The 143,131-nt window shown below is 53.0% G+C and overlaps 1 long non-coding RNA gene across 1 annotated transcript; it reads left to right on the forward strand.

Moving 5' to 3' along the window:
• Positions 1-1,923: 1,923 nt before the first annotated feature.
• On the forward strand, positions 1,924-121,158 carry LOC132216401 (uncharacterized). Its single transcript, XR_009448748.1, has 3 exons — positions 1,924-2,054; positions 37,922-38,067; positions 120,268-121,158. It is a non-coding gene; the product is annotated as an uncharacterized LOC132216401 (long non-coding RNA).
• The last annotated feature ends 21,973 nt before the right edge of the window (positions 121,159-143,131 follow it).

A 143,131-nucleotide genomic window follows, 5' to 3' on the forward strand; every position in this document is an offset into this window, starting at 1 on the left:
CTGTGGAGGTCACTGCGGCTGATCCCGGCCAAGGCTGAGGGTGAATTCCCAGTGCGTTCACCGACGTGGCACTCATTCCGCGTGCAAAGGCCCGCGTGGGAACCACAGGCTGGCCAAGACGCGGCATGCTCCCTGCCTGCCAAGGAGCGAGGAGAGGCTGGGAGTAGGCCAGCGCTGCTTCCTACCTGGACACAGACAGTGGGGACTTCTTCCAGGGAGCACGGGGCTTGGGATGCTGGGCCTCCAGTGTCCGATAGAATGAACCTTTCAGGTTGAGAAAAAGACCCTTTCTACAGGGGGCTCTCTAAATCCCTTTCTCCCCCTCTCCCTCATCCAGAGAGGAACGCAGTAAACATGGCATCTTCCTCCTTAAAAAACCATATGGTGATCCGCCATGTGCTGCATAGTGCAAGGCCACCTTGGGTTTTCATCTGGACTGCCATGCTCTCCTTCTCATTAACCTGTTTGACCAGACTCCTTTGCATGGGCGCGCAGCTCCAGGCACCCCGGCCGGTGCTGTTCTCGCAAAGGCGTCCCGCTGTCACAGTAATCGTGCTGCGAGCGGAACCCCAGGGTCTGGGCTGGACACACACGGGCGCGGAAATCTGGTGCAGTGCCGGCAGACACCACGTGGTTTCTCCATGAAGTACCGCGTGTTTTCGGTTTACCTATGCGTGGCCTAAAAAGGCAGGTTTCCATCTTTCTTCGTTTCCGGATCCCTGTGGCACCTGGAGAGAGCCTTGATCATGGCTGTTGGTTGAAATGCTCACTGAATTGGACAGCAGCGTTGGAATTGCACGAATCTGAACAGGCTCTAAGTTTAAGACGTTGCACCCAGGAGGCGATGACTACGGTGGTTAGTGTTACAGGTAGGATGACCGACTGTCCCAGTTTGCCCAGGGCACAGGCGGTTCCAGGGCTAAAACGGGAACGTCGCAGGCTCCGGCACCAGACAGCCTGGGTTTGAATCCTGGTCCCACCACTGGCCAACCGCGTGACTCAGCTTTCTATTTGTAACACGTAAATAACAACCCATTTACCACCGGGCTTCGGAAACGGATAGGCTAACCTGTACAAAGCACTTCGGACGGCCTGGGAGCGCGGGGCAAGCCCAGCAAATTATTCTAAGAGCGCCTGACGATCGCATCTCCTACCTGAGGGCAGGCGAGGCCGCTGCCAATAATCCTGGCCAGCGTCCGTACGTCTTTTTAAAACAGCGGACGTCGTGAACCTGAAACCGGGGAGAGTTTATTGCAAAAGCGATGCGATCCTGAGACAGAACGAACCAGCCTTCGCAGACATTGGCAAGTAACACGCCCAAGTGGGAAGGCTTTTCTATAATTACAATACGTTATGATGCGACAAGGGCTGGCGAGATTTGTAGGTGTGGGGAAAAGTATCTTGAGATAAACAATATGATCCCATCTATTTTAGATGGCTGTTGGACTACGTGACTCTTTCCCTATGTGCACACGTGTGCGTGCACGCGCGCACACACACACACACACACACACACCCCACACCCCAGACCACAATGCCAGTGTTATTACTGGGACCTTGAAGATTTCCCAAAATTATCCAAGAGAGGGAAATAAAAGGAAAGAAGCGGGGCAGGATAAGCCTCTTCCACCTAAATCAATGCCATTGACAAGTCCCTGTGCTCTGGTCTCTTTGATTCCCGCCCTCCCCACCCCGCTTCCCGGTGGAGATGTCCCTTATCCCTACTTCATAGACAAGCTGCAGTCGATGTGTAAATATTTTGCCATCACCAGGCCCTGATTTCTTCATCTAAGTGCCCTGAAGTCTTCAGTCCACCTGAGAAAGAACACGGAGGCCCTATCGTCTTACATGGAAACCAGGGCATGTGCCGAGAGCCAAGCCATGAAGGAATCGCCGGGGCCGGGAAAGCAAGGACTAGCCAGCTCCCGGAGCTGGGGATCCCGGGCCAGCGCGCCCCCTCGCTGCTCGCCTGGCCTTGCTTTTCCCTGGGCTTTGGCGATGTGAGCTCGGGTCATCGGGAGGAAGGGAGACGTGGCCAACCACCCGGATGTCTGGTCTGTGCTATCAAGTCTGTGGGTGTCGGGGACGTCTGTGTGGCTGAGTTGCGACCTTGTTACGCAGATCCGAATCCTTTCACTCACTCTTCAGACTCTAAGATTCCCTCGGGAGGGTAAGGGAGCTGTTTTCTTGTTTTCTCCTGCTTTTTAGAAGAAAGAAGCAAAGCCCCTCAAGAATTTGAGTTTACTTTAAAAAAACAAGAAAGGACTCAGGGTCCGTCAGCATCACCGAGGCTGCTATTTCCAAGTGCAAGTGGAAGATTGTGGGTGGGGCCTTGAATCACACCCGGCGGTGGTACCAGTCGCTCCCTCACCTGTCCCTCCTATTCCTCCACCTACCCATCCTCCTTGGCCCTCCACCTGCATCTGGAAGAAGGTCTCAGCCGGGTGCCAGTGTGTCTCCTAACTCCTCTCCGACAGCGGCTCACCGGCCTCGTTAGCCAAGACCGGCGGCCTGGGGCTCAGTCTTCAGAGTCAGCAGACTCTCTCTTGAGTTGAATAACATGGCTTCGCTTGCTTTTTATTTACCTTCCCAGCTGGCCTTCTTTTTCATGTATTGCACTACACAGAGTTTTTCTGTAAAATATAAGTGTGCCTGTTTAAAGACAGCTATCAAGTACTTGTAGCAAGGTAAGTCCAATAGGTCAAAAAATCATGGAAGTAGTATAGGAACAGCCCAATTTTAGGAACCACAAAGTCCTCCACTGTCAAGGGACAGTATAATTTTTTCATCCATCCACCCACCCATCCACCCTCTCATTCTTCCACACAGCCATCCATCCATCCATCCATCTATCCACCCACCCATCCACCCATCCACCCATCCACCCTCCCATTCCTCCACACAGCCATTCATCCATCCATCCATCTATCCACCCACCCATCCACCCATTCACCCATCCACCCTCCCATTCCTTCACACACCCATCTATCCATCCACCCATTTATCCGCCCACCCATCCACCCTCCCATTCCTCCACACAGCCATTCATCCATCCATCCATCCATCCATCCACCCACCCATCCACCCATCCACCCATCCACCCTCCCATTCCTCCACACACCCATCTATCCATCCACCCATTTATCCGTCCATCCATCCACCCATCCACCCATCCACCCTCCCATTCCTCCACACACCCATCTATCCATCTACCCATTTATCCATCCATCCATCCACCCATCCACCCATCCACCCATCCACCCTCGCATTCCTCCACACACCCATCTATCCATCCACCCATCCACCCATCCTTCCATCCTCAGCCATCCATCCACCCTCCTGTCCATCCAACAAACATGTACTGAGTATCAACTGTGTTGTGCTGAACTTTGTGGGTCAGGGAGCAAAGCCCTTGGCCTTAAGGCGTGGTAGGGGAGATAGCAAACAAACAAACTCAATAGTGAGGGAATGAGGGCAAATAGAAAAGATGTCCTGTAGAATCTCCTTTGTATCAAGTTACTGGAGAATTGTATATCACTTCATAGAACTGTTGACATTCACATAGAATTTTATTTAAATAAAGTTTTTAAAAAGGCCACCTGGTCCATAGCATGAGAAGTCAGAATGGTGGTTTCCGCTAGAGAGGAGTCTGAGGTCGCAGGCCGGCCCCGTTCGCTGCAGGGATTGGTCACACCAGCGCGTTCACATTGCGGAAATCCAACTCTTTCCCTTGTGTAGAGGAAGACACAGGCGAGGCAGCGTGCCCAGGGTCGCTCAGTTGGTCAGTGACAGAGCCAGGTTCCAAATCCAGGCTTTCGGACTCAGCCCCTGCCCTCTTAACCACCAGGCTGCCCCATCCCTCCTGGGAGCACGGGGTGATGTGCTGGGCCGGCCGGCGGTGATGGAGGAAGAAAGGGTGGCTACAAAGTCAACCGGGTGAACACAAGCAGCAGTGGAAGTGGGAGACGAGCATGCTGGTGAGGAGCGAGGCTTTGGATGCTGCCTCTGCCACGTGCTGGCTGTGTGAACGCCACTGAGGAACTCACCTCACTGAGTTCTTGAATTCTCATCTATCCAGTCAAGTTCATGTAGGAACCGTGTTGACGTGATGTGGCCTCGTGTAACTGAGAAAATGGATACAGCGGGTTACTCATATTGTGGCAGATGGGTGAAAGGTGGGTACTGTGATAATATAGAACCACTATGAATATTACTCTGATGATTCTGAGCCGCCTTTAGAAGCTTTAGTTCCAACCGCTGTCGCCCTGACGATGGGGAGCAAAGTGTTTTATCCTTTGAGGTGTTAGCCAACAGCCCCCCATCCAGCCTCACTCTTGGAACTGAAGACTCCTTATAGGTTCTGGGGTGGAGTAGGGGGGAGGAGAGTGGGGGGAAATCCATTTAAACCAATGGATTTTGGAAGCCAATGGAATTTGGTCGCCCTTAGGACGGAAGGCATGTCATGTGCTTAAAGAGATGTTCTCACAAGCACAGGCAGGTCCCGCAAGGGGTGAAGCGATCTGAGTCCCTCCCGGGTGATGTCAAGCGGACAGATCTTTCCCAGAATCAGCGATCTGGCCACGAAAGCCCTGGCAGTGTGTCACGGGACATCGGCCTTCGCAAGCGAGGACGTGTTGTCCGCGTGGGAAGTGTCTCCCAGACCTCAGATGGGGGCCGCGGTGGCGAACAGCATTTTAATAAGCGACGCTCCCAATGCAGGCACTTTCATTGCAAGTGGGGGCAAAGGTGTGGTTCGGCCAGGCAGTAGCCACGGCGAGGGCGTGTTCTAAAGGCGTGTGCTTTCCGTGTGTCCTTTTCATTGCATGTCGTGGATCCTTTTCGAGGCTCCTGAGGGACCAGGAATCCGAAAGAAAATGCTGGGCGACCAGAAGTCACGATACCTGTGTTACATCTGGGGGTTCCCAGCTCCCCTCCCCCCAACCCCCACTTCCTAGAGCTGCTTGGTCGTCCTGACGTTGAGTAAAGAGCATGAGGCGCGCGCTCGGGCGCCGACCCGAAAACTATTTGAAGTGAAAGCACGTTGCCAGCTTCTACTTTCTCTTTAAAGAAAAAAAATCCCTACTTAAGAAAACTTGATCCGCGTGCAGCAAGCTGGCTCCAGCTCTTTCTTCCTGTGCTGCCCGGGACAGAGGGACGAGGGCAGGCCGCAGGGCCTCGGGGATTCCAGGGTGGAGGTGCCCAGAGGGGGCCAGGCCACGGGGCCTCCGCTGCTGGGGGAACATCCCATAGCTCCCTTCCCCTGGATGCTGCCGGTCGGACGGGGCTCATGGGCTCTATTCCGGGTGACAGAGGCCGGTGGCTGGCGTTTTACCTGCGAGCAGCCCTGGGAGGCCGCGGGCAGCTTGCGTGATGGCAGCCGCAGGAGGGCATGGGAATGGGAGGCCTCCTGGCAAGGGCAGCAGAAAGCCATGTGGTGAGGGCCGCGGGCTGGGCCGGGAGGAAGGAGTGCACCGCTTCCCTCCGCCCGGGCGGCTTCCTGCCCCTCCCGCCCTCCACGCAGCGGCTGTCTGGACTCCACGCGGGAGCAAACGCGGGCATCAATTACTTGAAAGGAAGCCGACCCTATTCCCGAAGGGTTGGCAGCAGAACTGGTCATTGTTGAGAAAGGGGAAGGGGAAAAAAGGCGCATATACGCCCCTCGCCCCCCTCGTTTCAAAGGCCTCTTGGGTTGGTGACTGCGGCTTTTTACAAACCAAACAAAACACCGAAACGGAATTCTCAGGGGCTCTCCTTAGCCCCTCCATAAACTCAGCCTTAAGGGCTCACAGCTTCATCCTTCGATCTTCACTCCCGGGTGGACGCAGGCTGCAGCCCAGCCGGACCCTCCCCACCCCCAGGAGCTCCTTTGCAATGGCCAGAAAGGCAGGCGCGGAGCTTCCCGGCCGACGTTCAGTCCGCGAGGATGCACGGCCTTCCTGTCAGGCTGTGATCAATTCGGGGCCACTTCAGTTTTGCTAACTTTCATCCCTAATGGGCGCGCTGACGTTTTTATTTGAGCCTCCCCCGCGCCGTCCAAAACACCCTCCGTGGGCAACAGAAACCGCCGCCTCATTGCCAGCGAGCAGCTGTTCCCTCTCCTCCGTCCACAGCCCGGTTCCCGACCGAGGGTTTGGAGCTGGGAGCCCGTGGAAAAGCACGGGCCAGCGACAGCGGCGTGTCAGGTGGAGGGATTGAATGGCTCCCTTGTTCCCGGGCTGTGTCTGAGCTGGAATCGGGGCCAAACAAAGCCCTTCGCCTCTAAATATAGCGTTGGTTTGGCCCCGGGCCCTCACTGTCTTGTTTTCCATTCTTCCCAGCCCTAAAACAAATACAGGGGAGCTCCGCTTCTTTCTTTTTTATTTTTTTTTTAACCCAGATTTGCATATTCCTTGGGTCAGACTGTATCCTGGAAATGGAAGTTCATGCACAATTAATCTGATTTTCTGGTTAATTGCAGGCTAGCCAGAAAACTGCTCTGAAAAGTCCCTCCCACCCTCAGAGGCCGCTGAGACAGTGTTCAGACACTTTCTTACAAGCAGGAACTCGGGACGGAGAGAGGAACAGGCATCTGGGTGCACAGGTCCCCACGGGGTCAAAGGTGGCGTCTGTGGACACTGCCCAGGTACCCTGACTCCTATTTTCTGTGCCGTCCACTCCGGTTCTGAACCATTTTTGTAGTTGGGTCGTTCCTTCTTGTGTTCCCTGCCAGTGGGTTTTTTAAAGTTGTTTTCTTGATGGCAGGGGCACCAGCAGGACTTCAGGGTCCCACGCGGGCCCCTGCCCTGTCGGCCTGGAGGCCCCGGAGCCTGGGTGTGATGGGTGACTCTGTGGGAGCCTTGCTTTCCTGTCATCTGCTCCTCTCCCAGGATGGACTGAGCTCAGCAGTCCTTATCCTGGCCGGTTTGGCTTGGTGGATAGAGCACTGGCCTGCAGATCAGAGGATCCCGGGTTCGATTCCGGTCAAGGGTTGGTACCTTGGTTACAGGCTCCTCCCTGGCCCAGGCCCTGGTGAGGGCATGTGCAGGAGGCAACTCATCGATGTGTCTCTCTTACATCGATGTTTCTCTCTGTCTTTCCCTCTCTCTTCCACTCTCTCTAAAAATCAATGGAAAAATATCCTTGGGTGAGGATTAACAACAACAACAACAACATGGTTCCAGATTTTGGAACCCAGATAGCTGAGGTCCTGTTCTTCAATCTTGTGTTGCAGTGCATTGTAAGGACAGCCCTTCCCGAATGTTGGCAGAACTGAGGCAAAAAGAAAAAAGGAAAAGAAAAAGAAAGGGGAGAACAACCACTCGTTTAAAATGATTTCCCTATTTTTTTTTTATTATAAAAGTCTAATAACTTCAAATGAGACCGGAAAGTAAAAGACAGTGAAAAAGTCTGCGCACGTCTTGTAGAAATAAGTACTTTACATGGAAAAAAAAAATAACATTGGGCTCAGGCCATGGGGAGGGGGCGTGGCCCTGGTCTAGATGTGGTTACAGGCCAGGCCCCTCCATCCAGGCCTCGCCCTCCCACCTGCTCCCCCTGCCTTCCAAGCATCACAGAACCACTGCCAGCTGCCCGCTCCCCTGGAAGGCCCGGACCGGAGCGGCGCTATTCAGGGACATGCACGGATCACGACAACCCGACGCTGCCCCGGGCCCCAGAGTGCTATCTTTGGATCAGGCTGGACACCAGAAACCTGTTCGTTTCGGCCGTGTTTATTCAGCCCGGGGTAAGGCATGACACAGTGTATGTGTGGTCAACCGTTGGCCGCGTCACTGCCCTGCCTGGATGGGGCCTTGGATCCTGCCCGCAGCGGGGCTCTGTGCACCCACCCCCAGGCAGCTGGTATGGGCACTCAGCAGGTGCCCATTCGCCTTACTCTTCTGGCCCCAGCTCTGGGGATTTTGCAACTGCTTTTGACATGGAACTTCTGTTCTCATTGCCCCCTTCTGAGAGCCCTGGGTGTAAAGTTTATTTTAGAAATGCAGCATCTGGAAAAACGTCCTGACTGCACGCTTGAGGGAAGCGAGGCTTTGTCATTGGTCGTCATTCCTCTTTCACTCTTGCTACCGGGAGGCTCGGAGTCCCATCTCCAAGTTCAATGATAGCAAACACTGTGAGCCTTATGATTGCCCTACTGGCCGTCTCCTTATAGTCTTGTCCAGAGTTCTTTGTTTCCATTGTGTGTGTGTTGGGTTGTGATCTTCCTCATATCCAAGAGGCCAAGGCCCAAATAAATAAATAAATACACAAATTATGAAACTGTGCCGCCAACCTAGTGTCTTAGGAGCCCCGGCCTCAGTCTGAGAGCTTTCTGTTCTCCTTCTTGCTTAAAAACGTGCATGCCTTTCGCTCTACCTGAGAAGAGAGGCCGGCTGCCAGAAGCGTGTAAGTGGAGCCGGAGAGGGGAAACACAGCTGGGTGGATGGCCTGGGTGGAGGAGGACTTTACTCTCAGCCTTTGGAGAATGTCGCTGTGGCCCATTTTACGGATAAGCGAGGGCAGACACGAAAGAGGACTCGGCTCCTGGGCCTCCAGCGTGGGTCTGAGTGACGGGTCCCCGCCGTGTCCTGCCTCCAGACCCCCTTGGCTTGTAATATGGTGCAACCTTGTGCCTTTCAAAGTGCCTCTGCGCTCCCCGGTCATGCCGAAGGCTGCTGGGAGCGCGCTGAAGTGCTGCTTTGTTCAGCAACCAGAATCGTTACGACTTTGGAAAAGCAGGAACGCTCTGACCGAAGGCCGGGGAGGTACTTGGCTTCCCCACCCACCCACCCACCCAATGTGGAGAGACCATCTGAATAGACAACATTAGAAAAGCATACCCAGCATGGCTGCTTAAAATTCACAGCTGTCAACATCAAGTATTGGGTGTGAGAGAAAGGATGCATGAAGCGGGGGGTTAACAACATAGCTGCCCGCAGATGGGAGGGTTCTGGGCGTCTGGGACCCCTGGCACCGTCTGCTGGCTTTGCGGAGGCTCATTAGCATTCCAGGACAAAGGTTCCCCATCGGAGACCCTTTCTCTCCCTCCTCCTCCTCCTCCTCCTCCGCCTCCGCCTCCTCCCCGGAGAGGCGCCTGGCCATAGGCAGTGAAGACCCCTGGCCTCTGGCCTCCCATCAGGAACCTCCAGGAAGGAACACAGATCCGTTATTTTAACACAGCGTGGGCACAAAGTGGAGTTTTCACGGCGGAGGAAGCCGGGGAAGCCGAAAGAACGGGGCCTTTTATTTGCAGGGGACACTCCAAGGAAGCGGGTTGAGCGGGAGGCCGGCGTTGGTGAATCAAGTTGTTAGAGAATGTGCAGCCTGTGGCCTGGGAGCTCGGCTCCGAGGGCCCCGCTGTCAGCATGCAGCACTTTGCACGGGAGGACTAATGGGGCTGTAGATGACACTGTTCGCCTGCTTCCCCGGCATAGGAGAAGTTCACCCCCTTCCCCTACACACACACACACACACACACTCACACACACACACACACACACACACTCACTCACACACACGCACACTCACACTCACTCACACACACGCACACTCACACTCACTCACTCACACACTCACACACACGCACACACACACACTCACACACACACACATACACACTCACACATACTCACACACACGCACACTCACTCACACACACTCACACTCACACACACTCACACATACACTCACACATACACACACACTCACACACACTCACACACACACTCACACACACACTCTCACACTCTTCCTACTGCCTGGGAGAGAAGACCGTTTTTTCCAATTTAATAAACAGGACTGACAACAGAAGATGCAGATTTATCCGTTTTCCTCTTAGGCCTGTATATTTGCGCTCAGAACCCGCGCGTGCGTTCCCTCGTGGGTGCTGGCGCTGCAGCCCATTAGCAAGTGCGTCCATTCTGAAGCCGTGTCTTAGGGTTCCTGTGAGAAGCAGCTGGGATGTGGCCCCAAGAAATGTTTAAAAAATGCACTGAGACCAAGACCGATGCTGGCGCCGTGTCTGACGTGAAATGCCGGGGGAGAAGCGGTATTTCAGTGGCAAAGGCCAGGGCGGCCTCGGAGGCCGGCATTCGGGACTCGGGGGCTCCAATCGCCGGGCTAGTTCCTGAGGGGGTGACGCTGGGAATGCCTCTGTTCCTTACCCTTGCCCTTGAACCCAGAAACCTTTGGGCTTGGAATTCGGTGTCACCCAATGGGCCGCTGTTCCACCCTCAGCCCAAGTGACAAAGATCGTGAGAACTGGGCCCAGCACCCTGACCTACCTGGCACAGTGTGTGTGGGGAGGAGGGGGGGAGGAAGCCGGGGCTATCTGCCACCTTTCCTGCCCCCCCCCCCAGTGTCCCCAGAAGAAAGGGTACCAGTCCGCCTTTCCTGCACAGATGGGGGAACAGCCCAGGGACGATGACTTAACTGAGGCCGGGGCACCCAGAGGACACTGATTTCTGAGGCCGTGGCATGAGGCGCCGTGCGTCTGGGGGTGGTGGCTGCCCAGCCTGCTCCCGAGAGTGGCCCCATGATGTCACCCAGGGCCTTGACCACAGCCCTTTAAATCAGGGGCTCCCCCGCCATGGTTGCTAATGGCCTTACTCCTAGGCCTGAGGGGCAGGGGAAAGCATGTTTCTCTTTTAAGCACCAAAGAAACCCTCCTGTGTAAGTAGCAGAGAGGAAAAGTAAGTCTCCCAGAGCCTACACAATCTCCCCAGGCCTGCTCTGCCCGCTCCCCTGGCCTGCAGAGCGAGGCCTCCGGACGGTCCAGGACAGGACGGTGCGTGGGAGCCTGAGAATGTCCCCTTTCATTTGGGGAGAGCATGCTGGGGTGGCGAGCGGGGGGGCGGGGGCTCCCGGTGGCATCTTCAGAGCTCTGCCTGCACTTGCCTCTGACTGCCGTGGGCGACCCCGGCCAGCTGGGCAGCGGTGCGCCTGGGCCTTGTGCCCCGCAGTCATATACCTGCGTCCAAATGAGAGGGCAGATGAGGTCATGGGGCGCAAGAGCCTTGTAAACGCTAAAGCATGGGACAGATGGCGCCTGTTTTCATCCTCGGCCGATAGCACAGGCCCTCTCCTGCCAAGGAGAACTTTTTTTTTTGTCAGAGTTTTCTCATTGTTAACACGTATCTATTGAGTGCCTACCGCTGACCAGGCACAGTAAAGCCTAAGTCAGTGCATGCCACTCCCCTCGTCCCATGCACAACAGCCTTCATCGAAGCTTCTCATGGTCAGCAAGGGGGCCCGGGACCTGGCCCTGTGACCTGGCCCTGCAGCCTCTCCCTCTTCACCTCCCTCGATCGACCCCTTTCCCAGCTGCCCCGGCTGGTGCCCTCCTGGCTGTGCCTCAAACACACCCACATTGACCTGAAAGCCTTTGGATATGCAGTTACACCTGCCTGGAGGACACTCGCCTGCTCAGGTCTCTGTTCAACTGTCGCTTCCTCAAGGGGTCATGCATGGCCACGCTCTCCAGGCCTCCCTGTCCCGGGCGCGCTCTGCCTCCCACCTTGCTCTCAGGTTCTTTGTAGCTCTCATCATAGGATGAAATGGTCGGAGAACATGTGTGTCAGTGCGTGAGTGTGTGTGTGTGTGTGTGTGTGTGTGTGTGTGTGTGTGTGTGTGAGACTTGTTTCCCTACTAGAATACATGCGCTCTCTGAGGTGTATCTTGCCCAGGGCTGTATGCCCAGGGTACCCAGCACACAGGAGGTGCTCCACAAACATGTGTGGGATGAATGCAAGCCACCAGGGATGCAAAGATGGAAAGAAATCAAGGGGCTGACGGTCCTGCCCCTCATCTGTTGGGATTGGGTTTAGAAGGGAAGCAAGAGCAATCAGCAACTCGATGTTTGCTTTGTGACTTAGTATGAAAGACTCCAGATCCTTTTTTCAGATGAGACCCTCATCCACGTGAGATTGAGGATCTGGTGTCCAAGGGGGCCTTGGATCCAGGAGCTTGGGTGTGAGAAAAAGAAGGACCCAGCTCAGAGACTTCAGCACCCAAGATGAGCCAGCCAACAGCCATTAGCCTGGCCAGCCATGGCCTTATCCTAGGGATTTCCCACCTGACACGGGAGAGAGAAAAAAGTTTTCCTCTCCAGTCAAAGCAGTGAGGACCAGAGGTCAGGGACAGCCATCTGCGAGGAAGTTCTAGCTTCATGGCAACAGCCACGGAAGAGAGATGCGGGGACGAGAGATGGTGATGGAGATAGAGAGAGACTCCACGGCCTGGTTTCATTGCCATGTCCCCTTTCCCTAAAGATCTGTGCCACGCGATCCCCCTTTCTGCCTAAACTGGCTCAGGCTGGGTTTATTTACTTACTTTTATTATCAACCACAAGTGCCCCGACTATATTTTTATTTAAACTAGTTATTTCATTATTATAATATAAGCACACACTTTTAGTTTAAAAACGCAAACACTCCTGGAGATAATAGCATGAGACTTGGTCTTCCTCCCTGTACCTCCCCCCTCCCCCCGCCCAGCTGCACCCCCCCCCCCGCCTCCCCTGTCTCCTTCCCCAGAGGTAACCAGCAACCACTTGTTAAACTGATTACCCTTCAGACTGTCATTTGACCAACTTCTGGCAAGCATTTTGAAAAGCAGCAGAAAATCCTTTGTAATTTTGATTTATCTGATTGTAATATATATTACTCCTGGAGATTTCCAAACAATGGGTTATTCAACCATTTATTTCAGTCAGCTTTGTCCGCATTAGTAAATGTTTTGACATGAGCCATTTATTTCGGAGATGAATGATTCATCGGGGTATTTCTCAACAACATAAAATAATACCCTGGGTGAGGGCAGGGCCGGCTTCTTGGCAGGGGCCGAGCTGTTCCTTCTCACATTCCTCATGCCGAGTATTGTGCTCTGCGCAGAGAGTGGGCGCCGTGTGTGTGGAACGGGCGAGGAATCCGGTGAACGGAAGCCGGGACAGCAGGGGCGAGAAAGAAGCTTTGTGGAGCGCTTCCCACGCACCCACCGCGGCCTTGGCAGGCTCCGTGGCTGTGAGTGGTCACCGGCACCCCGGGCGGCTCTACTTCCGCCCCCTTCTCCTGCTCATTCTTTGGCTTTTCTTTCCATGATGTGGCGGCCGCACGCCTCGCCAACGAGCGCATTTCGCTTGGGTTAACCGTGTTGGTTTCTGGTGCTTGCAACTCAAGAACCCTGAGAGAGGAACTGGGGTATCCAAAACAGGGTCAGCGGCCCTGGCCGGTTTGGCTGAGTGGATAGAGCATTGGCCTGGGGACTGAAGAGTCCGACATTCAATTCCGGTCAAGGGCACAGGCCCAGGTTGCGGGTTTGATCCCCAGGGTGTGTGTGTGTGGGCGGGGGGGGGGGAGCGGGAATGCAGGTGGCAGCCCATCCATGATTCTCTCTCATCATTGATGTTTCTATCGTTCCCTCTCCCTTCCTCTCTGAAATCAATAAAAATATTTTTAATAAAAAATAAAAGTAGGGTAAGTGGCCTGGGCAGGAGAAAAGGACATTGTTACCCCATCACAAATGAGGAAAAGGAAGGTACGAGCCCCATGACGCGCTTGGCTCCAGGCCACAGGGCTAGGGAGTGGCCGAGCAGGAATGCGCTTGGGTCTGTCCAGGTACAAGAGCATGGCCCCTCCCACCGCCCGGCAGCCAGGTGCCAAGATTCCGGCAAGGGAGCAGCTCGTTTCTAGAGACGGGAAGAGCGTGACTGAGCTTGCCTGGGTCTCACCCAGAAGTCGGTCTGCGTTTGTTTTGAGGAAGAGGGCCTCTTCCAGAAGTCTGCACATTTTATCCCGGGAGAATTTTCCAGATCCCGGTTGGTGCCATGGCATGCCTTAGACACGTAGAAGACAATAGTGAGAAAGTCCTACGAGAGAACCTCAAGCGCCCTCCTCCTATGGGTTTTTCGTGTCTCCAGATGCTTCCCCATTCACCCCGTGATGAGAGAGGAAGAGGGACCTACTGCATGACAAATATCGATCATGTGTATGTTTTCGTTGTAATTCTTTATCTTACACAGCATCGCAAAGGGGTCAGGGGCACAGGCTCCAGAGCCAGGTTTCCTGGCCTTGAATACCAGCTCCGCCACTTGTCGTGCACCTCTGTGGTATGGAATGAATCGGTTCCTAGCTCCATGCCTCTGTTTTCTCATCTGTAAAATGGGTATGATGACAAAGGCGCACGCCTCCCGGGATTTCTGAAAGGATTGAACTGTTAACAAACGCAGAGCACCCAGAACAGAGCCCCATCTGGTCGGTGCTGTGTTTGCCAGTCACATTCATTCCTCTTCATTTCCAATTTTAACGTTTAAATATTTTTCGATTAAACGTCAAGCTTTTGGGGAACTTGAGCAGATGAAACGCTCTTGAGTCCTGCAGGCACATAGGTGTGAATTTTGCCGTTCTGGACAGTAGCTCCGAGTCTGCGATGAAGGCATAGGTCTTAAAACACCAGATGACTGGTAGCAGTAGGCGTATAAGTAGAGCCCTGCTTCCTGGACAGTCTAATTATTCTTTCCTCTTTGACACGATTCCATGTTTAGCTGCGTAACATTAAGCAATACTCCTGCAGTTCGGGAAAGGGCAATTTGGAGAGACCAGACCCAGGGTTCTTAAAGCTGTGATGTATGGTTCAGCGAAAGTGTAAGTAGGTCAACTACCTCTAACAGAATTAGCTGAAATTATGCAAGCTATTACACTGGATATTACCATTTGAACATTTTGTATAAACCGCAGTTAATACACATTCGTCTTTATGGGGATGAATCAAGACTTAAAACTAATTCTGGCGAATTAAGAATGGCCTTTTCCAGGAATTAACTACCACAATTTGACTGCAGCTGTAAAAATTTTATTAGGCAATACATCTGACCTCAGATTGGAAACTTGTGTTGGAACCCGTTTAGGAAATAATTATCGCTGTGTTGTTAATTTTATATTTTCCTAATAAAACACAGCAGGAGCAACGGGGCTGGGTGGATGGAACAAAAGCAAGCCCTCAGACAGGCTTTTACAGGAGCGCTTTCAACCTCGCCGGAGCGCGGGCGCGGGATGTGTACGTCTGATGGATGCTGTTTCCTGCTGAGGTGGCGGAATTAATAGGTCCCGGCTACCAGACGGTGGGAGAGAAACACGGGGATGTTGTTTCTATCACTCTCACCGGGCAATGAGAAGTGTCACCAGGAGCATGCCTTAAGCTGTTGGCTTTGGTAACGCTGAGCTTCCTCACGTACATGTGGCCTCAGGAAAACACCACCCGTGCACACGTGCGCCCTAACCGTGACCCTCAGCCTGCCCACGTGTTCCTGTCTGTCCAGTTGGTATGGCGAAGAGTGTTAACAGGGAAAGACCAGCTTTTCTTGGAAGGAAAACCCGGTCTTTGTTACCGGTGTCAGCATCGTTGGTCTCGTGGAGAGAGGGCTGATTATGTCATGCCGTTGTGTGAGTGGCTATGATGCTCCCTGATGCTCGGATCACTGTCTACTAGGACCTTCTAAAAGCATCTCGAAGACATAATATGAGGCTAGACACTGAGTCGGTAGCTACTTGCTAGTGGCCGCTGTGGACGGTGGCATCCAGTATTGGGGACACGGAGCGCCTTTGGGATGGGGTACCCGATAGCGTGGATTCCCTTCCCTGTCCTCTCACGACCCTTCAGGTTGTACCAACCAGGACACCTCAGCCTGGTGGTAGGATGTCTTTAACACCTTTCAAACTCTTACTCATCTTCATTTCTACCAACAGAGTGGGGAGAACTCGGGCACAGAGCCCTGGGGGGGCATGGCAGGCGGCCGGGGTCCAATGATACGGAATTGTTTGCCTGCTTGTTGTAGGGCTGTATTTGATTTAGGGGAAGGGAGCATGGTTTTTCATGGGCGCTAGGGATTGAATGCCGACTCTAAAGCCAATTTAAGCATATAATCACTTGATTTTAAGGGAAACTGTTAGGTAAATCTTAATACGCAGTCCCCCGACACGGCAAAATCCACAAGGTTGTTGTAAGAGGCGTAGAGGGTCCGCTCAAAAGTTTGTAACTGGAGAGAGGTTAATGAGACCATTAGTCACATTAATTATGGTCCCTGGCACACGATTAGGGGAACCCCAAAGAGCTCACTATCTCTCAAGCTAGATCCGGGGGGGGAGGGAGGGTTCTGAGGATTGGAGACGGGTGACAGGGGGCCTGTGTGACGGAGGTAACTCTAAAGTGAAAGCTTGAAGTGAGGAAGTCACTGTATGGAATTCAGAAGCCACGGCACCTGGCCTGGCACCCAGGGGCTCTGCACATCGCAAGGAGGCTCCTGATGGCTTTGTTTTATTCAGTGGAACAAAGGGCTCAGGAGCGAGAAGTAGGTCGGAGCGTGAGCTTGGGGTCAGATCCTACTGAGTGGGGAGTACCAATAACCAAAGCGTGTGCACCAACCCGAGCACCGAGCTGAGGCAGGGCTGATTTTCAGACGTTCCACCTTGTAGAGCCCTTTCAGTGGCCCAGCTCCTAACTTCAGAGTGGACGTTACGGCCTCTTATTGACAGCGCGCAGGCTCAGGCAGGTGAGATGTTGGTTACGGCAGGGTGTGGTGAAGGCCGTGGCAGAGGGGCCGTGGGAGCAGGAGAAAGACACCTCACTCCCGGTGGGTCAGAAGGGCTTCTGGGGGGTGGAGGTGCCCTGGGGGAGATGAAGGAAGGGCAGCTGCTGGCCCAGCAAAGGAAGGCAGAGAGAGCGGTGGGAGCAAAGGTCCTGGTGACCACTGTGCTTCCTGCAAGGATGCACTTGTCTGGGCGATTTGGGTAGCCGGGCACAGAAAAGTCACTCAGCTAGTGCAGGTGAGAATATGGGGTGATGACACTACAGTGCCCTGGGATCCGGGGACAATGCTGCCGGGTTGGACTATCAGAGGCCAAACGGCCAATGCTGTTCCCCTCTCGCCCACGGCGACATCACTTCTATCTCTGTGCTTTCTTGCCTTGTCCATTTCTGTCTATTGGTCTCTCTTCCTTGACTTCCATCTGACTCAGTGTAGCCACCAGCGCACAACACCAGGCGACCCGTCTGCACAGCCCTAACTCACTCAGCCTCTCAGCTCCCCTGCCCAAGAGAGGACTCCGATCACCCCCCACCTTGATTTAGGCAGAGTTCCTGGCACCAGACTATGCTACAGACTGTCTAGAGCAGCCGTCGCCAACCTTTCGGACCTCGTGGACCACCAGTGGTCCACGGACCACCGGATGGCGACCGCTGCTCTAGAGGGTTGTTGTCTTTGGGTCAGAACCTGTGGTCCAGTCAGAAGTGGCCAGGAGGGAGAGAAGATACATATTGATTTCAGAGAGGAAGGGAGAGAGAGATGAAAAATCAATGATGAGAGAAAAATCATTGTTCGGCTGCCTCCTGCATGCCCCCTGCTGGGGATCGAGCCCGAAACCCGGGCACATGCCTTGACTGGGAATCAAACCGTGACCTCGTGGTTCATAGGTTAACGCTCAACCACTGAGCCGCACCAGACAGTCTGGAGCTATGGCTCTTAATGCCCAAGTACCCAGAGGTTTCAGGATGCCCCAGTTGTAAGCTGTAGAGAAATCCAGGGATGAGTGGGTTGGTAGTTGAATGAAGACCGGGCCCTTGAATTGACAACGTGGTGACCTGGGACTACCCCCCTGCCCCCAATCCTACCCCAACCCAGTCTAAGAGCAATGACCTCAGAGCTTCTTGCTTGATTGACATTCTTGACAAGACCCACCTACTCTGAACCTAGACTGTTCACTTCCTTTGGAACAGCAAAGAAAAAAAATAATTTAATTAGGCATTTTTCTGCTCACCCTGTGGAGAGAACCAGGCGATAGGAATCTCTCCATCAAGTTGTCAGTTTTATCGTCAGCGCTCAGGGACGGAAAACGGAGGCAGAGCACAATGCGAGATTGAGAGAAAGTATCAAGTGCGACCCTCCGGTCAGAATGCTAATTCTTAGAATTTCGGTGTTTATCTTGATGGCGGTGCTTTCTTCATTTTATTAAAAGTTTAAGCCTTTTTCTCTGATTAAAAATACACTAATACACTAAGAAAAAAAAAATCCCTCCCTCCCCCATTTTTAAAATTTATTTCCCAGGAGAGAAAATAAATTTCCATGAAATGAACTAAAGAACGAATAGACACTCATTTTCTGAATAACCATGTTTTCCTCTTGCAGAGAACTTGCTCTCAGGCAACTACCCGTGCGTGCCTCTTGGGGTACGTACGCGCTTGGGGGTGGCAAGACAACAGTCATTAAAAAATTAAACAATTAGAAAAGGGGAAAGTTTGTCATCCACTTTAATGTTCTGTTATGCGAATGAATATTTCTTTTTCTACGGCGCTAGTCTGCCATTTATCATGCAGGTGCAGGCCCCGCTTCCGCCCTGTGGATAATTAGTTTACATTACTCTACAGAAATGAATTGTCACTGGCGATCTCCAGCGCCTGCTAACAAATCACTTCTGTTGGAGGAATCATTGAGATTCTTCTCAGGCCTTAACTGGAGCAATATATGGCGTTGTCCTTACATGTTCACTATCAGACTGATTTGTTTTTTAAAAATTAAATTCTGGGTCGAAGAAGGCTCGAATTATGACAAATCAACACTCTGTTTCCTTCTTTCACAAAAAGATTTATGTTCTGAAGTATAATTTTTCTCTCTCTCTTTTTTAATATGCCTTTATTGATTAAATATATATATATTTTATTGATTTCAGAGAGGAAGGGAGAGGGAGAGAGAGATGGAAACATCAATGATGAGAGAGAATCATTGATCGGCTGCCTCCTGCACGCCCCACACTGGAGATGGAGCCTGAAACCCAGGCATGTGCCCTGACCAGGAATTGAGCCATGACCTCCTGGTTCATAGGTCGGAGGTCAACCACTGAGCCCCGCCAGGCGGGCTCTAATCTAGTTCTTAAGGGATGGGAGCCTGCAGCCGACGGGTTCCTGGACGCAGGGTGGTCTGGTTTCCGTGTTCGGGGACGGGCACCGAGAGCCCCATCCGTGGCATCTCCGTGGGCCTTGGGGAGACACGGCCGCGGGAGAGAGCGTTTCCTTGTCTGTGTCGGCCTCACCAGTTCTCCTGTTTGCTGGACGCAGAGTCCCGCTAAAACCCTAGCAGGCGTGGGTGTGGGCTTGCTGTAGGGAGAGAAGGGGGAACCCCTGGAGGTGCCCCCCGCGCATTACCTCACCTCCTTCAGGGCCTTGTTCCATTGCACCTTCTTGGGGAGGCCTCCTTGGACCCCTTTCTAAAACACCCCTATCTCGCTTCCCTGGTTTAATGTTCTCGCTGGCACGTATCACCGTCAACGATTCCCTAGATTTAACCTGTGCCTCTTACCCGATAGCCTGCTCTCCCACTCGGGCACCTGCTTCGTGAGCATGAAATTCAGTCCATTTCGTACATGACTGTCCCCCTAGCATCTCCCTCTAGGTGATCAATAAGTATCTCTTCTGAAAGACTCGTGTTCCCTGGGCTGAGGGACCAAAGCTCTGATTGGAGAAGGCGGGCACTGATGCTAAGAGGGGAAGCAGACAGGTGAACCCGGGTCCTTGGGAAGATCTGGAACCAGCAGAGATTCCTGCAGCTCAAAGTCCCATGACCCAGGGCCCCCCACCCCTGTGACTAACCCCATTTCCCTCCCCAGGAGCGAGGGAGGCGGTGGCTCTGGGTGAGGCCTGGCTTCCCTCTGGGGGAGAGAGTCCGGGCTCAGGGTCCACATACCTGCCACACCCCAGCCTTTAGCCTTGTGATGGGTGATGTCAGCATCTGGGGACCAGCCTGGGCTTTCTGCAGGAGCAGGGCGGGGGGCCTCAGCTCCTAGCCGCAGGGCATCTGCAGGGTGGGATGTGGGAGCCGTGGCCAGGATGCACCCGTCGGAAAGTGTTGCTCCCCCCAGCTGTCCCCCCCGCTAATCTCTGCCTCACACGGGCGAAGAGAGCCAAGCGGACTCCAACGAGGGCTCAGTTCACGCTCATTTCCTCCTCCCTTTGATCTCCCCACTTCCTAGTTCACTTCCTCCGACAATTTCCTCCTTCCATTCCCAGCACAAACAACTCTCACTGCGGCCCCGGGCCGGCTGGGATCTTTGTCCCAGATGCGGATTCCTCACTCCGCCACTCACCAGGGCACCACAGACGGACAGACGGACGGACAGATGTCCCAGTGAATGAATCTCAGGGGAGGCTCTGCAGGGGCAGGGCTGGGGGCACCTCGCCTGCCTGGGTGCAGCCAGGGACATCAGTCAAGGCAGTCCTCCCCCGGGAGGGCCCACCGTTAGTCACCATGGCGGGACTTTTCACGGTGAGCAGAGGTAGCTTTCCGCCCATGGGTCCCTCGGGGCCGCTGGCGTGGTGATTTCGGCCACTGGTGTTTTTCTTTCCTAACTGAGCTCAGAGGTGAGAACCAAATATTCCGCTAAAAAAAAAAAAAAAAAATAGAAGAAAGAAAAATCACAGTGCACAATGTTCTAGAAACATCTGTGTTTCTATTTTGACGTCTGCGTCTCAGTGTGGAACGGTTCCCGCACTAATCATATTAGTAAACCTGGCAAGATTAAAAGAGCTATAAACGCATACGCGCAGTGTTTCAACAGCCATTAAAATGTATACGGCGGCTCCCAGAATATTTAATAGGCTTCTATGATGACGGGACGGGAATGCATTCATCTCAGTCAAGTCGGGTTATTAAGATACACATGCTAAGTGATTTGTCCTGTGTTTACCCTGCGCTGGGAAAATGGTATCTGATTTTTGAAAGGAAAAAAAAAAAAAGAAAGAAAGGCAGAGCTGTTCTTTGTTGGAAGAAATGGGAGTCAGGGCCTTACCCACCCCAAGTTTCCCTGCCAGCTGAATCTCAAGCAAACTGCGCAGTCCCCTGGGACTCCGTTGTTCCTCCGAGAAATTCGGGGAGGGTGTGTGTGTGGGGGGGGTTGCCTCAATGACCGGTCACCTTTCTTCCAGCCCTGACCTCTTTCAATGTGGCAGGTGGGGTTGAGTGGTGGTGAAGAGTGTGGGCTCTGGCATCCAACTGCCACCATTCACCCCTGCCTCTACCACTCCATTTCCCCATCTGTAAAATGGGCGGAAAGACAGAAAGGGGAGTAATCTACCCAGTGAGTGGTCACAAAATGCTGGCTAACTTGGGAGCTTAATGGAATGGCTCCCGGGCACTTGGATGCATGGATTTCATTCTTGAAGTGAAGAATACATTTCACTTTAGATACATTATTTAACTTAACCCTCAGCACAAACTTGGCAAGGTGGACGAAGTTCACCTTGATTTGCAGATAAGAAGCTGACATCCAAGAGAGATGAAACTAAACTGGCCAAAGGAACACAGCTCTGAAGGGACAAACCCAGGGTTTCAATTCAGGTCCAGACTGACTCGTTCTGACCTCCCCACCTCCCACCCCCGCCCTGATCTGTCGCCCACCTCTGGTCAATGTCCACTGCACCCGGAGGTGCCAGGCACAGCTGCGAGTCTTCAGCCTCTGGCCATGAGCTTCTCCGCTCTGGGCAAATAAAAGGAACTAGACAATCGGGAAAATTAAAGGAGCTAAACCAATCGCGCTGCTTTCTCTGGCATCCGGGACTGGACAATCCGTCGCGTTCTCAGCACCTGCTTCTCTCCTTCCCGACGGAAGCTCCGTCGGCCAAGAGCAGCTTTCGCTCATGGTTCTTTCCTTTTGTTTTAATTTGCTGAGACGCAGACTCCGTGACCTCCCGTCTCTAGCGTGTGGGACACCCGCGCCGCGCCTATGTCTACATCAGGGTTTCTCCGAGTCGGGCCGGTGGTTTTGTTGGGCCTGACCGTTCTTTGCCCCGTCCTCACCTGCTGGGTGCCATCGCAGCCCCTTGCCCTCCCAGGGTGACCATCCCCAGTGTCTCCGGGCATCAGCGGGTATCCCCTGGGGAGCAGAATCGCCCTTGGGCTCCCCGAAGGGGGGAACCCTGGAGGTTGGTTATGCTTTGCTCTCTGCACGGCCGTCCTCATCCCATGGCTCTGGGAGTTAGTCGGGTTCTGCTAAGAAACGGTTTTCTCTGGCAAAGCAACATCTTTGCCGGCAAAACCCTGGCCACCTTGAGATCCCTGGGATCCGACGGCAGCTTTGCCAGGACCGAGGTCCAAGTGTTGGTCTCAGGGCTCTTGGGAGCGCTTTCTTTGGGGGCAGGGAAGGCCATTTTCAAAATGGTCTCCCCAACTTTCAATGGGGCCAGTGCCCCCTGCTGGAAGGTCTGGCGGCGTTTGCCTCCGAGCAGGTTGGGCCAAAGGGTTTGCAAGTCTGGGAGACAGCAGAAGGGCCGAAGAAAGGCCCACGAAAGGATGTGATGTGTGGGGAACTTTCTTAGTGGCTTCCACAAGCTCCCTGACTTCCTGGCAGACCCTTTCTTGGTAGATGCACCCAAACTTCCCTCCCATCCTTCCCTCTCTACACCCACCCAGCCTTTCCCTGTGAGTTATGATCACCGTGCCAGCGAAACAATCCCTAACGTTTACTGGACACCTGCACGAGTTCAGTCACCGCGCCCCTAAGTCCGCCTCCTTGTGCCGCCTCGGTACTTGTGTGACCCGGGGGCTGGATCGCTATTGCTGCTCACACACGAGCACCTGGAGACTTGAAGGGCCGAGCTGACCAAGAGCACACGGCTCATCCCGGTGGAGAAAGGCCTCAAGTCCACAGCCCGACCTTGTCACCCCCTGTTCTCCGGCTTCACTCATTTATTCCTCTTTCCTCTTTCCTCCCGCCACCAAGTTCCTCTCTGAATGGGATTCGTTATTGACCTCAGGAGGCAGTGGATGGGGTGTGTGGCGTCATTTTGAAATGTTCGCCCCTTCATTGAAAACACATTTTTTCACCTCAGCATCCCTGTTCGCTTCTGAAACCCCAGGAAGACAAAGTCGCCTTTCTCCCCACGCGGGCCCGAGGTGCGGGGATTCTCATGGAGGACGCGGTCCGCACGCGTCCCGAGGGCTCATGCATCTCCCTAAAAAAATATTACATGCGAATAACACTCACGTGCATCAGAATACATCCGAGTAGACCCAGGACATCGTAATTGATGGCCCTGCTTATTACTTTAAAAGCCCAGGATTCTTGTAGAATATGGTTTAGTGGGTCAAACATTCCCATCCCACTCATTCATCAGGCTTTTCATCTCGTGTCAGGCCCGAACGTTGGCACGCCCGGCCCAGATCCGCGTGCTGGGAGATCGCACCTACAACAGACCCCCTTCTCCAAGTTACAAACTGGCGGGGGCGCCTGGGCCGCGGCCCCGCCCGGGCCAGCCGAGGAGGTATTGATTTCCCCCTCTGCCCTCCCTGTCCTCACTGCCCCTTTGTCTATTATTATTTTATAGTTTTGTTCTGCATTCCTTCCATTCAACCTCCAGTCCATAGAAGCCTGTTTCTTTATTAGTTACATATGTCTGCACCCTTTTACCCCAGCAGGGAAAGACAAAATATTCTGGAGGGCTTGGGGGCTGGGGATGGACAGCTAATCCATCCCCACCTTGAACTAATCGGCCGGCTGATATGCTATTGTACCGGGCCCTGTTCTGAGCCGCTGAGCGGCGGGGTTTCAATTTGTAGGAGCATAAACAGATACTAAAGTTGGAAGAACTGGAGAGGTCATTTGTTAGCAGAGTTCAAATCAAATTATCACAGCGGTCCCCTGCTGACAGCTCCAACAATTACCTCCTTTTTTCTGGATCTTTAAATGTTTTCTGTTTCACTTAAGCCTCTGTAAATAGTTTACTTCTCAGGGGTTTCATTTATTGACACAGAGAGGGTTGATTTATTTAATTTTGTTTCCCTGCCGCCTTCCCAGAAAGGAGCGGTAATGTTTTGTTGAAATCTCCCCCTGCCCCCCGCCCCTCGAATGATAAGTTTATCACGGTGGGCAGAGGAAGCGGGTTAATGACGTGGCTATAAATTATCGGGCTTTTTAATGAGAAGTTTAGACGCCCACATTCAAAAGCCGGTTTTGAACGCGCTTGAAACCAGAGCCCAGCATCTGTTGCTTGAAAAGGTTGAAACCAGGAGTCGGCAGCCGGGAGACGGCCGAGACGCTGGGATCGGAATCCGTAATTGGATTATTCAAAAAATCCTGGAATTTGATTATTCTCTCCGAGAAAGTGGAGGAGATTGTGCCCGTCACGTGTGTCTGATCTTGGCGTCGCGGCCTTGATGTTCTGCCTGAGTTCGCCGGAATTAACGCCAACATTTGTTTTCACTCTCCTCCCTTCCCCCCGCCTCACCCCTTGACTTTCGCTGGTCCGCAGTTACATTTGTCTGCTGCTTACACTCCTACTGGGACGGATTTATCATCATTTGCTAACATATCTGTCTCAAAATCTCAGCTTTGATCAGCTTGTATTTTATAACTTACATCTGTTCTACATTTAACCTTTTGTAATGCTGTTTTTCAAAAATATTACCTGATCTAACAAAAGAACTGGAGCAGAGCGCGGGCTCCGGCGTGTAGGTGGAGACGCGCACACGCGCGCACACGCACCAAACATACCTGCCTGCGTGACCCTATTTTTGTGACTCTCCCAGAGTGGCCTTTTCGTTCAATATATAAATCCATCGTTTTCCCCGCCAGCTTGGGACAGGACCTCTGTTGACCCAGGGGCTTCTTGCTCCCACCTGCTCTTGTCCTATCCTTGGGCCCTTCCTATTCCTGGGGTTCACGCCAGAGCGCCTGGCCGTGAGCAGGGTGCTGTGCGGAGGCCCACGCTGGACCTGCAGCCAGCCTGTCCCAGGGGCCTGGCCTGTGGGGGCCGGCGGTCCCCCCGACCTCAGCAAGCTGCCCCTGCAGCTCCCCTGCGTTCCTTTTGGCACGATCTGCCTTCTAAGAGGTTTGAATTCAATTTCATTTGCTTCTTTCATTTTAACGACGTTCATTTATTTCTACGGATGAATTAGGAAATGTTTAAGGTACCCCAAGAAGTCTAAACACTCACAGCATGAAGAGATACAGGTGCAGTAGAAGGACCCCATGCCTCTCTATGGCATCCCCTTCTCCCCACCGCCTCCTCATACAGAACGTCGGCTCTGAATGGAGGCTGCTCACTTCCAGGCATCTCTTTTATTCTTTAACTACTTATATATGTTCCTCTGCACAGAGTTGTTCCTGTCTTTCTGCCTCATGCTTTCTTTACCCATGTCGACACGTGTAGCACTAAGCAGACATTTTCATGGCCATCACATGTTCCCTTTTAGGATGAACATTTGCATTATTTTCAGCCTTCTTGCTATCGTGAGCAATTCTTTTTTTTATATATAATACTAGGGGCCCGGTGCACGAAATTTGTGCACTGGGTGTGTGTGTGTGTGGGGGGGGGGGGAGTGTCCCTCAGCCCAGCCTGCCCCCTCTCACATACTGGGAGCCCTCAGGCGTTGACCCCCATCACCCTCCAATCGCAGGATCGGCCCCTTGCCCAGGCCTGACGCCTCTGGCTGAGGCGTCCGGCCCGGGCAGCGTGGACCCGCAGCTGCAGTGGCCCCACGATCGTGGGCTTCGCTTTAGGCCCAGGCAAGGGACCCCTAGCTCCTGGGACTGCCAGCTTCGACCGTGCCCAGCTCCCATCGCTGGCTCCACCCCTACTTCCTGCTATCACTGGCCAGGGTGGAAAAGGCGCCTGATTGTCCAATCATGGCTGGGGGGCAGGGCAAAGGCGGCCCTGGGGCCGCCTTTGCCCTGCCCCCCAGCTCTTAGCTCCCCCCTGGGTTTCCGATCACTGTCAGTGGCAGGGGGCTTCTTCCTGCTTTCCCTTTCGCCTCCCTGCATTGTGCCTGCATATGCAAATTAACCGCCATCTTGTTGGCAGTTAACTGCCAATCTTAGTTGGCAGTTAATTTACATATAGCCCTGATTAGCCAATGAAAAGGGTATCGTCGTACGCCAATTACCATTTTTCTCTTTTATTAGTGTTGATATTTTTATTGATTTCAGAGAGGAAGGTAGAGAGAGAGAGAGAGAAACATCAATGGTGAGAGAGAATCATTGATTGGCTGCCTCCTGCACACCCCACACTGGGGATCGGGCCTGCAACCCGGGCATGTGCCCTGACCGGCAATCCAACCTGGGACCCTTCAGTCCGCAGGCCGACACTCTATCCACTGAGCCAAACCAGCTAGGGCTCATGAGCAGTTCTTTATGAAAATTCTTCTCTGTGTCTCGCAGGACACATGCGTGGGAGTGTCTCTGTGTGCATACCTGAGAGGGAGTGGCTGACTCGCAGGACCCACGCTTCTCTATTTTACTAAACATCGCCACACCCTTTCCTGACATGGTTGTATGATTTTGCACTCTCACCAATGCGCGGTATTGGCAGACATTGTTAAGTGCTGTCCACTGTTGGGAAAATAAGGGTATCGTATAGCAGTTTTCATTTGCAGCTACTTACTTATTAACAAAGTTGCCCTGAAATGATGCAAAGCCGTATTGCTTCGGACAGCGCGTGGCGCACAGTAGGTCTTCTGTCCTTGGCAGTGGTGGCTGTTTCGACTCCTGCGCACAGCAGTCCTGTGAGGAAGGTGAACCAGTGATACCCCCCAGGGGATAGATGAGTGACCGGGATCTGGAAACATACCAGCTCTGACAGGACAGATCCAGTGGAGACAACGGGGTTGGGCCCATGATTCATCACGGGGATCCCCACTGCCTGGGAAGCCGGGCAGCTGGGTCGGGCTGCCATCTGGAACAATGCGACTTGCCCTCCGTCCTCATTACTTTGACACCTGCTCCGGGGCGAGACTCAGCACGGGAAGGTGAAGGTCAGAGATCGGACTCTCCTTTTTTTTTTGGCTCGTGACTTGGGGAGAGGACAGATGGCCATTGGTTCACCCCTGTGATGGAAGAAGTACCACCCAGGCAGCAGGGGTCTCCACAGAACCGACCGAAGACAGAGCTTTGGGGTTCCCCTCCCCACTTCCAGCCTGCCCCCTACAGAGCATCCCCGGAGACCATGGCCTTTTTTGCCGGCCTTGGAAGGCTAGAATCAAGTCCTCCTTTCTGCCATCAAGCTAGAAGAAGGTATATTTGCGGCGGGGGGCGGGGGCACATATGAGTCTCTCCTGACGCTAATGATATGGATGATGAAGTTGATGGTGAGAAGGAGAGGAGGAGGAAGAAGAGGAGAGACGCTACCTCCTTTCCCCCCGATTATGCGTTGTGCTTCTCCTTCTATATGCCAAGTACCATGTGGACATCTTACATGCATTCTGTCACATCGAGAGCTCAGAATACTCCGTTAATACTTCTTTAAATTACTAGATTGATTTCTTCTGCGGTCACCCCTCTACTCTGCAAACTAGCCCTGCTTGGTTTGAAGCACCCAGGACCCTCAGAACAAAACCAGGTGATCCATAAACTTGAAACACCCTGTCCCACAGCCCCTCTCCTTGTAGGATGTTCTCTGGGGCAGCTCTGGCCAGGGGCAGCACCCTGGGGGTCAGGTGGTGGCTGCAGCTCCATGTCTTAGGACTTTGGTTGAAGAAAGGAGTCTTAAAGGGCCATGCACCACTGTGAGGGGGAGGCCAGACCATAGGCCTTTTTCTTTTGATTTCCAGAATGCATGGGAACAGCTGAGGTTACCAAACATACCTCTCTTGATGGGGGAGAACTAACACACACTCTCTCTCTCTCTCTCTCTCTCTCTCTCTCTCTCTCTCAATTTGGTTTTGTTGTGCCAAATTCTACCCTTTGAAAAGTGCAGAAGCCCATTAAAGATTAAGACTACAAACAAGTTTAACACACATTTGAACAGCGTTCAGAAAGGTCCCAGGTGTAGGCAGGTCAAAGCGATATCTTGTTCTCCTAAATATTTCAACAGAGAGACAAACTTTTGATTGCGTTATCCGTTCCTAAAATGACTTTGAACTCTCCGCCAGCGCCGCCCACTCGGGCCTGCTCAAACCCACCGAGGCCCCGGGCAGATAAGGGCCTGAGTGGTCCCTTTCATCTCCCCTCGGCTGTGTACACGAGCCGTTTGCTTAGCTCGGATCTGCTATCCTGAGGACCCTTTTAAAATCCTCCCGTTTATGAGGCTCGAACACCCAATCTGTAAACAAGCTGGGAGAAACGTTCGTTTCAGCAGCAGGAGGAGTGCGGTTCCTTTCCGGGCAGGCTGTGTGCTCCGGCTCCCTCATTATTTCCCTCCGGATCGCCTCTGCCCTCCTGCACCCTCCCTCCCTCCGTTTCTCCTCCCCTTCCTTCCCTCCCTCCCCTGCCTCCTGTCCTTGCCTTCAGCCACTTGCAGATAACAAAAAAGTCAAATAGGTGGGCCGCATTTTTTTGATGAAGGCTTCTCAAGTCCACGTGTGGAGGAATGGTAAATAAATCGCGATGATGAAGACCACAGAGCCAGAGCCAGACGGCCCGGGCTTGACCTCTGCTTGTGCAGGCCCTGGCTGTGTGACCTTAGGTGAGTGACAGAACCTCCCTGTGCCTCAGTTTTCTCATCCGTAAAATGGGGATGATAATAGCACCCTGTGGTCCTGTTGTGAGGATTAACCGAGTTACATATGCTATATAAAGGACTGAGAGCACAGCACACACCGAGTCTTAGCCAGTACTATTATTGCTATATTATTATTATTATTATTAATTAAATCAGGAAGCTCTGCGAGTTTCCATGGAATGACCGGTGGTCTCTGAAGGAGTTGTGCTCCACCGCATGGCCTTGGACAAGAACTTCCATGACAGGGAATGGGAGCCCCTTCCCAGGTGGATTTCCCACCGTTGTACCTGGCCGCCCTCCTGCCCCTCCAGGACAGAGGAAGGAAGAACGCAGTGGGCACACCTGCCCGGCACTCCCAGAGGTTGGCAGTGTCGCCCGACGAGGCCCCTCAGTCCCCTGCAGCCATCCCTCAGCATTCACGGGACAGCGGGGCCCACTCGGTACACACTGCGCATAAGGGGTCATCTTCCTCCGAGGCATGTATTATCTTCTCAGCTAACGGCGCCCACAGGCTCTAGTGATAAGCAGGGCAATGCAGCTAATAGGGCGGCCAGATGACAGTTTGGGGGGCAGTGGCAGTTCTGTTTCCGACATGAGAACGTGCTGGCCTGGAGCGGCCCCGCGCAGTCCGACTTTCTAGGATTCTGACAACTTGCCGGGTGCTGCTTCGCCCCTCACATTGGAGGAAGTTACTCAGTGTCGCAATAGCAAGTCCCGAGTGAGGAGGTGACAGGAGGGGTGTGTGACTGCTGAGCAGATGGGCGCCTGGCCTGGGGCAGGCCTGGGGGCAGGTCTGCCAGAGAGGTGCACGCTGAGGGTCACGGGACGATCCAGTTCGCGGCTGCCCCTCCGTGAATCCAGACGTGTGCCAGGCGTGGCAGTGGGCTCTCTGCCGTTCAGCCAGCTCAGGGGGGAGGCGCTCACGATCACACCCTTTTACAGATGAGGAAACTGAGGCCATAACGAGGCAAGTCCCTTGATCTGAAGCAGACGCTCACAATGGTGGGGCCAGGATTCAAACCCCGTGGGGCCCAGCGCCGTGTTAGAAACACAGTGTTGGCGGGGGCCTGTACCCCTCTGTGGACCAAACCACAGACAGTAGGCAGTGGTGGAAACACTCACTCATTTAAAAAAAAAAAAATTCCATTAGTTAGTTGCCTGTATTCAAAAATGAGAGGATTTCAAGTTGAATGCTAGACTTGGGCTTATTTTGGCCAATCAGAAGATAGTGTAAGAATCACACCTCACCAAGGATGGCCCAGAATCAAATAGAGGCTGTCCCCTTTAGGAACGACAAACCAGTTCCAGTTGGCCACAGGCCTCACCATTCCCTAATGTCCCCTCTCCACCAGCTTCACTCTTTCCTTCCCTTCCTGGTCCCAGTGGACATTTGAGTTCCAGGTCTTTGCCCCAGCCTCCTTGAGGCCCTTGCCTTCAAGGGCCCAGGGAGTAAGCAATAGAAGTATGATCGTGTTTATGGAGCCCTTTCAGAGCACGGTGAGATTAGAATTCATGCGCGCGCACGCGTGTGTGTGTGTGTGGGGGGGGGGAGCATGGACGACAGTGTAAGTGACACAGGCTGTTCCAACAGGCAGGCGGCTATCCGTGAGGGGCACCATCTCCCCCTGCCCGCCAGGCTCAAGTCCCTGAAAGCAGCTCCTTACCCGGCTCTCTCTGCCAGAGCCCTCAACGGCTCCTGCCGAACCCGCTTCATTTATTTCACTCGGTCTCCAAAGCATCCAGACTCATTACAGACCCGCGGTAAACGCGTGCCTCCCCCCGGCTCTGTGGGGAGATCCTCTACCTTGATCAATAGAAGCGAACTTTAATTTTTCTTGGAGCTGAGACTACCGAAGGGGGGGTTGGGGGGGGGGTCCGCCAGCAGTGGGTTTCTGATCTCCACGGGCCTTGAGGAGCAGACCGTGTTGCTTCAGTTCCGGCCAGAGTCACGCGGGACGCAAGCGTGGCTGTAAGTGGGTCAGGCCGGCCAGAGCGCCAACCACAGTTGGCCCGTCTGTGCTAACGCGGGTCTTTCTTTTTTTTTTTTTTTTTTTGCCAGAGGAAGAAAATATTCTAATTCCTACCCGTCTAAATTGAGTTGGGGAGCATTATCAGCGGGAAGGACCCTTCTGATCTGGCAGGCCCCGCTGTATGATGATTAATTACTTGTCGGCTTCATTGGACTTTTCTAATTTCCTCTCGCCACTGGCTGGAGGCGCCGTGCGATAAGTGCTGCTCTTATTATTTCGTGCAAAGGAAAATGTCTATTACGCGCTGTCGTACACGCGGGCGGGAGGCAAAGACAGCCGATCGGGACCCTGGCAGGCGCTCTGTCTTTATTCGGTCCCTCCCCCCCCCCCCCCCCCCGTCCCCACTCCGGGCTGGCCTGGCCTCGCTCGTGCTAAGACAGAGGTGGCCACACACGGTTTCCTGTCAAAATAAGGAGATAAAATCATAATCTCCGTCAGAGCACTTGACATTTTGAAATTTGTATAATGATTTCGTGGGGTTTAATCCTCCGGCTCGCCACCAACCCTCCTCCAAATGCAAATGCGACTAAAATGTTAGGCCGCGAGAGGCGAGGCGGCTCGTTGTCTGCCCGTGTACTTGGCCATCGGTTCTCTCGCCCTCGTGATTGATAATGCCGAAGAGAGAGCAACAATAACAACAACAGCTCAGATGGTGAGGATCATGCAAGAGGCATCACTGGACCTGGACAGAGAGCGTGTTGCTCTGCGTGGGCCCAGGGCCTACATGATAACGCGCCGTGTGCAGGAACGTCCCGTCTTACTTAGCAGGAGAGCGACGGGCCCGCTGTCCTCTCGGATGGTCACAGACAACGGAGGCGCTGCGGAGGCCGCTTGCTGTCCAGGAGAAGAGAGAGAGGAAGACGTGGGGAGCACCCCACTTCTGCAGCCCTCCTTTCCGTGCACCCCCGGGCTGGGGCTGATGCTGAGTTCAGGTCCTCGCAGGAGCCATTTGCCGAGGCTCATGCAGGAAAAGCCTGAGGAGCAAGTCCCAGCTGCCTCTCTCTGCGTCACGGATGCCGGAGGCCGCCGCTGTCACAGGGAGACCTCCCTGGAAGCAGGAGGAGGAGGGAAGGAGAGGGCTGAGGGCTGGGGGATCCCCGCGCCCTGCGTCCCCCGCACAGTCTGACCGGCTTCCGAGTGCACGTCTGCTGTGGGTTTTGTTCCTTTATCTTTGGGGGGATACGGAGCAGGCTGGGAACTGCTGATGGAGAAAGAGCCCTTGGCTCATCCTTTAGGTCAGTGGTTCTCAACCTTCTGGCCCTTTAAATACAGTTCCTCATGTTGTGACCCAACCATAACATTATTTTCGTTGCTACTTCATCACTGTCATGTTGCTACTGTGATGAATCGTCATGTAAATATCTGATATGCAGGATGGTCTCAGGCGACCCCTGTGAAAGGGTCGTTCGACCACCAAAGGGGTCGCGACCCACAGGTTGAGAACCGCTGCTTTAGGCCATATTAGCCAGTGGTTAGCGAGCACCTACTCCCTGCGGGGCCCTGGGCCAGGTGCTTTATGCACGGCACCCCCCGTGCTCCGTGCAGCCCACTGGGATCCGGTGCTGTTGTGAACCCATTTTACAGACCAGAACACTAGGACGTCACAGTTCAGTGTCTCGCCCGGGGTCACGCAGCTAGGGGTTGCATTGGACCCCAAGACTGTCCTCTCTCAGCCTCTCGGCTCCGTGGCCTCCTGCATCTACATCGACTTGTTCTCTCTTCTGCACATGAGGGTGTGTGTGGTGAGGATGGCCGGCTGGTGAGCAGGGTTGTTTTTTCCTCATTCCTTTACTCCATTCGTTGCGTCTCTACTGGTTCCATCAACATTTGCTGAGCACTTACTGTGCGCCAGGTGCTGTCCTCGGGACCCCCAGGTAAAACCCCAGGGAACTTGCCTTCAAGAAGCTCAGACTAGCATCCTCAAGTCAATGACTGAAAACTAAAACCCAGAGGGAAGATGCTACCGTTCAGGTGTGTAGGGGTAAATAATTTTGTCTGCGGGATGAGGAGGTCTGCAAGAGGGGCAGGCGTTTGACCGGAGCCTGGAAGGGCAGTCCAGGTGGAGGGAACAGTCTGGCCACAGACTAAGAAGTAAGTGTGATGATGCTAGCCGCTAGACTGTGGGCTGCTTGGGTACCTGAGAGGACAGAACCGCCAGAACCATGGCAGGGAAGGTACCGGAGACCAGACCCTGGTGCGCACCAAGGAGTTTGACTCTAGTTTATGCTCTGAAATAGACTTCCTCTGACCTCAGGCAAGTCCCTTCTCATCTCTGGGCCTCAGTTTCCCCATCTGTGCAATACACTCAGTCATTAGCCTAGACCGGAGGTTGAAACCCAGTGGCCCATGAGCGGGGCTGGTCCACAGGTGCGTTCCCTTTGGTCTGCATGGTCCTTTCTTTGACAGAGAGCTACCACCTAGGAATTCACATTAAAAATCCAGTTTTATTCCTTCTTTCGAAAATAAAGCCATGGCAGATGGCACTCCCATTCCCACTCAGCCAGAGGCTGGAGTGAAGAAGCAGATGCATGGTTCAGATATACTGGGTGCTTTTTAGTTTGCCACAGTCTCCACCACTCCCTATTGTGGCCCAACCTAAATACCACCCGAATACGCTCATTTGTCCTCATGTTTGTATTACGGATTCATGGTTTTCTTAGAATAGAGGAAACACACCTCTGTAACCATGATGCTCACAAAAGTGTAAAAACAAAATCTAGACCAAGACCAGACCACATTTTAAGAAAAATAGTAGAGTTTGGCCAGTATGGCTCAGTGGTTGAGTGTTGACCTCTGAACCAGGAGGTCACGGTTCGATTCCCTCCCAGTCGGGGCACATGCCCAGGTTGCAGATTCAATCCCCAGTGGGGGGCATGCAGGAGGCAGCCGGCCAGTGATTCTCTTTCATCATTGATGTTTCTATCTCTCTTGCCCTCTCCCTTCCTCTTTGAAATCAAGAGAAATCTATTTTAAAAAATAAATAAAAATGGTAGAGGGCCTATTTCCATGTTGCCCGGAGGACTATCTGGGTGTGTTTTGTATATGAACAGGAGTGCACTCGTGTCGAAGGACTTCAGTCTCATGTCTTCAGAGTTCCTGCTGGCATCTGGGCCGGTGCCCTGGGCTTTGTTCGCCTCCCTGGGCTCCCGAGTGGGCCTGCTGTGGAAGCTTAAAGTCAGGGCTGTGACAGCAACACAGCTCCAACAGAGGCCCGGGGAGGGAAGCAGGTGGCTGGTCACCTCGTCCAGCTCCAGAGGCGGCCCTTCATGGCACAGCCCTCTCCGCCTCGTCCGAGGGGGGCGGGTGTGTAAGTCCCTCGGAGGGGGAGTACCCCCAGGTACAGAGTGTGCCATCCCTTGGTACCCGGAGCCCCACCCACAGCAGCCTAGGGAGAAGGAAGGGCTGGGTCCTTGGTTTGACACAGAGGAGGCCTCCCGTGTCACAGATGGTCTGATGAGGTGAGTTCTGGCAAAAGGTAGCTTGTTGGACCACTCAGGACACTTCTCTCCCGTGGCTTCAACCCTCTGGGGTCTGCACCCTTGGCTCTGTGGCTTTGCGGGGCTCCCCTGTGAACTCTGGGCTCAGTCACGTGACTTGCTCTGGTCAACAAGGGGCCTGTGCGTTTCTGTTCCTCTCTCGTTCCTCTGCCTTCTCTGTGGGAACACACCCAGGCCAGCCTGTTGGAAGGTGAGGCGCATGGAGCTCAGTTGGCCAGTTGGCCAAGCCAAGGCCTTCCCAGCCCAACCATAGCCAGCTAAGCCTGAAACCTGGGCGGGAGCCATCCCAGGAGCGGAGCCCCTCGCCAAACCACAGCTGACCACTGCCAAGACCAGAGGAACCTCCCAGGCCACCTGCCGACTCAGGGGCTGAGTCAACGTGCAGTGCTTAAGCCACTACGTTATGAAGTGGTTTGTAACATCGCATTATTATGGCCTCAGACAACTGGTATACCTCCCCCCTCACCGCCCTCCCCACCCCCCCGGGGGTATTTTCTTGCATAATAGCAAAATCTCTCTCCCACATGTCAGCCCCCCATCTCTTGTCCCGGGGTTACTCCTGGAAGAGGTGGTTGAGACCAAAGTGTTTGGTGACTTTCAGATGTGGGTCTGGAGTTTAACTCCATCAGTTCCCAGCTCTGTGACCTTTTATAAGCGCTTCACTTTTGAATTCTCGGTGTCCTCATCTGTGTAATGAGAAGAAGAAGAATGCAAACAGTGCCTGCTTCATAGAGTCTTGTGATGACTGAAGGAAAAAAGAAAAGGCAGGTCGACCATTTAGCCCATTGCCTACCATCTCCTCAACAGTCAATACACATCAACTAGTCTCACTCTCACACTTCCCTTTTCCTCTGTCTATTCATTTCTCAAACTTTTGGTAGAGTTGCGCCCTTCCTGCACCCAGGAAGTCCTCAGCCTGCACGGTGCTGGGTGGGGCCGGAGCACACACTGGCGGAAGTCTCCTCTGGCAAGAACCATGGACAAGGCCCCCTTACCACAGCCCGGGACCCCCCACTGCCCTCCCCCTTCTCAGTAGGTCACTGGAGATGGCCACAGCTTAGACGTGTGAGTTGTTACCGTGTGCTGAGAACACATAATCAGCCGCACTTCAAGGAGACAAAGTTTGCTCCCCAGAGAGGCTGAGGTGCAGAAAGATGAGGTCCCTTGTGTTGTGTACATACCAGTGGTTCCCTGAGTGTGTGTACAGAGAGAATATTTCTACAAGATACCTGGCAACTAAATGATAGGTAGGTAGGTAGGTAGGTAGGTAGATAGACTGGTAGATAGAGAGATAGAATGGATGGATAGGTAGATTGATGATAGATGATAGATAGGATGGATGATGATAGATAGATAGATAGATAGATAGATAGATAGATAGATAGATAGACAGGTAGATAGAGAGATAGAATGGATAGATAGGTAGGTAGGTAGGTAGGTAGATAGATAGATAGATAGATAGATAGATAGATAGATAGATAGATATGTAGATAGATAGATGATAGGATGGATGGATGAAAGATAGATAGAATGGATAGATTAATGATAGATGATAGGTAGGATGGATGGATGATAGATAGGATGGATGGATGATAGATAGATAGATAGATAGATAGATAGATAGATAGAACAATTTATGGAAAATAAATTTGATAAATCCTGAGCCAAATACTTCTTTGTTGCAGGACTTCTCGGCAACTTTCTAACACAATGCGCATTTATCACTTCTCTCCAGCGAGGAGGTAGCGGATCCTGTATTTTTCAAAGTGGTTTGACCACAAAGCCCTCATTTTTTGGAACAACCTTTAATGGGACCAAGAGCTGGTGGGCTACCTTTCTGGGAAATGAACACTTGGACATGGAGTTGATAAGAGGGCTGAAATCCAGATGATAACTTATCTGCTCCCTGGAGGGGGGCCTGGGTTGGAATCCCTGCTCTTTTTTTTATTTTTTTCCCCTCACTGTCCTTGGCGCTTTTGTTTGGGTCTGTCCTTACTCTTCTGTTTGTTTTGCCACCGAGAAGAGCCAAAAGTTTGGTGATGGCTGTTCTCCCCCTTTTCTTAGAGTGAATTGTGCAGTCAGATGTGGGCAATTCTCTGCTCCTCCCTGTGTGAACACACAGAAATCAGGGGTCCCTTCTTTGTGCGGGAATAAAGCAAGGATGCTAGCAGCATTATTACTTCTACATCCTCACCCCCATCGGCTGAGGTTTAAATGGAATTCTGTCGGGGTCACCGACATGATCTTTTTTTTTTTTAAACAGGCAGGCAAGATACCATTACATTTCATCTTAGGACAATTGTTCTCGGAGAAAAGTGTGTTCTTTTCCTGCCGGTAATCCCTTACCAGACTGTGGCTTTTCCATGTCCAACATCAGCCACTACAACCAAAAAGCAGCGGACTGTGTTATTGACAGAGTTTTAATTACAATACATAACAGATACAAGACGGCAAAGCCGAGAAGACCATCTGCCCGTAGATCTCGTCTCGTGCGTTTAAGAAAACTCACGGTGACGATCTTTCCAAGAGGAAGCACATAGGCGCTTCTTTGCTAATGCTAAGAATTCTTCAGCATGGACGGGATTGCTTTCAAAGCAATAATAACATTAATTGAAAGGCTTGTCGCCGGCAGCACCATGAATGAAATTTAGAAGCTCTTAGGATTGTGGGCTTGCAACAATGTCCGTGTGAAATATAATCGTTGAATTGCTTTGTTCTTTTTTTCCCAATAAAAGGTGGACGCTATTGAGTGTTGTTACCCGGCGAGATAAGCCGGGCTTCTGTGCAGCGTAGTTTTTGTGTGTGTCTCCACCGGCAGAAGTGTTTGAAGTCCCGCGATTCCTCCTGCTTGCTAATTCTTCCATTTGTTTGATTTTTGGTACAAAGAAAATGAAAGAATATGATGAGATTATGGCATTTTAAGTCAATATTTATTAAAAAATCAATCTCGATGAAAATCTGCCCATCCCTCTAATTAGATGAGGCAACTTGAGGTTGATTTTTAATTGCAAAAGTAATTACACGGAGCAGATAGCCAGTGACATTTGATTATCTAGGTGATTGATTAAAAAGCCGAGCTCACCGAGCAGATTGCCAGCCAGGGAATCCAGACAAAAGAGCAAATTAAAAAAGTTGTCCTGTTAGTAATCACCAAATTCAAGGATGAAATTACAGAGCCCAACACCTCCGTGGCCCCCTCGTCTTCATCACTCACTCCGCACGCCTTCGCCCCAGCGCCGGAGAAAGAAATGGATTAGTGTGAAATTAATTGAAGGGGGGAAGGACGGGAGCCGCATTCACGGCGGAGGATGGGCTTTCTCACAAGTTGAAACAATTTTCTCCAGTTTCATAATAAACCTTTTTTTTTTCCTTCTTCTTCTTGGCAAGAGAGATGTTTTCATAAAGGCTCTTTTCGGAATGTTTGATGATATTAATTTATCTATTAAGAGAGAGGGAGAGGGGAATAAAAACCCCCACTTTCTAGCAGAAGAGGATATTAAGATGTCTTGCTCGGTCTTCATTTCATTATAACATGAAAGCCCAGGGAGCAGGCTGTACATTTGGCAAGAGAATCCTTGGATTTGTAAACAGCCCTCGCTGGCATATTGGGCAGAATAATGAAGGGGCCTGCTTGTTATTCAGAGAGCCCCTCGTGGGGTCCACGGAGGGTCTTGTGACTAGAGGTGGAAGGGGTGCAAACCAGAGCGACCCCCGAGGAGACACGGGGAGGGGCTCACGGCGGTCATTTCAGGCCCCAGGAACCCTGGATAAAGCGAAAGGGAAACTGAGGTAGGGCCACCCAGTGCAGCTCCGGCCGCATGGGGAGTGCTGAGCCGCCTCCCTGTGACCGCTCGCCCGCCCGCCAGTGCGGCTCCGGCTACGATGTAATGAAGCAGTCGGGAGATAAAGTCCCAATCGCTGCTCACATCTCTCCTTCTGCTTCGTCAGCAGGTGCCGTCCAGGCGGCGAGCGGGACAGGCGCGAGGCGTCGCGTGCAACCCTCGGGGCAGCTGATTTCAGCTATTTCCAGGGGCCAGAGCCTGCGTGTGGGAGACGGATACCACAGTAGACAGACGCTTGCATTCCCGGCCTCGGTAGGTGATGCCATCTGCTCCCTGGGTTCCTAATTTTCCCTTCTAAAAAGCCCACGTCTCCCCTTGAGATACGCTTTTGGTAAGGCAGTTGGATATTACGGTGAAGAGTCCAGGCTCTCGGGAAACAATGCAGCATTATCCGGTGGAACTGGAGTTGCACACGTCCTCTGACCTAGAGATTCTCCCACGAGGCATGCGTCCTCGCAGACATGCACACTGAACATGCTACACGCGGAGACACAGCCACCGGGTTCTCGTTGCTGCAAACTGGAAGTGCACCAAAGGCACCAAACACAGACGCATTGAATTGTGTCTCTTAAGGGCATATCATAAAGGCAACAGCATTTCACAGTCGCAACATCAAGCCCATACAATGAGACACACGCACAGTGTTTACCAAATGATTCCATTCAGACCAAGTCCAACATCTAGGAGAGCTAAAGGGTACTGTCTCAGAACCGACAGGGGGAACAAGGGGAGGGTTAGGACCGGGGCGGGGGGCGGGAGGGGGCAGCGCAGGGAGCCTCTGGGTACCAGCGACGCTCTGTGTTTTGTCATCAATGGTTATCAATCTTTTGTTCAACTGCATATTGTTTCCTATGCAATGTGTGTTGTATGTCACACGCACACCTACCGGTGGAGAAGAAGGGAAAGCGGGCGGTCGGGGAAACACTTTAACTTCCTCCGTAATGTGCTGTGACTTTTAATTGTTTCAAAAAACTGAACATTTTCATTCCTGTTGGAGTTCCGTGCTTTGGTTGAAAAAAGGCGCGGGATGATGAATACGGCAACATTTTAACAAACATAACTTCTAGTTCATGGGAACCTGGGTATTTTTTATGGGTTCAGAATTCTCTTTAAAGAATTCTGAAACGGAACTACTGAGAGCATCTGATAAGCAAGGACACGTGCTGGCTTCTGTGGGAGCCCTAAGAGGGAGGAGCTGACTTGCCTGTGGGGCGTGTGGAAGGGCCGTAGACGAGGGGACATTTGCGCAGAGTCTCGGCAGATACGTCGGAGTCCCCGGGTAGGCAGAGAGGATGAAAGAGTACTGCACTCCGAATAGCCTGAAGACCCTGGTGTTACCGGAAGCCCCTCTCCGCGCCTCAGTTTCCCCATCTGTAACCTGAGCCATTTCCTGCTCTCTCAGACAGTGGGCTCCGGGAACTGTCGAGGCTCGGGGCGGCAAAAGCAGCTAGGATCCTGGGCGTCGGGCACGGCCTGCCCACGTTGAGGGCAGCGCTGTTCTTATTGGCTGCCAGGCTCGGGGCAAGACAGTCCATCTCCCCGCCTGTCAATTGCCACGTCTGTCGACATAGTGATAACAGTTCTTCCCTATTTACCTCCGAGGACTTTTGTGAGGATTCAATGAAATACGCAGATCAGTGCCTGGCAGAGGTGAAGGGGGAAAATTGTTGTTGATGTTACAATTATTACTATGGGAGGGTTTATCTATTTATTGTCAGGGGTCTGTGACATCCATTCATTGCTCTTTCAAAGGTGGTGGCTGCTTGAGCTCCTCTGCCCACCGTTTCCCAGGGGTAAGGGTTCTGCCAGGTCCTGGGGGGAGGGGTGTCTTCACAGGCCTGTGCTCCTTTCCCCCGGGTCACCTCGTGAGTGGACGCGTTTCCAGATTTGCCGAGAATCCCCTGTTATCTCTCCTCTCCCTAGCTAACCCCCCTTCCGCCTTTAATAGCTATTTTTTGCTGGGATTTCATTAATTCTTACTTGTCTGAGTTTTCCCTTCTTATCCTGACTGTCAGCCAAATTCTCCAAAGGCTGCAGGCAAAGCTCCCCCAAATCCATACTCATTAAAGCGCCCTCCGAGGGGGAGGGGCCGGGCGGGGAGATAACAGGAAAGATGTCACTGTTGCCTTTTCCTTTCTCGGGGGCTTTGGCGCAGAGCCTGTGGGTGAGCCGCTGTTCCCCGGCAGGTGAGGTGCGCGCTGCACCTGGGGCGGCAGCGGCTCTGGGGGGACTGTGGGCGGGAGTCCACTCCCAGGGGTGCCCAGCGGGCAAGTCCCGATCTCACTTCGAACTGCACGAGGGACGTGTGGGCAGGGGCTGGGCTCCCGGTTTGGTTCTTGGCCGTGAGAGCCGGGAGGAAACACAGCTGCACCTGGTCCAGGCCCCTCGCACGCAGACGCAGACGGGGATGCCCAGGCCCCGAGAGGGCAAAGCGGGGAGGACAGCCAAGCCGCCATTGCTCCCTCTGCCCCATCGGAGAGCTGGGCTCCTCACCCCATCTCTAGGTGGGTCACGTCGATGGCATAAATGTCCCCGTTTTTCATGCCTCTAGAAAAACACCATTTACGATATTGTTGCAATTCCTCACATCGGGTCTGCGTCTCTACCAAAGTCTGTGGGTCTGCTCGGGCCTCCGTAACAGAGGACCGCAGACTGGCGGCTTCCACCACAGAGACTGGCTCTCGCTGCCCGGAGGCGGGAAGTCCGAGATCAAGGCTTGGGCGTGGGAGGGTTGGTTTCTTCTGAGGCCTCGCTCCTTGGCTTGCAGGTGGCCGCCTCTCCCCGTGACCTCACATGCTCGTCCCTCCTCCGTGCGTGTCTGTGTCCTCATCTCCTCTTCTCATAAGGGCACCAATCCTGTTGGGTTAGGGCCCCACCCACGTGGCTTTGTAACGACTATAAGAGGCAGACCAGGGAAGCTTCCCCAGGCTTCCTGAGGGCCATGGGCCAGCCTGCGGGAAGCTGGTTGGATAGGTGTCACGGTGTCCGGGCTGTGACAACAGTTGGATCCCACCACGATGGATCGCTGTTCCCTGGTCTTGACACCCAAGAGGAGCTTCTTCCAGGGACCTCCTGAGTGGACACTGTGACCAGACGGTCAAGGGCCCAAAACACAAGCGCAGGACCCCTGCGGTGGGCCTGCATACCAGGGCCTCCCCTAGAGAGGCAGGACAGCGGGGCTCCCCTAAGGCACTTGGGTTCAAACCTCAGCTCAGCCCAGGGCCAGCTTTGCGCGCTGAGCAAGTCACTCAGTCTTTCCAAGGCCAGTGTCCAGCCTCAGAGATAATGACGGCCTCTGCCTCACCCACTTATTGTGAGACTTCAGTAGATGAGGTCAGGCCTGCAAAGCACGGGGCCTGGGACTCAGCAAGCCCCTCCCGGAGGCCGGCTGTTGACATCAAACCAGCCAGCCTGAGCCACAACCTCACGCGAGGCCACCTTCTCCCCAGTGGGTGACCTGGCCCCTGTGAGCCTCAGTCTTCTCATCTGTAAACTGGAACTAAGAATGGTCTCCAGCTCTTAGGGCTATGAAAGGATTCAATGAGGAATGAGGGGAATGGGGCAATGTTGACTAAGGGGTATACACATTCAGGTGTAGGAAGAGTACATTCTGGGGATCTGATCGACAGCATGGGGATTATACTTAACTAGAGGCCCGGTGCACGAATTCGTGCATGGGTGGGGTCCCTATGCCTGGCCGGCGATCAGGGCCGATCGGGGCCGTCACTCCCAGTCCCAATCGGGGCCAGGCCAATTGGTGCCTGCAAGCCAGGGGTGGGGGAGAGACAGGGGGAGGGACTGCGGGAGGTTGACTGGCCATGGGAGGTTGGCTGTGGGAGTGCACTGACCACCAGGGGGCAGCTCCTGTGTTGAGCATCTGCTCCCTGGTGGTCATTGCACTTCATAGCAATTGGTTGACTGGTCATTTGGTCGTAACGGCTGCTTAGGCTTTTATATATATAGATAATACTCTTCTGAGTGCTTGAGATTTGCTAAGAGAATAGATCCTAAGGGCTCTCCCACGAGGTAGGGCAACCGTGTGAGGTGACAGTTGTGTAATTCACTTGATTGTGGTCATTACTTCACAGTGTATCCCATCATCACATGCTACAGCCTACATAGATACAATATTTATTCTTTAATGAGATCCAATAAAGCTGGAAAATGAAGAAAATGTTAAAATAATTTAGAAAGAAGGATAACATGAGCTAACAGGGAAGATGCTTAAAATGATACTTGGACAAAGCAAGCCCTGATAAGGCTGGACAACTATCACATCAAAGGGATGAACCTGGACACTTGGGCATGTGTATTTCAAGGCGAAGGAGCCTGTGCAGGGGCCATGGGAAGTCACATGTTAAACAGGATTCGTTTTCCTGGAGCGTCAACTTGACGATTTAAGGAGAAAAGCATAGCAAATATGATGGACCCGTGGGCCCCGACTGCGCGTTTCTCCTACAGTCTGTGGTCGGCGCCTCAGGATGCCAGGACTCCCATCCTCTCCCCTAAAAGCGATGCCTGGGTCCCGGGGAGAAAGGAGGGAGGCCCCGGCCGACGCGGAGACACCTGGCCACCGCGCGCGCGTCCTCACGCCCTGGCATCTCTCTCTCACCGGCCGCCTCCAGCAGGGCCGTGCTCCACATCCCCCTTCATTAAACAAGAAACTCAGATGTCGGTAATTAGACCGCCGTCCCCAGCTGCCAAGTCGCATTCGGTTCCAAAAAGCCCTGTGCACGGCTCCTTGTGTGTTTGTTAACAATGTCCCCACAACAGGCCTGCAATTAGGGCCCATCTGTTGGGTTTCTCCAAAAGCGGTGCCAACGAGGCCGGTGAACTTGGAGGCCTCATTGTCGCGACTCCCAGACCCGAAACCCTGCAGCAGAAGGCTGCTTGTCCCGGGGGAGCATCTGGGGCTGGGACGGGGGGGGCGGGGGGGGGGAAGCTGGGGGGAGGACGGTGGATACCAGTCATAACTCGTACCCGTGATAAACGCTAAGGAAGGCGGGCCCGATAAGCTGATGGCAGGGCATGTGTGAATGGTTACCGTGGGGCGACTGTGCAGACCCCTCCTTTCTCCAGCTGGCCCATCACCAGTTGGGCCACACCCTGTGGGACTGCCTGCTACTCCTGGCCCCGAGGGGTCCTTTCCCAGCCAGCACTGCCTGCTGGGAATCAGGTATCATTGCTTCCCTCCGAGTGGGGTGGGGTGTCCGTGACCCTTCCGGTAGGAGGTGCCCTAGAGCAGATGTCAGCTCCCTGATGGCACAAGGCCGGTCTTGCAGGAGACGCGACGGTAGCCAGCTCTTTCCTCTGGGAACTGACTGGGGGTACGGAGAGGCGGGGACAAGGGAGCCACAAAGCCAAGAGCCTCCGGATGCAGGTGCCACATGTTGAAACCAACAAAGTTTACGCCGTATTTCCCAAGAAGGAAGCTATGCGTGCACGCGCCAGAAGTGAGCTACAGGGGGCGCGTCCTGGCCAGGGGAGGTTAGGGAGCCACAGCCTTCTAGCTGCCTTAGGTTCCAGGTGGACCGCAGGGATGGGCGATGCAAGAGGGAAGGGCACAGCTTTCATTCTGTGGGTCAGTGAAGAGCCACAAGGGGATCTGGGCAAAGGAGACAGGCTCTCAACTGCGGGAGAACTGATTAGGTGGCGGCACGGGGACTGGAGGGGCCATGGGCTGCATCCAAGAGAGATTAGGTGCACGGCTACAGCGTAGCAGCGGCTGTCCCCGGGTCTGGGGATCCCATGTGACCCAGGCAGGCCACTGAGCAGCTGGCTGGGCAGAGTGGAACTGGGATGGACACTGGTGATCAGAGGAAAGACAAGGAAACTCACAAAGGACACCAGGTCTTTCATGTGAGTGCGTGAGGGGCTGAGGGCGCCCCTCAGAGGACCATTTCATGCAGAATGGCTGCCTGGGGGAGGATCACCAAGCTGGGCACGCTGTGTTCCAGCTGCCAACATGCCCTTCACGTTGAGACGTAGCAATGAACTTCTTTCTGTTCTACCAACTGTGGGCCTTGGACACACTACGTGACCTCCCTCCCTGATCCTCAGTTTCCACATCTGTAAAATGGGATCATGCGTAAACACTCTTCATAGAGCTGTTGAGAGCTCAGTGACCGCGTATGCTCAGCAAGGGGCCTGAGCCCCTCACAGCGACGTGAGCTGTAAGGGAGAGAGGGGCCTTATTGCAAAGAAGCTGAGGCGGGGTGGTAACTCCAGAGAGGACGCTTAGAGATGTTTCCAAATGTTCTAAGAGTGTTGGAAAAGATCACCAGTCACTCGGGGCAAGAGTCCAGTGAAGCAGTTGCTTTGTGTTTAGAGCAGTGGTTCTCAACCTTCCTAATGCCGCAACCCTTTCATACAGTTCCTCATGTTGTGGTGACCCCCAATTTCATTGTCACAAATTGAACATAATGAAAGCATCGTGATTCATCACAAAAACAATATGTAATTATATATCTGTTTTCCGATGGTCTTAGGCGACCCCTGTGAAAGGGTTGTTCGACCCCAAAGGGGTCGCGACCCACAGGTTGAGAACCTCTGGTTCAGAGGCTGAGTCTTAGATGATAGATAGATAGATGATAGAAAGGTAGTAGATAGATAATGGATAGGTAGGTAGGTAGGTAGATGATTGATAGATGATAGATAGATAGTTGACAGATGATGATGAATGGACAGATGGACAGATAGATATTCATATTCTTAAAACTATGTAAGGAAAAGACCTACTGAGTAAAAACAGAGCCCTCTTTTCCCTCTGCTACCCACACTCTTCAGGAGGGCAGAATCCCCAGCGCCATTTAAATGACTGCCACGTCTCTGTGTGCAGGCCAGGGGAAGACAAGTTCACGTCCACCGGGGCTGCCAGGCTTGGCTGCGATGACCCATGGCCAGTGGCAGGCCCCAGCATGGGCAGCTACTGATAAGTTCGGACCCGAGGCCTCTCTTGGAGCCTGAGTGCTTGGCAGGGCCCCCTGGCTGCCAGAACGTACCCCGATCTTGGCGAGAAGAGGAGAAGAGCAGGAAGGGGAGCCCCTGCATCTGCCCGGATTCTTGATCCAAAGGAGCAGAAGGGAAGCGATCTGGACGGCGCTTATCTCTGTTCGCCGAGTCAGCCTTCCTGCTCTGGGGCAGACTCGGGGCTGGAGAGGACGCATTAGTTCAGCTGTAGAGAAATCCAGGTCCCCGTCATGCAGCTGAGGGTAGAGAAATCCAGGGCCACTGTCATGCAGCTGAGGGGGCGTCTGGGAAGGGGCACCCGCTGATCAGGGGCTTGTTGTGAAAGTGGGATCCTGCTGTCGGCGTTGGTCCAGAGACATGTATGACACACTCCCATGGGCCGGCACCTCAGCAACCAGAGACGGGGGAAAGGGAGATGCTGGCTTGAATCAAAATAGTCTCCAGGTGGGGGCCAGGGCTGTGGGGTTTACATTCCGGTCAGAATGGGATAGGGTGGAGGGGGGGGACAGAGGCCCACCCCGGGGGAGTCTGGGACAGTTTCCTGGAAGAGGTGCCATTGGCGTTGGGACTTGAAAGAGGCTGCAGTGAACATTCAAAGTCATTGTTGGGTCTTCTTTTTCCCTTGAAACTCCACACCCGAGGGTATCCGAGGCTCAAAGACAAATCCTCGCATCTCCTGGCTCAGTCGTGAGGGGCAGGCCAGGCCCGCGGGACCTCACTTGAGCCGAAGTGTCACCAGGGAGGGGCGTTTGAGAACACGGGCTCCCCTGCCTCAGCGTCTTTGCACTAAGGCCCCTCTCTCTCTGACAGCCCAGGTCACCGTGAGGGGCTCAGGCCTCTTGCTGAGCATACAGTCACTAGGCTCTCAACAGCTCCATGAGGAAGGTTTACGCACTCTCCCCCATTTCACAGATGTGGAAACTGAGGATCGGGGATGAAGGCTACATAGTTTGCCCAAGGCCCATAGTAGGCAGAATAGAAGTTCGTTGTTACATCTCAACGTGAAGGCATGTTGGCGGCTGGAGCACAGCGTGCCCAGCCTGGTGATGCTCCCCCGGCAGCCCTTCTGCACAGAACGGTTCCCTCACATTAGAGACCCTGAGGGTGTTGGGGTGAGAGGTGAGGGCCCAAGACTGGGCTGGTGTCCCGGGAGGTGGGGACGAGGGGCCACTCACAGCGATGCTAGGTGCCCTCACCTTGGCGCGTGCCCTGATTTTCCTCGTGGAATAAAAGCATGAGCCGTGACTGGCTCAGCGCTGGGTGGGGAAGGCAGATGCAGCCCCCGGGGACCTGGCTGTCATTTCCCACGGCCTCTGCTGTCAGCGTGAGGGGCTCAGACCCCCCTCTCACACCCCCCTCCCCCGGGCTGGGGTTGCAGGGGCAGGCGGATTCCAGAGACCAGCATTCAGATTGATTCTCCCAGAACCAGGAGACAGCCATCCCTGGGCAGGCAGCCCCCTGCCCCCCGGGCCCTGAGACCCCGGGGCCACCCCCTCCCACCCTCGGGCCTCAGCCTCCTCCTGGACCCCGGGAAGGATCAGATCGGATGGGAGCCGTGTTCAGACAACTGTCCTCACCCCCACCCCCATGGCGCCCGTGGGCCAAGGGCATGAAGGCCATTGGAAAGGCTGTGCTCACAGGTCAGGAGGTGTGGCCACCATCAGGGACAGCCGTGGCCCAAATCCTCGCCCGCAGGTAGCACTTGCCTCCGCAGCCCGGGCTCCCTGCCTCTGGGGCCGTCTGGCCTCCCAGGGCCGCAGCCCGGCCCCTGGAAAAGCCAAGAAAGCACCACACATCCTCCCGGAAGCTGCTCCGCGGGCAGCACACAGGCGTTGCCGCATCTCCATCACACGCCCCAAATTCCAGAACCAGAACCGAGCTGAGGGGTCCGGCGTCGGGGCAGCGGCCGGACCAGAGTCAGACCTGCCTCCGGCACCTCGCACTGCCATTTGCATTGCGCCTCACCCCAGTCCCGCAGCTCGGAGTTAATCTCCAAGCCGAGATTAGTTTATTCGATTAACTCTGCTCCCTGCAGACACTCGGGGAGCTCTCTGCCACGCATCCAGAACAAGCCTGCCCACCCCGTTGCCGGCCCGGAGAAGATTCAATAGAATAATCTTCCCCTCTCCTCCTTTCGTATGATTGGAAAATAAATTGAAAATGAATTTCAGTCATTGCTTGTGTTTTAAATAGGAGATAAAGGGCAGCCCCGGCGCCAGCGAGTTCAATAGAGGGAGGGCGGGGAGAGGGCCCCCGGAATGAGGAACACAAACCCCCAGCCGGGGCGGCAGGAGGCTCCCGTGCGAACCTGTCAGCCTCCCCGGCATCGGTGTAATTAGGCTGTTACATGGTGACACCTTTAGCTGATGACTATGACTTTGTTTGTTTCTGGAGAGCTGCCGCCTCGCCAGCAAACCTTGAAGTTATAAAGTAAAAATGTCCCCTCCTGTTTCAGCATTGTCCCTTCAGCCACTGGTGGGGTCTCCAACTTGGCTGCATGGAACCAGCCGGGGAGTTTTAAAAAACTCGGGTGCCTGGCTCGGCCGGCGTGGCTCAGGGGTTGAGCGTCTACTCGTGAACCAGGAGGTCACGGTTTGATTCCTGGTCAGGGCACATGCCTGGGTTGCGGGCTCGGTCCTGGGTGGAGAGGCGTGCAGGAAGCAGCCGATCTATGATTCTCTCCCATCATTGATGTTTTTCTCTCTCTCTCCCTCTCCCTGGATCTCTGAAAAATATATTTAAAAAAAAACACCAAAAAACCTGGGATGCCTGGGTGCCACCCCTAGGACTTCTGGTGTAATGGGCTAGGGGTGTGGCCTGGGCATAAGATACATTTTAAAACTAGTATTATTAGTGATTTTTATCCGTAAGGATTCTTTTAAATATGATGTTAGGACGTTGCCAAGCTTGAGAAAGTTGTCACTGTTCTCCACTAATAGCAATATCAGGAAAACTCAAAAGTCCCGCAACCTCCTTACCGCCCCATGAAGCAGGGTGAACTCAGGCTCTTCAGCAGAATGTTAGAAACGTAAAGTCAGCATCGCAGTCCGTCTCACCTTCTTTCTTACAGTGGGGTGGGTATGTGCCCGCCAGCAGTAGAGGTATCGGTGGTGGCGGGGGCGGGAGGAAGGAGGGTGCCTGGGGCAGACAGTGACCCTGCGCGTTGGTAATGCAACATTCACAGATGTATTTATCCAGGGCCTGTGTTAATACATCTGTCATCTCTGTCATCGAAAATGGCTTCCTGGGTCATCACCATGACTCTGGTGCGTGACCCCGAGACGCACTTGCCCATTTGCTTATTCAGGCTCAGGGTGCGGTGTCAAACCCTGCCCAGTCGGCGGTCACTTTTCATGTGGCGTTGGCTCGGCTGGATCTCAGTGAGGGTGTGGGCAGGAGCGGGTTTTGATGCTGGCCCAGATAGGAGGGTGGTGAGATGCCGAGAGCCACGGCGCCGACAGGAGGGTGGGGCTGGGCGAAGATGCGCGCAGGTGACGGTGACTGTGACCTTCAGAACTCAGTCGTTCATCCCCGAGGAATGAGAAGAAGAGGAATAACAGGGTTCCTGGTACACCTGTCTTCTGTTGCCCAAATAAGAGATTCCTGGTTCTCACACAGGATTCTGCTACTGGTTGCCACTCCCCGCCGCATACACATGGAATCTAATTAGGGTGGACGGCAGCCCTTCTTTTAATATTCACGACAGCTCCAGGACACACAGACTCTTCCTAGAGTTAGTCATCGTTAAGGAATGATGCCTCCCTCTCTCCCTCCCACTTCCTCATAAAACCAGGCACAGGCTTGCCCGAGCCAGTGTGGCTCAGTAGATAGAGCGTCGGCCTGTGGACCGAAGGGTCCCCAGTTCAATTCCGGTCAAGGGCACATTCCTGGGTTTCAGGCACCTCCCCGGCCTGGGGCCCTGGTCAGGGTGCGTGCAGGAGGCAACCAATCAATGTGTTCAATGTGTGTCTCGCACATCGATGTTTCTCTCTGTCGTTCCCTCTCCTGCTCTCTCTAAAAGCCAATGGAAAAATATCCCTGGGTGAGGATAAAACAACAACAATTAAAAAAAAACAACACACACACACACACACACACACACACACAAACAAACAACAAAAAAACAGGCACAGGCTAGCCTGCCCCCTCATTGTATTAGGCCCAACGTGACTGTAGGTCGCAGGGGTTGTAAGGGTCAAACTCAGCTATCCTCTAAGAAGAATCCCCTTTTAAAATCAGATGATTAAAACACACGGACAAGAAGACACGCCTGGGTAAGTGTCAGATCGATAGCCGGGTGCTAGTGCAGTTTTTGAGAGATTGAGCACATTCACGTTCATTAAATTATATGAGTGTGCACAATAGGCTGTTGTTTGCCTAGGAATCTTCAGCGAAGTCACAGGAGGACCAAAATGACCAGGATGCATTTCTTTAAAATATATATATATGTAATAATAATTTAAAAATCTGAGTGTGTGATTTCTGCCCCATCCAAAGAAACAAAAATTCCCTCAACGGGATGTTCTCAATGTGTCGATTAATGAAAATCACCGCAGATAGATTTCAAACTGCTTGAGGTTATTCTCCTCAAACCCTTGGATTTAGGCGCTTTTTATTTTATTTATTTATTTTAAAATATACTTTTCTGGATTTCAGAGAGGAAGAGAGAGGGAGAGAGAGTTAGAAACATCAATAAGAGAGAATCATTGATCGGCTGCCTCCTGCACGCCCCCTACTGGGATGGAGCCCACAACCTGGGCATGTGCCCTTGACCGGAATCAAACCCGGGACCCTTCACTCCACAGGCCAGCGCTGTATCCACTGAGCCAAACCAGCTAGGGCTCAGGCGCTTTTTAAATGTATGCATTCCCAGGCGCTGCCTGTTGAGACTCGGCAAGTTGCTCCGGACGCTGCTCACATTCTGGCCATTTAGGATTCTGAAGGCTCCTGCCATCTCTTTTGGGGTATCTCCTGGTAGGCCGAAGGTCATCCATTTGGAACCCATGCTGTGCCACCCTTGCAATGTGGGGTCCCTCCTAGGCAATGGGTTAACAACAATCCTCGGCTCCGTCCATGTCCCGTGCTTTGCAAAGGAATCTGGTCCCCAAATGCATCACCGCGTGGAACCGAGGGCTCCCAAGACTTTAAAACCCTCCCAGGCCCTGCCCAGCGGAGCCCCTCCGCTAAGTCTCGAGGTTAACAGGACATAAAGCTGCATATTTCGTGTTTTTATTGGGTTCTCTGGTTACAGTGCTTCCTGCCCGTCTTCCCCACGGAGGGGCTGGAGGCGGGGCCCTTGGATGGCTTGAATTCCTCATTTACAATCTCTCCCGGTGGGTGGTGCTCCGTGTGGGTTACTCTGCCTGTAGGAGGCACAACAACTCGGCCATTGTTCCCGGGATTTACCATCGGGCCGCCCCGTGTGGGCTCACAGGCCTTCCACGGAACAGCACGGGGCCTCCCAGGTCCTGCCTTCAGACAGGGCTCCCAGGAGCTCAGCCTCTCAGTGTGATGAGCCCCCAGACCCCCAGGTAGGGGCCACGCTGAGCCCCACCCACCACAGGGCACAGCAGCCAGTCCCTCCACAGTCTCCTTTCCTCTGACAAAGTGAAGAATCTCAATAGCGTGTTGTTAGGCTTAGAAAGTTCAGCCGTCAATCTTCAAGATGCTGCAGGCAGACACTTGGGACCAGACTCAGCCATCAGCGGCCAGGCCGGTGCCCTCGGGGTGGGCCTCTCCAGTGAAGAGAGGCATCCCTTGCGAAAGCACCAGTGTCCCTGCTGATCAAACAGACCAGCGGTGGCGGTTCCCGGGCACAAAGGCGTGAGTGGGTGAGGGTCCCAGGGAAGGGGGTCACCACTGAGCTTCCACACAGTGACGCTGGTAAACAGGAATTTCCAAAGAAGATCGCGCTCCGTTTTTGGATCGCTTTCAAACATATGTATTGGCGTTCTTGGAAACCATCCGCTGTTCTGCACCCTCCCTAGACTCTTAAAGAAAGAAATAGTAGAAAGAAAGGAAAAACTAAGAAAGAGAGAGAGAAAGAAAGAGAGAAAGAGGAAGGAAGGAAGGAAGGAAGGAAGGAAGGAAGGAAGGAAGGAAGGAAGGAAGGAAGGAAGGAAGGAAGGAAGGAAGGGAGGGAGGAAGGGAGAAAGAGAGAGAAAGAGAGAGAAAGAGAGAGAGAGAAAGGGAAGGAAGGAAGGAAGGAAGGAAGGAAGGAAGGAAGGAAGGAAGGAAGGAAGGGAGGAAGGAAGGAAGAAAGGAAGGGAGAAAGAGAGAGAAAGAGAGAGAAAGAGAGAGAGAGAGAGAGAGAAAGGGAAGGAAGGAAGGAAGGGAGGAAGGAAGGAAGGAAGGAAGGAAGGAAGGAAGGAAGGAAGGAAGGAAGGGAGGAAACATAAGCCAAAGTTGTAAAACCCCTCTGCTGAGACAAGGCACTGTGGGAGGTTACCTTTCCCATCTCCTCGCTGTAGCAATTTAGAGAAATTCCTCTCCACTGAAGGTCACTTTGACTTTAGGAAGAAGACAGGCCGGAATGATATGCTAATTAGGACACATCCCTTTGAAAACCGTCTCCCTGGCTGGATATATATCTTTAAAGCAGGGCCTGTAGTGAAAATACTTTTGCACCAAGTTCTGGCTTCCTGTTTTCTTCTTAAAAGAGAGTTGGTTGGTCCAGTGGATCCCTTGTTGTTGAAATTCAATCAAGGGCATTAAAGTGTCAACCAGTTGGAAAAACAAAGAGCTTTAGGGAAATTAGTTGCTTCAACAACAACAAACAAGCCCTGGGTAATCTTCTTAGAGAAATTAATGAAGGGAAAACCGCCCTCCGCTGGGGAGCGGAATGATCCGGGCTCTCGAGCCAGGGCCCGGGAGGTTTAGCGAGGGAAGGTGCGGGCGAAGAAAGCGAGATTAAGTCGGACTTCAAGGAACACACAAAGAAATGTGGGGGATCTGAGAGCAAGCACACCCATTTTCAGCCCGGAGAGTGGTTTGGAGGGCCAGTGGGGCCTAATCCTTTATGCAAATCTCCGCACACTGAAGGCTGCCTAAGTGTTGCATACGATTAGCACGCCGACCTCTGAGGGGCTAGCCCACTTCAAAGAAGCCCCTAGTCCAGAAGCACCCAGAGTTATCAGTCGAGCTCCACTTACTCATCTTCCTACGTTTCCTGACACTTGAAGATGAAATCTCATTTTCCAGAGTCTCGAGGGCCTTACAAAACACCCAACACACAAAAAGCCACCACCAAGCCATTTTATATTTTTTATATATTTGTATTGATGTCAGAGAGGAAGGGAGAGGGAGAGAGAGAAAGAAACATCAGTGATGAGAGAGAATCATGGGTCAGCTGCCTTCTGCACGCCCCACACTGGGAATGGAGCCCGCAACCCAGGCATGTGCCCTGACCGAGAATGGAACTGTGACCTCCTGGTTCATAGGTCGAAGCTCAACCACTGAGCCACACCGGCCGGGCATGATAGCTGAGTATTTGAAAGATGAATGTTCACTTTGCCACCTTCACCACCTTTACCCTCCTTAGAGCAACAATCTTTTTTTAAAAAAAATATATTTTATTGATTTTTTACAGAGAGGAAGGGAGAGGAATAGAGAGTTAGAAACATCGATGAGAGAGAAACATCGATTCAGCTGCCTCCTGCACACTCCCCACTGGGGATGTGCCCGCAACCAAGGCACATGCCCTTGACCGGAATCAAACCTGGGACCCTTCAGTCTGCAGGCTGATGCTTTATCCGCTGAGCCAAACCGGTTAGGGCTAGAGCATCGTTCTTGCCAGGATCGTTCTCATCTTGCTGGATGTTGAAAGTCACGAGGGAGTCAAGTCAATGGGATACAATGTGTGCCTGTTGGGTGCTGGGGCTCCTCCACGCATGCGCTCTCTCCCTTGGACGTGTAGAGAGAGAGCCGGTTGTGTGGAACTTTCTCCCCCAGAGGTCCTGTGGTGTCAAGTTTATGTCATGTCTGAAGGTGAACAGGAGGTGTTAAAGGGCAAGGCGGCCCTGAGGTGACCCTGTGTCACTGAGGATGTGAGTGGCCATTCCTTCTCAGCAAGAGGGCAGCTGAGTGTGCTGTCCATGGCGCTTACTCCAGAAGGGCCGTGCTCGGGGTGTGTGTGAGTGTGTGCACGTGCACACCGACACTGCCGGATTCTGGTGTGGACTGTGCAGACATCTGATCGGGGTGGGGACCCTCCCACACCACCTTGCAGAGTTCACCCACTTTGCCCAGTTGTGGCATTTTCAACCCCCTCCCTCCCTCTGCCCCGGTCCCCAGCCCCCTCCTCCCCGATCTGTCCCAATTCCAGGAACCACTGCCACATCCTTTAGTGTTTCCGTGCTGGCAACGCTTCTGGGTGATCGAGGGGTCGCTTTCCAGTCCCCCCAACCTCCCCCTCTCCTTCCCATGTGGGGGTGGAGAGGGGCAGGCTCTGGACTCAGAGACCTGGGTGGGAGGCCTAGCCCTTTGCTGTGCGACGGTAGACGAATTGTTGACCGTCTCTGAGCCTCAGTTTTCTCATCCGTAAATTGGGGGTGATGGTGATCAGCCCTGTCCATAGAGTTGTACCAAGGTTGTGATCAGCACAGGGCCACGGCTGGCTCCCGGGGCGCAATGGCTTGGTGAACGGAATGCGGACTAGATCACAGACCTACTTCGTCGCTCCCGGGCACCTTCCACGGGGTACCGTCTGCCCAAACCATTCACACGGGTCCTGAAAATAAAGCCGCAACTTGTAGAACAGGATAGGCGCTTACATAGACACCAGCGTGACTAAGCGCGGTTCCCGAGGCAGCCCTGACTCCTCACCCATGACCCTGGCAGCCGGATTGGCTGGGGTGCCACCTGTAGCCCACTTTTAATGGCCAAGAAAGTTTCTTCTCTGAATTCAAACCGGTAACCAAAAAGGGGTAGGCTTGCCCATCAGAGCACCCCACCCAGCACCAGCCCTCCCTCCCGCTGCGTGCCGGGGGAGGGGGGAGGACGGCTATGACCACGGAACCCTCCTCCCAGTACCTCCCAGTAGCAGCTGGTGGTGTCCCTGAAACTGGCAACGAAGGAAAAGCATTTTCCCAGTCCCAGCAAATGGCTGGCGGCCTCCTGAAGGCCCCCTCCAGCCGGGCAGCTGGAGCAGGCTGGGGGCGGCCGGCCGGGGCTGCCCGAGGACCATATGGGCAGTTAGGCTGGGTCCCCGGCTGCCCCCACCCTGCTTGTCATCCCCAATCACACTGGCTCTAAGCCGTGTTTTAATTTACTCGACTGGCTCAACACCCGGTCCTTGGGGCCCCTCATTCCTGCTGCTGATGACAAGGCGTATGCAAAAGGCACAATTATTCACCCGCGAGGTGACAGCGGAGGCCTCTGCCTGGGAATAGGTTTCCAGCTCCCAGCATCTTCATGTCAGTCGCTGAAGCGCAGGGCAGTTTGCAAACAATTCTACGGAGACCGGTTTGTTGTGTGTGCAAGTGATAAGACTTCAAGTGGTGGCCGCCGGCTGGCCATTGATTCCGTGGGCCCGGCTTTCGGAGGGGTGCCGGCCGCGCACGCTCCCTCCCGTTCGGCCAGGGTACTGGATCTTGTTTTTCAATCCAGTAAGATCCTCCCCTCCCTTCTCCTTCTCCTTCTCTTCCTCCCCCCAACCCCCCCTCACTCGGCCTGTTTGGCCTCAGACAAAGGGAAATGTGTCAAGCCCGGCCCTATTTATGCGCGGAGTTGGCGTGGCTCATGTTCTCATGTGGCCCGCATTCCAGAGCATCAGCAGCGAGCAGCCCGCGTGCAGCTTTCGGCTCCCGCGCCCGTGGTATATTTCATTCGCCACGGTCCGGCCGTGGCCACAATGCCTTTCCCTTTCTTATGGCCTCCGATGATTTTCCTTCTGGGAGGGCCTTGTTGTGAGAAAGAGAGAGAGAGAGAGAGAGAGAGAGAGAGAGAGAGAGAGAGAGAGAGAGAGAATGAGAGAGAGGAAAAACCACTGTTCTTTTCCTTTCAGGGTGTCATTTGCAATTTAAAGCTAACCTGGGGAGCCCAGGAACAATGGTGATGCCCCTGAAACGGTCCCAGCCGGGGCCGCATGCCCAATGAGGGTGACGTCGCGCTATTTAGCTCTTTGTGCTCCCATAATATCTACTTAATGCAATTCAATAGTGGAGGCTTGTTAGCGGCATTAAGGATTCTATTAAGTTCTTCCCCGAGCACCTCTGGAAAGCATTGTCGGGGGGGGGGGGGGGGCGTCTTTAACAGCCGAAGAAGGACCACGCTTGGTGTCAGACCTGGGGCTGCAGGGCTCTGCGCGGAGCCCGCGTTCAGGCCGCCGGGTGTGGGACTGGGCGCCTCCCTGGCACAGCCTGGCACTGCTGCGAAGTGCTCCCACTCTCCCAGGAAGTAGAACCGTCCTCAGGCCAAAACACCTCCTGGGAGCGTTTGTAGAAAATCGCATCCGTGAGAGCAAGCCGTCCCCTTCGCTCTCTCGCCATGTGTTCCTGTTCGGATTCCAGGAGACGCATCCAAGTCCGTGTGTGCCCCCGCGACGCCACCTCGCTCAATCGTCCATCGCGCACGTCATCACCTAGATCTGGCGGGTTCCCTTGTGTGTTTGGAAGCCACTGCTCCAACCAGGTGTGCGGACGGGAAACGTGCCCCAGGCCAGAGGGGACATGGCTGCCACCAGCAAAAAGCCCCCCTGACCGTGACCCCAGGGTCTCCTCAGCCCCAGGGTCAGCTCCCAAGCCCAGAGCAGCCTTGCCACTTCCCCTGGGTGCTCCAAGCCGACGATGTCAGAGGATTTTTCTAGAAGGAAGAGAGCCAGGGCCCTGCCTGGCACACAGGGGTGCCCCGGGCTTCCCTACCGAGGGTTGGTTATGAACCAGCTCCGGAGACAGCCGTCCGGGGCCAGCCCTTCTCTCCTCCCCGGAATGCCAGCTCCCTCTGGGGCCACCCTGCCCCAGGAGACACTCCAGGTGTGCGTGGGAGGGATAGGGGTCCCCGTCTTGCCCCTTGCAGCCCCAGGGATCCCAGGCAGAGCAGCCACAGTTGGTCGGTGGGTAGAGTAGGTCAGTGGGTAGATAGGTGGGTGGGTGGGGTAGGTGGGTGGGTAGGACAGGTCGGTGGGTAGGGTAGATGGGTGGGTGGGGTAGGTCAGTGGGTGGGGTAGGTGGGTGGGTAGGGTAGATGGGTGGGTGGGGTAGATGGGTGGGTGGGGTAGGTCGGTGGGTGGGGTAGGTGGGTGGGTGGGGTAGGTGGGTGGGTAGGGTAGATGGGTGGGTGGGGTAGGTCGGTGGGTAGGGTAGATGGGTGGGTAGGGCAGGTCGGTGGGTAAGGCAGGTCGCTGGGTAGGGTAGGTCAGTGGGCAGGCACCCAGGAGCTGGCTGAGAGGGGCCGGGAGAGGGGGCGGGGCCGCGGGAGGGCCAGCCGGAGGGGAGGGGCCGCCCGGCGTTTCACACAGGGGCTGGAAGAGGCCGGCACTAAGCTGCCTTTTCAGCGCGGCAAAGCCGCCCATCTGGCCGCCCCAACCCTCTGGCCGCTGGTTCGCCGGCCTGGGCTGACTGGGCCTCCTGAAGCAGAAGTAACGACATCAATGGTGCGAACCCCGGCCACTTGAGGGTATTACATTTCATTTCATGCTTGGCTTCATCAAAACTGGGGAAATGAAATGTACACCTTTTTGATGTCCTTTTCCCTGCTGCTTAAAGAGAAGAATCTTAACCCATTTGATCTTCACAGGGACCCAGTAAATGACCAAATATGCCGAGCTGTCAGAAGCAGACGGCGGCCAGTTGCCAGGCGGTGTTAGGTCACTGGGAAAGCGCCCAGCGCGGGCGGACTGCAGCCCGGAGCCCAGGGACTTGGCTGCACATGCACGCCCCCCCCCCCCCCGCACCCCCCCTCCCCAGACCAGGCCGCCGTGGGGAACTTTGTAAAGGAAAACATGGGTTGGGGAAAATAACCAACCGGCCCTCCGATTCGGAGGGAGGGAGCATGGCCCACACACTTGCTCTGGGGGAGGGGGGGGTCCCTCAGGACTCCTCTCAGGGGTCACCTCCCCCTTGAAGCTTTTCCCAACCTCCCCCCAGAACCGGGTGAGGAGGGGTGCACTCTGGAGTCAGACTGCGTGTCCTTAAGCAAGTGGCTTAACCTCTCCAGGGCCTCAGTTAACTCATCTGTAAAATGGGCGTGATTCCAGTTGCTGTGAGGATGAAAGGATAGAATGTGTATAAAGTGCTTGGCACCATGCCTGGTACCTGAGAAGGGCAGATACATGCAAGCTGTCCTTGTAATTGCTCTACACGGACCCCTCACTTTCCGGGAGTTCACTTTTCGAAATAAAGACAGAGAGCAATGTAACTGCTGCTTCTCCTTACGCCATTTCAGCTTCAGGGGCGCGCTCTATTTCCACATGGCGGGGGAGCCTGTATTTATGAGTGGCTGCTGTTGACTCAGTGTGACCCCTCCTTCCCCCCCCCCCCCCAATTTAAATGTTGAAGCTCAGCCCTCTAATGTGATTATATTTGGAGGTAGGACTTTCGGGAGATAATTAAGGTTAAATGAAATCATAAGGGAGGGTACAAATCCTATACAATTGAGAGCCTTATGAGAGACAGGGAGGAAGCGGGGTGGGAGAGAGAGAGAGATTCTTCCATGCTCATACACTGAGAAAAGGCCGTGTGTGGACGCAGCAAGAAGGTAGCCATCTGCAAACCAGGAAGCGAGCCCTCCCCAGAACCCAATGGTCAGCAACTTGATCTCAGGCTTCCCATCTAAGTACCCCATCTGGTATTCTGCTGTGGCAGCCCAAGCTGACGAATACACCAACTAATTAGCGTTCTCTCTCTCTTTTTAAAAATGTACGTGCTCATCTCCTGAACGAGACTCTTAACTTCTTTGGGGGCTTAGCACCGTGTCTGGGAGACAGTGGAAGCTACCGGTTAAACCTGTCACTGAGTGGACAGCTGTTTGTGTGACAGGAGAACCCTGGTCCCTTTCTTGTCCCCGTTTGGCTACTTCTGTGCCCTGTGACCTTGGACAAGTCACTCACCCTCTCTGTGCCCAGCTTCCCCCTCTGTAGCACATGGAGTTGGATCAGATGACTTCTAGGGTCTCAGAGACGATGCGATTCTTCCTTTAATCAAAGACGGGGGTCTGGAGAGCAGGGTGAAGGGGCAAGAAGAGGCTAGAATGAGGCCGCCGTCTGCCCCCACCTCAGGCAGCAAGAACTGCTCAGTGATGACGTTGAGCGAGCAGAAGGATGCTAAGAGGTGTCATTGAGTTTGGGATTGGGGTCGGGGGGGTGGGTACAGGCTCACTCAGGGCGGTATCACAGGTCTGGCTCCTGTCTGCCCAGTGGAACTGGGGAAGGGGTGCTGGGCTGCCTGTCCAGAGCTCAGGGATGGTTACGCTTGTGGCCCTCAGCGCTCAGTTGGCTGAATCGTGTACAGCTGTCTAGCCAGCCTGTGGTTTCCACAGCCTTGCAAATCGAAATACCAGAAGGGGTTGCTGGTTAAACTGCCGTCCCCAACCCTAGGCCCTGCTTTCTTAACTGTTTTTTTTGAAAATGTGCGTGTGTGTGTGTGTGTGTGTGTGTGGTGTGTGTGTGTGTGCACATGCGTGTTTGCATCTGTAACCCATCTACAGGAGCACAGGTTCTGGGAAGTGGCCTGGATCCTGGTCTGGACGCTCACATACCAGCTTCATGACTTGGACAAGTTACTTAACTTCACTCCTGCCTCGGTTCCCTTGAACGTGGGATGACTCACCAGCTAGCTTCCTGTGCTTGTTACAAAGATTAACTGTGCCAACGTGCAGTGAGGGTCTTAGCACAGGCACGTAACGGGCAGCCAATGAAATGTGAGCTGTGAGTGCCATGGAAGTGCTTTTAAGATGTCAGACAGGCTGTGCGCCCCAGTGGTGAGCATGGTCACCGGTCAAGGCACACAAAAGAGGTGGGATTTCATTTTATTTATTTTTTTTAAGGGAGAAAAAGAACTCAAGGCTGGGGCAGGGGGTGATATCCCTTCAGCACAGAAAGATGTGAAAAAGCGAGCTCTCACCGTCTGTGAGGCGAGAGCACACGTGGCCGATAACGACGAAGTGGTGTGCGTATGAGAAACCCCGCAAGTCCGTGGATCACTCTTCTCACGGTCATTGCTCCTGGGAGCGGGCCCGGGACCAGAGGAGGCAGGCCGGGCGCCCAGGCCATGCAATCCACACTTGGCTGGCTCTAGAGGGGGCACTCCCTCCGTTCTGTACCCTGCATGCCGCGCTTGCCTCACCTCAGTCCCGGGCCCGCTCAGGAGGGCGAGGTTCTGAAAGCTTCCCTTTTCTATGCTCGACATTTCTGTATTATCTTTGTTATTTCGACAGTTATTCTGTATTCCCATCGGCTTCTACGTTATTGCATGTTTATGTCATGTCTGCTAAAGAAATAGCCTATATTTCTGTATTTCTTTAACAGGGCGGGCCTAGGGATGATAATGGTTACTGCTCCAATGTATCCACTGGGATCCTGGGCATGGGGTTGCCTGCCCCTGCCCCTGTGCGGCCTGTGGTTCGAGACTTGCTCTATGATATAACTCCTGCAGCCAGCCCTTGTGAGCGCTTGCTGTATGCAGGGCCCTGGGGAGTAGCCCAGCGAATCCTCCTACAGGCCTTCCGTGTAGGGCGTGCACCATCCCCACGTAACACGAGGGAGCATGACATTCAGAGACCTCAAGAGACTTGCTCGGGGTTGCACAGCTCGTAAGAGGCAGACATGGGATCCGAGCCCTTGGAGTCAAGCCCTGGCATGTATCCTCTCAGCAGACACCCCACCCTGCGCTGCTCAGCCCAGATTTGCCGTGTAATGGCATCTTCCACTATCCTGCTTTGGGGTCCCCTCACCCTTTTGTTTGTTTGTTTGTTTTGTTTTTTTGGTGGAGCAACAGGTTTGACCCGATGGGCCAAAGAACCCCAAATCCCACCAAGAAAATAAAAATTTTTTAAAAAATTCCCAGTCTCTGCCCCACCTCTGGGCAGCACCAAAGGACAGTCCCCCGCTCCCTTTTGCTAAGGGGCCTCGTTTCTGCCTTGATGAAAACGTTTGTGACAGATCATCAAATGCAGATGCGTGGCCGGGGACAATGCCTTGCTGGTTACGATATAAGTGAACATGAGCACGGGGCCCCTCGGTGCCAGGAAGGCAGAGGGTGCGGCTGCCTTTGCGGGGGCACAGGCTGCGCCCCCGGGCGAGAAAGCCAGGAGCCCCTACCGGGTCTCGCCTGGGACGGCGACCGGCCGACAGCTCTTGTGTGACAAGACACATAGTTTCCTTTCAGCCGCGGGCAGATTATCGGTTACTATAGTTTCCCTAATGCTCAGAGACAGCCCCGGCCTAAGCTGAACAGAATAGGTTAAAAGGTGCCGAAGTTTGGTCCCGGGAAGCCACATGTTGAGAATCAGACACCGCACAAAGCAAAAAGCACATCTCCCTGGGCTTTGATGTCTTTTCTGAGGGATGTAAAGGGGGGAAAATACAACCGGTGCTCAGGCCGGGGGCTCGAGGGGGCCCCTCGACAATGGCCAGCTGAGCGGGGGGGGGGGGGGGGGCGCTGAGCGCCGCGCGCTCAGACAATGTCCCCAATCCCAGGCGTCCCTGGGTGCGCTGCTCCTTCACAAACACCCCGCTGGAAGCAGCATTGTCACCCCCACTTTTATTTTTTTAGGAAGTCCCTGCTGGCTTCCCCAGCCCAGCTAAACCAGACTTTTGCACAAGTTCCTGAGAGAGAGAGAGAGAGAGAGAGAGAGAGAGAGAGAGAGAGAGAGAGAGGCGACTTTCTTGCAAAAACGCCAACGCCCCCAGACCAGCGGCCTGCACACCGCCCGCCACCCACGGCCAGCACCCCTTTTCCGCCTGTTTTGAATTTCCCTGGATCTGCATAAACAGGCCTCTCCAAGGGGAGACGCCGGCTCCCCTCCAATCATTCATCTCGGCTCTAAGAGGTTGCCTGGCGCGTCCCCCGGAGGTGACAATGTGACGTTTTTCATAAACGAGATTAAATTAACCGCTATTTATGCCCGCCGTGTGGGTTTTTCCTCCTCTCCTGCCGGGGTCTGTTTATTTCATTTTTTTGCTTTTTATTTAAATTTAGGGAGCAAGATGAATGCGCGCTTGCGTTTGGAGATCTCCATCCATCACCCCGGCAGGCAGGCGGCATCTGGGAACAGACGTGTGTGGGAGGGAGGGAGGCGAGGCGGCGAGGGCGCCCGAGGGAGCCGGCCCCGGCTCCTGCCTGCAGTTCCGTCTTGGTGGTTGTTGCAGTATTGTGCTCCCGGTTGTCATTAGTTCTTTATAATGTTTCATGAAAAATATCTAATTGTGACAACTGTATTCCTCCCGCGAACATATTCCTTGAATTGAAGCGCTCACAATGGCCACAGGGTAACTGCCCTTGAATTTGAGCCTTTTGTGGGCCGTCAATAGGCTTACAATGTGTTGAATTAGCAGGCATATTAATGGACAGATGCAGGAACCACCATTCTTCAGCCTCAAATCTTCTTATGCAAATACCCCCATGAATCCAGTTCAAAGCGCTGCCTTCAAAATGAGCCGCGGCCGCCCTCCCCTCTCTCCGAAGGGGACCCCGGGAGAAAAGTGACATGAGAAAAGTTGAGACACTTGTTTTTCTAACTGGACATGATCTTGTTATCATAATCTGATACTGGCCACTTGCACGGCCGGCTTGTAGGGTTTTAAGCCCGAACAGAGAGCAGTAATCTCGGCCTTTGTGGGAGTGTGGACAGAGCCCCGGCGCGCAGGAAAGCCGCCAGTGAGAACGGAGCACGGTTCGCGCTTTCTCAAACAGAACTTTTCATGATAAAAGCTTTTATCCTCCCGTAATCACCCAGCTGGTTTTCAGTGGTGTTGGGAAGGTTGGCAAAGGGCAGCGAAGGCTTTTTTTTTTTTTAATGAAAATAATTGATTCTGAAGATTGCTCCCCCCACCCCCCCATCAGTCTGACTCAGCTCTCAACCTGCAAAGTAACTGAGTTTGTGTAACCTCTACCTGGCCCCAGGCAAGGGAGCAGGAGGCTAGCTGACACTTCTGGGCCACCCACCTGTGCCAGGCATTTTGATTCTGTTCTTAGAGCTTTACAATATTGACTTGTTTCATATTCACAAATACCTGAGGAAGTAGCTGCTAGACTAGTACTACCATCCCCATTTTACAGATGGGAAAAATGAGGAAAGAGGTTAAGTTGCTGAGGCCGTAAGTTTTTAAACCATCTGGTGGTGGTGGTGGGGGTGGGGGGGCGGCGTGCAGCTAATTCCAATGGGAAATGGCAATTTCCCAGGAAGACTTACCCGCCACCCCCTCCCCCGCCCCAAGAATCTGCTCCTCCCTCCCTCTCCCCTCACCCCAAGATGCCCCTCTGAGCTGGGTGGCCCAACCAGCGTAAGGATATTTGGCCAATCTGCCTTTGTTACCGTAGTGTCCTTTGCCCCTCAACATAGTTATGTGATGGATTTGTACTTATAAAAAGGTTCTAGCCCGGCCGGCGTGGCTCAGTGGTTGAGTGTCAACCTATGACCCAGGAGGTCACGTTTGGATTCCCGGTCAGGGCACAGGCCCCGGTTGCAGGCTCGATCCCCAGTGTGGGGCATGCAGGAGGCAGCTGATCGATGATTCTCTCTCATCATTGGTGCTTCTATCTCTCTTTCCCTCTGTGAAATCAATAAAAATATTTTTTAAAAAAATGTTTTAAAGGAGAATATATCTCAAAATAGTAATGTGTTTTTTGATAGTAGCCATCTAATTGCATATAGCGCCGAACCCCATGGCCACCCGGAAGTTAAATATCCTAAACGGAAGGTCAGTTATGTGGCTTGACAAGACGTGGCAGATTGTCTGGTGTCATTCCTGACAGTAACGGCGGCGCTGTCGGACTGTGTGTGCGTTACGTATTGTGCATTTGTGCATGAGTTGTTCACTGAGCCCTGATTCATTCATCTCCCACATCCACCTGTGAAGAAAGTCGGCTTATCATTCCCATTTTATGGCTGAGAAAACTGAGGCCCCCTCTCCCCCCAATAGGTTCAGTTATTTGCCCAAGGTCAAAGAGCCGAGACTTCCACCCAAGAACTCTGCTCAACCCTGGACCACTCTGTTCCATGCCAGTCAGGATGCTCCCGCCAGCCTGGGGGTAGTGGTGGGGGGGTGGTGGTGGCTGTTTCTCTTCCCTGCCCTGACCGGCCCATCGAATACACCTTCCGCTCAGCTTTAGTCCAGTTTCTGTCTTTATACCTTCATTCCCCACTATTCTCCAAAAGATTATTGGATTCATTACATTGTTGCCTTGTTTTGTGTTTGTGTATTTGTGTGTTTGTATGGGTTTGTGTGTATGTGCATTTGTGTGTGTACCAGTGTATGTTTGGGTTTGTGTATTTGCATGTTTGTGTGCTGTGTGTATGTGTGTGTGTACATGGTTGTGTGTGTGTGTGGTGTATGCACACGGGAAGCGTGTATGCTGTGGAGGGGGGGTAGAGAGGAGACAGGGGATGGATTCACCATTAGGGAGACTGGAGAACCCAAAGGCAAAGAACTGGCCCAGGGGCCTTGGTCTGGGTGGATCCCTCCGAGATACCCTCCGGCAAGAGACCTTCCCGGCGACCTTGACTTAGGACCTTCAAGGTTCGCTGCCAGAACGAGTCAGATAACAGAATGGGGAGGCACGTCTGTGCGCTCCAGGATAACATAACGACAAGAAGCACAGCAATAACAATAAATGATAATAATTACAGACGGTCCGCCTGGCCCCAGGCACTGTGCTAAGGGCTGTCTCTGGATGACCCTCGAGCCACAGATAGGACAATGCGAAGGAGAGAATGTCACAGCTGTGGGGCAGAGTGAGCTGCTGTTGGGAAAGTGAATGGTGCGCCAGCCGGCTCCGGCTGCATTAACACAAACACCCCAACAGGGTGGCTTACACCACAGGTTGATGTCCTCACAGCTCGGGAGGCTGGAAGTTCAAGAGCAGCGTGCGGCCAGGGTGGTTTCTGGGAGAGCCTCGGCTCCTGGCCTGCAGACAGGCACCTTCTCGCTATGTCCTTCACTCGACCTTTCCTCTGAGCACAGGCAGAGAGCGAGCTTGATGGCTTCACAGACATGGGCCAAATCGAGGAAGGGGCCCGCCCTAAGGGAGCTTTAGATCAGTGATGGCGAGCCTATGACACGCGTGTCAGAGGTGACACGCGTGTCAGAGGTGACACGCGAACTCATTTTTTTGGTTGGTTTTTCTTTGTTAAATGGCATTTAAATATATAAAATAAATATCAGAAATATAAGTCTTTGTTTTGCTATGGTTGCAAAGATCAAAAGATTTCTATATGTGACACGGCACCAGAGTTAAGTTAGGGTTTTTCAAAATGCTGACACGCCGAGCTCAAAAGGTTTGCCATCACTGCTTTAGATGTTCATGGCAGGGGCTGGTCAGGCAACGGGGCCCCCAGTGCCTGTTCCCTCAGGCGGGAGACCTTCAAAGCAACAGGTCCACATGAGATCCCTTTAAAGAGGGGAAACTGAGGCAGGCCTAAGGGAAGGGTTTGCCTTGACCCTTTATCCTGATGTGGCCACTCATTAGTTTTAAAATATGTTTTTATTGAATTTGGAGAGAGAGGAAGGGAGAGGGGGAGAGAGAGAAACGTTGATGGGCTGCTTACCGCACCTCCCTTACTGGGGACTGAGCCCGCAATCCGGGCATGTGCCCTGACTGGGAGTGGAACTGGGGACCTCTGCATGGACTGGACATCACTCAACCAACCGAGACACACGGGCCAGGGCTAACTAGCTTTTAAGTGAAGAATCAAGTGGCACTAAGTATGTCTTCTGTTTGGACGCACTGGAATGTTCTGCGGAAGAAAGGTAACTCACTTGGTGTGGTTGGCTCTGTTGTTTTTGTCCTTGACCGTCGACGTAGAGGGCCTTCAGAGAAGACGTGGTTTCGATGGCCCTCTCCCGACGAGGACAGTCCCTGCTTCCGAGGGAGCTCGGCTTTCCCCGCGTCTTTCCCGGCGGGTCATCGGAAACGGTGGTTAACGTAGCATGGCTTTTCAAATTGAGTTGAAAAGTTCATCAAAATGTCATTAATCTGCTTCCGTCGCCTTTCTTGATGAGGCCAGACTTGGCGTCTGGCAAATTCTTTATGAAGCAGAGTTCGGCATGGGGCTCTTGCCACATCTGTGGCCTGCCATTAGGTTCCACGGGGAACCCCAAGACCTCCGCTAATGCCATCGCCGCCCCCTCCCCGCCAAGGCGACCCTGGGTTCACACAGGTGATCGCTAACCCATCCACAGAGTTTGATGGCGACGTCCAGGCGGGCATCTGCCCTGGGCACCGCATGATGGGAGATCCCCAAAACAGTGTGGTCCCCGGTCATCTCGAGTGACTATTTGCTAGAAAGTCTCGCATGTTTCAAACCAGGGCTCACCCCCATTCGCTTCCATTCTGACGACCTTCTGGAAATGGAAGCCGGGAGAAGGCACTCGGCCCGCCTCCTGAGCTCTGCTCTGCACAGGAGTCGGCAAAGCCAGAACGTTGTTCCCGGCTGCCACCGTAGCAATGGCGATGGTGGCAATGATGGCCGCTACCGCACGTCCCTGTCACGCCAGGCAGGCAGGCCGTGCTTACACCTTTTTGGTTGAGAAGAGCTATTAGCCTCTTTCCTCTGGTAAAGCACACAGAGGCTGGCCCTCGCTGGTTTGGCTCAGTGGATAGAGCGTCGGCCTGTGGACCTAAGGGTCCCGGGCTCCATTCCAGCCAAGGGCACGTACCTTGGTTGCAAGCTCCTCCCCGGCCCGGATGTATAGGAGACAACCAATCGATGTCTTTCTCTCACATCAATGTTTCTCTCTGTCTTTCCCTCTCTCTTCCACTCTCTCTAAAAATCAATGGGAAAATATTCTCCGGTGAGGATGAATAAAAAATGACAGAAAAAAAAGGAAAGGAAACAGAGTCTCCCCGAGGCCAGGGCACTTGCACAGGGCCTCAGGGTCAAGGTTGCAAACCGCGTCTGCGTGGAAGAAGACCCCTGCAGCTTAGTTGTCTTGACGGAGGTGGTTGTGTGTCTTTTCCCGCCCCAGTGAGTTTCCTTTGGACAGAGAGGCGATTTCTCAGCCCAACTTCCCTGAGAGCTCGCAGTCTGTGTGATACAATTTTTAATGACTTGGACGCGAATCCCAAAGCTGAGGGCAACTGACGAGGAACGCACCCCCTGCCGGGAGCCACGGGGCAATGTGGGGTCATGGAGTCCTGGAGGCCCCAGTGGGCAGCCGCAGGAGACAGCGGGGGGCGGGCTGAGAAGGGCCAGGACGGTGGTCTCCGGAGCCCCCCCCCCCCCCGGTCCAGCCGTGCACGTGGAGGCCTGTGCACCCTGCGGGCGGGGTTCAGGGAGGAGGGAGCTGCTGTGTCTGGAGAAGGTGCCGCCCTCGGCTTGGCCTGGCGCTCAGTGTGGTTTCCCCTGTCAGTCCTGGCAGCAAAATATGGCAGGTGGGGTGCCTGGAACGGCTGCCAGCCAGCTCAGCACATGTCATTAGCAGTATTTATGTGGGCCCCGTGCTCCTCTCCGAAAGAGAGAGAGAGAGAGAGAGAGAGAGAGAGAGAGAGAGAGAGAGAGAGGACCCGTATTTCTGGAGTTTCCGAAGCTTTAGTGGCTCCTGACAGAGCTCGGGCAAGCTGCCACCCACACCTCAGGACGCAGCCAGGGCCTGGTTTATGGGGTTCCAGGCCCCCCAAGACATCTTTATTCATGTCCGACTCCAGGAGGGGCTCCTCAGGGTCACGTTTCCCATCTCTCTCCGATATAGTCCGTGGGGGGGGGGGTTGTGGGGAGCCGTACACAGGCACAGAGCGGCTGAGTGTCCTTGTGCTTGTTTTTACGGTTGGAGCTTCCTCCTCCTCTGTCCTCCCTCAGTGCTGAGGAAGCAGAGCTTTCGCTGAGACGCGCTGGAGCCAGCAAGGGCGGGCTGTGTCCATGTCCCGCTCCGTCACTCCCCGGAATGTCCTCCCGGACACCCCGCTCCATCACCACCCGAATGTCCTCCCGGACGCCCCCTCCATCACTCCCCTAATGTCCTCCCGGACACCCCTCCTGGCTGCCGGAGCCTCCGGCTCCTGCTCCTCCGAGGAATGAATTGAGTTGGACACTTGGCTGGATTCTGTCTCTTGTTTTCTTTGGAAACTGTTGCTTTTTATTTATGGGGAAAAAAACCCAAAACAAACCAAAAGACCAACAATGTTAATCTGAGTGTAAAAATGTCCTTAAAAGACTTTTGTTTTAACAACTAAAGGAAATGCCATGCATTGGCAATCCCGTTTTTCCCTCTCGTGGAAATTTTAACCTTTCACGTGCAGTCACGTCCGTCATTCCTGTTTTTGATCGGTGGGTCTCACCCAGGGACAGTTTTGTCCCCCAGGGGACATTGGGCGATATCTAACCCATGGACACAGCCAATAGGGTGGTGAAGGCCTGGGGTGGGGGGCAGGGGCGGGGGGACAATGGGGGGGAAGGGGGCATGTGCTGAATACTTTCAACAATAAAGAATTATTAAAAATCAATCAATAAACCAATAAGTGAAGACGTGTTTGGAAGGGTTGCTCCTGGCATCTAGGGGGCAGAGGCCAGCGATGCTGCTGAACATGCTGCAGCCCCCAGGACGGCCCACCTGCCCTCACATGTCAGCGTGCTGAGGCCCAGGCCCCCTGGTTTTGACCCCGTGACGTCTCTGGGGAGAGGGTGGGACTGGGGACAGTGTCCTCACTTGACATTGCCCGGAGAGGCTGTGCGCACTGGGAAGGAATTTGGCTCCAAGACACAGAAAATCCAACAGTTTTTATTTAAAAAAAAATAAACAGACATTTCTTTTTCCCAAATAGCCAGAAGTCCCGGCGCTTGTGCTGGCCGATGTGTCTGTGCCCAGGGTGCCCCCGGAAACCTCGGCCCCGTTTCTGTGCTCTGTCATCTCCACTCGGCCGGCTTTTATCTTCATACTTGTCACCCCGGGGGACTCAGGGGGCCCCCTCCCCAGTCATGCCCGCTCTCAGCAGGAAGCACGGAGAAAAGGCTTGGCACCAGCCTCCCCTGGGTCTTCTATCAGACACTCGAAAGCTCCCTCAGCCCGGCCGGCGTGGCTCAGTGGTTGAGCGTCGACCCATGAACCAGGAGGTCACGGTTCGATTCCCGGTCAAGGGCACATGCCCAGGTTGTGGGCTTGATCCTCAGTAGGGGGTGTGCAGGAGGCAGCCGATCCATGATTCTCTCTCATCGTTGATGTTTCTCTCTCTCTCTCTCTCCCTCTCCCTTCCTCTTTCTGAAATCAATAAAAATATATTAAAAACAAAAATGAAAAAGCTCTCTCAGACCACCCTCTTCTCATCAGCCTTCTGCGGACACATCCCTGGCCGCAAGGATGCTGGGGGAGGGGACATCCAACTTCCCAGCTGCATCATGGGAGGTGTCAAGAAAGAAGGCGCAGGAAATGAGCACTGAAATAGGTAACGAATGGCATGCACCACCGTGGGTCAAGGACTCGGTCAAGTTCACGCAGCCAGCCAGTCTAGGCCTCAGGTGCTCTGCTGTCCAGCTCTGATTGACCTGGCCTCGGTTCTGTTGGGCTTTTTGTAAGAACTCTGTCTCCAGAAAGACAGAGGATGGACCCGGAAGGAGAGCTTGCTCTGTAGACCTCCCACACGTCCGTGTAGCCGACCAGACGCTGTACGTGTCTCCCTGCAGCCTCTGTCGCCAGCATTCAGGGGCTTCCTTACAACTGCAACGCCACCCCCTGTCATCGGAGCAAACGCTCAGGCCGGCCATCCTGCAAAAGAGCTCCGTGTCCGGGCTCTCAGATGGAAGATGCTCAACACAGCCGAAGTGTAACATCCCAGACCAATCGCCTGTTGTGGAAACTCTGGGCAGAAATGCAATACCAAGACAGCCAGGTGCGGCCGGCCGGCCAGTGTTTTTTCAGTTGCAGCCCATCGGTGGGTGGCAAATGCGCTTTAACGGGCCATGACGGCTTTAAAAAATATGGAATAGAAGAGAACAGAAAGTCCAGAGTGCATTGCATGTGGGAGGGGCTGTGTGACCGTGTAACTTTTGTCTCCGTTGTGTGCGTGTGTGTGTGCGCACACACGCGTGCGCCAGGCTACACTGTGTGTGCCACAGTCCACACGTTTGAAAAGCATCACTTCCCTTTTTTGTCCAGGAATGAAAGGACAAACACAAGGAGGGCAGGACACGGCCCTGTCGCGCAGGCCGGGCTGGGGCTGCCTCCACTCAGGCCATTATCTTGAAAGCCTGCTTCCTAATTATCTTGAAAGCCTGCTTGCGGGGCCTTTGCAGGGATCTCAGTAACCCTCCTGCCACTCGGTCTCCTGGGCTGAGTGGCCCGTCGGCCCTGGCACCTCCGCAAGGCAGCTCCAGTTAATTAGAGCGGCTGCTCTCCCGAGACGACCCTCACCTCGCTGGGTGTTACAGCTCCCTGGAGGCTGTCCTGCCTGGCACCTCGGGTGGCCGGCCTGGCATAGGCGGTTGCTGACCTCTGAGTGGTGATGAGCTGGTTGGCGTGTGAAGGAGAGAGACGTCAGGTATTACGTTCTTCCCCTTTAAAATGTGTGTCTTTTCTGCCTCTGATTCGAATCTACTTGCATTCAGAAGAAGAGAGAGAGAGAAACATCCATGATGAGAGAGAATCATGGATCGACTGCCTCCTGCACGCTCCACACTGGGGATGGAGCCCACAACCCTAGCATGTGCCCTGACCGAGAATCAACCGTGACCTCCTGGTTCATAGGTCGACGCTCAACCACTGAGCCACGCCGGCCGGGCAGAGCCCCTCTCCCAACACCTTTCTTGCTCATTTTGAGAGATGGCTCTTGGTTGGCACCCAGATGCTCTTTTTCTTCCTCTTGACATTCCCAATGCAAGGCAGAAAGGGGAGGAATGAGCAAGCAGGAAACCCACCAATAACCCTTCCCAGGGACTCTAAGTCCCCCCCCCTTCCCTGAGGGAGAAAGCCCCTTGGACTTTAATTCTGATGATTTGAGCACAGTGACCCTCCTCTCATTGGGTTCTTCCACCCACAAAAGAGTGGCAACAGCAGCCGCCTAGCTTCCCTGCCCCGAATGCTGTGATCTCTGCCCAATCACCATTATTGCTCCAGGTCAAGGGGAAGCCAGGAGACGGGCACCTTGAACTTTGTGTAAGATTGACACGCTGCAGGTGTTCGAGGCCCTTCTGTGACCTTGAGCAATGTCCTTCAGGTCTGAACCCTAAAACTCAGAGCTATGAAAAAATGTCTCTTGTGACGTTTTCTAGAACTGATCTCATCGTTCCCTGCAGCTCCCCTTCTCGCCCATTTCAGTACCTCCTGGTTTAAGATCATCTCTTTGGGGTAAATACGAAATCTATTCAAACTTCCTAACGGAGCTGTTCCCCCCACAATCATCTCTCTGCCCGTGTGTCATTTCCATGATGGCACCTGGTTATAGGGGAAGCTTATAGCCTAGTGGCTGCCATGAGAAGGGGCCATTCTCCGGGGCCTCACTAACAGCTCATCGGATGGTGACTAGGAACTTGTGTCAGCATCTGGTTGTAGGACTCATGCCTTCTCGTCTGGGGGATGGCAGGCTTGAGTCTACACGGGGACTTTGGCCGTGGCCTCTGGTGATGAAGTCCACTCTCTGTGGCTGCCACATGTTAACATTCGCTGTTTCCCTCTGCCCCTTCACTATGGCGTGTGGGAATGGTGGGTCCTCAGCACACCCTGTGCTCCTCACGGGCAAGCAGGAGCTCTGCCTCGCGGCTCTCCACGTTGGCAATGTCCTCGGAGGGTCATGTCCTTGGACATGGCCATGGGGGGGAGGGGGTCATCCCCAGGAAGCTGAAGGGACATTCATGCTTCCTGCCAGGTGGGACCCCCTGCTCTCCGGGTTGCGTGTATATAAAGCTCTGTGTCCACACTTCCCAAGCCGGCTCTTGACACACAAAAGGGAGCTTTTAAGTCCCTCGGTCCTCCCCAACGATGATCACTGTCTCTCATGCCCTCGAAAGAGGCTTCCTGGAGCCACAACATTGATCAGTGATCTCTTCCTGTATCCCTGCCTCCCCCCCAAACAATCAATTCAGAGGTGGGGAACCACAGAACAGACGCTTAGCAAGGAGGCCGTGGTTTCAGGTGTAGGGCATGCTGGTCCATTTCTAAAACTATGTTTCTTGTTGTAGCTGGGTGACTTTGCCTAAGGGTCCATCTTACCATTCTCTCGACTTCTATGTATGTTGGCATTTTTTCCATAACCCGGAGCGTAAGATAAAGAAGTGAAAAGGCATATGCCCGTCACACTCAGAGGCGTCACCCCTGGAGAGCTGAGCACATCCCCTCCTGGGGCAGGGCGCGAGGGCTGCAGGTGTGGCAGGACATCCCCACCGCTCGCTCCCAGCCACTGATGGCTCCTGTGTCATTAGCTTACCAAGGCAAGCCCCTAATTTCGCCAGATTTAATTTCCAACTTTTATAATTCATTTAAAATTTGTTGGAGGCTTTAATTTATGACAAGGGCAAGGGGCGCCATGCCAGATCAGCTGGTGGGCAAAGGCATTGAAACTTAATTTGCGTTATAACTGAGTGCAGGAAGGTGGCTTCTGGCCTGGGGTTTGGAGTCCCTGGGTGAGTGGAGAGAGGAGTGGGTGCCCCCGCCTCTCATGTCAGAGGCGGGGCGTGGGTGTCAGTGCCAGGGCTGCAGGAGGCCATCGGCCAGAAGCTCGCCGAGGGACTAAGGAAACCCACAGGGCCTCTCCACACCCAGGACGTCCCCGGCTTCTCCCATGGCCCCGGGGGAGGGCAGCATTGCCCGGAGCTGGCCTGTCGGCCACGGATGAACCTGAAGAAAGCTCTGAGGTGCCCCAACAAGGCTGTGAGGCACCAGGGGATTTTAATGTGTTCAATAGCTCCGGACATAGCAGGGGTGTGTGTGTGTGTGTGTGTGTGTGTGTGTGTATACATGTATGTGTAACCACGAACGTGTGTGATTGTGTGGATGTGGAGGAATGTGTGCATGTCTGTGCATGCGTGTGTCTGTGTGCAATGTGCCTATGCGTGTGATTATGTGTGTGTGTCAATGTGAGGGACATGTGTGTACCTCTGTGGATGTTTTGTGTATGAATATGGGAGAATATACATATATCTGTGAACATGTTTCTGTCTGTGAACGTGTGTATCTGTGTGTATGGGGGGGGATTGAGCGTGTCTGTGAGTGAGAGTGTGGTTTTGAGACTGTGTGTGGACTTGTGATGTGTGTTGGGAAGTGGGGAGAGATGGGGAACAAACATGTTAACTTCCTACTTTGCACGAGAGTCATTGGGAGGTGAGTCCCGCCTCCCTCCTAGGCCACGCCCACCTCCATAGGTTACTGTGACCACCACTGTGATCAGCATGCTAATGATTCCATGTGAGAGCTTCCCCGGAGCCTGCACTGTGCTTAGTGCTGTATTCGCTTTATTCGCGTGTGTATAACCCCGCACCGACCCTAAGGGCAGGGGCTGTTTCCGTCCCCATTTTACAGATGAGGGCATTGAGGCCCAGAGAGGTTCAGTCGCTCACTCAGGGCCACACAGCTACTGAAGGATGGATCTCAGGCTCACATTCAGGGTCTATCTGCTCCTAAAGCCATTGCATTCCATCGCTACTCAGCACGTTCCCAGGAACGTCTTGATGAATGAGTTTTTCCGAGGACGTTCATACTTTATAAAAGGACTGAGTCCAGAGGACAATGCGTAGCCCAAAAGAATGCATCTAACGGTGGCATCGTGGGCTCTGTGGCTTGGGCTGGGGGCAGAGATGGGCCAGAGAGACCTTTGCAGGCCTTCCACGCACGGCTCCCGGGTGTGGCAGGCTGGTGTGGGCACCCTCTCCATCCCTGGAGGCCGCTTTTGAGTGGATGTCGTGACTGAAGGGTTAGGACACGCTTCCTCTCATGCGGGCCTGGGACCGATGGCAGCCATGAGATTGTGTTTACTGTAGCTGCCGTTTTTATAGCCGCTTCCTCGCGGCCACTGGCCCGCGCTCCCCCGGCCTCGGGGAAATGGCGTCGGCAGCAAATCAAGGAGACGCGGGCATCCTCACTCCAGCTTTGAAAAAGGAGCATTGTGTGTTGAGGACGCAAAGAAGGGGAGGTGGAGAGGGGGAGGCAGTGTCCCTGGCAGCCGGGCAGGACTCCTGTACTTCCCTCCCCGAGAGCCCAGGGTCTGCCATGTAAGACTCAGGGGGCAGCTGTCCAATGAGCAGTGCTGACCAGGCCACGGTGCCCCGTTCTGCTCCACCCAGGCTTGTCAGCCTCGGCACCGAGGACATCTGGGGCAGGATCAGTTCTGTTGCTGCTGGGAGGGGCCGTTCTGAGCCTTGTAGCATGTTCAGCAGCATCCTTGGCCTCTCTCTACCCACTCGGTGCCAACGGCAAACCACCCCCCCTCCGTCATGACAATCCAGCGATTCTTCAGGCATTGCCAAGTGCTCCCAGATGGGGGGTGGGGGGCGGAGGCAGCAAATGGCCCTGGTGACAACCCCTGCTCTCATCAGCAATCTGGAGAATGGGGTGCCCAAGAGGAAAAGAAGGTGGTCTTGAACTCTGTTCCAGAACGATCCATGCCTTTCCTCCTGGGAAATCCCTCTTGTAAGAGCTGATTCTGGCTTCAGTGATGCCCGGATTGTCCCGTGAGTCCCTCTCTGGTGGGTGGCGAGAGGGATCAGGAGGGTGTTTGTCATGAGGTTATGACTGGGCAGCCCCACAGATTCTGTTCTGCTCACACTTCCTGAGCACCTACTGTGCGCTGAGCAGCAGGGTAGGCGATCAGAGGCTCCAGTTCCTCTTATGGGTGTGGGGACTTTGGAATGACCAGGGCAGAGCTGTTCTTAAGTAATTCATTCTCAGAAAATCTGACCAAGAACAGACAAATGAATAATAATGAAAATAACAGTATCTGAGATGACCTGGGCATTTGTTAGGAGATAAGGGCTTGTATAAGCTTGATTTCCTTTAAGGCTCACCACCACCCCAAGAAGCAGGTGCTATCCAGAAAACCCAGGACCAGGCGTGTTAAGGAACTTGCCAGGGTCACACAGCCAGTAAGGGAAGGAGTTTGCCTTGGACCCAGCAGGACTGGGCTCCAGAACCTGTGGGGATGTCTTTCTTCCATCTGTACAAAAGGCCAGAAGGAATAATTTGCAATGTACCCATCACCTAGGTCCTATCTATAATGCTAAAAGCATAATATGCTAATTAGAACAGACATCCTTCCGGTTGTCCTTCCAGACGACCTTCCGGACACAGCCGGGGCTGTGAGGGAGGCCCGGGTCCTGGGTGCCAGAGGGAAGCCGGTGCCAGCAGCTGGGGGACGGAAGGTCTAATCTTGCACAGATTTCATGCACCAGGTCTCTAATCATTGATATTTTGCTATACTTGCGTTATCACATACCCATCCTTTATCCACCCATCAATCCGTTTTATATTTATGTGTGTGCATTTCAAAGTAAGTTGCAGGCTTCAGTACACTTTATCCCTACATATATCAGCCTGCATGCCATCCACTCGAGTTTAATACTTGTTTATCGCTTTTTTAAAGAAAAAATTCTATTCATGGCGTGCATAAATCTTAAGCATGCCAGTACATGAGTTTTGACAAATGCGTATACCTTTGTAATGCACCCTCCTATTAAGATAGAGCACAATGCCATCTCCCATTAAAGCTCCCTCCTGCCTCCTCCAGCCAGTTCTGGCCTCTAACTCCACGGAAGCAAGTATCTCCTCCCATTTTTCCCACCATGAATTAGCGTGGCCTATTCTAGAACTGCTCCCCGAAAATGGACTCCTACATGAGTGCACGGCTTTAGTGCAAGGCCTTTGCTCAGCATAATGCTTTTTAGGGGCACCCATGTCATGACATGTATCATCAGTAGTTTGTTCTCTTTGTTGCGGAATTCTGTTATATAACTGTACCTCAGTTTGTTTGTCCATTCTCCTATTTCTGAACACTGAGGACGTGATGGCTTCTAATAATCAAATGAATTCGTGTCTTTTTTGCACAAGTCTTTTCATGGACAGATGCCTGTATTTCTTTTGGGTAAATACCTAGCACTGAAATGCTAGGCCACAGAATTGCTGAATATTCAGTTTTGTAAAAGCAACAACAACAACAACAAAACACTTCACTTTCCCCAACGTGATCATACTATTTTACATTCCCACCAACGACGTTTGAGAGGTTTGTTTGTTCCACAGCCTTGCCAACACTTGGTGTTGTCAGGCTTTTCAGTTTTAGCCAATCGGGTGGGTGTGTAGTGGTAGCTCCATGTGGTTTCCATTGGCATCTTCCTGATGACTAACAACGTTGAACACTTTCTCATGTGTTTATGGGCATTCATCAGTTCCTGTTTCCTTTGTAAAATAGCTGTTCAAATCTTTCCCCCTCAAAAAAAATATTGAGTTGCTTGTCTATTTAATTTTGAGTCGGAGGAGTTCCTTATACAGTCACCATACCAGGCTTTTAACTGGTGTATATTTTTGGAGTCTGGGGTTTTAACCAGTGACCCTTCTCCTGGATGCAGCTTCGCTTGGCCTGGAGGAATTGGACTCTTCATGGTGTGCCCTGTAGACGTGGGGTCTGTGGTCGTCATTTCTGCCTTTCAGCAAATACTGCCAGTGTCCTTCTTCCTGACACGAGCAAGGACTACACTTCCTTGCCTCCTTTGAAGTGAGCCTGGCCATGTGACATGCCTTGGCCAATAAAATGCGAGCAGAAGTGGTGATGTAAGGCCCCAAAATTTTAGAGTCGGTATGCTTCTTGCTTCCCATGTTCCCTTCCCACTACTGTGGTCATCAGAGAAGTTGGGTCTCTGAGTGAATGCAATGAGCAGAGCCCCCGGCTGGCACGAGTGAGATGTGCAGCATTAGTGTGAAATCCCCCGCAGAGATGTTGTGGTTGTTACTGCAGCATAGCCTAGCCGATCCTGACTGAGAGAGCATTGCTGTCTCTTTCTATAGGCTGCCTAAGGAGACCGATGGGCTATGTATGATTCAGATCTCTTCCTTCCCTCGTCTTTAGACACATGCCTTCACTATGCTGTGAAAGTGATGGCCTGATTATCTCATGGCAAATGAATAAGTACAGCAGTTGGAATGATCTTGCCATTAAGTTTCTTCTCTTGGTCTTTTTTTTTTTTTTAAGCAGCAGGAATGTGGTTTTGATTTTTAATGTGCGATAACCCACGAAGTGAATCTGGGCAAATGGTAATTCAGGCAGTAAGAGACAGAACTGAATTCCGTTTTGAAAGAGGATGGAAAGAGTATACACATACTGAGGACTCTCAGCGCTGAGTGGACTCCCAGAAGGATGTGCTAATCAGAAACCCTCCCTGAGAAGATCGGAACCTGGAGAAGCAGCCCCGGGCCCTGGTGGTGAGGAGGTTCTTGTCTCAGCGATGCACGGGGACGGGACATTCGGGTCCGTCACAGAAGATGGGATCAGTCAGCCAGAACTGAGTGTGGCGTCTTCTATCAACTAAGCCCCAGCTTCGTGGCTAGTATTTGCTAACCAATTCTTGCCCATTTGCGATCAGCCAATCCATACCCTCTCAAGTTACCCTGTCCAACTTCAAACGAATGAATGGCTCATTCAATGTTCCAGAGTCTTTGGCTTATCAACAGAGTGTTTACCGAGGGCCTAGGGCCGAGCTGTGGGAATTACATAAACCTAAGTCCAATCCATCGTACACAGTTCAACAAATATGGATTGATCGCTTTTACAGGGCCCATTGATCACTGTTCCTGTACAGATCTGCCCAAAATTAAGTCAGTGGTTAAACCCCAGAGATGAGAAATGTCAACAGAGAACCAACCAGCGCCCCCCCCCTTTTTTTTTCATCCGTGAGGGCTCACGGACCAGCCTCTCCTTCTCTCTGGGGCAGTGATGGTAGCGACGCATCAGAATGCAGGGGATCCCAAGGCCCAACGGCTATGTTTTCAATCACGATGGCAACTCGCGCTCTCCCCCAGCCCGGCTCCCGGGAGCATGGCCTCTGGCCCTGGGCTCATCCTGTGGCTGTATCAATACCCTTTCTGAGGGCCCAGCGTGGCTACGATGGATGATGATCTGCTATTGTGATGACCATTCATTTTGCAATTTTACTTCCCTCAAAAGAGGAAGGCTTAAAGGGCGTGTCCCTACCCATTCCCCAAGGCCGAGATCTTAATTCCCTGGCCCGGGAGTTCCCGGTGAAGACACATGGAACTGATTTCGCGGCCAGACGGCCTAACGGCGGAGGGAATTACCCTGAAGACGCTGGCTTCTCGGCCCGCCTGCGTCTCCAGACTGTGTATGTGGCTAAGAGTGCGGAGCCATTATTGGTACCAGACACGGCCGGACGCTCTACTTTCAGTATCTCATTTAATCCTAGCAACCACCCGAGGAGGGAAGCGCTATTTTTATCCCCATTTTACAAACCAGACAGCTGAGACAGAGAGGACCACGAAACTTGTGGACAGCCGAGTTATGATTTGTTCTCCTTAGGATTGAGTCTTATACCTCAAAATTGTCAATTATACTTCTAAAAAAAAAAGGCACCCAGGTCCACCAGTACAGTGAAAAGCACACATTTTTGGTCCCTGGGCAACCAGTTCTGATCCCCGGGGGCAACCACCGCTGCCAGGATTGGGTCCCTTCGCAAACCTTCGCGAAAACAGTATTTGAAGTGTGGGAGAGCGCCCCTAAAGGTGGGCTTTTCTCAGTGCCCGGGCAGATGGGCACCTCAGTGCCCAGGCAGGACATTTCCTCTTGGTAAATGTCAAATGGCTTTTCCACGTGAAATAGCCACAGAGCTCCCTTGACCCAGGATTGGTCAGTGAGGCAAAGGGCATTTTGAAACTCTATAAAGAGCTCTGTTATTGGGGTGGCAATACTGGGTAGGAAAGATTTAGCTAGAGAGAGAGAGAGAGAGAGAGAGAGAGAGAGAGAGAGAGAACATGGTAAAGTAGAAGGTCGCTGGGAGTTTGAAGCCGATGAGCCGGAGTTGTATCTCAACTCCCCCGACTACAAACCATGAGCCCCAGTGATGAGGTCGCTGAACCCCAGCTTCCCAGGCTGTGAACTGGGATGATGTTGCCTGTTTTGTTGCAGACTTACGGCGACGGGACAGGACCTGGGCTGAGGTGACTGAGACACACACCATCTCAGGAGCAAAGTTTAAGGAGGCCCCGAAAACCTCAGTAATGGAAATAAGTATTTTTATTGACTTCAGAGAGGAAGGGAGAGGGAGAGAGAATCATTGATCGGCTGCCTCCTGCACGCCCCCTACTGGCGATCCAGCCCTCGACCTGGGCATGTGCCCTGACCTGGAACTGAACCGTGACCTCCTGGTTCATAGACAGATGCTCAGCCACTGAGCCATACCGGTCAGGCTTGAAATAAATATTTTCATACAATCTTTCAAAAAATCAAATTAGCAAACAGTGGCTGGGGGGGGGGGGCAGCGGCCGCTGTTTTTGTCCATCCGGTTCTATTGGACTTAGTGGCCATTCATGTAGCACCTCTAGTTCAGTGTGTGACGCCGACACGCGGGCGTCTTTCAGGGGAATCATGGAGTAAGGGGTGTGTGGAATCCTTGGATCCTAGGAGCGTTTACAATGTTCTCTGGGGACCCGCGTGCCCCCTCCCCCATTCCCGTTGCTCACAGCAGAAATGGGGCTCCCTCCTCAAGCCATTCATCAGGGGGGGGAGGGGAGGGCGGATTAAAACGGTGTCACAGGAAGTTTTCTGCTCATACTGTCCTGTAACCGAATCGCCCGCTCTCTATTGATAATTCATTACGTGTCGCCGCATGCTCGCTGCGGCCCTGGAATGCTCTCCGCCGTGAGGATTGTAACCCCCCTCTTCTGTAATGGCCTCCTGATGGGGCCGCCCAGCCCCCCTCCCGCGGGCGATCATATTATTCTGCGATCCGTCTGGGGAGGATGCTTAAAAGCTTCCCCTCATTTTCTCCCCTGAGCTCATGTATTATCGGAGTTTTTACATTAAATGGCCATTCTTAATATCCCCCGACACATCGCCTCTTTTCTAGATCGGACACGGAGGCAGTACTCAGCCGATCCAGAATCCATACTAATCGAATCACTCCTCCCCACCGCAGCCCAGAGCAGTTCGTTGGGCGCAGCGGCATTTAATCTGGAGGAGGAACTTACGAGAGAGGACAAAAACAATGGAAGCCGCCGCTGCTCACACTCGAGGGGATGGATGCAATTTGTTTTATCAAAGGGAATTCGCGGATACTGAAGTCAAGGTGTGGAATGAAGGTCAAAAGCGCCCCGACGTATTGTCCGCCGTACCACCGACAACGGTGCGTTTTGAAAAGCCCGACCCCGGGCAAATAGTGGATCAAGACTTGAGTTTTGATAGGAGAGGAGGAGGAAGGTTAAGGCTGTGATCTGGCAATTTAAAAACAGGGCAATCCCAGCTTAGAAACCCCTTGTCCTTTGCCCAAGAATTGCTCCCCTCGCCTGCATCTGTGCCCTGAGCTAGAAGCCAGGAAGCCTGCGTTCAGCGCCTACTTGCAGGAGGAGAGAATGCCGGTCGTCGACTCACCTTCCCTGTAGCATTCAAGCAGAAAACGGAAAAGTTGAAGCTCAAATTCCTTTAAGATATAAAGGGACGCAACTGCGTGTTGCCTGGAGGCCCCTGGGCTTGGGGTGTGTTTGAAGTGAGAAGTCAGAGACGCCCCCCCCCCAAAAAAAAAGCTTCAGGCTGATTTCTTCCTTGTACAGAGAGACAGTCCCATCTCGCTAATGGATTGGGGGCAGGACGTGGGCTGCGTTGGGAGGCCAGTAATGGAGACGATGTGCGTTTCAATCCGAGAGTGGCTGGGGGTTGAGAGGAGGTCGGCGAGGGAGACAGAGGACGATGAATCATCCATCCTTTGGACGTGGGCCCCGCCCTGAGAGGAGTGAATAAACTTGACTGACCTCCCCAGAAATAACACGGTGGTGACCCAAAAAACAAGGAGAGGATGTTCCCCAAGCATTGGAGCCAAATAGGTCTAGGTTTGAATTTTGTCTCTGCCACGTACTAGCTGTGTGACGTTGGGCAAGTCACCTAACCTTTCTGAACCTCAGTTTCCTCATCTGTATAATGGGGATAACCATGTCTACCTTGTAGGGTTGCAGTGAAGAAAACGGATAGGATAGCTATGCAAACCACCTCACGGTATCTTGCGCATAGTAGGTGATCAACACAGCAGTAGTTCCACACTATTCCACATGGTTAGTGTATCCCAGCTGCCCTTGCATGGCCAATTGTAATTTGGTGGGTTGGCAACAACCAAACCTCAAATAGCGAATTACGTTTTACATTGACTTGTTTATTCCACTTAAAAACAACAGACGGATTACATTATAGAATTAAAATTATGGGAGGACTTCCACATAATGGAATTGGTTCTGCACTTAAAAATGAAGCTGCAAAAACTCCGTTCTGCCCTCTTAAGTGGCCAGGGTGTCATTGGCAAGGAGCTGGATAGAGAGGGATGCTGTGCCCTCTCCTCTCTCCGAAGGCATTTATTTTATTTCACGCGTGCATCCTGGCTCCCGGAGCCGCCGTGCTGTCATCATCTTGGCTGATAAATCCATTTGTTTGGGCAACTTCCGGAGAGAAATGTGCCCAGAAAACTGGCTGGAGCTGGCTTTGGAAAAAGCCAAGTGGGGTCTCCAGCAGACCGGGGTCCCTTCCAAACGAGATCCCAGCAGGCAGGGAGTGTGCGGTTCTGTACAGCGTGCAGCCGTGGCCGGGAGCCCTCAGACCGCGCGGCACAAAGCAGACCCGGCCATGGGCAGGTGCATCGATTGGCAGATCTCAGGCCGCATTCCTTTGTCTGCGGCCTCGCTTTTATTCTCAGAGCCCGGGCCACCCTTTGCAGAGGAGTGAGCTTAAATGCTGACAAATTTCCCCCTCCATAAGAAATTGCTCCTGCAATTTGTCTTTTGAGCGGAGCTTCTGTGGGCCCGTGTAGCATGAAGGAAAAAAAAACAAAAAACTGTTGTCCTTGTCACCTGCCATCTTTCCAGCCGGCCTGACACCCCCAGGCTTCCCGGCAGCTCTCTGCAGCAGGAGCTGTCGCCCAGCGCTTAGCGCCACCAAATAATTGAGGTTGTCACATCTCTTGTTCATTGTTTTTTTGCAGCCCGGGAAAAAAAAAATGCAAATATCGCATTGTAGTCATTAATTTTCCCATCCTTTTCTCTGAGCCGCTGGGCGGCGGGATCTGATGGGAAGGGCTGAAGGCATGATTGCCGACGCAGTGGCATCGGGCTCCTGCCCAGGGTGGGGAGAATCTCATCAGATCAACTCTCGGGGAGGTCATCAATCACGCCCGCTGACAACCATTTTGCCTTCGTTTGTTACAGATGTGAACATGCTTAATTATTTGTAGTGTAATTAGTTCATGAAATGTCAGGAAATGTCAAACTGTGTTCACAGCACAGATTTTTTTTTTTTTTTTTTTCGGCAAAGAGTGGCGGGAGCAAGTGTCAGTGGGAGATGAGGAGGACGGATGAGCAGGGCTGTGTCTGCAGGCCGACGAGGGGCTGGCGTGGGGGAGGCAGGGGGGTCGGAAACAGTGAGCGGACTGTTTGGAGAAGCGCACTTTCCAAAAAGCAACAGCAGCAGCAGCCCAGGAACGCACCGGGCGAGTGGGATGTGATGGGGCCGACGTGCTGCCAGGCGCCTCCTGTCAGGGGAGCTCCGGGCTGCCGGCCCGTTCGCCTGGAGTTTATAAGCAGGGGATTTTGATGCGAAAGGATGTCAGGTTTAAGAGAAAAAATCTCCACCCGGCGGGTGGGAGGTGGGGGGGACGGGGCACATTCTTCCTTATAGTCCTTGTGCTAGAACCTGTTCCTTTTTCAAACTCTTTCTTTTTAAAAATATAGATGTTTATTGATTTCAGGGAGGAAGGGAGAGGGAGAGAGGGATAGAAACATCCGTGATGAGAGAGAATCATGGATCCGCTGCCTCCTGCACGCCCCCCACTGGGGATCGAGCCCACAACCCGGGCATGTGCCCTGACCGGGAATCGAACCCTGACCTCCTGGGTCATAGGTTGATGCTTAACTGAGCCGCGTCGGTCCCGGGGTTTATTTTTAGGTGGATGACAGGTCAGGGTAGGAAGCCCATCTCGGCGTTAAGGGCAAACGCCTCCCTGCGGAAGGAGCCTTCCACAAGCTCAAGTGTGTGTTTCCTTCTCCTCTGATGCTGGAGGCGGGCGAGCTTGCCCCACCGAACGAGGGTGAGACGAGAGATGCTCCCGAGAGATGGGTCTTCGAGTCTGACGAGGCTTGATTTCTTGGCAAAGGTTCCAAAGGAAAACCAAGCATGTCCAAGAGGCGTTTGAACGGACTGTGGCTCTACAGACACCCGGGCACTTTTTTTTTTTCCTGGTGTCGTGATCTGTCTGGGGTTCTTTTGCAAAATTCAGGGGTGGGGGGTGGGGAGATCCTGTGTGTGGGGGGGTGTGCAGAGCTGGTTGATGCTAAAGCCAGAGGTATCTGGCCACAGAATGCGAGTGTTAATTACGGGGGGTGTTATAAACTGCTGTAAACTCGGGGTGCTGTAGACGGTACCTCCATAGATACAAGATGGTCAGCAGATCAACATGTTTGCTGTAATCCAGCAACTCTACTAATAAAAACAAAAAAAAAAATCCTTGCAAGCAGCTGGACAGGAAGTTGAGCGACACCCTACAAATGCCCTCTGATTGACATTCTGTCGCCGAACTCCTGGACCGTCCTCCATGGTCAGTGGAGCCCAACAACCTTGAGATGGCAGAGCTGGTGGCCAAAGCTGGCCACGAGGTCGGGCCCCAGGTGGTGGGTGATGACAGACCCTTCGTCCTCAGCTGGCCCTGGGCAGTTCTAATGCCTGCACCCGGGGGCAGGGGTGGGGTGGGGCCACCCAGGGGGCACTTGGTTGCTTTAAATCAGGGGGGGTGGGGACTTATTTTCTGCCAAGGGCCGTTTGGATATTTACAGCATCGTTTGAGGACCACACAAGGTTATCACTTAAACATTGGCCTGCTGCATGTGGTCAAACATTTAATTGACTCACCCCAAATGCCTTGGCAGCGCCAGCCCAAATGATTCCGTGGGCCTCGTATGGCCCTCGGGCCCGATGCGCCCCACCCCTGCGTTAAGCCTTCGTGAAAACGGTGCTCTCGGCTAGATGAGCGGTACCTCGGCTCCTCTCCTCTCCTCCCCACGCCTGGCATTCTCATCCGCTTAGAGAAAAGGGCCCAGGAACTGGCGTGCTGACCTGAGCCGTTAACCTCCAGAGCCTTACCAGCCGCGCGTTAGGCTGGCTTCGCTCCACACAGCCCTGCTTTCAGGTCCCCTGTTATAACCCCCCGCCCCACCTGCCTGGGGGCTCCTCATTCATCTCCGGACATGAGCCTGTGCCGAAAACATTCCTGCCACTGACTTTTTATTTTTAGGGTGAAATTTGGGGCGGGAGAAAGGCATTCTCCGGATGAGGTCATGGAGATATAAACTCTCAGCTAGGGGTGGTCGCTTCTAACCCCAATTCTGGTAAGATCTTAGGAGGAGGGGAGAGAAAAGAGGAGGCCCACATTTACACACACACACACACACACACACACACACACACTCACACACACACATACACACACATGCAGGCACACACGCACACACATGTACGCACACGCACGCACACACAGGCAAATGCACTTCCCCGCAGCAGCCTTCCACGGCTAATTGGGGAGCAGAGTTTCGTGGGAAGCCCTGGGAAGGATGCTGACTAGGAAAACGCGCATATTCCAGAGCGTAACTCAAAGACCAGCAAAAGACGAGGTTCTGGGGACTCGGTCAGAGTCAGAGCGGGCTCCTGGTTGCCAGCCCACGTTGCCAGCCCCGCCAGCCTCCAGCGGCGCCAGTCCCTCCTCCAGGAGAAACTGGTCCCTGGGTTTATCCGAGGACCCATATCCTCCGAGTCAGGCTCCCTGCCCTTTTTGTTTTTTCAAAGAGACAGAGGCGGCCCATTGAGCAGGGTTTTCCCCCTGGGCGCCCGGGACTGGGTTGGTGTGAGCCCGGCTTCAGGGAGCCTGGAAGGCACCCTTCTCACCTTCTGTGTGTGAAGTGGCAGCCGTGGAGGTAATAGCGGGAGAGTGCTGTGATTACTTAATGGCTTCCCAGACAGCGCCGGCCGGGAGAATTACATTTCACATCTGCTTTGGTGGCGTTAATCTCTCTCCTCACACCCCGCCTGTTATGATGTGCGCGCGAGAGATAATGTTTAAACGGACGAAAGCAAAGTAAACCAGACAAGTCTGTTATTGGCTTTATAATTACATAATTAACTTTTTGTCTCTAATCGTTACGGAGGTAATGGTGCTGTGAAAATGGGCTCCTCTTGAGCAGAAACTAAATCAAAAATCAATAATCCATAGAATGCCATTAGGGCCTGTAACAGCCCTTGTTGAAGTCGCTCAAATTTTTGTTCTGCAAATGAATTTCATTAGGACGCCCGACGCTATCGCACAAGCTGACTTTCAACTGATAGCAAAGAGCGGCAGCGCCCTAATCAGCCGCGCGCAGGAAAAACGGACAAATGTTGCCGTAAATTACACCGCGCTGGCGGGGCAGTTACTGTACAGCGGTTGACCTCCTGGAAATTAATTCTATTTTCCCTGAACCCTCCTTTATTTCTAATTTACATTACGATCATCTACGTCTGAGAAATGATAGCATAAAAAAGATTAATGTACTAATTACTCGTCTCCTTATCTTTTCCCCGATGCCTACACCTCTGGGCTGACTCTGAGCGGCGTGGAAGTGTGTGACTTATTTCACTGTGACAGGGGTAATGTATTTGTAAACTGAGCTATAAATATTGGCATCTCACAGGCCCCGACGCCGGCATCTCTCAGGACTCCCCGGCCCTGGCGTTCCTGAGCGATGCCTCTTCAAATGAATTTCGAATTGACAAAAATTTTCAAAGCCAAATTACGCGTGTGTCACTGTGAAATTAGGTTCTTGACCCTGCTTCTGATGTATGCTTATTTCCCTCCACATTTTCTCCTGCAATTTTATGCATCACTATTCACTGCTGGAATGGGTGACACGGCTCTCCCAAAGGGGGTAAGTAATACTTTCATACACCTAGGAGAGGAGGCCGCTGCTGGTTTTTTTTTTTTTTCTTCTTCCATGAATATTCTGAAAGCCAGCTGTCACACCCGTCGATGGATATCCCTACGCTTCATGGCGGAACAGGGTGAACTTCTGACGGCGGGGCATGGCTTGGCAAACTTTATTTCATCAGCCCGGCGCCCGCAACGTTCACGATGCCGACTCAGCGGTGTCTTCCTGTTATTTTCAGTGCGTTCCATGTCAGATGGAAGAGGCTTGGGGACACATCAGAACAGCATAGGGGTTCTCTGAGCAAGGGCTCGACTCCAGACTGTGCCCGGCCTCGGCGGGCGGCACGGGCGCAAGGGAACAGACTGTCCATAAACAGAAGCACCCAGGATAATGCAATCTGCCGGGGTTTATTTTTTTTATTTTTTGTATGTGCTGATGCCTGCTACATTCAGGCATCTGAGTTCTAGAGTCAATGAAGCTTCCCATATGTGAGAATTTATATATATATTTATCTATATGTATATATATATTTATCTATGTATATATATATATTTATCTATATATGTATATATATTTACATATATATATATATATATATTGATTTATTTCAGAGATGAAGGGAGAGGGAGAGAGAGAGAAACATCAAATGATGACAGAGAATCATTGATCATCTGCCTCCTGCATGCCCTCTACTGGGGATCGAGCCCACAACCTGGGCATGTGCCCTTGACTGGAATCAAACCTGGGACCCTTTGGTCCGCAGGCTGATGCTCTATCCACTGAGCCCAACCGGCTAGGGCCCCATATGTGAAAATTTTAACAGACAGGCAGAGAAACAATATTTTTGTGGCAAAAGTAAAAGCGAGGCCCAGGCCAGATGGCTCAGTTGGTTGGAGTATCGTACTATACCCCAAAAGGTTGCGGGTTCGATTCCAGGTCAGGGTACTTAACCTAGGTTTTGGGTTTAATCTCCAGTAGGGTGAATACAGGAGGCAACTTGATCAATGTTTCTCTCTCTCTCTCTCTCTCTCTCTCTCTCTCTCTCTCTCTCTCTTTCTCCCCTCCCCCTTTCTTCTCTGTCTCTAAAATCAATAAACCTATCCTCAGGTGAGGATTAAAAAATTAATAATAAAAAATAAAAAGGGAGCCCTAACTGGTTTGGCTCAGTGGATAGAGCGTTGGCATGAGGACTGAAGGGTCCCGGGTTCGATTCCAGTCAAGGGCATGTACCTTGGTTGCGGGCACATCCCCAGTGGGGGGTGTGCAGGAGGCAGCTGATCGATGTTTCTCTCTCATTGATATTTCTAACTCTCTATCCCTCTCCCTTCCTCTCTGTAAAAAATTAATAAAATATATTTAAAAAAATAAAAATAAATAAAAAGGGAGAACACATTCTCACCTATGATCTGTTTAAGGTTTGAAAAGCGCATGCTCACCATCCCAGTATTCTTAATCACGCCAGGGTAGCCTATATAATAAAAGGCTAATATGCAAATTGACCAAACGGCAGAACAACCAGTTGCTATGACACACACTGACCACCAGGGGGAAGACGCTCAACGCAGGAGGTGCCCCCTGGTGGTCAGTGCGCTCCTACAGGGGGAGCACCGCTCAGCCAGAAGCTGGGCTCACGGCTGGCGAGGGCAGCGGCGGTGGCAGGAGCCTTTCCTGCCTCTGCGGCAGCACTAAGGACCCCTCGGGCTGAGGGACCCCCCCCCACCCCTGCAGTGCATGAATGTCGTGCACCGGGCCTCTGGTGTGAAATAATGCGTTCTGTAGGGTTCTGTAATGAAGACAAGGTGAACTTCTGGAAGACAGCATCCTGCCATTGTTCACACACATGCCTCCTCATGGGAGCCTGGAAGAAAAGTCCCGTGAACATTCGACGGGGATGGAGAAATAGTTTGGACGGGCTGCGTTGGCCGTCTTCGGTGGTGAGCTGCGGTTCCCCCGCGGGTTAACACGCATCCTAACTGAGGACAAACGGGAATGTCCAACTTCAGGTTCCTTTGAAGCCCCAAGATCATAGTCAGTGACAAACCGTATCATGGCACGTTTGAGGACACACACATTGATTCCTCGCTCTGCTTGTTGATTTGTGAATTTAGGCTGAATCTGAATGTAGGATGGATTGGATTGGATTTCACTTGTTTATTTGTCCCCCCCCCCCCTCAATATATCGTCGTCCCTGCCTCGAGCCAGGCCAGGAGCAGGGAGCTGCTGTCACACGTTTGTGTACAGTCACATGACTCAGGTGGTGACCTCCCCGAGCACCGCGGATCACGCAGCTGTCACTAGGAGCCATCTGCACAGCTCAGGGCAGCGGGGCGACTGTCGGACCCTTGCAACTCCAAGTGTCTGTGTGTGATCTGAACTTCCTTCCCTCCTGATGGTGCTCGCAGCTCTCTGTCCCCCGTTGGTCTTGGTTTGGGAAACCCCACCGCCCCCCCTGGCGGAGTCAGAGGCCCCTGGGGATCCCGGGTACAGTCTGCTGTTAGCACACTAAGCAGCCAGGAAGTGGGGTGTCTGGACAGCCCTGCCCCCTTTCCCAGGGGGAACTCTGCATCAGAATGACCGAGGTTGGCACACAACCCAACCCGCCCTCCCAGGGCCACGGGGCTTTCTGAAGGACTGCCGCAACAGAAGGGGCACCCACCTGGGTCACTCCGTTGAGATTCCGTTTCCTTTTCTTCCGTGTCCTGAGGGCATACGTCTTGGGCTCCAAGAGAAGGGGGAGGGGGGGTGGACTGCAATGCAGACCTAGCAGCGCCCTCGACACCTCGGATGGCTCTATCTGACCACAGACTATCCCAGGTCCCTCTTCATCAAATGCGTCAACCGGTCATGGGGGAGCGTTATTTCATGCAGGGTGTGCCCCAACCCCATCGGTGTGGGTGCTCCCGGAGAGGGAGGGGAACCACGCCGGCCGTGTTGTTTCTGGAAAGGGGTTTAATAGCAGCCGCGAAGCTTTCATGAGTGCCAAGGTCTACAGATCCGAAAAGCATTGCCTGGCGTGTGTGGATCTTGTATGTGTTCCGTGTTTTACACGAATGTGCTCCCTCCCCGGGTGTAGACACTGGAAATGGCCCGCGATGAGATGAAGACGATGGTTTTCACATCTGTCCCCGTGATGGTTTTCTCCCTGCCAAACCCTCGGAAGCACTGAACTCCGCACGGAGCCGCAAACGGGGCTTCTGATTGATGGGAACGTACAGGCCGTTGCCAGAGGGCCCCGTAGTTAAAATAAAATATACATATAGGGCACAGGAGCCCGCGGCTCTCAGCCACCGGTGCGCGAGGCAGGGCTTGTCATATGGAATTGCGAACTCAGAGCGTCGTCGGATCGCAGCCTAATGGGCTAAGTGCGGGGTCGGAGGGCTTCCGGCTTCTGCAAAGCCGTCCTCCCGTTTCTCCGGGAACAGAGCTGCCCTTCCGTGGGGGCGCCCGCGTCTGCCCTACAAGCTGCCTCCTTGGCTGGAAGCTGGGATGCAATTAGCGCTGCTTCCAGGCGGTCTTCCTTACCCGACGCGGGCCCTTCCCTACACCCACCGCCCCCGGTCTTTGCAGGAAGGCAGGGCTGGCCGGCCCTCGGCTGCTCCGCTCAGCCCTTTGCAAGCCGGTCGGTCGGTGGTGGCTTTCACAGGACGCCGTGGTGCTCTGTCGATGAAATGATGAGACATGATCAGATCCGAGCTGTTCCTTTGCCGCAGCGAGATAATTTCCGGAGGCAAGACACCTGGCCGGCCCTGAGCGGTGATTAATTTTCCGTGTTTAGGGTGTAATCATCGCTCGGAGAAGAGGTGGAGGCTGGGGATGATAGATGGCGGGCGAGGAGGAGATGGCCCGTGGAGCTGTTCTACATCACTGGCTCCTGATCGCTGGCGCATGCTCAGAGGGCGCCGCTCTGCATCTGCGCGGAATAAACAAAGCTACCAGGAACCCTGCTGCACCCCGTCCCAGGGGGAGCTGGGGACCAGGGCGCCCGGACCGCTGGCACGGGGCAAGGTGTCACGGGCTTTCCATCCGTGTCGCCAGGCGTGACACGCAGCCATTCATGTTCTGCATGTGTGTGCGGGTGTGGGTGTCACGGATGCCAGGATCTGCCACCAGGTGCCCCTCTGGGATGGAGACACTCACTCCGCACCCCACCCTGCAGGGGCGGCTGCTAACTGCTCGCAGCTGCTTTCCTCTCTGGGGATTAGGAGGATGACGTATGGATTAAAGTGAACACTCCAAACGCATTTTTGCTCAATCAGAGAGATTTAAGGGAAGGGATGCCTGTACCAACCGAAGGAGGGGGAAAAGACCCCTTTTGTACTTCAATTAGCAAACAATAATTTGGATAATTGGAAGCAAATGTCCCTCCTTTTATCACGGGCATCCCGCATCCCCCAGTTCTCTGCCCGATGCTGTCCCCTGCAGGGAAGAAGGGATCAAGTCGGGAGGATCTGACCATCCAGGCTGTGCTTCCCCCCCCCCCCACCCTCCCCACACACCCCCCGAGAGTCCCGCCGGGGAGCGCGGTGGGTCCTGGAAGCCGCCACGTGCTGCCTCCATCCACTCCCAGGAAGAGGCCGCCGTCCCTGGAACGGCTTTTCTGAGACACCATGCAACGAGGACTCGCTAGGAAGCTTCTCTGAAGCGCCCACGGCAGCCTCGCGGATCTCACCGGATGACGTGGACATGCAGACTGTTGCCTGTTTCCGGGTGAAGGGCTGATGTTTTGCAGTGAGCCAACTGCTTTTAAACATTTTTTAAAAATCAATTGACAAAACATGGAAACCCACACCGTGCCGCCTGGGTTTGGCCATCTGCAAACTTCTCCTTTGACAGCCTTCAAAAGGCCTGGGGCTTACACACGCACACACACACACACACACACATGTGCACACACACGCGCGCGCACACACACAGCATAGTGTCACGTGGGCACCTGTTCCCTGGACGAGCTCCTTGCACCCAGGCTTGTCTCCTGCCCCAGCCGCCCCTCGTACTGTTGCCTGCGTGGGTGCCCGACCAGACTTCCCGCCACGCCAGACCGCTGTGACCGTGGGAGTCCCGTGGGGAGTCGCGTGGCACAATAAGAATGTGTTGAATCAAGAAATAGAAATCTCACCCAAGCCGGTTTAGCTCAGCGGATAGAACGTCGGCCTGGGGACCGAAGGGTCCCGGGTTCAATTCCAGTCAAGGGCACGTACCTCAGTTGCAGGCTCTTCCCCGGCAGGGACCCTGGTCAGGGCGCGTGCAAGAGATACCCAATCGATGTGTTTCTCTCACATCGTTGCTTCTCTCTGTCTCTCCCTCTCTCTTCCTCTCTCTTTGAAAATCAATGGGAAAATATCCTCGGGTGAGGATTTTTTAAAAAAGAAAGAAATCAAAATCTCCCTCTTTGAACAACCTCATTCTCTGAGTTAAAACATATTCCAATAGAGGCAGCACGAAAGCGCGGCCCATCCCTAAGGCGGGGGGTAGCGGGGGCGGGGGGGATGAGGGGTGCGATTTCAGGTTCCAACTGCCACTCTGAAGGGCAAGGTTGGCTGCCCTCAGCGCCAATCTCCAGAGTGCGAGCAGACGTGAGAATCCCACACAGGATTCAGAACTATAAACTGTTTATCTGTGCTGAGAAAACCTATTCATCGCCCCAGCCGGCCGTTCAGTCATGCGGTTCCTTCCTTCCTAATGGGCGTCACACGGTTATTTTTTATTTTCTCGGTGGCACTTGGAGTCCTCGCTGGGTGGTAGGTGGGGTGTGGGCTGGGCCGGGCGTCGCCTGCCCAGGAAACGAGGCCAGCCGGGGCGGGGTGACCGCAGGCTGCCATTAATGTTTCGTGAATGAGCACCGTCATTCCATCCAACACCTAGGCTGTGGGCCCGACAGCCACCTCCTGGGCCGGAATGGAGCTCGGAGCTCGCAGAACAAGCAATAGAGCGTCAGGAGGGTCCAGAGAGCTGTCTGCTGGGACGGGAGAGTTGGGGGGATGCCCGCTGAGACCGCAGCTGGTCCCCAGCAGGCCCAAGGTTGTCTCCCTGGAACTCACCTCACCTGGGTGCCGGGAAGAAGGGCAGCATGGACACTGGACACACACACGGTCCCCGGAACCCTGACTTCTGGGAAAGGGTGGCACAGAGTCATTGTCGGGCGTGAACGCAAGGACTAGACCTGAGAGTCAGAGATCCTAGCTGGGACCCTGGCCTGTTCCACTCCCTCATTGTGTGACGACAGGCCAGACGTCCCCCTGCCCCCTGGGCCTCTGTGTTCTCATCTGTAAAATGGGACCATAGCGGCACCGACCTCCTGGACGGGCTGGGAGGATGGCATGGGATCACTCCTGCAGGCTCTTCGCCTACTGAGTGCTCAGCAGACGGAAGTGGTCCTGGCTGTAGTGATAATTATGATGTGTGCCCAGGCCACCGAGCAGCTGACTGTGTGGCCAGGGCTGAGCTGGCGTCCCCGAACTCTCAGCACACCCCTCCTCGTCCCCGTCCCACCTGACAAGGCAGCTCCGGGCCTCTGACGCTCTTAGGTGCCATCTGCGAGGGGTGATGTACATGATTCTTTCCACCACTTCCCCGCGTGGGCAGGTCGCCCCACCTCCCTGCACTCCCTAGTATCACCAGAAAACAAGAATCCTTGCGCTTGGGGGCTGTTGTGAGCTCTCTCCCAGGTCGTGACTATGAATTGTAGTGTGTTGTTGGGAGTGTCTTAAGCTCGCCATCGTCAGCCCTGGTAATAACAATGATGGTAGCTGTCATCAGTGGCCATGGATCGCTGACAGAGACCCGGATGGTTTCTATGGGAAGGAAAGGCTCGGGGGTACTTCCCTGGACTAGGTCAGAACACACAGGCCTCTCAGCCCTGATAGGAGTGTGCACAGGCTCTTCTGGTCCAGTCTTGTCCTGTCCTGTCCTCGCGGAAATCTTATTCACGGGGGGGGGGGAACGGACGGACGGACTGCGACTCGTCCCGGCACCTGGTGGGTGAGACCACGGACCCATGAAGCGCGCTGTTGTGGGATCGCACAGCTGATGGCTGGGCCCTTCCACGGGCACAGGGGATTGGGATCCTGATCGCATTCTTCCATGTATCACACATCTACTCATTCATTCACACAATAACCTGCCGACTTGATCCCTCCTTCATTTATTCATTTCGAGATGCTTATTAAGGGCCTCCCAGGCGCCAGGTCTATACAGGGAATGGAACTCAACACTGAGGTCTGCGCCGCCCCCCACCCCCCGTGAGGGGACATTCTGGGAGTGTTTGGAGACATTGTTTAATTGTCACAGCTGGGGGGGTGCTGTTGGCATCGGGGGAGGGGTGGGTGTCAGGGATGCTGCTAAACACCTGTCCATGCAAAAGACAGCCTCCACCATGACTAACTCCAGGCCAGATTCTCCTGCTCCCCCTGAGCTGCCCCAAGTGACCCCGTGTGGAGCAGGTATAAGCTATCCAGCTGAAAGTGGCGAGATGAGTGGTGGTTGCTATTGTTGTGAGCGATTCTGCTTTGGAATCATAGGTTACATAGGAAAAGACAGCTGAGACCATGTGAGTCTGATTAAGGAAAGATGTGGAAAGTACCAACTGCTTTCTTATGGCTGTTTATGATGAAATATGGTGGTGGGGGGTGAGGGGGTGGGGAGGCTAAAGAAGAAGGTAGTCCGTTTTCAAGCAGAATTTAGAAGAAAGTATAGCATGCCTAGAAGAGTTTCTTCAGCTGGCAGCAAAAAAAAAAAAAAAAAAAAAATTCTCAAACTAAGGAATGACTTCAGGGTACAAATCAGATCAAGGCATAGTCCTAAGCCCCATGTTAAGGCCACAGAAAGATTTAAAGCTATTTAAACCGAGCAAACTCTCTTAGCTAGGCAAAACTAAGAAGTGTAAGAACATTGTCCTAAAGTACGTCTCAGATAGAATTATGGATATGGCTTTGGGGGCATATAATAAATGCTATCAAGATTCATAGATAACGCACAAATTATTTAAGGGAATTGTATCGGTGAAAGTACTACTGGCTTGCATTGGGAACTGAACCCTTCAAAACGAAAAGAGGCTTTTGGGAACCCCCCCCCCACTTTCTAGAAGCAATAAACATGCTGAAAGACATACTCAGCCACAAATATGAGTTCATTCTTGTGAAAAAGAAGGACCCCATAGAGGACAGAATGACAAGTCCAGAAAGCTGAAGCGAAAACTGAGAAGAAAATGGAACTAGGGACCCTCTTCTAGGGAGAAGAACTCGGTCATGATCAACTAATATTCCATGTGCCCGGTCGGATTTGGGAATTGCTATGGACCAGGGAGTGCTATGGGCTTCCCATTTTCTTCTCTTGGAAAGGAAGTATCTAGTGCAGGTATCCTTCCCATGTCTAACCATTGTGCGGGGACACAGGAAGACAGGTAACTTGTCCTCTTGGTTTACAGCTCTCCAGGGAACGTGTCCTGGGGAGTTTTATCTGCATCTGGGCCTGATTTAAAGGACTATATCTTGGACCTCTAAGTGATGTTGTCATGGTCTGCCATTTGTACAGGTGATTGCATTTTCCATGTGGGGGAGATGGGAGTGTGTGGCTACAAGGAGGATGGTGGTAGGTGGTTCTGAAGGTGGCTCTCATCCAGAATGCCTCTTAATGAGCCACGTCTCCCACTGAGACATAGAGCCCATTTCTCCTCCTCTTGAATCTGGATGACCCCGTGACTTCCTTAGACCATTAGAATGTGGCACCCAACACGTTGTTCAACTTTTCTGAGATCAGACCTGCAGAGCCCTGGCACCTCCTGCTCCTCCTTCCAGAACACTCTTGCCATTATGCGAGGAGTCTCCGTCCAGGTTCTTGAATGTGAAGAGTCATCATATGGAGGAGAGCCAAGACGTCCTCTGTGACAGCTGGCACCAAGGTCCCAAGAAGGAGGAGGCCATCTTGGATCCTCCAGCCCCAGTCAAGCCACCCCCAGCCAACTCCAGGTGAAGCAGAAATGAGCTATCCTGCTGAGCTGAGACCTTCCCAAGCTGCCAACCCACAGAATCCTGAGCAAGAGAAGCTGCTTTAAGCCACCACGTTCGGGGTGATTTGTTACACGGCAACAGATAACTGAAACAGGGAGTGTGCTCGGGTGCCTGCTCCGCGTAAGCTGATGGAATTGCTTCCAATTCGCTCCGAATCAAAGCTGAGCTTTCAGAAATGACATCTCGGAGCCCCACACCTCATCAGTAGCCCTGCTTCCCAGCAGGCCTTGATACAGCACCAACACGTGTGCCAAGAGAGCTCACCAGGGAGCCAGATGCTGCTGCCGACAGCACTCTCTTTGCCAAGTTGATATCTTACTTCTTTAACTTCCAAGAAAAAATGAGGAGCGGAGGACACGAGAAGGGGGAAAATAGCACCGGGGCCCTCCCATTTCTGAATTCCAAGGGGAATTTCTTTTTATTGTGCTAATTTTTCTTCTTAGCTGCCGCTCCTGGCCAACTGTTATGTGTCAGGCAGGTGATGTGTCTATCTTTCAAGGGAGGTTCTCTGGAAATCCCCATTTTTGCAGATGATAAAACTGAGACTTCTGGACATTATGTGACTTAATGGAAGTCACTCCACAAGGAGGTAGGGGACCTGGATCAAGAACCCAGTGCTTCTGGCTTCAAAGGCGCACGGTTAACCTCCGTGTGGTGTCGGATGTGTATGCTGACCTTGTCCTGGCCACACGATGCTCTGTAAACAGAACGATTATGATTTGCATACCTAAAAGTTCAATGAACAGCAAGGTGTGGCTTGGGATGGTCATAAACCTGGATTAGAGCGAGGTCCAGTGAAGGCAGCATGCCAGCAGGACGTAAGAAGAACATTTTCTTTAAAATATATTTTATTGATTTTTTACAGAGAGGAAGGGAGAGGGATAGAGAGTTAGAAACATCAATGAGAGAGAAACATTGATCAGCCGCCTCCCGCACACCTCCCACTGGGGATGTGCCCACAACCCAGGTATATGCCCTTGACCGGAATCGAACCTGGGACCTTTCAGCCTGCAGGCCGACGCTCTATCCACTGAGCCAAACCGGTTTTGGCATGGAACATTTTTAAGTAGAGAAGGAAGGGCAAGATTTATTAGGGACTTCATTTTATTGGACATGGTACTAGGAGGTAGTTACGTCTGTCCTGTTTTACAGATGAGGAATTTGAAGCTCAAAGAAGCCAAAGTAACCCACCCAATGAATAGCCACTCAATGAATGGCTGAGAAGTTCAAATCGAGGTGTTTCCAGTGCCCAAATGCATTTCTTTTCCATCGAACACCATTTCCATGACTGGCTTGCGTTGAGTCTCCAGACTCATGGGCAAAGATCATTTCCCATTTCTCTAAGGCTTGGTCCTCAATGCTCTAAGCAACCGTGTCTATCCCACCAGCCTCTTGAATCGATGGATGAGATGGGTATGGAAATGCGCTCGAAGAAATGAACGTGGACTACTATAACCTGGAAGGGGGTGCCAGGGCCTACACCCAGGCATCTTTCCTTGTCTATTTCTAGTTTCCATCTTTCCTGACAATTCCTTCATCTAGTCCTTGCTTTGACGGTATTTGCCAGCCACGGACTTCATCTCAGGGCTAATCCAGTTATTCCAGAGGCTTTAAGGAACAATACAAAATCCCCGCCCTCATGAGCTCTATGTTCTAGTCAAGGAGACACACCATCCGTAGCTTTCTTCCAAACGTATCTTCTTCTCAAGGTGGAGACAATCCCAAGATCGCCCGGAGAAGCAGGGAGGTAGCAACCTCCCCAGTCAGCCTCCTTCCTCCATTTATTAAAATCGAAACAGATCCTTCTGAGCTGAAACCTCAATGTGTAATGACTTTTTACCCACTGCCTCCCCACCAGGGGGTCGAGCTGTGGTTCCAGGCTATTTGGAGCCCCCCGACTAAGAAGCCCTCTGCACTCAGCCCCACACCCTGGCTGACCTCAGGCATCCTCACTCAGAACCCCGCTCAGCAGCCAGACCCAAAGGGTCGACTTGAAAAGAGCCAGGGAAGCTCTGAGACGTACTTTCCCCCTTAGGGACGGCGGGTAATGCGCCGGAAGTCATTGCCAAACGACGTCGCTGACTTCAAAGCAACCCAAACCGGGCTATTCATTTCCTAGGCCCATTCATTAAGGTGCTGAGTCACCCTTCGCCGAAGCAAATGAGACCCCCCTTCAGGAGAATGACCACTGGGCCGGCCAGCTTCAGCCCAGGTCCCCGGACCTTGAGGTTGCTGAGTGCGCGGTCACGTCGTCATCCGAGATGGGCGAGCGCGTCTTGTTTTGATATTTAATTCCAAGGCGGAGGAGGGGCGGGAGGGATAGCCATGAAATTACCGGTTAGCACTGGTATCGTTGGCAGGAGTTTTTAAAGGTCACGGAGGAGTCATCCACCCTCACAGATGACAAGGCCAACAAAAATAGTTGTTACAAAAAGGGAAAATACCAATTGTTGTCTTGTCAAACAGAAAAGTCAGCATTGTGTTTCGCCTGAACACCCAGTAGCTTCCACCAATTTTGTGAAGGCGCGTTTCCCTTTGGGCGGGATTGGCGGGTCTTCCCTTCTATGACATCCTCCCATTGACATACTGGGGGCCCCCGGGGAGGGCGAATCCACCCAGACGTGTGTGACTCTAACAGCTCATGTGCGTCATTTGCGTCCAAGATGGCTCATTATTCCAGACTCCAACCACATCCTGCAAGATGAAAACAACCAGGAGACCTTTGACCAAACGCCAGGGGAGGAGGTGGCAGGAGAGGCGAGGGGGTTGGCAGCCCGTCGAGGCGCTAAGAGACAGGGCTGGTGCGGCGGGAGTTTTGGGAAACAAACGTGGTGCACTGTAATCACAGCCTTGTCTTGGCTAAGTGGAGTCCCCCGGAGATTGCTATAAGTAACTTATAATAGAAATTTTATTAGCGGCAGTAATTTTTTTATGATAATTAGAGTAATCTGCAGCCCATAAAATCCGAAGATATATAGTTCTATCTTTTGTCCAGGGAAAGTGCTTCTTCCAACGATGGAAACACTGTAAACGGCAGATGCGGCTTTATGGCCGCTGTTGGCTTTTATGCCAGCCCGTTGGGTGTGTCTTTCCTTATTAACGCTCTTCATTACTTTGGCCGTAAACATTTGATGACAAACTCAGAATGTTCCGGGGAGGGGGGCGTTGCGGGGATCAAAAGGCAGCAGAAGCATCCCAGAGGCCTGCCAGTCCCGGCCCTCCCCTGCCCTCCCCTCCCCTGCTCTCTCTCCTCTGCCCAGAGCCCAGAGGTGCCCCTAAGGCAGCGGTTCTCAACCTGTGGGTCGCGACCCCTTTGGCGGTCGAACGACCCTTTCACAGGGGTCGCCTAGGACCATCCTGCATATCAGATATTTACATGACGATTCATCACAGTAGCAACATGACAGTGATGAAGTAGCCACGAAAATAATTTTATGGTTGGGTCACACCATGAGGAACTGTATTTAAAGGGCCAGAAGGTTGAGAACCAGTGCCCTAAGGCAAGGCCCTTTGTTAACAAGCCTCCCTACCACCACCACCACCCCCCCCACACACACACACACACCATCACCACCCCAAAGCTCAGGCCTGGCAGCTTTGAGTTGTGGGCCTGACCCAGAACTGGTACACAATGATCCAACGAGGCTGCAATTCCATGGCCACGAAGGGGGCTGAGTCTGCCGGAGGAATAACGGGAGAGACTTGGAAAGAAGACTCATGTCTACGCTGTACGCTAGTACCGGGATGTTGTGCTAGCTGCTGTAACAAATCGACCCCTGTCTTTCAATGGCTTTACACAATAGTTGGGTTTGGGTTTTTTTTTAATAAATGTTTTTATTGATTTCAGAGAGGAAGGGAGAGGGAGAGAGAGATAGAAACATCAATGATGAGAGAGAATCGTGGATCTGCTGCCTCCTGTACGCCCCCCGACTGGGGATCGAGCCCACAACCCCGGGCACGTGCCCTGCCCTGCCCTGCCCTGCCCAGGAATCAAACCATGACCTCCTGGTTCATAGGTCGACGCTCAACCACTCAACCACTGAGCCACGCCAGTCGGGCAGATGTTTGTTTTCAGCTTACCTATTAGTCAAGCGCCGGTGAACCTGGTCAAAGAGAACCTGTCCCCCCAGTGGGATGGAGAGAACCAGGTTCCTTCCGGTTGATAAGGCCACCACCTCCTGGGGCCTCCGAGCAACCTGCGTCCCTTTGTCAGATGCAGAAAGAGAAAAGGAAACGGGCACCTATTCATTTAAAACCCCGCCCCAGAGTGACGCACCGGGTTGGTGAGAACTAATCACGTGGCCACAAGCAGTTGCAAAGGATCCTGGGAAATGTAGTCCAGGGTGTGGCAGCTGCCCCACTTTGAGATCCCTACTCTGTAGAAGAGGGAGCAAGAATGTTGTTGGGCAGCTGGCCCCTCCCTCCCCCACTGGACAAGACATGGTCTGTATTTATCCAGACCGTAGGGGGAGATATGTGGAGATGCCACGCCCGTCACAGAAACAGAGGCTAATGAGTAAAATATTTAAGAACAAAATTCTAAAGTCAATCTATTTGTGTTCAAAGCCAACCTTTTCCCTGTACAGTCATTACAATATCAATCAGATTATTTAACCGCTCTGAGCCGCAGCTTACTCTGCTGTAATATGGGAATAAAAATAGCTAATATGGATTGAATCCCTAAGATATGCTATATACCATTGCAAGTGCAAGACAAACGTTCTGTAACTGTTATCTCCTTTAACACCTATTGCAACTCCAGGAGGTAGGTGCTAGTGTTGTCTGCGCTGTACAAGTGGGAAAGCTGAGGCACAGAGAGGTTCAGGAAGTTGCCTATGGACACCCAGCATGTAGGGGAGTCAGGATTCAATCGTAGAGTTCTTAGTCACTAGCCACACAGTCTCACTAATGACAGTGCCGACTTCACAAGCTGTGGTGAAGATTAAATGAAATGATAAGTAGATAAAGATTTTAACAACCAGTGAACACTTAATTTATTTACCTAATTATTTACTTGTGCCACCAAATATCTCCTCCGTCCGCTGGTTACAATGCCCTAGCTATACACCGTTAAAATCATTGTTTTGGGTTAAGGTAGCATTTTTCAAAGACTGTTCTGTCTAAGTCTTTGAACAAAGGATACACCTTAAAAAAGGGCCCTGTGGTCAACGTGGTGATGTTGAATGCCCTGTCTTGGAGATCCATCCATAGGCCAAAAAGGCCCTGATAAGTCCTGCAGTGAAGGGACCTGTCTAACTTTGTTTAAACCTGCAGTTCTCCAGTGTGTTTGGTTTTGGGCCCCGTGATTAATGTAGGAATTATTAATACTCTAAAAAGCTAACATTCCACTTAGTATACTTTATTACACAATGCACACTGTTATATCAGCCTCAGGAGTTCCCAGTTGAAAAGTATGTGTCTGAGCGCTATGCTTGCAAAACCTATCTGAGGATGGACCTTGGGAATTTGAATCAAGAGACATGATTTATAAATTTGTCTGTTTCTACTTATCAAGGATTGGGGGCGTGTATTTAAGCTCTACTGCCTTCCCCAGAAATTCCTGGTGATTTTTAAATGATTTTTTTTTCATCAAAAGGGTTAATGTTTATGCTGTTCTTCAATAATTCAGCCCCAAGAAAAAGTTTTGCCCTCAATACGAAGGGAGTTGCCAGTGGTTGTTGAACAGAATAGGGGAAGGAAACCAGTTCAGGTCCTGCTTTAGCTTCAATATTCCATTTGGAAATGCAATACAGCCTTGCAACAGATCTTCAAGTTAACCACCACCACCACCCCCAAATCTTGATTGTTTAATCAACTGGAAGTCAACTAATTAGAATTCTCAATTAACCAGAAACTTGTCCCTTCACTATTCATTGGAGAGGAAAGAAAAGATAAATGACAAGTTAATAAGCTAATAATAGTAATTTAAAAACAAATGGGAAAATAGTTTCCATAAGAATGGCAAAGATATTATCTTTAATGAATAAATAAGCCATAAAAATCAATAAAAAGTATCAAGTTAATAGAAACTATAGGCAAAGAATAAAAATAAATTAGGTATAAAGAATGCAAATTGGCTAATAAACATAAAAGGTCATTCTGGTATAAAAAATGTAAATTAAAATTATAAAGCCAAATATTTTACTTGGCAAATGGATAAAGATTAAAATATCCTATAAGCTTGTCAGGGAACCAGACATAAGAATATTTCTGCCCATTGACCTGGTAGTGCCACTTCTAGGAATTTATCTTTAAAAAAAATCAAAGAAGCAAATATAGATTTTTATAAAGATATATTTATTACAGTGCTATTTGTAATATTGCATGAAAAAATGATTAGCCTAATTGCAGATAAAAGATCTGGGAATATCACAGTATTCATAGTGGAATATTATGATGATTATAAAATGATAACCTCAAAGCACTGTTAATGACAAAAGAAAATTCTCATAATTAATAAGGCAACATTTCAAGATGTAAAACTATATTTATACTATTACAATATTTTCAATAATATAAATATGTAAGAGGGTCAGAAAGAAAAAGAAAGGGAAGAAAAAAAGAAGGAAATATAACCAAAAATGTTAACAGTGGTTGTTTCTAGGTTGTCAAATTAGAAGGGTTTTTTTATTTTGTAACTAGAGGCCCAGTGCACAAAAATCGTGCATGGGTAGGGTCCCTAGCGGTTGCTGGCTGCCAGCGGGGTCTTCCTTCCCCCAGCCGCCTGCCACCGGGCCCGTCGGTTGGCCTGCTGGTCCTGCCCCCTGGTCAAACTACCAATAGAGGGGACAATTTGCATATTAGGCTTTTATTATATAGGATTTTTACATTTCTTTATTTTCCAGCATGAGTGGCTTTTATAATCAGAAAAAAAAAAGAAATAAAAATAATAAACGTTAGGAACAAAAAATCAAAGGAGACTTTTTTTCAATCACTGCTGACTCCAGTCGGCTCTCTCTCCCTTGCACACGCCCAGCCCCTATCTTGAACACTGGCGTTTATTCAGAATGGCAGTGCAGATGCCAGTGAGCTCCCCAGTCCCTGAGACAGGGTTCACTGGATTTACCACCCCGAACTTCCCGAGGCAGGGATGGGATGCACCACCTCTTAGAAAGATTTTTAGCAATAATATTTGAAACCCAAAGACATCTTGGCTAGCCTTCCCTAAACCAAAATAACCGTGTCAACCCAAGTAGCACATTCACGGAAAAGCCAGGTCAGGTGAGATTCTACTGTGTAACTTGTCCAGTTATCAGCCCCTCTGTCTGACTCATACCTCTGCCATTTTTTTTTATTAATAACACAGAAAACTAAAGCCTGGCTGTATAACTCAGTTCTAGAACACTCCCTCCACTCTCTCCTGTATCAGAGGTTGCTTTGTGTCCACCACATCCCTTTTTCCCCCCTCCTGGGCACACAGTGAGACTGCATTTCCCAGGCTCCTTTGTGTTAGGGACAGCCACACACTGAATGCTGGCCCAAGGAAGGTGATGGGGGGCAGGGGGAGGAGATGATTCACCCCATTCTCAGGCCTGGCTCATCAAGGCCTCCCAGGTGCCTCAGCTCTGCTCACTCTTGGTTCCCCCCTGTGCTGGATACGTGAAGAAAATCTAGTGGAGGAGGGAAGGGGAGCCATTAGATAGAAGGAGACTGAGGGCTGATCTGTGGGGTGATTGTCTCCCTCCCCCCCCCCTTCTGCTGGCACCTGTCTTGGCCGAACTGGGGCCTGTGGGCTGGGGGCAGCTCCTGTATTGAGTGTCTGCCCCCTGGTGGTCAGGGTGCATCATAGGGACCAGTCGTTCTACCGGTCTTTCCACCATTCAGTCGATTTGCATATTAGGCTTTTATTATATAGGACTAGAGGCCCGTTGCAGGAAGATTCCTGCAAGAATAGGGCTTCCTGAGACCGCAGCGAAGCAGAGAAGGGAGTGAAGCCAACCGAGGCGGGCATCGCTCCCTTCTCCGCTGCCTCGCTCCCTCCCTTCGCCACTTAGCCCTTGGCCCCCTCCCTTCTCTGCCATCTTTGTTGGCAGTTAATTTGCATATCACGCTGATTAGCCAATGGAGGGCGTAGCGAAGGTACGGTCAATTACCATGTTTGTCTGTTATTAGATAGGATGGCTTCTGTAACTCCCTGATAGCCCCCACCCCCACCCAGGGCCCCAGTTCTCATGTATAGATGTTTTTAGATCTTATAGGCCCCTCCCGTTCCAAGGACACTCCCCTTGCCCAGAGCAAATGCTGTGGAACCCTTCTCTCCTGATGTGGGAGCTCCTCTTCCTTGGATCCTTCCATGGTACCAAGGGTCCCAGTGAACTTCTCCTTCTGCACAAGAAACCTGCCGTCTCCTCGCGGCTGGGAGGCACTGGGAGAGGCCAGAGCTACACTGGAGAACCCCGTTTCCACCTCAGTAGAGGACGGACAGTGACCTCAGCCACAGCTCACGCCATCTCTCCGAGGAGATGCCGGCGCCTTTAACACCCACCTCCTCGCCCCAGCGTTGCTGCTGCGGCGGGATCTCTGTGAGCCCCAGGTTTTCGCTAGAACATCAATAGGGGGATTTCTGCTTTGTCCTACTTTTTGGGTCCTCCATGTGCCAAGGGGAAGTGCCGGAGTGGCCAACGCACAGACGTGGGCACTTCTGTGCCGCATCCTACTCTAGGGGACTCGTGCTGGAACTACCGGGCTCAGCTTGCGAGTATTCTAAGGGTGACCTGCTTTTTCCTCCCTTCCTGCCCTCGCTCCCCCACCCTCCATGGGATAAATCACCTCTAGGTTACAACAGACTAACTTTCTTCCTCGCCCAACTCAGAAAGTTCTCCTCTCCCGGGCAATCTCGCGGAGGAGGGTCCAACCGGCAGCTCCGGTGGGCATCACTCATCTGTATATTTGAGACATAAGCTCAAAAAGCCAGATCCAATCTTCAGAAGCTTATCTTTATGGTTTCCATTTCATTGAATCTCATTTTGCTAATTCCTCGTTGATTCCGCACTCGCGATTAGCCGTAATGGCCTCTTTATTGGTTTACCCCCAGTAATGTGTTAATGGGTAGCTCTTAACTGCTTTAAAATGTCCCACCTCAAGAAGGTGAAACGATGGAGCCCTTACAAACAAGGCTCGGATGCGGGAGACCTGTATGATTCTAAAATTGACAGGGCAGCCCTAGCCAGTTTGGCTCAGTGGGTAGAGCATCGGCCTGCAGACTGAAGGATCCTGGGTTCGATTCCTGTCAAGGGCACGTGTCTCGGTTGCAGGCTCCTCCCCGGCCCCGGTGAGGGCGCGTGCGGGAGGCAACCAATCGATGCGTCTCTCTCTCTCACATCGATGTTTCTCTCTCCGTCTTTCCCCCTCCCACTCTCTCTAAAAAAATCCATGGAAAAATTTCCTCGGGTGAGGATTAAAAAAAATAAAATAAATAAAGTTGGCGGGGCAGAAAGGGGGTGTTCTTTACGCAGCGCTGCTCCAACACGGGGCTCCCTTGACAAGGTACAAAGGCGCGTGGCGCTGCTCATGCCCCTGGTGGTGGGTAGGGAAGGCGCACGGCCCATGTCAGCACAAAGCGCAAGGCCCCTTCCCCACAGGTGATGCCCCGGGACCCTCAGCACCCTCAGCCTCGGCGCCCCGACGGCACACAGGAACCAGCACCCCATGATATCAGGGCCATTTGTAAACCAAGCAGGAGCTGAGGACACATCCCGCTCACAAGGAAAACATCGATTCGCAGCGGCTTGGAGTGGGGCTCGAGCCTCAAGCAGCGCGGGCCGGCCTCCTTGCCCTGACACAATAAATTAGTTCAAAGCCGATGACAGCCCCACAGATTACCCGGCGCCCCACAAAGGAGGGCGACGCTCCGGTCCCCTCCACGAAAACACAGATAAAAAGCGCGTTCTTCTCCTCTAATGAGGCGAGCGCAGATAGAAGTCAATAGAACAATTCATTAACAAATCTAATGAAATCCCCCGGGCCGCCCCTCGCCGGCACTGACAGCCTCCTTGGGCGGCGGGTCCATATGTTGAGGGTCAGATTGCGGGTTGGTTCCCTCTGGCCTATTCACTGCCCACATATGGCAGTTAAGGTCACTGTTATCAAACAGTTTCTCTGTACACAAAACACAGAATTTCCATATGGCCCCTGGAAACCGCCCGGCCGGCTCCCCGGGCAGCTTCCCACGGCTGCCTTTGTGCTGCCTGGGTTAGCAGCGTAGAAAAGGGGGTGCGCGGGGTTACCTCGTCACTCAATCGCTGGCCGTGCTTTTGTGCGTCAGTCCAGTTTAGGGGAAAGCTGCCTCACGTTCTCCCCCTGTCTCTCAGGCACAAATGCTCATGTCAGTCTATTAGGACGTGAGCGAAGTACTGATCGCGGGCTCCGCCTTTCACCCCCTTTGAGACTGCGGTGACCTGCCCGAGAGGGTGCCGAGGGGAAGGGCCTTCTCAGGGCTCTTTCAAATCGACATCAATAAAGGCCGTGCCCGGCTTAAAGTGGCCCCTCCGACCGCGCCCCTCCGGAGGAGCCCAACACGATTGTCATGGATATTACACGACAGTAACAAGAACAGGCCGGCGCAGACAAGGCTCGGAGCCGCACACAACGGCGCGGGCTTTCTTCCCGGGCTGGGCCTCGGGTGTTGACAGCCCAGTAAATAGGCTGTTTAACCCTTTGAAAGTGAATAAAGAGGGTGTAGACAAACGCTTTCTGATGGAGTTTGTGCATGTAATCGGCTAGCACCTACACACACACACTCGGGGACTTTGGGGGCTGGACGGGGGGGTGGGCGGTGGGGAGGGGGCTGGCGGAGGACCGTGGGCAGCGTCCTGCTTGTGCTGCAGACAGAAGTCTGGATAGGATTTTTTTTTTTTTTTTTTAATGAAATTGCCAGAGTGAGGCAGGGGTCAGGGAGACCAGACCTGGTGGTGCATGCAGGTGACCAGGGCCTGCAGAGAAGAGCAGCAAGGCCCCCAGTCGTCTCCTGCGCTCCCCTAGGCGTGTCAGCATCTGGGGCTCTGAAAGATCTGGGGAGGGGTCCCAGAGGCCCTGGTTAACCCCACACCTTCACGGCCTTCACCTGCCCCCTTGCTGAGACGGGGGCCGGGGGAGGGGGTGTGGGCGCCGTAACATGAGCGACTGACTGTGATAGACACCCTGCTAAGCCGTGGACCTGCCATACCTCACTTACCTGGCCTGGCCACGCTGCCAGGTAGGAGCCTTTAACCCCATTTTGCAGATGAGGAAACTGAGGCACGGAGTGGTGAAGCCGGTTGCAAGAGGTTCACAGCTGGGGAGTGATGAAATGGGGCGTAGGACATTCTCACACCTCTTGCTAACCTTCCAGACCTGGTCTTTCCATTGTATTGAAATAGGAAAATTCCTGCCAGTCGGCCCATTGTTTTCATACATAGGACAATGCAGCCCCTCTCTCTCTCTCTCTCTCTCTCTCTCTCTCTCTCTCTCTCTCTCTCTCTATATATATATATATATATATATATATATATATATATATATATATATATATATTAGATTTTGTTTAAAAATATATTCCTTTTGATCCAAGAAGCCAAAATAAGCCGGGTAACAGAAACTGCCTCCCAGAAATTTAAACCTTACGCAGGTTGCCTCCAATTTCATAAGCTGTTTCGGTTCTCATGGAAATGACTCCCCTGTGAGCCACAGTTCCTGAGGCTTGGCAGCCCCGAGTATGTCCGTAAACCCCAACGCTACCGTTTCTCGCCTCTGACTGTACGCTCCCTGGCTGGGCCTCTCTCACTCCTTTCCCTCCCTCACTGTCTCGGGGGGTGGGGGGTGGGGGAGGGGGTGGGGAACCAGCGCTCTCTTCGGCCAGCTCTGCTGGCAGGGGGTGCTGATCACGGCGCGCTGCCATTCACGGGGACCTCTCATGAAAATGCATGCCCGGCGCCCCCCCTCGGTAATGGTGATGTTTCCCCCTTGCTGCTGATGTCAGAGTCACCCCTGGGCGAGGCTGACACATCTGACATGTGTGGCACCGACACACATGAGGTGGTCCTCAGACGATGTCTGGACCGAGTCAGCCGGTGGAGCAAGGCCCCGGCCCTGTCGTCAGCCGCAGAAATAAAAGGGAAGACGTGTTGGCGCCTCACGTGTTCTAATGAGCCCTGCTCCTGTGGTCTCTTTCCCTGCCCCTCAAGACGGGAAAGTTCTCGGGGCCCATTGTTGGGTCATCGCCACGCCCTGTGCCCAGAGGGTGGTGTTTCCATGTTTGCCACCATGTCCTCAGCGCCAGGTCAGATCCGTCACTGACAGCCCCTCCTTTCATGTTCACATCAAACGTAAGAGGCCGGTTCTAGTACTATCCACTGAAGAAAAGGGTCTGAAGCCCAGAGAGGTGAGGCCACGAGGCCAGAATTACACCGCGCCTGCGCCTGAAGTGCTTTCCACCACGTCCGTCACCTTGCTTAGTGTAGTGCCTGGTGCAGTCAGAAACCGGCAACTGCACGCCGGGCCGGCATGGCTCAGTGGTTGAGCAATGACCTACGAACAGGAGGTCACTCTTTGAGTCCCAGTCAGGGCATAGGCCCGGGTTCCGGACTCGATCCCTGGTGTGGGGCGTGCAGGAGGCAGCCGATCCATGATTCTCTCTCATCATTGATGTTTCTATCTCTCTCTCTCTCTTTCTCCCTCTCCCTTCCTCTCTGAAATCTATAAATATATATATATATATATTTTTTAAATCAGCAATTGCTCGTTATCCACATTTCGAAGGAGGCGAGGGTTCGACCTGAGAGCTGTGCTGGCCCAGGCTTGTTCCCCCCACTACACCCCCACCCCCCACCTTGGGCTCACTCTGCTCCCCAGTCCCCACCCCCGTTCATCTCTGCCGCCCCCCTACAGTCGCTTCCGACACTCCTGGCTTCTGTTGAAGGCAAGATGAACCCAAGTTCAGAAGTGTCTCCTCACCGCTTGTGTTTCACCGCGGAGACATAAACGAGCATTTCCCGTCACCTACGTCCCCGCACGCCCTCGGGCTGCCAGGGGTGCGGCCAGTCCATGGCTGGCGAAGGAAAAGGAGCCTTTAAAAGATAACAACCACTCACGCGTTGGCTACGTGATCGCTAAGTGATGACAAAGTCTAAGGTTAAGACCTCGCACACCAACCCTAGCTGTTTAAAAATTTAAAACTCCAGGGGAAAGCCCCGACGTCCTAATGAGCTTCAAGCACCAAGGTTCCGAAGGGAGGGGTGAAGCCCTGTGTGTGTGAGGGCTCAGGGGGCAGACCCAGCCTGTGCCTGGTGCCAGCAGGACCCAGACAGGGAGGGGGAGGCAGTGGTGTGGGGAGGGGGGTTCGGAGAGATGAGGAAGGGGGTGGTGGTGGCTTAGAACATTCCGGATGAGCCGGCTGGCCCTCTGATTGAGGATGTGCGATTCCTCCGAATGCTTCATTATGTCAACACGGCATTAGGTTTCCCGGGCACATCCTCTCCCTCTCGGAAGAGAAGAAAGAAGAGCGTTTTGTGAACTGGGGTGCCTTCACACTAGGGTTGGAGGGGGTGTGTGTGTGTGTGTGTGCACTTGTGCGTGTGTGCATGCGCGCACAAACCTTTCATGAGGAATCAGGATTAAAATCTCTAAGAAAATGCGGCAGGCAGAAGTGACATGCCGTATTTATTTTCCCAATGGAAATGTAAACAGTGGAGATGAAAATATTTAGAGAACAAACTGACCCGACCCAGCTAAATGCTCCAAGAAATGCCTGCCTTCCAAGGAAGGGCTAGCGCTGGCGGGCTCCGGGCAGACCTGACGGCGTGGGCCACATGTACCTCCTCACTGCCCCCCACTCCAGGCCCCGCCAGCCCATCGCCACGCACACTGGCCCAGGGGCCCAGGGCTCGCACAGGCCGATAAGGACCTGGTCAAGTCCATGCTCCTGTTCTCAGGTTTCCCTGGAGTGTGAGCGGCCAGCTCTCAGGTTATTTCTGTTTCCTGCCTCTCCCAGGTGGGCATCACTTTCCCATCAGCCCAATCGAGTAGCCTCAACTCCCTTCCCACAATCCCGGGCCAGGATCTGCCCATGGTGACGCCCTCACATGGCCCCATCCCACCCCCCCACCTCCAACGTCCCAACTGGGGCCGACGAGAAATCCCCACAGGACCCTGCTTCCAGGAAGGATGCTGACAGGGCCCTCCGCGTTCTGGCCGGCGTGGGCCCGGGCTCCCCACGTAACATGAAATCACGTTTGGGATCCTATTGTTTCGAATGCGCGGCGGCGGCTGACATGGATATGGACGCAGACCTCGCCGGTGTTTTAATAAGAAAAACAAAACGCAGGGACAAGGCGCCCGCGGTGCCAGGCGGGTCATTAAGAAGCCACCTGGGAGGCCGGAGGCTGGCGCCCACCGCCTCGGCGTCCGTCCTGCGACGGAAACTTCTTTTGACGTCTAGTTATGTCGAGATGTGACTGATCACCCAGGGGTGGGCGCTCCTGGGAGGGAGGGTTCACTGACAGGCGGCAGCGGCGGGCGCAGCGGCTCTTAAATAAGAATCAGGAGGAGGTGGCATCGGGCGTCCTGACAGTCGGCAGCTGCTACCTGGATCGTCTCCGGCAGCCGAGCTGGTGGGCTCCATTAGCATCTGCCGGCTTCTGTCTCATTATCACACATCTGCCCACCTTGATTCCGGTGACGCCGCCTCTCATCTGACAGCTCAGGCGGTGTCAGGGGCCGGGTACGGTGGGAGCCGGGGACAGCGGGGGGCGCAGTGTGCGCTTTTATTTCCTAAAGACGGGTGTCGGGTTTGACAGTGCCGTGCCCGGAGGTAAGGGAGATAATTAACATATAGGGCCGATCCTAAACAAAGCTGAGGCCGGGTTCTGGGGGGAGCCACCGCCGTGGGAGCCCGCAGATCAGAGCCTGGGAGACCTCAGCTCTCTGCCCAGGCCTGCCGCCGAGGCTCGCACGCCAACCACCAGCGTATCGTCTTGACATTTCAAGTTCAAGACAAAAAACGAAAACGCAGTCTGGTTGAGCATCGACCTATGAACCAGGAGGTCATGGTTCGATTCCCTGGTCAGGGCACGTGCCCGGGTTGCGGGCTCGATCCCCTGTAGGGGGCGTGCAGGAGGCAGCCGGTCCATGATTCTCTCTTGTCATTGATGTTTCTCTCTCTCCCTCTCCCTCTCCCTTGCTCTCTGAGATGAATAAAAAACATATTTTTTTAAAGAAAACCTCATGCTTCAGGTTTGAGGCACTGAACAGCCGCCTATATCCCGACTTCAGGGTTTCCTGGCAGGAACGTGGCTCCACAGCTGTGTCTGATGCTTCCGAACCGACCTCCAGCCGACAGAGGGAGCGGGGCGGGAGGCCCGCCTGCCCTCAGCTGCCTCCCATCACTGCATCCACGGGCAAAGGCAGCTGCAGTCCCGTAAAACAATAGCGTCCTTCACACAGCTACCTGGGGACCAGAGACCCGCCCGCGGAGCCTGCCACCTCAGAACGCCCTGTGGGGGTGCCACTCGTCAGGTAGGAGGGTTTGGGGTTCTTTCTGCAATCCCAGTTGCCAAAGGAGCTGGCTTTTCCCCGGGGAAAAGAAAGGCCCCTCTGTGGTCAGAGAATCCTGGGTTCTGAAGGGCCTCGAGCGTCCCTGGGCTGAGTTCCAGATGGAGCCTGAGGTCACCGGCCGGCGAGGGAAAGATGCCACGACAAGGCAGGCCCATCTGAAGGGGGGACCCCCAGCCCCTGCCTCCCAGACCCTGCTAATGCAGAGGAAACAATAGCATTTGGCAGGCAGGAGCGAAGGTGCCCACGGAGACCCAAACCCCAAGGGACCCGGAAGGGAGCTTCCTGTGGCCTCCAGGGGGACCCCCCCAGCCCCAGAAGCTGGTGGGCACCGTGGCCTCCGGGGGCCATCCAGGAGGCTCCTGGCTCCCCTCCCGGCTCCCGCGGCTTTCATCCCTCTGATATTTCTTTGTTCTCCTGCGCGCCGAGGGTTTGTATGGGTTAATGGAAAAATTACTGCTATTTTGCAACAATGCAATCAAAGTCAGTTCAGCAAACCCTGATAAAGTGAGAATAGCTTATTCAGATGGAGCTGGCAGGCCTGAACTCACCACTGCGAAGTTTGAATACAAAATAAGATATTCCCTTAAAAAAAAAAAAGGAAGAAAGAAAAAGAAAAGAAAGACAGCATCCGTTGTCATTCATGCTAAAAAGGCATTACAGACTGTCGACACTGTACAGAAAAATAGGGGATGTTGACCTTTTTATTATAGACTTTTCTCTACTGTTGCCCTTCTCTCGGCTGCTCAGCGCTCCCCCCCGCCCCCCCCCGCGGCCCCCGCCCCCCCCGGCACTCACATACTCTCTTTTCAGCTGTGTGTTATCTCAAATAATTACCCTCGCTTCTGGCTGTCCCTGGTGACTTCTGCTGCTAAAAAAGCTACTCATTGTCGGAGACTGAAGAGGGATTTCCAACCTGCTTCTTGTGGCCGGGCAACGGCTCTTAATTAACCACTCAGGTATTGGGAGGCTCCCAGCCCAGCCCGCTTCCATATGGCTGGAGCATGTCCGCGGCCATAATCATGGGAGGAAATAGCGTATCAAAAAAAGAGCCCGCGCAACCCAAAGCTTGTGCAAATTATTTTTAATGATTCTTCTCTGGTGAGTCGGCTTATTTGTTATTTCAAACGGGGGGGGGGGGAGATGGAGAAAAAGAGAGAGAGATGGAGAGAGAGAGATGCATTTGTCCTTGACCCAGATCCTGGCGGCAGACGCCCCTCGTGCCCCACCCCACCCCAAATCTGATCACGAGCACTGCCATCAAGAGGGGACCCCAAGCAGCAGAGCCCCTCAGACACCCTGGGAAGCTTTTCCCACCCTGATGTTCAGGCGCTTTTGTTCCTATGGGTGCCTCACTCTTGTCAAAGGCACACGCGCGCGGGATCCACAGAACTGCCGAGAGGCCGGCCCCTGGAACGAGGAGCGAGCTGCTAGGCAGTCCTTCCTGTAGCCAGGCCTCTCGTCGTTCTTGCTTTAGGTCCTCGGTGCCGGGGAGGCGCTGGGCGGAGGAGTGGTTACGTTAATAAATTTAATTAAAAAACGAAGCCGCATTTCCATTTTAAAAACCACCCGTCCACCGGCTCACGGTGTCACCCGGCATTATGTACGATTTTACTTTGCGACAGAAACCATTACATTTAAAAATTCATTACAGCAAGGTTAGTTAGACACATGATGGATGCAGCTTTAATCCTGCCATATATTATTACGGCGAAAATGTAAATGATGAAAAATATTTTGTGCTTATCAGCATTTATGTGGAAATGTGTTTTACAGTGATATATGGTGTTCTATTTCTATTATTGTGATGAAAGGAGAGCGCTACAAAAAGATGAAGTGTTTATTAAAACATGGTTACGTGTGATAGCATATTCCTGTTGTACACGACTTTAAACATATTCGCGGAGGGCCTCTGTCCAAAAGCGACTGGAAAATGCATTTTCTGTGCAAAGCGGGCGAAGTTCTGTGTTGTTGGGTTTTTTTTCCCTTCTGGTCACAGCTCTGTTTGAATAGACTGATATTCATTCCACATCATGTCGAAGGCTGTGAGGTTGGCAGTCCTTTCCTTTCTCTACATGGTTGAAAATTCACCCGTGCTTATGGAGGCACAGTCAGTGGCCATACAAAGAAGGCTGGGGGGGTGGGGGTGGGGGGAGAGGGGTGTTTATTTGGTACCATCGCCCAGAGGAAAGCAGGCTGCCCAATTGAATATTTCCAAAGGGATGTCATGGGGGGGCACAATAAAATCCTTTTCGAGCTGTAATTCACAGAACGGGAAAATAAGATCACAGGTCCCTTTCCGATCAGGTGAGCATACAAAAAAGAAGAGGCCATGTTGTGTCCACTCACGGTGCCATCAGGGCACAGGAAGAGTTCAGCTGTGGCCACGGGAGAACTGGTGACGGGGAGGGAGCCCTGCAGGACAGACAGACAGACAGACGGGAAGCTTACCTCCCGAGGCTCCCGCTGCCAAGTTCAAGTTCACTCACAATGTGGTTCCTGCCTCCTGCTCCCCTCCCCTCCCCGAGCCAGCTCCAGAACAATAGCACGTCCAACAACAGAGTGACATCGAGCACAGAAAGAAAATAAACCCTCATCAGCCACCTTAAAAAAAAGAAGGAAAAGAAAATTTATGACCAAACTCTATTTAAAGAAAAGGCACAAAGGGCCTTCCTACAGACGCTCCTGCCTGCCGAGACTCCATCACTTAGGGCGCGGAGCTGAGTATTTCACCCGAGTGCCCTTACCGCTCCCCCCCCCGCCCCCGCAGAGTGAGAATATAGTCATAGGGTTACCCAGGACCCACGTCCACGGGGCCCCGTTCAGTATATCAATCCTAAGTCTCCCACCTCCTGTCGATGACAGATCTTGAAACAGACTTGGAATTGGCCAGACTTGGAAATCAGTTTCAAGGCCCCCCCCCCTCTTGTATTCAGTGTCCCAAGTGTCCCCCCTGGGTGAGGGCAGCGTAGGCTTCATGTAAATGTCCACCAGGCTGGCCCCTGCTCCTCTTTCCTCTTCCCCGAACATCTGCTGGTGGGAGGATGTCCTTGTGTACATACGCACCCTGAGGTTTCGCGCCCCCCCGGGCCCCCTCCGGGGCAGGAAGCCGGAGCCGGCCTGCGTTTCCTATCCCGGCACTCTCCCTCGCTCGCTCCGCTCCTCCACCGCAGGCTTGTTATCTTTAGGAAGTCCAAGGTGGGGGCACCGGGAACGCTGGCCTGGCTCCTGTCCAGTTAGAGACGTGAAGCTCCGCCCTGTACACCTTGGGGACATTGTCACAGAGGGGTCACGTCCCGTCCGCGCAGATCCCACCCAACGGCCCGTGACCTGCGCTGTCCCCCACCTCCTTTTGTCTGTGGCCTAAACCCGCTCCGCTGACTTCCTTCCAAGCACAGGTTAGAGCAGCGGTTCTCAACCTGTGGGTCGCGGCCCCTTTGGCAGTGGAACGACCCTTTCACAGGGGTCGCCTAAGACCATCCTGCATCTCAGATATTTACATGACGATTCATCACAGTAGCAACATGACAGTGATGAAGTAGCCACGAAAATAGTGTTATGGTTGGGTCACAGCATGAGGAACTGTATTTAAGGGCCAGAAAGTTGAGAACCACTGGGTTAGAGGGTCGGTGGGCATGTCTGCTCACTTGATGGCGGAGGGAAGAGTTCCCGCACGTCTTTCTCTTCCTTTTTATTTTTTCTTTTCATTTTTTTTTTTTTTTTTGGGTTTCTATTTTAAAGAAACACACACGAGGCTTTCTCAAGGAAACAGGAGGGCCAGCCCCTCGTAACAACGCCCCCGAAGCACACCCCATTCGGTCCGTTTTCTGGCTTCGAGAATTCCCCCCAAGCCGGGACCCCAGACGCCGGGGACCGCCCGGAGGCTGCCCTGGTAAATGTATTTATTTCTCGGAGCTGAAGAATATTTGCTGAAAGGTGGATTATCGCTTGGTGTAGGCCACCAGCAGCTGTTGAAAACCGGGGCATAAAAGCTTGTTTATGTCTTTAATGGCCCCCTTAATGACGGAGCGAGTATGTTATTCATAATAAAACGCCGAGGCCTACTCGGAGCACCCCGACGCACGGCGCTGGCGCAGTAAGAAACATCTGCTGTGTCATAAAAGGACATTTTATTTGGGGTCTACTTTAAAAAACATGATTCCAGGGAGTGCCACTGATTTATAGGGTACACAACAAATGACGATGTCTTGAAGTAATTAGACTCTACAATTAAACCTGCAAGGGCCACTCCTGGAAAGGGAGAGAGAGAGAGAGAGAGAGAGAGAGAGAGAAAATCCCGTCCCGTCTTCATCATCCTGGGTCATTTAAGCACAACCAGTGGCCTTGCCTCCGTGTATTTCAATGTTGAAAATCGCTCTCGGCATTGATCCCACTCCACGAAGGCACTGAGCTGCCGGTCCTCCTGAAACTCCCGTCCTGGCTATCTGGACTCAGGGTGGGCGCGTATCAATAGAAGTTCTGTCCACCTGCCTCTTGTCTGACGGACCCGGGGCGTATTTTAATCGTCCTGGAGGGAGGAAGACGCAGACCCAGGCCTGGTTGGGGAGGAAGAGAATGGTCCGCCTCCTCCCCACAGGCTGCAGTGTATGTGTGTGTGTTTGGGGGGTCGGGGGTGGAGGGGCAGGTAGGGGCGCCCCCCAGAGGGCGACATACCAGCAGCCTGGGACAGAGTGGCCCTAGAAAGTGAGAAGTGCTGAAGGGACAGGGTGTGGCCCGCCCAGTCCCAGCCCTCGCCCCCTGCGCTCCAGATGGCGTCCGTCTCCGACACGCCCGCTATCACACCAGGAAGCCGCGTGTCACCACCTCCGTGCCCAGCACCACTCACGCAGCCAGGGACACGTCTATTGTTTCCTGGAGCTGGGTCCTCAGCAAAGCATGTGCAGCGAGAGGAAAGACGGGTTATTTTAAGAGCTGGCTGCCAGGCAAGCTGCTTGTCCAAGGGCAGGGCTCTTGACCCAGGCTGCTGGTGAGGGGAGGGGGCGCGGGGGGGGGACCGCAACAAATGGAAGGGGTACCTGTGCCGGATTCCGCTACCAAAGATTCTGATTGTGTGGCTCCAGGTGCCCTCCGCCACCCCCAACACACACGCACCCACACTGGCGATTTTTTTTTAATATATCTTTTTTTAAAAATGTTTTTAAATTGATTTTTAGAGAGAGAGTAATGGAGGGGGTTCGGGAGATAGAAACATTGATGAGAGAGAATCATTGATCGGCGCACTCGGGGCCACGGGAGGGCTGGTGGTACTCCGCTGGCCCCAATCCCAGGCCCTGCGTCTGCAGTTGCCCAGGCTCCCAGGGTCATGTGGTCACACTCAGAGGCCCCACGCCCCCCCGCCAGCCCCTCAGTGACCTCTCTCCGGTCCCTTCCATCTTCCTCTGCCTCGCTCCCATTTTAATTCGTTAAGTGCCAGCCGCCAGCTTTTGCCCAGATGGAAGCTGGCAACCAGCAGGGCAGACGCTCGATGCTCAAATACTTTACAACGTGTTCCTCCGGTGTTTCCTGTACCCACTGAATGTAAACTGTAAACGAAAAAAATTAAAGTAAAATATGATATTCTAGTTGTTATTGTTTTTTTAAAAAAAAAAAAAAAAAAAAGATAAGACACTCAGGTGACATGGCTGCAGAGACAAGTCCCGGCGGGATGCGCGGAGTGAAGTGCCATGTGCACCAGGCCCACCCTTTCCCGATTCAGGGGCCATAAGAGCCCGTCCCTGAAGACGGAGGGGGCGGGGGGGCTTTTATGACAACAAGATGGTGATGAACTCATGAAAACATTTAAATATATATATATTTATGATTGATTTCAGAGAGGAAGGGAGAGGTAGAGAGAGAGAGAAACATCAGTGATGAGAGAGAATCATGGATCGGCTGCCTCCTTCACGCCCCACACTGGGGATGGAGCCCGCAACCCGGGCATGTGCCCTGACTAGGAATTGAACCATGACCTCCTGGTTCATAGGTCGACCCTCAACCACCAAGCCACACTGGCCGGGCGTGAAAACATTTTTATAATAGCTGTGAATTTGATGAGTCCTTGTACCGTCTGAGCTAACTAATCTGTTGGGAAATATTTCCTAGGGGAAGGGATCTCAGAGGCAGGCGCGGAAATGGCCCAGTGGCTATGTGGTCATCCTGCCACCAGAGCCAGCAGGAACGGTAGAGGCCGTGAGGGGGTGGGGCCCAGCAGGCCGCTGGGCCGGTGGCCTTAGTGCACACTCATGTGCCGGCTAAATCTAGATGGCAGGCATCTGGTGGCTTAATCATCAAAAACAAGCAAGCAGGCAAACCTCGAGAGCCACCTATGGAATCTGAAGTGCGCCTGCAGCCTCCACCCCCGGGTGGCTGTGACTGGGCCCCCACCCTGCATTGCTGGCCTCACCTCCCACAGTCCAGCTAGACTCCTCCACTCGTGGCTTCTCAAGCCAGCCTGGTGTTTTCCCGGCTCCGTCCCTTCATTCACGCTGTGCCAACCACTTGCAGCTCCTCTTGTGTCCCACTTCACCTTGCAGAACCTTCCGGCCCCAGCTCAAAGGCTCACTTGTTCAGCGCGCCAGGGTTTTCATCTCGCTTTCCTCTGCTTCCACCTAGGAGGCAGCGGTTTATCATCTGCCCGGGCTCCGGCAGCTGAGCCAGACAGTCCGTCTACCTGGCTGATTTTGGAGACTTGCATGACCTCTTCATGTTTCAGCTTCTTCCTCTGGAAGCTGGGATGGTACCAGAGACGCTCACATCACATGGTTGGTTATCTGGGGATGCAGCGAGGGGCCGCATCGGGCCTGGCTCAGTAAACAGTGGGCACCATCATTAGTAGAGCTACCTGGGTACCTGCCAGGATCCCCACGGGACTGCAGGCAACTGCAGGGCAAGGACTGTGCCTAACACCCTGCGTGAGTGAGTCACAGGGTTGGATCCTTAATGAGCAGTTGCTCCCTTGAATTCTATCTTGCATTCTTGAGTGGAGCTTCCCAGATGGTAAAGTAGGGCCTTCCACGCTCCCACCCCTCTTGCTCCTGAGAAAGGAACCGGCTCTGCTACCTCCCTTTCTCTCTCCTTTCTTCTCACTCGGGCATGGTAGACCAGTGTTCCCCACATCCACTTAGTCGCATGCCTCTGCTATGATTTTTGACATATGCAAGTGAATAAGTTGGATTTAAATCTGTCTCATTCAACGGTTCCCCAAATAACAATGTGTTGGGTTGTGTTGTTTTTTTTTAAAGATAAAGTGAATGTCTCCCTCATTTCTCTAAGTCTAAAGGAGCCAATTCAGGGCATGGTGTGGTCATAGAAACCCAGGCCCCTTCTATCTTGTTGCTCTGCCATGTATGGCCTCCATTCCAAAATTGTCATGGGTCCTGGAGCTCCAGCAGGAAGCAGGAGGGGGCAAAGAACAGGACACATCACAGAAACTGTCTATACTACTGTTGTTTGTCATCAGCTGGCCGGAACTTAGTCACGTGGCCATAGTTAGCTGCAAGTGACCCAGGATAACCCAGCATTTATTTTAGGTGGACAAATGTCCAGTGAAAAATTGGGGCTGTCTTTCAGAGGCAATTGGGAACAACGAAATTTTTTACCCTTTTGGTAAATATTATATTACTAGAGGCCCGATGCACGAAATTCATGCAAAAGTAGGCCTTCCTTCCCCCGGCTGCCAGCACTGGCTTCCCTCTGGCACCCAGGACCCGGGCTTCCCTTGCAGCCCTGGCTTCGTCTGGAAGGTCATCTGGAATGACATCTGGAAGGATGTCTGGTCTAATTAGCATATTATGCTTTTATTATTATAGATTATTTCTTCTGCTTTAAACATAAGTGAAATAGTTAAATAATGCTGAAAAGTATTTATAATGGAGAAATAATTTTTTTTGCTGCTCAACCCAATTCATCTCTCTAGATGCATCAATTTTAACTCTTTTAGTGGTTTCTTCAGGCATTCATCTTCATATTTCTAACAGATAATATGATGATACAGCTCTCTCTTGATTCATTAATTTTAGACTTTTGACTTTCTACTTTGGTAAATGAGGACTTGGCTTTCTTTCTTGTGAACGCATACATACTTCTGCCCTGCTTCCTCTCCCCCAGATCTTTCCAGCAGGAGCATATAAATGTTCCAGTTAAAGCAATATTGGAAAAAATAATTTCATTATTTTGACAGCGCAAATATCATTCACTTTGGAGCCTAATGGAGGGCCAGAATTATGTTTCTTTTTTGGAAAATATTTCTTTTCTTGGAATCAATAATTGTCTCATTTTTCATTTTCTTAGTTTTTTAAAAAAATATCTACTGAAAAAGTTCCCTTCTCCTCCAATAGCTTTTTAAATAAAATCATCCATGTATCAATATATCGGTCATTTATTGGTTTAGGTTTTTTTTGTGTGTTTTTTGTTTGCTTGTTTTTCTTAGAGACCCTTCTCCTGGAGCTCTGTGAGCTCCTGCTCCGATCAGGACTGGTTGACCCTTAGGACTGGTGTATGGCTGTGAATAGTACCCCATCTTGGAATCTCTTTGCTTCTTTCGCATGTTAGATTTATTTCCAGGATCCCAAACTCCCTTCTTTGATGAAGTACTTCTTCTAGTCACTTCCTGGGAAAGGGGACCATGAGAGGTAAATGTTCTGTCTGTGAGATGTTGTGAGTCCACCATAACACTTGACATTTTGGCTGGGTATAGAATTCTAGGCTGAAAATTCATTGTCATTCCCTCCTAGTGTTAATAATCTGATTCCGTTGTTCCTCCCAGTCTTTTGTGCGCAACATGATCTCTTTTTTTCACTCAGAAAAGTTTTAGGGTCTCTCTCTCTCTCTTTGGGGGTCCTGAAATGCCATATTGATGGGCCTTAGCTGCATGGTGCTCAATTCTGAGTGGGTCCTCTTATCCCACCTGAGAAAACTCATGTCCCCCAGCTCTAGAAATTTCCCCATGCTATTTCTTTAACAAATTATATTATTCCAATATGTATTCTATCCTTTCTTTTCAGAAGTTTGCATAGTCAGATGCCAGAACTCATGGTTAGATGTTATAATTTTTCAAATATTATCTTTCCACTTGTTTTTTTAAGTCTTTTTTGTTCTATTTATTGAGATATATTTTAATTATACCTTTCAATTCTTAAATTGGATTTATCACCTCTTCAACTCTGCTTTCTTCACAAAGTTCTTTCTTGTTTATTCTTCGATTGAGTCTTAAAAGCAATAGTGTCCTGTTCTTGTTTCATGGATGCAACATGCTTTCGTCTCTCTGTGAGCATTAACTATAATATTGTGACATTTTCTGTTATTCCTTTTATTATCTCTGTCTCAGATTTTTTTCTTCTTCTGATTTCTCATTTGGTCTCTGTCTTCCTTGGTGGGGGTGTCCTCTTCATATCTGTGAATCTTCTGTAGCCTGTTTACCTTTAAGAATGCAGCTCTAACAAAATAAAGCTTGCTGGAGGCTCCATGCACCTGAGAGAGCTTGTTGGCTGGTGGGTCACTAGATGGCAAACCAGCTTTTTAGTGTATTCCTACGTATTCCCCTGGTTCCTATTCTCTCTAGAGGAATTACCCATCACTCCGCCTCCGACCTATGGGGATCAGCCTGACGCTGCATTCTGGGTACTAGACAAAGCAACCCCCCCCCGCTCCCCCCCCCCATACTGTAGAGTTCCACAGGATTTTATTTAATCCAGGTATTTTTATCCCAGCACCTCCTCCTCCTCCTAACTCGGTTATCTCTTCTCTATCAGGTTTCTGATTTAACACATTATGTTAAGCATCCCAGATGGCTTCTCGTTTCAGCAGAGATGGAGACTGTGTTTTGGTTTTTCCTTTCTTCTGGATATTTGGAAATATGCCCAAGAAGGGACAAGGGAGAAAAAATACCCTGCGACCTGAATTATGTTAAGTCCTATGCTGTCATTTAATTAATATTTGTCTTCACACTTGATTCATCCTTTCCACTTAACGACATTCACTCAAAAAGGATATTTTATATCACTATTGCAAAATGGCACACTTTTGGTGGGGGAGGGAGCCCTACAAAAATAAATAAAAGACAAATGAAATAACACCATTCATTCTCGCCAGCGACTACTCCCTGCCAAAGGCTCTGGGCTTGAGGCCTTTGCTAAAGAGACAGACTAGCAGGTTTTAGAAGGATGTTGCTGAGGAAAACGCACTCATACCAGAGGGAGGCATTGCCCCTTTGTTAACCAAACGGACCAGAAAAACACTCGAAAGTGGGAAGAATGGACCCGATGTGTAAGTCAAGGTTATTGAACTCTGTATCCCTGCCCACCTGCCCACAGCTCTCCGCATAGCTGGCTTCTTGTCATTCTGATTTCGGCTCCGATTTCTTCTTCTCAGAGTCCTCCCTGACCGCTCCCACGAACGAAACCTCTGATTGCATCTCACCACCCCGTGTTACTCATTCATTAGCACTGTCGCCATTTCAGGCGCCTCTGCTTGTTGCCCTGTCCCCGTCCTGCCCCTGCCCCACCCCGGCTGGAATGTATGTTTTATGAGGACAGAGACTATGCCTGCCCCGTTCACCCACTATGCCCAAGCCTCAATTAAGATTGACACATAGTAGATGCTCAATAAATATCTACAAAGAAATGCATGCATTAAAAAAAGAGCGAGAAATCAGCTTGCTCTTCAGTTGCAGCCGTTTGCACATTCCCAGACACTCAGTAATCTTGGTTTTCTGTCTCTGTCTCTCTCTTCTTCTCTCAGCCTTCCCCTCGGTCCTCAGGTTTCAACCGCTGGGTTCCCTCCGCGTGATGGGAAGAAAAGTTAATTCTTAAATGGCGGCTGGAACCAAGCTGAAGTGCGCTGACAGCCCTCACGCCCGCTCTCGACATCTCTCATGAGGGCGAGGATCTCACAATGGCAGATGCTGGTCAATTAGGCAGAAATACTTTCATCTTGAAAAAGAGAGAGGAAAAAAGGATTTAAAGACCCAAAGGTATTTTTGGCTGACATGAGTGTAATTAATTTCTTCACAAGACAAAATGGACAGAAAATGAATGCCATTAAGGGCCGAGTTTTTATGCTGCCAAACCGACAAATCAATTCAGGGCAAGCAGCAGGCTGGCGTGTTGTTTTTTTCCCCGCAGTTTTTTTTTTATCTTTGTTAAATAGAATTAACAATGAAAAGTCGAGCGAGTTGACGTAGATTTTTTGATTTCCAGTTAGCCGTGTACAATGGGGTCATGTGGCGGCCCTGGGTTGGCACTCCCGGGTGGAAGTCATCGTGGAGGCGGAGTGGCGTCCACCCCTTTGGGTGTGGCTGGCATCTCGAGTGCATCGGCCCCCACGGGGCCTGCATCACACACTTGCTGTCTGTGAGCCCTGAAGAGGGAACCGCCTTCAGCGCGAGTGCTCAGTGGGAGGTCTCACTCCTCTCCTCATCTAAGTACCAGGCTAAGCTAAGTACCAGGCACAGGGTAGGTGCTTAAGAAATAATAATAGAACAGTCCACTGAAGTTCCTTGTATTTTCCCATTTGTCGCCAAGCTCTTGACCCTTAGGCATTGGTACCTTGATGAAAATCTCAGTTTTTCTCAGTGTTAGGAGTTCCCTTTCATCAATAAGACATCTCCCTAAATGCATTTATAAACATCTTCCAAAAATGAAATAGGCATTTGTTGTTGTTTTTTTTAAAAAAAAGGTTTGAGTAATTACTCTGTGTTTCCATAACCAGACTGACAAACACTTTACTATATAGAATGCTATTTCTACAGCAGAAAGGACTCTTTATCTATAATAATAAGAGCATAATATGCTAATTAGACCAGACGTCCTTCCGGACAACCTTCCAGACAAAGCCGGGGCTGTGAGGGAAGCCCGGGTCCCGGGTGCCAGAGGGTAGCTGGTGCCAGCAGCCGGGGGAAGGCAGGCCTACTCTTGCACGAATGTCGTGCATCGGGCCTCTAGTTTCCTATAAACAAACATAGGAACTTCTTAAAAATAAAGGTAAGCGTCTGTGCTCACCCAGAAAGGACATCAGGCTGCAGCTGGAGGTGGGAGGCTCCCCCAGGCACGGCGTTTCCGTGGCAACAGCAGAGGACTCTGGATTTTGTATGTGCTTTCTCGTGACTGCGAGGTCATGGGGGCCTAAAGCGGTGGGTCAGTAGAAGTAACTACAGGTGATTGCAGGGCTGTTTTTTTGTTTGGTTTGGTTTTTTTCCCATCTTCCTCCAGCTGGTGAGATAATGTGCAGACTTACTTAAGGTAATTTTAAAGAATGATGATTTGGCAACCATCAGGAAACGTCGGAGTTTTCTCTCTGATTCAGCACCTTCTCGTGGAGGTGAGTTTGCTCACTATTCGTCTGACTATCGAGCTGGAATCGGCAGCAGGGGGAGGGCTTGCGTCTGCTTTGCGACTGTAGCATGTGGAATAAGGCACAACAACTTAACTAATGAGAGCCAGTGAAGTTTTGCAAGTGATGGGCTCCCGCCCGCCCACCCGCCGTGCTCGCAGCCCCACCCACCCGCCCACCGCTGCTCTCCACGTTCACCACCCTGCCCACCTGCCTTCCTGGTGAGTGGTCGTTTGGTCGTTACGGTCGTCACGGACACTGGCTTTTTATATATATAGATGAGTCAGGTCAAAGCAATCCATAAAACAGTCTCACACACTCATTTGCCTTTTTAAGTGGGAGAGGAAAGGATGTGGTTAGGATATACCAGGAATTGCACATAATCCAAAACCCAGCTTATCTATGTATTGAGTAATTGTTCCCAAGGTACTGTTATTAGTCTTGCTCTAATCCATTACAATAGAGATTAGCTCCTCTGCCAAAGTTTTAAGCTTAGACAAAATCTTGGTACACCCAGGAGAGCATGACATTCACATCTACCTTCACAGAAAATAAAATGTTAAAAAAACAGCCACACCCTTCTCCTCTTCATAGTGGCAGGGCATGTGCCAGCTATCACTTCTGATTTTATCCATTATGTTACTAGATCCCTTAGATTCCATGCCATAAATTCCTCTAAGAACTTATTGGGGAAAATGTTCCTCTCCGTGTAAAATTATATGGTGCCTTTTGATCGTGAAATGAACCACAGGGTTCATCTTCTTGGCTTTTTTCACTCTGTCTGCCAGCACGTAAGCTCCGAGTTCCCAGTTTAATATCACCTTGCAGTTGAATGTAGTGAAATGATCACGGAATCGGGAGCCTAAAGATTTGACTAATAGACTGCCTTCTTTTATGGGTAAGCTGCACGTGCCATGAGCATTGTACTTGACCTGTTTGAGCCTCAGTTTCCAAGTCTGACAAATGGCCATAAGAACCGGCGCCACTGGCGGCGGACGTTCCTGGTTGCTTGCTTCGTAGTCCTCTCCGCCTCTTTCTCTGGATAGCAGACATCCTGTATTTTTAGGGCTCCCAGTGGCAATGTGCTTAGGAGAGGCGGACCCAACTCTAGTGAATGAGTCACCGTCGGCCAATGCCAAGCGTAACCATCCCATTCTCCTTTCCCTGTGATTGCCTCAGCGATGGGCATGTGACCCAGTTACGGTTGAATGAGCTAGAATGAGAAGGCTGCTGGGAAGCCCAGGAAAATATTTTCTCCATGAGAGATGAGGAAAGCCAACACCAACCCCCTCCTCGGTCCCCGAGACCTCCTCCTTTCAGCAGAGCTGTGGGGGGGACGTGAGTGCTGGGGGTGGGACAGTGTTCTTGAAACCTTCATGGGGAGCCAAGGGATTTGCAGGGAAGCCAAGTCTGAAGTCAAGGAACCACTGATCACCCAGCCTCTTGGCTTCTTGCTGTCCAGAACGACAAATGTCCTAAGATTGTAAGCCACTCATAGTTGAGCCTTCTCCTTCTTGTCATCAAAAGTATCTTAAATGTTAGTTACTTTAAAGAATGTCCCATTGAAATACTTTGAAAGCCTAAAAGATCTCTGATAATTATTCTGTTTATTCCCAGTCTCTCTATTTCTCCTTTTGCTTCTTGACTCGCCTGTCACTCCTTATCTCTGTTTTTCCCGTACCATTTTAAGGAAAATCAGCACTAGTAGTTGTGATCATCGCTATTGTTGTCACAGAGTATAGCTTCTATTCATTGACTGTTTATCATGAGCTTAATATTGCTAAGGGCTTTATGTTCATTGCTAAGGGCTTTATGGACAATATCTCATTGCCTCAAAACAAGAACCCTATGATGGAGACATTACAATATTTCCATTTATAGGTGAGCAAATGGAAGCTCGCGTAAGTGAAGGAGCTGGGCCAAGATGATACAGCTAGCAGTCAGCAAAGTGGACGCAGGGACACCAGCCTGATGACACTAGAGGTTACACGCTCAGCTGAGTTCTCAGATGCCACTCCTTCGGGAGTGGGAACTAACAGATCAATCAATCACATCAGCAATCAATTCATCAATCCACCAATCAATCAATAAGGAACATACACATTAAGCACCAAGTCTTTTTTAGGATACCAAACCTAAGTGTGATTTGTGCAAGGATTTTTTTAAAAATATGTTTTTATTGATTTCAGAGAGAGGAAGGGAGAGGGAGAGAGAGAGAGAGAAACATGGAGAAACAGAGATGAAAGAGAAACATCAATCGGCCGCCTCCTGTGCACGCCCTGTTGGGGATTAAGGCTGAAACCGGGGCATGTCCCTGACTGGGAATTGACCCGGCAACCTCCTGGCACATGGGGCAGATGACGCTTCACCAACTGAGCCACACCGGCTGGAATGTTGCGGGATTTTAAGAAGGCTCGGCCTGTCCAACTCTACAGCTCTGCCCCAGCAAACACCGGAAATCCTCACCATCATGCCTTCCCCCTTAAAACTCGGCTGCCACCTAGGAAAGTAGGGTAGAACCATTTCCTCACAAGCCCCCCGCGTTGCAACACAAACCTCAGCACTGGTGAAGGTCCGCAGGCAGCGCGCACAACCCCGCTCTGCTGACTTCACAACAATCGCTCTCCTGCATCGCTGATGCACCCCCGGGTGCTGAGAGGTGTTGAGGACGTATCAATTAGCTCCAATGCCTACTGACGTGACAAGAAACCCTCATCCTAAGCAGGACGACACGGGCACGCCGGAGAAGGTGCTGAGAGAGAAGTTTTCCACCCGGCTCATCGGAATGGGAAATACCTCCCCGAAGAAACGCTTGCTTTTCAGCATGTCACGAATGCTCGCCTCTCATCCGTCCGGACAGATGGAAGGGCAACGCGGGAGTCGCACGGCGTCTGAGACTGTCTGCCTCCCCCAGCTCACGCTCTTCCCGGGAAGGGGGCTGTCATCCCGTGTGTCAGCGGCCGTCCTCAGGCAGCATCGCTGGAAACGGGGAGACGGAGACGGGGGGCATCGAGGCGCGGGAGCTCTGAGCCGAGGTGAGGGGTGAGAGCTCGTCTCCTCTGCCCCAAACCAACGCCGGGGCGTGTGCTCAGGAGGCCGGCTCCGTCTCACACACGCGCACACGTGGCCGAGGGCCAAGAGGGCTTATGGTGTGAGCAGGAGACCGGTAGCCTCTTGAAACGGAACCGAGGGGGGTCCGCTCAGGAGCTGGCGCCGATGACATTGCGAAGGCTTCTGAGACAGCAATGGAAAAAGGAGGCTGCCTGCTGGAAAGAAGTTTCTGGAAGCAGCCCTCTTCCCGGGCAGTAGTGTCAGCAGGCCGATGCTCTCCTCGGATGCTTTGGGACAATCCAGAGGGGGGACAGAACCTTGCCCTGGTGACTGGGAAGGTGAGAAGGTTCTGGAGAGCTTGCAGGGAACAACGCTTGAGTGAATGCACAGTTAGGCTCGCTGTCGGTTTCAGGGGCCGGCTTGTCCAGCCGCCGACATTCTGCGGGAAGGCCTCTCTCACGTGGAGCCCCTACCTCCGTCCCCGCCGCCACCCCGCCTTTTGCACAGGGTCCACCCCAGTCCTCCCTGCTCCTGCCACAGCCAAGAACTGGAGAGAAGGTTGTGTCCGGGCCACGTTCTGCCCAGGTTGGCCATTCATTCAATGCCCTGGGTGTCAGCGGAGGGGTCCCGGGCGAGGGGTGGGGGAGGAGGGTGGAGGGAGACACCACGGGGCACCACGACCAAGAGTGTTCAAAGCCGCTTCCTTTCTCCCCCGTTCAGGACGAGCAAAGGCGCTCCTGTGAGTAATTCATCGCTGCCTAGACTCAAGGGGGTTGCACAATCTCATTAGCATGGATTTTTGCATATTTAACTACAGTTTTTAATTAGATGGTATTTTATTATTCATGCACATAATTTGAGTCCACGTCGGGCTGCTCTCTTGAAGGAAAGAGGGGAAAAAAAATGGTGGGTGGGGGGCGGGTGGGGGGTGGCCCTCTTCCGAACCGGGAGTCGGTTGGCGAGCTTCCTGGGGGGCGAGGGAGGGCGGCCGAACCTCAGTGGGTAACGCTCTCTCTTAATTCCGCTAATCGCTGCCATGTCGTGTACCTGATGCATTTGTTCCGTCCCCAGTGCTGGGAGTTGTCTCCGGACGCAGTAACTGTAAATAGTTTGCTCTGTTTGGTTTGCACATCCAAACTGTTTGCTCAGGCTCCTTGATGTATTATTAAAACGGGTAATGGGCCCCTGGGAAGCCATCTCGTTATGCGCCTTCATTTGCAGAATAAACCATGCGCTGTTTTCATCTTTACTCAGGATGGTTAATGGCACTGATGATGAGAGGGGTGGATTTCCTCCCTTTCTCCTCTGCCTTTATCGGCGCTGTTTTATTATGCAGGCGGAATGGCCAGGCTGCTGATTTTTGTCTCAGGTTTTCAATCAGTCATTTGACTGAACACATCTGTGCTGGCATCCACACCGGGGCCGGACTGTCGCCGTTACCCGCTGACACCGGCCGGACCGTGGCGAGAGCTGTGCCGGGGACACGCCGGAACCGGCCTTTTAGATGCCGTCGAAAAGTTGTCACGTGGCAGCGTTTCTTAGGGGCGTCGGGGAGGTGTGAAGTTCTCCGCCTGCAGGCCGAGAACCCCCACGATATCCACTCCACGCCAAGGACTCACTCACAGGGTGGTGACTAACACCCGCTGGCCGTTTCGCGGCCCGGTGGCTTCATGGGATGTTAGGGAGATAAGATGCTCTTTGCACTGCGGCTGGGGACGGGCGCGCTGTCATTGTGTTGGTAAACAGAGCGCATGGCTGCCAGGCGCCCCTGCCAATGCCTCGGAGTTACCCCGCAGCGGCTGGGATGTGACTCCTCGTCTCCCGGGAAAATGGAAATGGCTCCGTGGGAGAGCAGACGCCTGGGTGTGGAACCGAGGTGCCGTGTGACTTGAATACTCCAAAGAGCCTGTCATGGATCGCGGAGGAGGAAGCCTGGGCCCATTTCTGCAAAAAAGAAAGCAATCTCCGCACTGGGAAGTGCTCACGGGTTTCGTGAGTGACATGGCTACTTGCTCAATGGTTAGAAATCCCCTTGGCGGCCCTCAGGGGCCCGGGGGGCAGTGGGCCGGGCTGCAGAGAGCGGTAGCGGGGTCACTGAGCAAGAACACCCATTTGGACATTGGGGTTCAGGGGCGGATCTGGAAGCAGCCACATTTCTGTTGGATCTAACAGATCCACCGGGGACTGGGATAGAAACCTGTGCCGCACGCACGGTGGGAAAATCCTGACCAACGAACGGGTCAGACTCTCGGGAGGACAGAAGGTACTGGTGTTGCAGCCAGAACGGCCACCCTTGCCGTGACATCATCCCTGCCCTGGAGGGACTGAGCTTCGTTCGTTTCACCGCGGCCAGGTGAGGGGGCCGCCACCTTTACCCCGAATGAGCACCACCGTCTCTGCTGGAGCCAGGGAGCCTGGCTTCTAGGGAAAAGATTCTGCTTCTTTCTTATCCTTTCCCTGCCTTTCTCCCCCGTCATTTCTCTAACCGTTTTCCTAACTAGGAGAGATGAGCTTCTCCAGTTTGTAAGTGAGGATCGACTCTTCGACTCGGTGATGTTTCTTGTGTTTCCTGTCAGCTTTCCCATTCATAGCTGAGACGGAGCCAAGCCAGAGCTGATCATGATCACCGTCGTCTCCTCCCAACTCGCGTGTGTGGCGGCTACATCGCAACGCCACGCAGCAAACACCATGTGACATACGCCATCCTGGTCGGTCCGCTTGCATTAATGCCTTTCATCTTCTTAACAGCCCTGTGGTGTGGGCCAGGGGCTATGATTATCACACCCATTTCACAGATGAGGAAACGAAGGCAGGAAGCGATCAAGATTTCCCAAGGTCACCTGAGTCAAGGAAGGAGCCAGGAGGCGTGGCAGACCATCTGGGCCACAGCCTCTGTTTCTAACCACAAGGCTACACAGCCTGTCAGCCTTAGAAGGAGCTTCTGGATCCATGGGTTTGGAACAGCAAGCCGCAATCTTGCCGGAAGGGTTCCCGGGTGAGAGCCTTCTCTGTTTCACCCGTCCCTTTTCCGGGTGCGTTTTGGGTTGTTTCCAGGTTTCCTGTCAATGTTGTAATAACACGCTTTGACCCATCTCCCCGGGCACGCACGGATATGTTTCGAAGTGGATCTGCACAGTCATAGGTCATGCACACTTGACATGTTACTAGATATTGGCAGGTCGACTTCCAAGACAGTTGAAGCAGTTTGCACACCTACCAGCAGCGTGGAGGAGTAGCTGTTTCCACACACCCCTTGCCAACGCGTTGATAGGATCAGCCTGCGTTTGCCAACAACCCAAATGCATTTCTCAAAGTCTCCGCTTCCAACGGCTTGTGAAAACAAACCTCTGCACTTGCTGTTTGTCAAGTCGAGCCTTCTGGCTCTGGGGCCCACCGTCTCACTCCCACCCTGACCCCCAAGTCAATAAAGATGCCCTGTTTCCTTTAAAATATAAGTCAAAACACAGGATCCTGCCTCCTCTGGTTGTTTAGATCCAATGCCACGATAATTAGCCTCTCGACAGCGTTTTTTCAGCCTCAAAACGATAGCAATAGCACGCCGAGTTGGGAAGTAGTGTACTAGTGTGCTGGCTGCAGCCTAGCCTCAAATGGGGTCTCGTCACGTCCTAGCTGCAAGACCCCTCCTGGGTCTCAGTTTCCCCATCTGTAAAATGGGACTGCTCATAGCACCAGCCTCATGACATTGTTACCAAGACGAACATGCTGTAAAGGGCGCCCGGCACTTAGAGAGTTGCCTACTTTGTGATAAGTGTTACTAGTTCATTAGACACTGCACAACTCAGGACCCAACGGGCTAATAAGTAGGGGATTATGTTTATAGCTCTCGTTTTAGATTTTTCAAAAGCACCTTTTTAAAGATGGTGGCATCTGAGATGGTGGGAACCATTACGGTGATTGCGCCCAACCCTTCCCAAAGCTACAAGTGACTTGTTACAAGGGCCACGTCTTTGTCCCACCCCACCTCCCAGCACCCCCCCCCCGGGGCGTGGCACTAGCAGGTGTTCGGTAAGTGATGGGCAGACATGCCATGGCTCATTGGCCTCAGGGGGCAAACACCTGTACGTGTTGGCATTGCAAATGCCCAGGCTTCCAGCTCAGCTCCCGGGTCAGCATCTCTGGTGGAGGACTGGGGTGTGCGTTTGGAGCAGCTTCCCCCCAGAGTCTGGCCTACGAAAGCCTTGGGTGCGGGACTACCGGTCGCCCTGGTCGCAGAGAGACGATTTCCTGCACCCGGCACCGTTCCTGACGCAGAGCTGCTATTGAATATACAGTGGGGATCGAATACATTCATCATCTCCGGGGTCATTATAGGGGTTCATGCTCAAGTCGCCCCAGGAGATGGAGGCTCTCCGGGCCCTTTCACGGCTCTTGGTGTGCATCTCAGAGCCCACGCGGAAGCCATGCTGGGCTCAGAAGAGGAGGCCGAGGTCCCCTGAGCCAGTCTGACTTCTCCTCCAGCCTCAGGCCCTCTGAGGTCACCCAACGCTCTAAATGACTCCCTAGAAATCCCTGGGACCTCCAAATTTCATAGACACCATTAAGCATGCCGGGGGGTGGGGGGGCAGAAAGGGGTAAATCTTTTGGAGCCCAAGTTCAAGCTCACTCCAGCAGCTGCCCCATCGCCCCATCTGGCTCCCTGCCTGGCCCTTTCTCCCTGGACTCAAGGACCTGGTCCCTGGTGGCGTAGCTCCTGCTCTCCCTTCTCCGTGTCCGGACCCTGCTCTTTCTGGCTTTTGAGCGCCTGAGAACTGAGTCTGGCGTGGGTCATTCCAGTAACAGGAGCAGGCCTCCCAGAACTGCAGAGCGCTCGATACCCATTCGGGGCGGATGGTGGTGTTGGCTAAGCTGTGTTAATTTTGTTGAAATCACCGTTTTGCTTAATAAGCATTCTTTCCACTGTTGGAACAAGCAGTCATCTCTTGAAGCTGCTTTTAAAATATTGAGGATTCCTGGACGGTGTTCAATCGAGTATCAGGTGGATGATTTGGGGAACAGCGGGGGTCGGCGGAGCCAGGCGGAGCGGGAAGCGGGGTGGGCCTATTGGCTCCGCTGGACTGTCGCACGCGCACAAGGTGGGTGCTAAGAGCACACCCACTGTACAGAGCGGGAAACGGAGAAGGACATGATGCCGTGGTTGCTCAGGTTGAAGGAGCGCATGGGGAGCAGGGGTGGATTCGAACCCAGGACATCCGGCTGCCCGCACCACTGGTTACCCTGGCATGGCCTCATTCCCTTCTGGTCAAGGTAAACGTGCCCAGGGTAGTGGAGGCACGAACAGGGCTGGCCTTGTTGGGAAGGGAGGCCAGACCGGTTGGACTGGCCAGGGTTGAAGAATTCCCCAGCCGGTCCCCACGGCGACAGGACAGCGGGGATGGCAGAGGGCCTAAGGGAGAGGTCATCCGAGGCCTGCAGCCGCCCGTTCCTCCAGGCTCGGTCGGTGTCGCCACTCCCCAGAAGGCCTCCAGCGCGGAGGCGATCACCTGCTCCCCATGCGGGCCCCCGATGGGCTGCGCACACACACACCGGCCCGGCCAGCCTCCTGGCCACGTGGGAGGAGACATGCACAGTCCCAGCACATGAAAGCAGGGGGCTCGACAAAGGGAAGAGGAAATTTCCCTTGAGCTGTTTGCCCTGCTGCCTAACCCGCACCTCCCTTCCCCGGATGAAGAGCAGCTCTGATGTTCTGAAGTGGAGACGCATCAAAGGCGGGTGCACAGCTGAGCGGGGACGCACAGGTGCTTGGCAGCCAGGGACCCGGGAGCTCCCACCCGCACCGGTTCCAAAGCCCAGGCCCCCGTTCTACCCCGAGTCATTAGCGGCCGCTCCGCCGCTAGTCACACGGCAGCTTCTGGGGCTGCTCCTTGGCTTGTGTGTCCCTCCTCCCCTGCCCACAGCGCCCGCCCTGCCCCCTGCACCTCTAATGGGGACACAGACTCTGGCCTTCCCTCATGCCGTCTCCGCTAGCCGCCAAGTTCAAAGCCAGGGGAAGCAGAGCCCGAGGAAATACAGATGAGCCTCCAGGAGGCTAGAGACTCGCATGGTTTCTGCAAAAGCTGTTTCTCAACGGCTTCATCTTCACTTTTTTTTTTCCTGAGGGTGAAAAGGGATCCAGGTTCAAGGTTGACAATTCAACAATTCAGAAAAGTGTGCAGAAGAAAGGAGACTGCTGGGAAGCCGGCGGAGGAGAGAGGCCGGCTGTTACTACCAACAACCTTCGGTGTAAATAGCATCCCGGCAGCCTGACGCACACACGTGGCCTCCCGGTACCCGCCTCTGTGTGCGGCCTGGGCCCTGACCTCCCCTCTCCGCAGGGCCGCGCCACCTCCCCCTCGCAGAGACTTCTATGGAGCCAACGCATCCCAAACCTCTTCCAACATTTCCCTTCCCGCACAGGGCGACAGCGTCAAGCTCTGCTTTTCAGCTCGGAGGGGCGCTGGGACGATGGACGGGGACCAGCCTCAGACAGCCACAGGCGGCTTTGTGAGGGGGGAGTGCGCCCCTCCTTGCGATGGGCATGAAGTGCATAAAACCGTGGCCCCACCCCCTGCTTTGTTTCGGACACCCATGGCGCTTTCCCAACCCGCAGCTCTCCTCGCGGCCAGCGAGCAGTCACTTCGCGGCTTTTATCCGCAGCTCACCGCGTCCAGTGAACAGACGCTTCCAGGACAGACCGGCGGCCGATACCAGGTCCCACGGCAGCGAATTCTTCGTACAGAAATTCACCCGACAGCCGTGCGGTATCAACGGGCAAATCCGGGGACAGTGGGAAGCGGGCTGGCCTGGCCCTGCGAGGTCAACCATCAAGGTTATCTCGACCCAATTACTGGTATCTACCCACTTGCATAGCTGTCAGCTGGCCCGGGCCCCGACGAAAACTCTCCATGCGCTCGGGACGCAGACATAGTTTCCGAGGAGGCCCCCAAATTAGCTCCGCGAGTGACGACTCGGCCTCGGGCGCACGGGAGCCGGCGGCCTTGGGGGACGTTCCTGCCCGCAGCAGCGCCTCTGTGTCTAAATTTGGGTCTCGTCTTGTAAATCTCTGTCCCCGAAGTAGGAAGGCCCGGGAGGTGCTCCTTCGCCCTGGTCGGCAATAAATTAGCTCCCGTAACAATAGATAAACTTAAGACACGTTTCCTGAGCCCGGGACCTATTGTGAGGTGGACGCTAATCTCTGGCATCTCTTCTTCCCCGTCGGTCCCTCTAAAGCCCCGTCGGGGGGCCAGGAGACACGAGAATCTGTTTGCCAACTCCTCCCGCGGAGCCATCGATCATGGTGGAGACAAAGCTCCCAGCAGCGGGCAGGGATCTGTTTCCTTGAGCGGAGTTCCCCTTCCCACCAGGGGCGAGGCCGCGGGGACACGTCTTCGGCGGGAGGCTCCCATCGGCTGGAAGAGGACCTCGCCCTCGCAGGCCCGGCCGGGAACGGGGTCAGGGTCTGGCTCTCCGGAGGGCAGAGGGCACGCCTGCGGGAGCAGAGGGGCTTTCTGTCCACTGCCACCTCCACCACGGCTTCAGCCACACCTGCGTTCCCCCCAGGCCGGCGCCTTTCAGACCCACGCCCCCTTCCCAGGTCACCAGGTAGGCGCGTCAGGGTTCATCCGTGCCCAGGTCAGGGGTCCTCAAACTACGGCCCGCGGGCCACATGCAGATGCAAATATTGTATTTGTTCCCGTTTTGTTTTTTTACTTCAAAGTAAGATATGTGCAGTGTGCATAGGAATTTGTTCATAGTTTTTTTTTAAACTATAGTCCTGCCCTCCAACGGTCTGAGGGACAATGAACTGGCCCCCTGTTTAAAAAGTTGGAGGACCCCTGGCCCAGGTCATTTCTAGATGAGCTTGGAGACGCCATACAGCGTGGGCCTTGCAAAGGACACCGTGTCGGCCATGTTCTCCTGGGGCCAGCGGCACCGAGTTGTCGCTCTCCCCCGTCCATCCCCTGCTCCACCCAAGGTCGGCCGTCTTCCTGGTGTTGAGGGTCCCCCTTCCTGTGCCCCCCTTCCAGTCGTGGGCTCACATGAGCCACGGGGTCTCCACCACTAAGGACCGTTCCTTCACAGGTGGAATTTCGATGACGAAGACCGGGCCGTGGGACAGAGGCGCACATAGGACTATCGTTATAAGAAACAGTAGTGTGGGCTCGGGTAGAGAGGGAAAGGCCAGAGGGGGCAGCCTCACTCCTGACTTCTAGTCAGGCCAGGAGGTGCTCCGCTTCCAGCCTGGGTCCCCGGGCCCACCCTGCACCCTGTGCAGGTTTGTTCTGCACACGGGCTCCTGGCTGGGAGATGCCGGCCACCCCCTAGCCTTCGTAGGCATTTAGCTCATTTGTACCTCATCACAACCCTCTGCGTCAGATGCCAATCCGATGAGGAGGACACGGTGGCAGAGTGAGAGTTCAAGCCCATGACTGTCCAACTCCAATACCTACTACTTTCTCATGGGGAGCATGGGGGTCGTGGTGGTGGTGGTGACAATGGTGGTGACAATGCTGGTGGTGGTGACAATGGTGGTGACAATGGTGGTAGTGGTGGAAATGGTGGTGACAATGGTGGTGGTGGTGACAATGGTGGTAGTGGTGGAAATGGTGGTGACAATGGTGGTGGTGGTGACAATGGTGGTAGTGGTGGAAATGGTGGTGACAATGGTGGTGGTGGTGACAATGGTGGTGACAATGGTGGTAGTGGTGGAAATGGTGGTGACAATGGTGGTGGTGGTGACAATGGTGGTGAAAATGGCAGTAGTGGTGGAAATGGTGGTGACAATGGTGGTGGTGGTGACAATGGTGGTGGTGGTGAAAATGGTGGTAGTGGTGACAATGGTGGTGACAATGATGGTGGTGGTGACAATGGTGGTGACAATGGTGGTGGTGGTGAAAATGGTGGTAGTGGTGAAAATGGTGGTGACAATGGTGGTGGTGGTGAAAATGATGATGGTGGTGAAAATGGTGTGATGGTAAAAATGGTAGTGACCATGGTGGTGATAGTGGTACCCGTGATGGTGATGGGAATAGCGGTGTGGTGATGGTGGTGGTGATGGGAGGCAGTGGCAAGGGTGATGATGGTGGTGTTTCTACTGTTCACAGTGGTGGTGTGGTCATGTCCATGCTGATGGAGTTGTGGGTGATGGTGATGGTGATGGTGGTGGTGATGGTGATGGTGATGGTGGTGGTCATAGTGGTGAAAATATCAATAGTGGAAGAGAATGGAGGTGAGGGTTGGATAAAATGCAAGGGGTTAGCCTTCCTGCAAGGAAACGGCCAGGAAACACGAGCATTTGGCCCAGGGAAGCCGCGAGGACCCTTCCAGCATCTGCTGCATGTCTAAATAACAACGTAGGACCAGGGCAAAACCGGGAGTGACGCCCGAGATGATCCCTGGGCTGGGCGCTGGCCGCCAGCATCTCTGTGGACTGCTCTCTCTCTCTCTCTCTCTCTCTCTCTCTCTACTCGGAGGAAGAAGCGCCTCACCGTCGGCCCCACCCAATAAAGCAGCTGCGTCAAGATAATTACTTGCACCATCTAATCAATAGTGATTGCTCCTGGGCCCTGCTGGTTCGATATCGGTGTCTGGGATCACGGGATCTTGATATTTCTCTCAAGATGCCAATTTCTGCTTCATGTTAGATAAAACGCATCTATCAACCCCCTCCGTTCATGAGATTTTATTGTGTCATTAATAATACATATCTTATGTTTTCGACTAATATGACATGAAATATGAGGTTGCAGATATTGTGCACTTCCCAGTCATGGGACTTCCACTTGCCAATTGAACAACCCAAATCAATGTCGTATTAAGCAATCTCAGAAAGTGATTATGGATGTTAGAGACAACCAACGGGTAGGCGAAGAGAAACTATTCTTCCATTGATTTTTCTAAGAGAGAGAGAAAGAGTTAAAAGCAGCCCGGCCTCAGTGGGGTGGCTCAGTGGTTAAGCGTCGACCTATGAACCAGGAGGTCACGGATTCCATTCCCAGTCAGGGCACATGCCTGGGTTTCGGGCTCGATCCCCAGTAGGGGATGTGCAGGAGGCAGCCAATCAATGCTTCTCTCTCATCATTGATGTTTCTCTCTCTCTCTCCCTTTCCCTTCCTCTCTGAAATCAATAGATATTTTTTTAAAAAGCAGCTTCCATTCATATTCAGCAGCCTGTTGGCAGAACTTCACATGTGGCCTTTGTCACCCCTAAAGTCGGTTAGTTCTCTGCCTTGAGTTTGGGTCACGCCTTCCAAAGGAGCCCAGGGCTCCGGGGTCCCCTGAACACCGTCACGTATGAACACCAGCCTCAGCCTTCTCCGTGGAGAGGGGACATGATACAGCCGCCCCATTAGAAACACACTGGCCACAGGGTGTGGCCGGGACCCCTACTATTGAGGTTGGCCTGCCCGTGGAATAAACCCAGGCTCAGCAGCCGGTTCTGAGAGCAGCTGTCTCCACGTCAAATCCAGGACAGAAACCCCCGGGGATGTCGGACTGCACACAACACAAAAACAGCTGCGAGGCTGCATGGGGACCAGGAGAGGGGCCACGGAGTAGCCCGTGGGCCCGAGCTCTCGGTCTGGGAACTCACACCCATGTTCGTGGCCTCGCTGTGGCATTCATGCACACAGGACTTGGCCCGCTCTCCTGAGTCTCCTCCTTAGAAATACTCTTTCCTTCTGGAACAAGGCGATCGTGAGTCCCATTTCCCAGAGTTGGTGGCTCTTCAGTGAATGGCAGGCAGAGTCTTCTTGAGGAGCGGTCGGCTGCCAATACTTTGCTAGTAATTCACCCTAGGCGTCTACTCCGTAGTTGGCTAATGATTTCATTAGCCACATCACACATAGCGAGGATCCTGAGCCGAGGGGGTTTGTAAATCGGGGCGTCCCATGTACTGCGAGGGCGGAGCGTCTTCTGAGCGAGCAGGCCCGTGTTTGGGGCGCCCCCAGGACGACGTGCACCCTGGCCAGGCACGGCTCGGGTGCCGGTGTCCGCGGCTGAGTGTTCAGACCTGTGAGTTTCATGCACCTCAAGGTCTAGGTGGGTTGACGCATGCATGTGTCCACGCGGACGAGTCCGTCATCTTCGATCCGTACGCTCTATCCAGTGCCGCTCTTCGCAGAGTTGTGGGTAGATGTGTGGGTTTCGTCTCAAGAGCTGCGACTGCGTGTGCCGTGAGATCGTACGTTTCATGGTCTCTCTACGCAACCTCTGACAGAAACTAGGATTAATTCTATGCAGAGATCGAACAGCCGTTCAGTGTCTTCCAAATGGGCCCCTCCATGTGAGCTCGCTCTCTCTCTCTCTCTCTCTCTCTCTCTCCTCCCAACCCTGTCTCTATTTTTCTCTCAATGAAAAGCACGATATCCTTACCCACCTATTGGTTTTCTCTCAAATTTCATAATCATTTCCTGAGGTTGCTTAAAAGAACACTGACTGGGCTCTTCAGGTCCCTCTGTGTTTGAAGGGCTATGGTTCTAGAGCAGCGGTTCTCAACCTGTGGGTCGCGACCCCTTTGGGGGTCGAACGGCCCTTTCACAGGGGTCCCCTAAGACCATCGGAAAACACATATACAATTACATGTTGTTTTTGTGATTAGTCACTATGCTTTAACTGTGTTCAATGTGTAACCATGAAAATACATCCTGCATATCAGATATTGACATGACGATTCATCACAGTAGCAACATGATAGTGATGAAGTAGCCACGAAAATAATTTGATGGTTGGGGGTCGCCACACCATGAGGAACTGTATTAAAGGGTCGTGGCATTGGGAAGGTTGAGAACCACTGTTCTAGAGTTTTCTCTCCCTTTTTTTAAATGAATATTCCAATGTTTTAAATTCCCAAACAAAGGGTAGGGCCACCCTCCACCTCTTCTCCTGATTGTGTATGGCTTCCTGGACCCTTTTTCAAAGTCCTTTTCTGTTGCCTATTTCATCTGACTCTAGTAGCTGTGACAGCCTGATAGGTGTTGCTTCAGATGAGAGCCATTCATTCTTCCTAAGACATGGCAGAAAGGTGAGCAGCGTGCGTAGGCTGCCACCTTCACTTAACAGGTGGTGGGGGGGGGGGGGGACACAGACCATGTGTTTGAATTTATATTTAAAAAAAATTTTTTTTAATTTATTGGGGTGACATTGGTTAATAAAACTATATAGGTTTCAGGTGTACCATTCTATAATGCATCCTCTCTATATTGTATTGTGTGTTCACCACCCCAGGTCACGTCTCCTCCCATCACCACTTATCCCCACCGTTACCCTCTTCTACCTCCCCCACCCCCTTCCCCTCTGGCCATCCGTATCCTGTGTCTGTGAGTTTTTTTTCTTTGCTTCATCCCTTCACCTTTTTCGCCCGACCCTTCCTCCCCTCTGACAGCTATCAGTCTGTCCTTAGTACCCATGAATCTGTTTCTATTTTGTTTGTTAGTTTATTCTGTTCATTAGATTCCACATGTGAGTGGGACCCTGTGGTATTTGTCTCTCTCTGCTGGCTTATTTCACTTAGCATCATACCCTCCAGGCCCCTCCTTGCTGTCGCAAAAGGTGAAGAGTCCCTTCTTTCTTTTACGGCTGAGCCGTATCCCGTTGTGTAGATGGGCCACAGCTGTTCTATCCACTCCTCGGCGGATGGGCCCCGGGCCTGCTTCCAGATCTTGGTTTGCACTTACGTTTGCGTACAGGGTTGAAACAAGACTTCTCGCTGAATCCTCTGTGTCGTTGGATTTTGAGGTATGTGACGAGGGTATCGTTTCAAAAAAATTGATCACCGTAAGTTTACAGACAAAAATCCTCATGGATGTGGGTTGTTGTTTGGATTAGCCCGTGGGGGCTTTTCTGACCATCGGGAACTTTTCCGGTCAAAAATGGGGAGAACGTTTTAAATGTGAGTGTGACTTTGGCGTTATCTGCTGAGCTCACAGGCGACCTGGGGGCCTTCACAGTGACCGGCTGCCTCCTCCGAGGTGGGCAGCCTCGAGCGAGATCCCCCGGGGCTGTTGGTCGGCGCCCAGAGGGTGGGAGAAGGTGGGGTGCGTGTCGAGGAAAGCTCGGGGTGCCCGATTCTGAAGCTCGCCCTCAGGGCTGAGACCACAGCAAGGCCCGGAGGACAGATTTTGGCGGGGTGTCCGTTTTCCCGTCGCCGTCAATTACGATTTTTGGAGAAGCTGGTGTTGCCCGCGGAGGCTCGCTTTCAACCAGGAGGGTGGCGTGGGCCCCTGTTGCTGGCCTCCGGGACGGGGTGCTGGCCAAGGGCGTAATTTAGTTAATTCTGTTGAAATTGAGGCTCTTTCTGCGCTGCCCGCCGCTGTAGACCAAGCAGCCATTCCCGAAGACGGCCATTCCCTCCCCTCGTGTACTTTCCATCCATTTCCCACACGCGTCCACCCCTCTATGTCCTCGGGTCTCCCATTTTTCTTCACGAATCCCACGTGAACAGGAGGACTGGAGGCATATGCACCCGTGTTTTTCTTCCTCCTTTCTTAAACACGTCTCCCTGCGTCTAAAAGCAGCGCTGTGATGGAGCCACTTTATTTTTGATGGCTGCAATAAACACCTGCCCGAGGGAGGGGGAGGCGGGGGGAGGCGGCGGGGGAGGGAAAACAAAACAGTGGATTCATCGGCCGGAGACGGCGTTTATGTGTAAGCGATACGAAGGCTAAGCTGGGTAACTCAATAGTAAAATGGGCAGGTTTGAGGGCTGTGGCCATTAAGAAAATAGCACTAATACAAGACACATGTGGGAGCCGGCCGGACGCATCCCGGAGCTCCCGGGCAGCCCGGCCAGGGGATCAAGGCTGAAAGCCCGGCCCCAGCTCGAAACCTTTGCTGTGATCTCGGGTCGGAGCCTGGTAATGTAATTTTCTGCCAAGCCGGGGGGGGGGGGGGGGGGGGAGGGGGAAGGGGGGCGAAATCCATGTGTTCCCAATGACGCGTCAGGACGTTTTGTTTTGATCTATTAGATCAGGGACTCGTCGACCCTTTACGTTCTGAGACCTTTCCATCCTGCCTGGCCCTTCATAGAGGAGGAGCCCAGAGAGGTCAAGTGACTTACCCAAAATCACACAGCGAATTTGCAGCAGAACCCAAATCAGCTCCACCTAGATCAGCGGTTCTCAACCTGTGGGTCGCGACCCCTTTGGCAGTCGAACCGCCCTTTCACAGGGGTCGCCTAAGACCATCCTGCATATCAGATATGTACATGACGATTCATCACAGTAGCAACATTACAGTTATGAAGTAGCAATGAAAATAATGTTATGGTTGGGTCACCACATGAGGAACTGTATTTAAAGGGCCAGAAGGTTGAGAACCACTGACCTAGATGGTAAGCGCTGTTTTGCAGCGAACGTGGCCGAAGAAAGAGGGTGGGCCGGGGGCCACATGTCATCGCTGCTGGAGTGCCACGCTTGGTCTGGGTACCGTTCTGACGCTGAGAGGTGGTTGTGAGGACATCTTATACACCAGAGCAGCGAGAAATAACACAGGAACACACGTAAAAAAACAACACAAAATATGACGCGGGATTCTTCAGCGGTGATGGCTACCTCCTCCTGGGCGCCTTTTCTCTCTCTATTTTGTTCATGTCTGGGGTCTCAGCTTGAGGGCCACCAATCAGAGGAATTCTCCCGAACCACCCAACCCCAACACTTGCCCAGTCACTTCAATCCTCTTGTTTGTTTGTTTCCTTCGCGGAAAGGATCCTGTTTGTTTATTTATTTGTTGCCTTTCCTTCTAGAATGTGAGATGCATGAGGGCAGGGCTCAACGCTATAGTCTCAGCGGGTGGTGCAGAGTGAGTCCCCTGTATACGTGTTTGCATGAAAAAGTCCCAGGAAGTCCATGCAACTTTGCCTTCCTCAAATCCTTCATGCCCCCTCTTGTATCCATCGTATGGCACTTGTTTGGGCCACCCCACCCAGCCTCCTCTCCCGGGCTGGCAGGCCTGGAAGGCGGATATACTTATATCGGCAGCAGTCCTCGGGTCCTGCTAAAATTTGATTGAGACAGGCACACAGCCTGAGAGAGGTTTTGGAGCTCGTCCAAGAATAAAAGTCAGCTAGCTCCCCACTTCCGGGCCACTGAGCGAGGAGGAAGGCATGCGTTTCAAGAGAGCCCTCCATGGCAACTAATTAATAGGTTTTGGTCTCTCCCCGTCTTCTGGACTTGAAGCTGGGCACGGCCGAGCGCCGCCTTGAACAAAGATATCTTGGACCCGGTTCTTGTTTGTGTCTCCCGCACAGCTACTCCCAGCTGGCTTTATTTAAGTGATTGTCGGATACAATTTCAACACAATCTCCAGCGAACGTGAGGAAAGACTGCTTCATCTTGTCGTCTCGGGGGCTGGTGCTCAGAGGTCACTCAGGGGAGAAGGGGCCTGAGACAGTGAGGGAGCCACCGCCCCAGCGGAGAGCCCCACCCTGAGGCAGCCAGGAGACCGCGTTTGGAAACTGCTAGATCCGAGTTCGAATCGTGGCTGTCTCATCGATAGGCTGGGTGACCTCGGGCCACCGGACCTCAGTTTTCCCACCTGGAAAACGGGAATAACTGCACCACTCCCCTGGCTGATCCAAAGGATGAATGTGGGTGGCCTGCCTGGAGCAAAGCAGCCACTAAGCAAAGGGTGGTTACTACTGCGCTTATGACCACTGTCCCCTCCCCGACACTGTCTCCTGCATTTAAAATCCAAACCCATGTCTGTGCCCGCAGGCCCCAGGTAACCCAGCTCTGTCCTACCTCAGGCTTTTGCTGTTCTTTCTACCCTGTTCCCACCTGCAACCCCAGGCATGGCTGGTCCTTATACCATCATGCGGACCTCAGCGCAAACGTCTCCGCTCAGAGGGCCTTCTCCAAGGGCCTCATCAGGGACCCGCGGAGGGACCCAGCCAGGGCTGCACCTGCCCGAGGGAAGGCACCCTTTCTCTGCCAACACCACTGGCTTGCCGAGCCGTGTGCCTGCCTACAGGGGGCGCCCGTTTCTAATTTGCTCCAAAGCACCATGCAGTTCAGCAACCTCCCTCCCCAAGTACCTGAGCCAGGAAAAGCAAAATGCAAACCAAAAAGCCCACAGAAACAAGCAGAAGAGCAGAAACGAGCTCCTCTCGCGCTCACGCCGCGCAGCAGGCCGGCCTGCGGAGTGTCCTGTGCAGATGGAGGCCCCAACCCGGGGCCAGGAGGCCGCCCGCAGAGCCCGCGTGCGGGGGCGGGCAGAGCGGGACCCGCAGGACGCAGGTCATGCCGGTGCACCCCGCCGGGGCGCCAGTGCCGGCAGCCTCCTCGGATGTGTGTGCAGGGGGGCGAGGAGGCCACGGAGGGAGCGAGCGGGGTGCAGAGTGAAATCAGAAGCTGACCATCTGGGCGGTTTGCAGGGTGGGAGTCTGGCCCGCGGCTCTGTGCGGCTTCGAAGGGTTCTTGACGCTACGGAGCTCTTGCTGGGACCCTACCAGGACGAGGGGCGAAGGGGATGAGCCCCCCGTCTGTCCCTCTGGACGTCTGCCTTGGGGACTCTGCAGTCTTCAGGCTGCAATCTTCAAGCCCCTGGGGACTTGGGGGGGGTGTGGCTTACAGGGTCCCCGGACCGTCCACAGGGGCCTCGGCCACGCCCATCAACGCTCTGGAGGAGCCCCCACGCCCACCTCCTTAAGAAGCCCCTCCTTTTCCAATGGGGTGGCCCGCGCTGTGGGAGTCACGTGGGCTCTCGGACCTGCTGTGATTTTCTATTTTATTTTATTTTTTGCTATATTAATGGTTTATTATAAGAGGATCTACCTCAGGAGCAGCCGATGGAAGGGATGCACAGGGCAGGCTGGGGGCCAGGGGGAGGAGTGCCCACGCCCTCTGCGAGTTCACTGGCCCAGAGGCCCCTGGCTTGATTTGTAAGTGGCCGGTTGCACAGTTTACAGATGAGTAGGGAGGTGAGGAGGGAACCAGGGAGTGTGCTACCGTTTGAGGTAAGCACTTTGGGTACCTAGCTTCACTTAATTCTCCCAGCAGCATTCTCAGGTGGGAAGTGAACCCCCCTGAGGCCGAGATAAGTTACTACCAAACCTGTGCTATTAAAGCCTGTAAGATGGGCATTATTATTTCTTTAAGATTTTTAAATTGATTTTTAGAGAAGGGAGAGGAAGAGAGAGAAATATTGATGTGAGGATGAAACATCAATCGGCTGCCTCCCATTGCCCCCTAATGGGGATCCAGTACTCAACTCAGGCATGTGCCCTGACTGGGAATCGAACCAGCAACCTTGTGGTGCATGGGACGCACGTCATCCAACCACCTCTGAGCCATACCAGCCAGGGTGAGATGGGTGCTGTTGATTCTCATTTTACAGAGGAGAAAACTGGAGTTCAGAGCAGTCGAAACGGACTCAAGGTTCAGATGGCCACGGGGCTGTGTTTCTGGGATTGGAACCCCAGGACCGGATTCGATTGTTTCTGCTTCTCTCTCAAAGTGAGGGTCCCATAAACTCTACGCTCTGGGCTAGTCCACTGTGGCCGCGAGTCCCTGCTGAGGCACCAGGGCCCTGCCCCCTGCCCTGGATAAGAGTGGACGTGGGAAGGAAGTCCTTCGTTTGCATGTTTCAAAAGTCACCATCCTCGGGGTGGGAAGGGCCTCGCCCTCTAACACTGTCCGCCCTGGGCAACCGGATCCCAGCAAAGCCAACCCGCTGATGACCAACACGTTCCCAAACCTCTCCACACCGCCCCCTCCCCGAACCGTGGGGTCTACAGCTGCCAAGGGCCTGGCCTTGGACGGAGACCAGCCGAGCAGCCTGATCCAGGCTCAGATGGAGAAAACAGCCTGCCCTTTGCAAGTCGGCTCTCACCCTCGGTTTTATTAACCAGAAGGCCGCGGTCGGAACGTGGGTCTGCACTTCCCAGCTGGTGGAATCATGGAGCAAAGGCCTTTCTGCTGGAACCAGCCTGGAGACCACACCACGCCACCAGATGGGCAGTAAAACCCTCTAAACAGCTGCTGTCGGGGGCGCTGCTCCCGCTGCTGCTGTGTGTGTATTTCACAGGGACCGTGGGCACGCCGCGCCTTCAGGATGAACGGTAAAGACGCCCGCTCACCAAGCCTGCTTCAGCCCCCAGCACCTTGGATGGGGGCAGCTTCCTGGAGTTTCGTTTGAGGAACCCTCATCTCTCCCGTATTCAGGGCGGGACCAGAACGTGGAACCCTTCCCAGCAAGAGAATAACACAGCATGGACGACACCCATGGATGG

This window comes from Myotis daubentonii, chromosome 15 (assembly GCF_963259705.1).
Source record: "Myotis daubentonii chromosome 15, mMyoDau2.1, whole genome shotgun sequence".
NCBI classification, from domain to species: domain Eukaryota; kingdom Metazoa; phylum Chordata; class Mammalia; order Chiroptera; family Vespertilionidae; genus Myotis; species Myotis daubentonii.